The sequence below is a fragment of the Hemiscyllium ocellatum genome, chromosome 21 (genome assembly GCF_020745735.1).
Source record: "Hemiscyllium ocellatum isolate sHemOce1 chromosome 21, sHemOce1.pat.X.cur, whole genome shotgun sequence".
NCBI lineage: Eukaryota > Metazoa > Chordata > Chondrichthyes > Orectolobiformes > Hemiscylliidae > Hemiscyllium > Hemiscyllium ocellatum.
Genome location: NC_083421.1, coordinates 748,544 through 892,722, shown reverse-complemented (window position 1 = coordinate 892,722; position 144,179 = coordinate 748,544).

The window sequence follows — 144,179 nt, the reverse complement described above, 5'->3', positions numbered from 1 at the left end:
GTCCGAAACATTGATTTTCCTGCTCCATGGATTCTGCATGACATGCTGTGCTTTTCCAGCATGACTGAACATTCTGAACATTTGTATGGTTTGTATGATTTTACAGAACAAAAATATTTTCCCCTTCACAAAACCATGCCAACTCTGCATTAAGCTTTTCTAAGTGCCCTGCAATTCCTTCCTTAATAACAGGCTCGAGCGGATTCCCAGCAATAATACTTAGGCTAACTTGTCCCTGCCTTCTGCCTCATTCCTTTCTTGAAGACAGGCGCCACATTGGAAGGTCTCCAGTTTCACTGGAACACTCCTCTAATCCAGAGAGTTATGGGATATTTCACACAGTGCCGCTAGTCACTCTGTGACCACTTTTTAAAAAATTAACTATGAATTACTGCTGACCTGCCTACTCTTATTCTTATTTGATAGATATAAACCTTGTTCCTTTTGTTAGAGACAGTTCAAGAACTTCCCTCCTATTACCATTATGTTCATACCATTGACATGCTTACAGTGCATTCCACATAAGGAGTGATTTAAATTCTGACTCTCCGATTTCTATGTGTTAAGCAACCATCATCCCATGCTATTGTATTATTCATCATAATACGAGCCTCTATCTTGTGTCAGAACGTTTATTTTGTGATGCCTTGTGAAAAATCTCTGGAGAGTCATTAAATTATCTGCCTGTTCCCTGTGGCCAGTTCTCCAGACACACCCTCCTAATGGCCTCAATGTACTTTCCTCAGTTTACTTCTGCTTCAGTTCACACATACATCTTCAAGCTTTTTTTATGTAGACTGAAAAGCTCATGATGCTTGTTTTTATATTTCTTGCCAATTTGTTGCATCATATCTTTACGTACATTTTCCTCACTTTCTAGATTCATACAGTCATATCTTGCACAAACAGACCATTTGGTCCAACTTGTCCATGCTGACCAGGTTTTCTAAACTAAACTAATCCCATCTGCTTGCACTTGACCCATATGTCTTTAAATCTTTCCCGTTCATATTTTGGTCCAAATGTCTTTGAAATATTGTAGCTGTACTTGCATCTATCACTGTTTCTCTGTCAGATCATTCCATACATAAATCTCCTCTGTGCAAAAGAAGTTGTCAGTTTGTCCCTTTCAAGTTTCCTCCCTTCCACCTTAAAGCTATGCATTTGTGTTTGAACTCCCCGATCCTGCAGAAAAGGCCTTCACTAATCACTCTATCCATGCCTCCAATTATATTATAAACTTCTCGAATGCCACCCCTCAAACTTGTACACTCCATCTGATACTAACTTCAAGACCAAACGTTTAACGATAAGCACTGCAAATTTGAAAGAATATTAAAAATGTCAGGTAAAGAAAACAACCCAAACTCCATACTGTTAGTTTTGCTGTACGTTACAAAACTAAGGCAGCATGAAACTCTTACTCGTGCTAATAAGAGGTCAGGCATCTGAATTCTATAGTGTGAAGGCCGTGATGATGTATGCTGTGAAAACGTATAGATCTAGAACTATTATTACCTCATGGTCAACATTCTCCCTCCTGTTCTCCCTATGGCCTTGTGTGGTTGTGTCTTCTTTATCTTACACTCAGTTAGAGAGAACCGCTTTCCCCCATTAACACCTTAATTTAAATCCATTTTGCATCATCTTCTCGTTCACCACTGCTAATAGCCCGTTTATCTTTTTCCACGCCCTCTTTTCCAAGTCACCCAAACCCCATCTCCGGCAAGGGATTAAAAAGCCAGGTGTCCAACCCTTTTCAGTTCTGAACAAGTCACATTGGACTTGTTTCTCTGTCTCTGCAGATGCTGCCAGACCTGCTGGGTTTCTCCAGAAACGAATAGGCCCAGCACAAATTAAAGAAATAGCGAAGGATGCTGGAATTGAAAACACAAAAATTGCTGGAGAAACTGAGAGCTTCATAAAAGGGTCACTGGACACGAAAGATTAACTCTACATTCACTACAGAAGACGTCCGCAGATCTGCTTTGTTTCTTCAGCAATTTCTGTTTTAGTACAAGTTCCAATGACGAGTGTGAAAGCTCAAACGCCCTGCCCAACACGGAGCGATGTACACTGGGAACTGAACGATAACGCAAAGTGCACACATTCTTTCGCTCAGAAACTGCATAAGGCTGGTATCACTGACACTACAGAACTCTTAATCATGGTCAGGGAGAAATCCAGAGGGAAATGCTTTCAATTCAAAAGCAGAAGATGGCATTACGAGAAAGGAAACGATTCAGGTGAATATGTCAAAGAATTTGAATAATGTAACAAATTGGAAGCAGGACACCAAGGAGACCCCTCAGAATGAGAATATGAAAATGGAAGTATTACCACATTAGAAACCAAGTGTGGTCACTGAGTGCAAAGCTGATCGGTGAATGGGTCTCGATGTGAACTGGGGGACAGTCAGTAGAATTGAATTACAGATATTGCAGCTCAAACTGGGCATTCATGTGATGCTGTTGACAACAGCAGCAACAGAAGCAGGATTATATTCAAACCTAATCTGTAACATTTTCCCCAGGATATTCCATCAGTCTACCATTACCATCAAACCGCGTGATTATTCAGTGACGAGTGTGGGTGAACATGCCAAGGTCAGAACCATGTGTACCTAAAGCTGATGACAAACTATCAAAGCTACGGCGCTTGAGTGGTTTCATTCCAAACAGCAGAACTGTCATCTGACAGAGACGACAAAATGATCCCAAGACCAACAGATCAGATCTAAGCTCTGCAGTCCTGCCACATCCAGACATAAATGTCGGTGTACTTTTAAACAATTTACTGGAGGAGAGGACACCAGAAATATCCCCATCCTACATAATAGAACAGCCGTGCACATTAGTGAAAAAGATAAGCATCTGCACCATCCTCAGCAAGTGGTGTTGAATGGAATATACACCCCATCCTCGCCATGATATCCACAGAATCACAGATGCCAGTCTCCAACCAATTCGATTCGCTGAACGTGACATGAAGAAACGGCTGAACACTGTAGATACGACACAGGCAATGGGCCCTGACACCATTCCTGCAATAGGACTGAAGACTTGTGCTGCACAACAAGCCGTGATACTGGGGAAGCTATTTCATTCCAGCTTCTACTCTGACATCTCCCTGGCACGATGGAAAATTATTTAACTATGTCCCGTCCCCCAATAGCTGAATAATTACATTCTGACCATTTAACACCCCCTCATTCCCTTCACAATAATCAAATTTTTAGGAATTGATTTTGACAGAGATGTAAAGCAGTGCAGAAATAACCCACTCAGTGTGGTTTCCGATAGGTTCCTGTGTGGAGATGGTGCTGTTGTGGAAATATCACTGGATTACTAATCCAATACAGGATAATGCTCTGGCAGCTGGTGGAAGTTAAAAACAATTAATAAAATATCAAGATCTAGAATCTGGTGATGGTAACAGTGACCTTGCATCCAATGTTGATTGTAAACTTTGATCTCCTTCCCCAATGTACTTTTAGGAAGTGAATTGCCCATGCTTTCCTGGTCTGGCCTAAAAATAATTCCAGACACAGAACCATGTGATAATCTCTCCAGTGGTCCCTGAAACGGCCAAGGAAGATACGTAATTTATCAAAATGCTCCAAGGTGTTAAAGGATAAAACCAGACAGAATACCCGGAACCAGCCCAGATATCAGAAAAGGGAACAGGATAACAATCCTGTTGACCCTGCAGAGACCTCCTTCCGAACATCTGCAAGCTTGTGACAACATTTACACAGCTTTCCCACAAACTGCACGGAAACATCGGGAAAGGAGTAGGTCATTCAACACATTCGTTCATGGAGAAAATCTCCTCAATGCAGTTTTCCCGACACGGTGGTCATAGCCATTAATATGTTAAACATGGTGAAATATAAAATAAGAACTGTTGTAGTCCCTTCAGTCCATCAATCTTGCCCCTCGATTCAATATACAGGCAGTTCTCTGATAATACATGTTTATTAAACATGATTTGACTGCAATGCGATTCGTGAATTGCGCACCTTTTTTTCTATAAAGTGAGCTCCCGTTCACTGTGAAGCGATTCCTTGCCAGGCACCAGATGAACAACAAAACCCAACTTCAGGATTGCTCTGTCTGCAAAATGCACCCTCTGAGTGTTTAGCTAAAACAGGAATGCAATCTGCTCTACAAGCCTTGAACCTGAGCCTGAAACTGGGAAGTGTTCTCTCCAATTACAAGGAACTTTATTTCAAACCATGGGGAGAATCTTGAGGAAAAATAGAATTCCGTGTTGGCATTACGTGGTCAGTCAGTCCTGCGCGCTTTCTGGTGAAGAGATTGGTGAAAGGTACAGCGATGTAGCCAGTGACTGCATTGTGAAAGTGTTACATTTACAGCACTATTTCATTACAGTATATGATTTAAAGGTTTAATTAGACTGTGCTAGTGCATGTGTTAGACTAACTTTAATGTTTGTTTTTTACTGATATTTTGCGGTTCGCCCATTATTCTCTTTTCCCCATAGACCACATCATTAATATTGCATGATTTGCTGCAACACAGTGATGCACAGGAACACAGCTACCACGTTATTGTAGAACAACCTGTAATGTTATCTGATCCTCTATCTTTATACCATACTCTGCTCTATCCCTAGCCCTTTAGTTTCCAGAAATCCTTAGTTATACTCAGTGCCTTGGTTTCCACAGCCTCATCTGGGAGATAATTCCCCAGGTTAACCAGTCTCTGAGTGAAGACATTTATTCTCATCTCAATGCAGTGGTCTGTCTGTACGTAATACTGCGGCCCCTATTTGATGCCCCAGCCAGGGGAATTGTCACCCCTGCTTCCAATCTGTCTCGCCCTGACAGAGTGTTATATATTTCATTGATATCTCCATTCATTTTCCTAAAGCCCATGGAATACAGGCCCAGCCACCCCAGATTCTGCAACAAGCCTACCATTCCAGAGATCAGTTTGGTCATCTTCACTGCTCTGCATCAATGTCAGGTTTGTCCTTTATTAGGTAAGGAGACCAAAACCTCACATAATACTGCACACTGTTCGAGATGAGGTCTCACCAACGCCCTGTACATCTGCAGTAAAACACCCTTATTCCTGTATTCAAATCCCCCTGAAATGAAGCTGATACACGATTTATCTGCGTATCTGCTTTCTGCTCCTCCAATTTTGCTTTCAGTGACTCGTGCACAGGGAGATCCAGATCCTTTTCAATGTTACAGCTCCCGACTTGTTGGGTCTGTGTACACTGGTCAGCGTCCCAATGCCGTTCCCAGTATTGACTTCCCGATTCAGATCTCATTGCCCTACACTGACGTCGGAGGGCTGCACAGAAGGAAACAAAAATGCAGCTTAAGTTTCGGTAGAGATCAACATTTTTCAACCAATCCCTTTGCAAATGATAGGCTCCCGTTCTGTTTTTGCCATCAAAGGTCACAATATCACATATCCCACGCACCCCCTTCCCTCCCCCATTGCTCTCCCTCTGCCACGTATTTGCCCATACCTCCACTTGTCTCAATCAAATTGGAGAATTTTGACATCCTGCTCACCCACTCACAATCCGATATTGTTTAGTGCCATCAGCAAACTTGGAAATATTGTATTTGATCCACTCAACCAAATATATGATGTGTATTTGGAATAACTGGAGCCCAAACCCCGATCCTTGTTATATCCTCCAAGCCATCCATTCAAAAAAAAAACACATTGTTTTATTCCTACTCAATGCTTCCTGCCAGCTCTCCCATTCTAAATCCATATTAATCCCAGTCCCATAGGATTTGAATTTGCATAATAGGCTTGGGGCTTTACTAAAAATCTTTCTGAAAATGCAATCATATTGCATTGATTGCTTCCCCATAATTATGCTAAACGTCACTTTCTCAAATATGATTACCATTTGATACAGCTCCGTTGACTTTGTCTGTGCTCATTACTTTCAGTTCCAATACTTCCTCTAAAACTGTTTGATTGCTAATTTCGTTCTATTCCATTTTTCTCAACAGAGTAACATTCACTAGTATTGTTGGGAAGTTTACTTTTTTGTTTTGTTTTCTTCTGTGAAGACATAACTAAAATATTTGCTCCATAGTTCTGCCTTTTCCCTGTCCTCAATTCTCTTGTATCAGACAGTAGGAAAGCTGCCACTTTTTCCACTTAATTTGGACATTGACATATTTTCAGAAGATATTACCAGTTCAATCTTAAAACCCTTGTTAATACACTCTTCAGAAACCCATCAATTCCTATCTTAAGCTACTCAATGATTGACCTTCCACAGCCATACAAACACAGAAGCACAGACTTTGTACCATCAGAAATACAGCACGGTCTACATTAGTCCCACTTTCCGACACAAGACCCGTAGCCGTGAATCTTATGGCATTTAAAGTGCACAGCCGTGCATTTTCTCATGGTTGTGAAGTTACCATGACAACTCCTCTCTCAGGAAGTGCATTCCAGACCCTAACACACTTTGAGTGAAAAACAATCCTCAATTCCTCTCCAAATCTCAAACCCTTCACTTTAAAATGTGGTCCATTGTTTTTGGCCCTTTGACTAAAAGGAACAGCTGTTGTCTGTCCACCATTTCCATGTCCCTCGGAATGGGATCCTTCTGAATCACGGCCCACTCAGCCTTCTCTGCTCCAAACTAAACAACCCGAGCTTATCCACCCTCTCTCCATAGCTGATCTGCTCCATCCCAGGGAACATCCCGGTGAATCTCCTCTGAGCCCCCCTCCAATACAATCAGATCCTTCCCGTAATGTGGTTCCTAGAACTACACACAGTATTCCATCTTGGCCAAACCAAAGTTCCGCATAGCTCCTATAATCTATGCCTTGATGAATAAAGATTATGTTTACAGTCCCCTATGCTTTCCCAAATTGTGCACTAATGTATTTAGTCACATTCAGGAAAGTGTGGAGAAACACCCTCTAAGCTTCCTCGTGTGCTGCCATTCATTAAGTACTCCCTGTCCAGTTCCTTCATCCAAAGTGTATCACCCCATATTTATCAAGGTTACATTACATCTGCCATTGCTCTGCCCATCTGACCATTCCATCTGTATCTTCTTGTAACATAAGACCTTCCTCCTCACTGCCAACCACCTGGCAAATCTTTGTATCAAACACAAACTTAGTTGTCACACTCCCACCACCCCCGTCTATATTCATAGCTGCATCATATATGAATACCACAAATAATAAGGTTAAAGATCACACAACACCATGTTACAGTTCAGCAGGTTTATTCGAAGGCATTAGCTTCGAAGCGCTGCATCTTGATCAGATGGCTGTGCGCTTTGAAACCTTATGCCTCTGAATAAACATACTGGACTGTAACTTGGTGTTATCTGATAATTAGGGTTGTCCATCCCAGTCCAACACCAGAACTTCCGAATCACAAATAATAAGGGACATAGCACTTATCCCTGTGATACACCATTGGACACCGGTCTGGAGTCACACTAACAGCCTTCAACCACTACACTCTGTCTCCTAACGCTAAGTTGATTTGGATGCAACTTGGCAAGTCACTAATGACTCATACCTGTTCCCTTGTTATTCATATCTGCTTGACACACTTGCAGAATATCTGGAGATTTTCACTAATCGTACCCTGCCAGCAGGTTTCTATGGCCCTGTTTTAGGCAGTGGTGAATTTCCTCAAAATATCGGTCTTAAGTGGCCAATCCCTTATCTTGCCATTATTCACCTTGAATTTGGATTGGGCAGTCAGGGAAGCTTCCTGTTAATTTCCAACTTGTCATATGTTTTGTGAAATTTCTAAATTTCATTGTGACCGACCTCTAATTCTTTGAAACACTGGAGAACATAGGCAGAGTTTCCTCATCAGACAATCTCGCCATCTGTGCGATTAATCTGGAAAATGTCCATTGCACTTTTTTTGTGGTCAGGGTATTCTTTCTCAGATTGGGTCATCAGCACTGTACACAATGGATGGAAGGCTGAGCTGGAAGGTTCTTTTCCCGACGTTTCATTACCTTACTAGGTCACATCTTCAGTGGACCTCAGGCGAACTGATGCTACAAATTCTTGCTTTCTTTTTATATGTTTGGGTTTCTTTGGGTTGTTGATGTCATTTCCTGTGGTGATGTTATATCCTGTGGTGAAGTCACTTTCTGTTCCTTTTCTCAGGGGGTGGTAGATGGTGTCCAACAACTAATAGCACATCGAGTTAGACATCTTCCCGAAAGACATATGGATTCTCTCCATTGATCCTATTAATTTCTAAATATCCACTATCACACGCTCTGTAATAGATTCCAACAGTTTCCCTGCAGATGTCCAGTTAGTTGGTCGGCAGTTCTCTAAACTATGTCTTCTTCCCTTTATAGATGCTTGGATCCCTTCCATTAATCTATAGTGCTTGCAACACGTTTACTAACTTCCATTTATCCGCAATGGCTTCCGGCTCTGCAGAATGCACAGGAAAATGAAACACAATCATCAGCTGTGCAATTAATACTTCTATTGCCGATTTATGCCTGACATTTTAATATGAAGTACATCAGGTTTGTCAGACTTAGCAATGCTCAATCCAGATACACTTTCAAATACTACCTTGTTACTGATATAAATTTACTTTTTGTCTTCAGTTACACAAGCCCTACATGATCCCTTGGTATTACTGGATGATTTTGTGGATCTTCCTCCATGAAGACAGATGCATAGTAATTGATTATTTTCTTGGCCATTTCCCTGTTCTTCACAATAAACTCTTTCCTCTCCCAATTACAAATTTCTATATTTGACCTTGCTTCTATTTTGTTTCCTTTGAAATACAGATTGTAGACTTATGCAGTGTTATTGTTCCTGTTTGTTAGTATGTATGTTTTTTTAAAATTTCCTTATCAGCTTCATGGCCCTCATTTCTGCATCGTGAATTTCTGAGAATTCTCAGGTTTCCACAATGACTGAAATTCTTCTGAAGCCATTTCCTATGACTAATACATTTTCGAATTTGTTATGTTAAACATCATTGTGTCACTTTCCTTTACTTTGGTGTTTGTACCTGAAATAAAAAGACATATTTTTCAGATTTTGCAATATTTCTATAAATTTCCTGGTCCTAACCAGATATATTCTGGAACACTGCAGGAGGACATAGAAGGAATTGCTGGAGCCATGGCTGATATTTTGCATCATCGCTGGCCAACGGGCGAGGTCACGAAGGATTAGAGGACAGTGAATGCTATGTCTTTACTCAAGAAGGGCTACAAAGAAAATCCTGGGAACTGTAGACCAGTAAAACTAAAATCTGTAGAAGGTAACTTACTTGAACAGGTTCTGAGAGATAAGATATACATTTGGAAAGATAGGGTGTGATTAGGAGCAAGATTAGAGTGGTGCCAGAAAAGCACAGCAAGTCAAGCAGCATCCGAGGAACAGGAAAATCAACGTTTTGGAGAAAAGCCCATCATCAAACTTAGCACGGCTTTGTGCATGGGAGATCATGGCTCACAAATTTGTTCGAATTGTTTGATTAAGTGACTAGCAGCGTTGAGGAGGGCATGGTAGTATATGTAGTCTATATGGATTCCAGTAACGCCTTCAATAAGGTTCCACATGGTACGCTGCTCTGGAAGATTAGATCGCGTGAAATTGAGGAGGAGCCGCCAAATTAGATACAAATTTGTCTTGATGGTGGGAAGCAGAGGGTAATAGTGGAAGAATGCTTGTCAGAGTGGAGGCCTGTGACTCGTGGAAAGCCTCACCGGTTAGTGCTGGGACCATTACATATTACATATATCTATGATTTAGATGAGAATGTACAGGCACGATTTTGCACATGAGAATGTTGCCTACTGAAATAGGCAGCATCACGGAGATTGAGGAAGTTATCAGAAATTCAGAAAATACAGCAGTACCTTGATCAGCTGGAGAAGTGGCTGAGAAATGGTAAATAGATTTTAATATAGATCAATGTAAGTTCTTGCATGTTAGAAAGTCAAATCAAGGTTGTAGTTTAATGGTGAATGGTTGGGTCCTAAGGAGTATAATGGGACAGAGGGACCTTGGAATTCAGGTGCATGATTCTCTGAAAGTTGATTCAAAGGTAGACAGGGCAATGAAGAAAGCTTTTGGCACACTGGCATTCACCAGTGAATATCACTGTGTATGTAAATTAGGGAGTTACGTTGAAATTATACAGGATGCTGGTGAGACCATACTGGGAGCGTTATGTTCAGTTGTGTACACCTTGCTATGGGAAGGATGATATTAAACTGGAAAGAGTGCAGAAGAAATTTACAAGAATGTTGCAAAGGACTCAATGGTCTGAGTTATTGGTAGAGGTTGGAAAAGCTAGGACTTCTTACTTTAGATGTATGAGGCTGAGGGGGAACCTGATAGAAGTGTATAAGGTCATGGGAAGGATGGACAGAGTGAATGCACTCAGATGTTTTCCCCCCAGCGTTAGACAATCACGGACAAGAGGGCATCAGTTTAAGGTCAGAGGGGAAACAATAAAAGGGAACCTGAGGAGCAAGTGCTTTTCACACAGGGGTGATAGGCATATGGAATGATGTGCCAGCGGAAGAGGTTGAGGCGGGAACATTCGCGACATTTAAAAGGCATTTCGGCAAATACATGGACAGGAAAGGATTAGAAGGATGCCAGGCAATAGCAGGGAAGTGGGGTTAGCGTGTATGGACATATTGGTCGGAAAGGACGAGTTTAGGCCGAAGCTGTCTGACTCTATGACTCTAGCAAACATTGCTTGCCTCTCACTGAATGTTATATTTTACTTCCCCAATTCACTGGAGCGAACTTGACTCTCCAGGGTACCATGATGTTTAACCAGAATGTTCAAGCATTCTATATTGTATGCAGACACCGTGTAAAATGCACCATATTAACGTCATTATTCCTTAAAAGCTGCTACAGAGTAAAGTTATTAATTTGGCCTTCTGATCACACAACACCAATCCAATATAAACTGCTCTCTAGTTTGCTTCACCACATACTCTTCAACCCACCTCATATACACTTACAGAATTTATTTTTCACAGCATGAGCAGTCACTTAGTTAATGCAGTTTAGATGCAACTTGAGAACATCCAATAAAACTGCAGTGCCCAATGATACTTTCATATCTAATTTCCAGAGCATATGATACTCAGATTTTCTGCAAGCGATATATAACACACCAATATTTGCTTCGCCTTGCTGTTTGTAAGTTCTACCTAAACTGATTCTGTGGTATCTGAGGGACAGGTCTGTGTCGTTATTAGTGATAGACTTGGACAGGACATTCGGGGAGGCTCACTTCGACGCTGAGATGATCTGAAGATATCTCCATCAATACAGGAAAAAAAACAATATCTTTCCCCCTCTGTCAGGATAAAGGTCACCGGATTCTCTCTGCTCCCTCACACTCACTATAGATCATTTAAAACACCTACCCCCAGACAATCCTCATGCTCTATTTCCAAATAAGTTTCAGGCACCACGACTCTCACTATTGAATTCAGCAACTTCTTTCCCAGACTTTGTCTGTCACCGACGCAATACCACCCCCCCCCCCCATTCATAATACTATATGGATTCAAAACTCCCAATTCCTCCCAGACCTACCTCCACTAGCACTAACAGCAGGGCCATCCACTCCTGCCCACACTCCCTCCATCCCTTTATCCCATTCCAAGAGAAACAGCCTGGAATAGAACAGAAATTGCCATGCCGAGTGGAGGAGAGCCCAATATCCATTCCCTTACCACCTCCCGACCCCCGCCATGTGGGTAGGACCCTAGTACAAGATGAAGCAGACTGGGATGCCTCGCGTGGCATTTCTGAAACATCCATGTCGCACTGACCGATTAAGGAGCAGTGCTCAGTGAAAGTAAATGCTGACTTTAAATACACTGGCATTTCGAACGACAGTCCTTTAACCCCTCCACAAAAAACCATACAGATACCTCACTGCACAGAGATGCAGATACAGAAACACTCACTCCAATATACGAACAAACACAATACATACAAGGGGATAGGCATATACACACACGTAGAAACACATACAGACATATAGAGTCACACCCAAATAGACACAAACATAGATAGAAACACACAGGCTGATACACAGAAAGACAGACGTAGATGCACAAATACACAGGGGACAAGCAGATGGACAAACAAGCACACACAGACACAGACACAAATAGATAAGTTTTTGATTTATAACGGGATCAAGGATTCTTGGGGAGGGCAGGAGAATGAGGTTGAAGAACAAATAAGAAATTATCGAATGGCATATCAGACTCGATGGGTCGAATGGCCTCATTCCGCTCCTTTTTTCGTTTGGTGTTATGCTATCAGGTATTCTCTTCCCGAGACAGCAGCAGAGGCTGGGTTTGATACATATTCAATTAGAAATGGTCAGTGGAAATATGGGACAAGTTTGGAGTCCAGGATGGTTTATGCTTATTCCTAATTATTCTGTCCTTACATCTGAAAAGAGGTGGTGATTTGATGTTCTTTGAACAAAGTTTTAAAATAACAGGTCACACAAAGAAATAAGGACGTCCCTTTCACTTCAGTGTTGTGCTACCTGCGGTGTCCTCATCCTCAGGGAGCGGTGAAGACTCGTTTATAGAGTTATAGAGAAGTACAGCATGGAAACAGACCTTTCATTCCAACCCGTCCATGCCGACCAGATATCTTAACCCAATCTGTTCCCACCTGCCGGCAACTGGCCCATAAACCTCCAAACCCTTCCTATTCATTTACCCATCTAAATGCATCTTAAATGTTGCAATTGTACCAGCCTCTACCACTTTCTCTGGCAGCTCATTCCCTCACGTACACCCTCTGCATGAAAAAAAGTTGCCCCTTAGGTATCTTTTGTATCTTTCCCCTCTGACCCGAAACCTATGCCCTCTAGTTCTAGACTCCCCGACCCCAGGGAAAAAGACTTTGCTATTTTATACTATCCATGCGCGTCATAATTTTGTAAACGTCTATAAGGTCACCCCTCAGCCTCCGATACTCCAGTGAAAACAGCCTTAGCCTGTTCACCCGCTCCATATAGCTCAAATCCTTCAACCCTGGTAACATCGGTGTAAATCTTTTCTGAACTCTTTCAAGCTTCACAACATCTTTACGATAGGAAGGAAACCAGAATTGCACGCAATATTCCAAGAATGGTCTCACCAATGTCCTGTACAGCAACAACATGACCTCCCAACTCCTGTACACGATACTCTGACCAATAAAGGAAGCATACCAAGCGCCTTCTTCACTATCCTATCTACCTGCGACTCCACTTTCAAGGAGATATGAAACTACACGCCAAGGTCTCTTTGTTCAGCTAAATTCCCTGGGACCTGACCATTAAATGTATAAGTCTGAACTTGACTGATCTTTGGTGGAAAGGAGAGTCAATGTTTATTGGGAACAGACAGGAGACGGATGGATAGACACACTCGGATCAGCCATGAGCATTCTGAATGGTGCAGCCAAATGGTTAACTGCTGCCCCTGCCCCATGTGTTGTTCCCTCAGTCCATCCCTCGAGGCTGTTAGAGAGATATACCGCTGCCCCTACCCATGTGTTGTTCCCTCAATCCAACCCTCGAGGCTGTTACAGAGATATACTGCTGTCCCTACCCCATGTGTTGTTCCCTCAATCCAGCCTCGACACTGTTACATGGTAGGGGACCACCCCATTCAATCAGACAGAATCGTTGCAAAGTGACAAGAGGAGACCATTCTGCCCCTCTAAGAAATTACACAGCAATATAGAATGAAGTAATTCAGCTCGTTGAGTACATTACACAGCCCAGCAGGAGTCCATTCAAACCGCCTGAACGGCTACCCACGAGCAGAGAACATTGACTCTCCTGTCCAGCAAAGATCAGTCGCTAACAGGAAATAGAGAATAGAGATAAATGTTCATTTTCAGGCTGCAAATCTGTAACTGATGGAGTGCCTCAGAGATCACTGTGGGCTCATCAGTAATCAATAATCTGTTTCAAAGATCTGAAGGAAGGGGAAGGAATGGCTTGGAGCTCAATTAGCTCGGACATCAAGATGGTCATTTAATGTGTCATCAAATGGAGGTAGTGAATCTGCAATGTGATACAGACAGAGAAGGTTAGTGACCAAACCTTTAGCAGAAATAACATAAGGTCAGTTGTCTATTTTGGCATGAAGAATAAAACAATGGTAAAAATGTAAATACAGAGATATTGCAGAGCTCTGTGATACAGGCGGTTTCCATGTTCCTGGAACATGAATCATATGAAGTCAGTCTGCAGATGCAACAAGTGATTTGGAAGGTAATTGGAATGATGTTGTTTTTGGCAAAAGGTATCAGGTTCAATTGCAGGAATGTTTTACTGCATCTGTACAGGACATTGCTGAGACCACATTTGATGCACTGTGTGCAGTTTTGATCCCGAAACTAAAATGAAAGGATATAATTCTTTTCGAAGATTTTCAAAGACGTTTCCCTTCATTCATTCCTGTATGTTTCAACACAGAGAGGGAGAAAAATGTTCCCTGCCTGAGAAGCAGCAGCCTATTGATCTCTCTCTCTCTCTCTCTCTCTCTCTCTCTCTCTCTCTCCCTCTCTCTCTCTCTCTCTTACTTTGTTCCGTCCGATAGCAAGGTGTGAGTCCATAAAATCCCTGAGTTATATTTACCACTTGTGAAGGATTCCTGGTGAGGATTCACTGGAATCTCTCCACTGCCTGAAACAAAGTGAATTCAGCCAAATCCAACGGTTCCAGAGAGAAATCCCACTACCAGTAGGTTGTGTGAGCAGAATAACTTCAAAGGCAGAATAACGTTTGGAGCACTCTATCATTTTAACATTTGTTATGAGTTCAACTTTCTGTGTCTCACATTTTTCTAGAAAATGACCTTCTCTGAGACCTAGATCATTGGTCACATCACAAATTGGCTGCATTTAAGATTGGTGTAACCAGTGGAGGAGTCGAACTAGAAAAGGACATAGAGATCCTCCAACATTGGTTGAAACACAATTAAGAAATTTTCAAAGGGCTGTACAAGTGGAAATTCCCTTCCCCAGAAGTTTGTGGTGCCTGGATGTTTGCATTTATTCAAATTTATGTTTGGTGACATTTGACAGACAAGCGAATGTAGGAAATTGGTGTACAGACGGAAAAGTGCTGCTGAGACCACAATCACATCACTCATGGACTTTGTGAGTGGTGGGGAGGTGACAAAGTGTCTAATAGCCCACTCCTGCTGCTCAGTCCTCTGTCCCTATGTTCTATTCAGCTCCTCACAGCTACTGGAATTATCAGATGGGGGTCACCTGCTCCAAATAGCTGGTCCACAGTAACACCGGATATCATTCAATCCCTCAAACTGTCACACGGTTTGGTGTGGGTTGGAAAATGTTATTTGAAAAACCAGGCTTGTTTCGAAAGACACCTCTGGTCTCTTTACAGAGTGTCACCTCTCTGAAACTTGTGCTTCATTTGTTTGTCATGTTGGAGGCCCAGATACACTGTGAATACAGCCCCCTTACCTCACCCTGTGATGACTCACAAAATACTTTACTCTCTCTGACTGAAACATTCAATAACAGAACGTTCAGGAAAATTACAATCGTTAACTTTGTAATTCCAGAATATGAGAACATAAGGAGCAAGATGAGGTGACTCCGACGATCAAGTTATTGTATACCATCATGGCTGACCTATTGGCATTAACTCGTCTTTAATGTCCAATTCTTCACACCCATTAGCCCTCTGACAGGTCAAAAATTCATATACCACCTCTTTGAATACTTTCAGTGATGCAACTTCCCTCACTATCTAGCCCAGATAATTCCTGGCATTGATTACTCTCTATGTGAGGAAAACACGGCCAACACATACACCATCATCTATTGATATGAACAAGCGGTGAACACAGGTGCTCAGGAAAGAGTAAATGGCCTTGATAACATGGTAGTATTCGACTGTGGATGGCATCAGGTCCACCTATTTATTTGAGCTTAATGGGAATTAGGTGTACTCTCCCCACTGGTTGGGGTCTTTCAGAGCACAAAGGAAGATGTTTGTGCTCGGTGACCAACAATCCTCAGTCCTGGGACATCTCTGCAGAGATCTGCAGTGTAGCTGCCTCAAAATAAACATCTCCCGCTGCTTCATCACTGTCTTTCCTCATCATAAGATCAGAAATGGGGATGGTCAGTGGCTATTTAGAACATCATGAGTGACTGTCCATCCCCTTTAAAATTCAGTGCAATCACCTCTTATTCTCTCACAGAGCTTCACTCACTGCTCATGGTGCCATCAGCCCAGGGATTAGTCTGGTAAAACTTGAGAGAAAGTCGAACCCTCAGTACCCCAAATACAGCCTCAACAACACTCTCAGGGATGATCGCAATAATCCTTTTCTCTCACTTAGACATCGCTGTTTCTTTCCTGCGCCACAAAAAGGCATTCCTTCTCTTTGCACTACGACTGACATGGAATTTATAAGTGCCTTACATCTGTACGTCAGCATCAATAAAGCCAACACCAGAGATGCGTATGGCAATGTGCATCACTCTCGTAGAGAATTTCAATGAGATTAAATTCATTTTAAATAGGGGATGATCACCTACCTGAATAGAAATGCGCTGTAAGAATACGGGAAACAGACAGAGGAAGGGAGCTATCTTTACTTTTGTTCTTCTCTCACAGGATGTATGCAGCCCGGGTCAGGGCAGCATGTTATGCCGATCTTGAACTGAGTGTTTGGTTCAGCTGTTCCATAGGACAGTAAAGAGTAAAGCACATTCCTGTGGGGTCGTAGTGTTACAACACATGATTCATTCTCCTGCTTAATTTAAAATCAGCAACAGAGAGAAGATTTATCCACTGCAGTAATCCATGATAATTCTAGAGTCCAAAATTATTCGAAGTAATAATTAACAACTTTATTTCTTAAAGGAAAACAGGGAATAATAAACGAACGACTATTTACAACTTCTTCCTCTAACCTGTCTTTTACCTCCCCACCCCACCCCACCCCCGCCACGACTATACTAGTCCGATTAGACTCCTAATTAAGATTTACAAAACAAAATTTCTTATCTCAAAACCAAGAAGCTTTCGGTTCTCCTCCATAGTCCTATCTTCTTTTCTTCTTTGGGATTTTGCTTTACCAGTTACTAATCAATAAAGGTACCTACAGGAGAGCTATTTTTCAGGCAGTCTTTGCGTGCTGGTAACTTGGCAGTTCTCCTCTCAACTGTTCAATTTCCCGCGATTTTATACCCCCAAACCATTGGACTCTGTTGGCTTTTAAGTTTTTCAATATATGAAATTCAAACTTGATTTGAGGTCGGTATTTTGGGGTATAATTTAAACTGATTGGCTGAATTTGTTTTTGTCTTGAGAAAATGAGCTAATCGAATAGTTCAACCAAATATTACATTAAATCTATTTTTCAGAACATTTGGTGCTGTCAGGTAATTATTGCTGGCTTTTAATTCTCTTACAGGTGCAGAACACCAACATGTTCATTACAGAAGTCACACTGAAACCTGACGAGGGAAGAATGACACATTGACTTCCCTAAAGAACTTGGGGCAAGCAGATGGCTTTTGTGACAAACGAAAATAGTTGCTTTTAATTTCCCTCATGAGATATCAACAGACTATTATTCTGTGGCTCGAGAGTATGAGTCAATGGCTTTTACACCATTAACTGCCGCCCCGTTTGTACAGAGAACAAGTTAAACATCCTCAAAGCACTTTTTTTAGTGACGGACATATGGTTAGAAGGAACTTGAAACTGTTGCATCCGGATTAAAAAAGACACAAATCATGGTTTATTCAGAAGTTACACTGAAACTGAGAATGACACTGGGACATCATGACAGTGATATTGAACAGGATTGGTGAGTGGGGAGGACATGGAGATGTAAATCTGTGAATGACAAAATGGATTATGGAGTTTGAGAACAGTCTGGTTCCTCCTTGCATATCAGTGAGTAATTTAGAAATAGTAGTTTGATGCTTATGATTTATAAGGAAAGATGTTTTTGTTTGTAACTGAAGACATTGTTTTGCATTTTCCAAATTTTATATATCATGCAGAAATTTAGTTCAACCCAGTTTAGTAGACAAATATAATGACTTACCAGGAACACCAACTATAGCGAGGATGGGATAGTAACCACCTTGAATAATCCAAAGGATATATTGGATCCGTGATGCTAATGATATTCAAGGCAGGGAAAGATAGTAAAGACCCAAGGATAAACTCTTGTCTGTTATTGTAATATTCCAGTCTAATGATCTCAGATTCTGATCCATTGTTGGCATATTCCAATTCAAAGCTCTCACATTCTGAACCATTATTGTAACGTTCCACGCTAATGTTCTCAGATTCTGTTCTCTACTCCCCCTGTCTCTCGAGCTGCTGATCCCTGTTAGTGCTGTCAGTGATGCTCCTACTCATACTATTGGATAACACATTGAAAACAGCCCATTTATCATTCAACGATTAAACTTCTCCACTGGGAAAATTAGGATCCACGGAGATTGACATTAATCACAGGCACTGAACAAATAGCTCCAGTTAACCCTTTTCAATTTAATATTGATTTTATTAAAATTCAAAACAAAGTTCAAAATTTACACATTTGGCATGAGATATGTGGGGGTGACTGAGGGACCGAATATTGGAGATGGTAGATTGAATGCATGAATCATTCAATCTGCCTTGAATATGGGAGTAATGTCAAAGGATTGTCAGAACAGAAACAAGCTTCTACGTTTATAAAAGGAAACATACAGTCTGTAACTACTGATCAGTGATTATAATGTCAGCAAAATATGGAGAGAACTTTCCTTATCCATAATCTGACAGGAAAATGTGCCTTCAACAACATGAGTGATAACAGAGAAATGGCATGGATATGTTAACAGAAAATATGACATGACACACAATTCAGATGGTGATTCGAGGATCAGAGAGGGCAGGTGAGAGTCATGCTGTTAATGTTATCAATATCAATCAATTGTGATTAAGTACCATTCACTGGATTTCAATTACAGTGTGATTATGATACTGGGGACATGGCTGCTGAGACTGGATGGAGGGAACATGATATTTCCCAGTTATCAGCATTGTAACGTTGCTCTTTATAAATCATTTGAAGATCAACTCCAGTGACGAATGAGGAGAGCCAATATTAACCATACAACCAGAAGACATTGGAGCAGAAATTTGGTCATTAGGCCCATTGAGCCTGCTCTGCCATTCAATGATGGCTGTTAAGCTTCTCAACCCCATTCTCCCGCTTTCTACCTGTCACCTTTGATCCACTTTACAGTCAATAACCTATGTGTCTCACTCTTAAATGTACTCAATGATCTAGGCTCGACAGCCCTCTGTGGCAGTGTATTCCATAGATTCACCGCTCTTTGGCTGAAGGTTTCTCCTTAGCTCTGTTTGAAAAGGTCTTCTCTTTACTCTGTCCCCACGGGTACTGGTCTCTCCTGCCATTGGATATATCTTCCCAAAATCTATTCTGTCCCAGGACATTTAGTATTCTGTAAGTTTCAATTAGACATCCCAACATCTTTCTGAACTCTATCAAATACAGACCCAGAGCTCCCAAATATTCTTCATATGTTAAGCTTTTCATTCCTTCCACCATTCTCGTGAATCTCATCTGAAATCGCTCCAAGACTAGTACATCCTTACTGAGATATGGGACCCAAAACTGTGCATAATAATCCAAATGTAGCATGAGTAAAAGGTGAGGTCTGCAGATGCTGGAGATCAGACCTGAAAATGTGTTGCTGGTTAAAGCGCAGCAGGTCAGGCAGCATCCAAGGAACAGGAAATTCGACTTTCGTGTTCCTTGGATGCTGCCTGACCTGCTGCGCTTTAACCAGCAACACATTTTCAGCAAATGTAGCATGACCAAAGCCTTGTAGAGCCTTAACAATACATCCATGCATTTATATTTAAGTCTTCTTGAAATAAATGCCATCATTGTATTTGCCTTACTAGCTACTGACAACCTGCAACTTTACCTTTCAAGAATCCTGCACTACAACTCCTTAGACTTCTGTCACTCCAGATTTCTGAATTTGCTTGCTAGTTAGAAAATAGTCCATGCCTCTATTCATCCCGGCAAAACGCTTTCCCACACTTTCCCACATTGTACTCCATCTGCCACTTCTTTTCTCACTCTCCAAACCTGTGAAAATCCTTCAGCAGGTGAAAGTGAGGACCGCAGATGCTGTAGGTCAGAGTCATAAAGTGTAGTCATAGAAAAGCACAGCCCGTCTGGCAGCATCCGAGGAGCAGAAGATTCGACGTTTCAGGCATAAAAACTTCATCAGGAATGTTGGCTGGGCGGAAGGGGGCAGAGAGATAAATGGGAGAGGCTGGGGCTGGGGCTGGGAGGAAGGTAGCTTGGAAGGCGGAAGCTAGATGAAGGTGGGTGATGATAGTGATATTTCAGATTGGAAGGTGGAGTGGATAGATGGGAAGGAAGATGGACAGGTAGGACAGTTCAAGAGGGCGGTACTGAGTTGGAGGGTTTGACTTGGGATAAGGTGGAGGGAGGGGAGGGGAGGAAATTGGTGAAATTGTCCTGGTGTGTTTGGAGGGTCCCAAGGCAGAAGATGATGCGTTCTGCTTTCAGAAGTCAGGTGGCTAGAATGTGGCAGTGGAGGAGGCCAAAATCTTGCAAGGCCTTGGCGGAGTGGGAGGAGGAGTTGAAGTATTCAACCACAGGGCAGTGGAGTTGTTGGGTTGGGTGTCCAAAAGTGTTCCCTGAGCCGTTCTGCAAGTTGACGTTCTGTCTCGCAAATGTAATGGAGACCAGGATCAATGGACAGACTAGATGAGGTGTTTGGATGCACAGGATGTTGTCTGCCTGATGTGGAAGGATCCTTTGGGGCCTTTGGTGGAGGTGAGGAGGGAGGTGTTGGCACATGTTTCATACCTCTTGCAATGGCAAGGGAAGGTGCCAGGTGCGGAAGGTGGCTTGGTGGGGCTGCGTGCACCTAATGAGGGTGTTTGTGGGGGAATGGCCTCCGCAGTTTAATGATAGGGCTGGGGAGGAAGTATATCTCTGATGGTGGGGTCTGACTGTTGGTGGCAGAAATGTCGGAGGATGATGAGTTGTATCCTGAGGTTGGTGGGATGGAAGGCGAGCACCAGAGACGTTCAAACTTGTTGTAGTTGGAAGGGTGGAGTTCAAGGGCGGTGGTGTGGGAAGTTGAGGAGATGCGCTAGAGCATCCTCCTGCAGCCGAACCGCCTCTTCAATGCTACCTATCCCTCCATCTATCTTTGCACTGTCTGAAAGCTTAGCCAAAATGCCCTCAGTTCCTTCATATAGATAATGAATGCAGAAAGTGAAAAATTGTGGTCCCAACAATGAGTCTTGTGGAACACCACATTCTCCTGGCTGCCATCCTGAGAAGAATCCTTTTATCCCCGCTCTCTGCTTTCTGTCAGACATTCATCCTTCTATCCATGTTATCAACTTGCCTCTAACCTTACCGTGAGGGCGGCACGGTGGCACAGTGGCTAGCGCTACTGCCTCACAGCGACAGAGACCGGAGTTCAATTCCTGCCTCGGGCAACTGCCTGTGTAGAGTTCGTACATTCTCCCCGTGTCTGTGTGGGTTTCCTCCGGGTGCTCCGGTTTCCTCCCACAATCCAAAGATGTGCAGGTTAGGTGAATTGGTCATGCTAAATTGCCCATCATGTTAAGTGTAGGGGAATGGGTCTTGTTGGATTGCTCTTCGGAGGGTTGGTGTGGACTTGTTGGACCGAAGGGCCTGTTTCCACACTGTAGGTAATCTAATCTAATCTAACACCATGGCCCACACCTTTCTCAATAGCCTCATGCATGGCAGCTTGTCAAAGGATTCTTGAGGTGCAGATGGATAACATCTATCTCGGTTCTCCTTGATCTAATCTGCTCATTACTCCCTCAAATTATTCTAGCCAGTTTGTCAGACATGACCTCCCCTTGATGAAACCATGCTAACTCTGCCCTATTTTAACAAAGGCCTCTAAGTCTTCAGAAATCCCATTCTTCACGATGGATTCCATGATGTTACCCACAACCAAGGTTAGGCTAATCAGTCTCAGTTTTCCATCTTCTGCCTAACTCCCTTATTAAACGGGGTGTCATGTTAGCAATTATACAACCACTTGGCCCTTTCTTGATTTTGGTCATTCCTGAAAGATTAGCACTTACGCTTGCACTAACTCTTCAGCTATCTCCCTTACAAGGCTGGGGTGTAGTCCATCTGGTCCAGGTGAGTTATCCACATTCAGGCCATTCCGTTTTCTAACATGTTCTTCTTGGTAATTGCCACCGTATTCAGGACTGCCCTATCACTCTCTTCAATTCTTGGGAAATTGCTCGTGTCTTCCACCGTGAAGACTGATGGAGAGTTCCTCAACCATTTCTTTGTTTCCCACTACTGTCTCTCCAGCTTCATTTTCCAGTGGTCCATATTCACATTCACATCTCCTTTGCACTTATATATCTAACGAATCTCTTACAGTTTCCTTTATATTACTGGTTAGCTTACCCCCATATTTAATCTTCTGTGTCCTTATTTATTTTTCTTGCCTTCTGTTGGCCCCAATTTTCCTGTTTCCCTCTGCCCTTCACCGCATTATATGCTTGCTCTTTTGCCTATATGCAATCCCTGACGTCCTTTGTCAGTCCTGGTTGCCTCATCCTCTCTGTACCATGCCACTTTTAATCAGCATGGATCTCTGCAGTGTCTCCTGAATTAATCTTGGGGTCTCCTGTCATTGCTGTTCTCATGTCTTTCCTGCTAGATCCCTGTCGCGGTCAATTCTGCCCAGCTTCTCCCTTAGTCCTCTCCAGTTGCCATTATTCAGCTAAAATACTGTTAACTCTGATTCGATCTTCTCTCTCAAATTGCAGAATAAATTCAGCCATTTTCTGATCATTGCTTCTGAAATTTTCCTTCACCTTAAGGTCCCTTATCTAGCCTGCGTCATTAAATCAAATGTCATCTGTTCCAGAGTGGGCTCCACCACATGCTGCTCCAAAAAGCCATCGCGTAGACATTCCTCAAAGTTCTTATCTTACGATTCACTACCAACCTGGTTTCCCATTCCACTTGCATATTGAAATCCCCCATGATCACTATAATTTTGCCTTTCCTACAGATCTTTCCTATCTCCTGGTGTATCTTGTACCCCAGCTCCTGACTACTCTGTGGAAGTCTCCAACTGTAGTTGTCTTACCTTTGTTGTTCCTCAATTCTACCCACGCAGATTCTACACCATCTGACCTTACTTTCATTGTTACCATTGATTTAATTTCATTTCTTATTAATAATGTAAGTCCCCTTCCTCTGCCACCTATCTTTTCGATAGGATATATGTTCTTGAATATCCTGATCCCCTTGCAGCCACTTCTCTGTGATGCCCAGCACGTCATATCTACCAATTTTAATCTGTGCCACAAGCTCATTTACCCTATTCCTTATACTGACAGAACCCCTTCAATCATGTATTAATAGTCCCTCTTCTCATTGTCATTTGTTTGTCCAGTGTGCTTGAAGTTTGATTGCTTACACGTTCCATATACTCTGTCCTATTTCCATCTGTGCTGGAGATTTTAATAACCTCTCCTGAGCTCTGTCCTCTTATCTCCTCTATTCTAATTAAACCCTATAACTGCACCCCCAGCCCGCACTCACACACACTCCTAATCAGTTTAACACACTGTCTACAACCTTAGTTAGGATTCACTTGGACTCTGGCCCCAGCACGGTTCAGACGAAGACTGTCCCATCGGAACAGGTCCTTTCTTCCTCAGTAATAAAATGTGTTTATTCAACACAAAATACAGGGACAAAAAAACAAGCATTTCTGCACATACCAAACCATAAAAACTACAAAGAGACAAGTTTGTTAAAATGCACTTATGACGTGGAACTATATAAATTGAAATGTGAATTACAAAACCACGGACGAGGTGTTCAAGCTTTATCAATCATTATTTGACCCACAGCTGAGATGCTGATTTCCCCCCAGTCAGTGATCCCCCTCACTGAGATTCTCTCGCCCTTCCTCTCACACCATGTCTAGAGGGACGACAAGTTCCTGTTTGCCCAGAATATTGAAATTATTTCACGTTCTCCCTGTAACCAATCTATTGTTCTTTTGGATCCTGTTCAGCCGTCAGCAACCCGGCTCTGTGATATTATTGGTGATAAATGATCTGGGATGATAGCATTGTGCTCACAGTGTACGGCCCCATGCTGTCTTCTGATCTAACTTCACCCTCGTCTGACTCCCCTTGCTCTCACTCACTCTGTCGCTCCGTTTTATCTAGATTCCTTTTATCTCTCTTCACTTCCTTTTTCTCTGTTAATTTTTCTCTCTCTCACGCACACACACACAGACACACACACTCTGTTTTCAAATTGCGATGTTGGAGAGCTCGTCGGTGTACATTGGGCTAAATGGCCTCCTTCAGTGCTCTATTAATTCTGAAGCTCTCTGACCCACAATAAAGACTTCAGGTGCCTGGAGAGACAAGCTGGCCCTGCAAAGGATACAGTGCAGAATTATCCTTTACCTCTTCCTGTTGTCTGATATGCAGCGGCCATGAAACATCTGTTCAAACAAGATAAATTGAAATTCGAACAGTCGGGAGGACATTCACCAGATGATTTTCCTTTCAGGATTTAACAAGCAGTTCCCACATACAAAATGTGGAAATGCCTGCTCCTCCCAATTGACACGTCCTAGCTCTGCCTGATACTGATGTAATTTGCCTTCCGCCAATTCAGTAGCTTTACACAATGTCCTGACTTATCCATTTCCATAGCTATCTTAAATCTGAAGGTTAAAAATCACACAACACCAGGTTATAGCCCAACAGGTTTAATTGGAAGCACACTAGCTTTCGGAGCGACGCTCCTTCATCAGATGATAGTGGAGGGCTCAATTTTAACACAGAATTTATAGCAAAAATTTACAGTGTGATGTCACTGAAAGTATACATTGAAAAAATGATTGTTTGTTAAGCCTTTCATCTGTTAGAATACAGTGACAGATTCACTTCTTTCATGTGTAAATCACAAAACCTTTTCTTTACAAATTTGTATTCTCGGGTTAACTGTTAACAATGGTGATAGCTGGACAATATGTTGAAGGTGATGGCCCCCGTGTTCTCTGTCTATGCCCTAATGCTTAGATTGATTCTAATCTAAAAAGTGAGAAAACGGAGTTTTACATCAATTCATGCAGTTTTTGAGCTCAGAGTTCTACATGAATGCTTGCAGTTTTTGAGCAAAGTACAATGTAACCCTGCAAGTACAAATTCACCCCACAAAATATATGTGTGCCTGTGGGTCTTTGTCAGTGTGTGTGTCTGTCTGTCTGTCTGGGCTGGGGGTTGTGAGTGTGAGAAAATGTATATATGTGTGTGTAGTGAGTGCAGAGTGACTCTGTGAGGGTGCACGTGTGAGTGTGGAGGTGTGTGTGCCTGTAAGGGTGTGTGTGGGTGTCTGTGCGCGCGTCTGTGTGTATGTGTGTCCGTGTGTCCATGTTTATGTGAGTGTGTGTGTGTGTGTGTGTGTGTGTGTGTGTGTATAATGCAATTGTGGTCACCTATAATGTGACATGAACCCAAGGTCCCAGCTGAAGCCCTCCCTATGTGTACCGTACTTAGCTATCAGCCTCTGCTCTGCCACTTTCCTCTGCTGCCTGTCCCGAAGTCCACCTTGGAGGATGATTACCCAAAGGTTCGAGGCTGAATGTCCTGGACTACTGAAGTGTTCCCCAACTGGGAGGGAACCCTCCTGTCTGTTGATTGTTGTGCGGTGCCCATTCATCCGTTGTCGTAGCCTTTGCTCGGTTTCCTCAATGTGCCATGCCTCCGGACATATGGGTTCATGTCACATTATAGGTGACCACCATTGCATTATACACACACACACAGATACTCCTGCACACACATACTCTCACATATACACGGACATATGTACACACATACACACAGGCACGCACACAGACACCCACACAGACCCTTACAGGCACACCCCCTCCCCACACACACACATGCACCCCCTCACAGACTTAACACACTCTGTACTCACTACACACACACATATATTTTCTCACACTCACAACCCCCAACCCAGACAGACAGACAGACAGACACACACACACAATGACCCATAGGGACACATATATTTTGTGGGGTGAATTTGTACTTGCAGGGTTACACTGTACTTTGCTCAAAAACTGCATGCATTCACGTAGAACTCTGAGCTCAAAAACTGCATGAATTTATGTAAAACTACGTTATCTCACTTTTTAGATAAGAATCAATCTAAGCATTAGGGCATAGACAGAGAACACAGGGGGTCAACACCTTCAACATATAGTCTAGCTCTCACCATTTTTAATAGCTAACCGGAGAATGTAACTTTGTAAAGAAAAGGTTTCGTGATTTACACATGAAACAAGTGAAACTATAACTGTATTCTAACAGATAAAGGGCTTAACAGACAATCAATTTTTCAATGTATAATTTAAGTGACATCACACTGTAAATTTTTGTTATAAATTCTGTGTTGCGACTGAGCCCTCCACTATCACTTGATGAAGGAGCTTCGCTCCGAAAGCTCGTGTGCTTCCAATTAACTCTGTTGGACAATAACCTGGTATTGTGTGATTTTTAACTTTGTACACCCCAGTTCAACATCGGCATCTCCAAATTATTAAATCTGAAGGAGCTGTGATCACTCTTTCTAAAATTATGTCCCACTGAAAGGTCAGTCACCTGGCCAGACTCATTAGCCAATACGAGGTCCAGTATGGCTCTTCCTCTCGTTTGACTATCCACATACTGATGCAGTTAACAAATTCTTTCCCGTCTTAGCCTCTTGCTCCAAGAGACTCCCAGTCATTATTGGGGATGTTAAACTCACTCACTGTGACCACTCTGTTTTTAATGCTTCTTTCCTTAATATACGTACATATTTGTTCCTCAATCCTTCCGTGGCTGTTGGAGGGATTATAGTAACGCAATAACGCATCCATCTTATTTTTGAGCTTTACCCATATTGCTGCAGTGGATGATCTCTCCTGTATGTCCTCTTCAAGTGCAGATAAAGCATTCTCCCTGAGAAGAAAACAACTCGCCCACCTCTTTTACCTTCCTCTCTACCTCATCTAAAACAATGAAACCCTGGAACTTTGAACGGTCAGTCCTTTACCTCTGTCAACCAGGTCTCTGTAAAGCCGCAACATGATAGTCCCATGCATGGATTCAGGCTCTCAGTTCATCGGTCTTACTCATAATAATTCTTGAATTGAAATAAATAAACTTCAGTCCAACTCCATCAGATCCTGACCTGATATTTGGTTTGAGTTTCCCTGATGTAAATTCTCATCGTCTATTCTCTGGCAACAGGAGATTACAAAAGACTGTCAGTAAAGCAGAAAATATTGTAAACAGACAATGTCAGTTTCCTCCCTTGTCCCTTAAATCTGTCCATTACATCCCACACTGTCCAATTCCAATAAACTGCTGGGTAATTCTCTTGCTTGAAACAACATTCTTCAACTCGCTCTGTTCCCATTGGATTGACTGCTTTCTGATCCCTCTCTCAATCAAATCTCTGGAATATTTACATCGTAGTTATATATACTCATTCAAGCTGCAAGCTCCAAGCTCATCTGTCTTGCCTGTCATACTGCTCACATTAAAATCAGCACACTTCAGACTGCCAGCCCCATTGTGTTCACTCTCCTCTGCCAGTTTGTTGTTGGTCTTAGCTGTACTGAGATTAGTCTCCACCTGCTCTTCAGTCACTGTGCTTGTGGACGTACTGCTCTGGCTCCACCTTCCCTCCCCCACCGCCACATTAGTTTAAACCTTCCTGAGTGACAATAACAAACCTTCCTGCCAGGACATTGCTGCCAGTTCACGTCCATCCCGTCTATCTTGTGTATTTCATACCGACCCAGGAATTCCAATGACCCACATATCGGAGATTGCTGCCGGTTCAGATGCATACCGTCCTTCTTGTGTATATCCTACCGACCCAGGGAATCAATGATCCACATATTGGAAGTGCTGCCTACACTACCAGCTCTTTGGCCATGTTTCTAACTGTACTACCTTCCTATTCCTAACCTCACTGGCACGTGGCATAATCTAGTATCTCCAACATTCAAGTATCCTTTCAGCACAACTCCGGCAAGAACTTTACTTTAAAATGGATAGACTTGACAATAAAAACTTAAGTGTGATATCATTAACGAGGAAAGTAGAGCTCAATGAATCACTCGCAATGACCATGGGATCTGATATCTATCACCTCCATCAAACCTGTGTGACAAGGTATACATATGGAGCATCTATTTGAAGATGGACGAGGATAAACAGAAGTTAATCCAAAAGACCAGAAAATGTCAGAAATGATGGGTGCCATTCAACCTGTTTACCCTGCTTTGTTGTTCAATTGGATTTCAGCTATTCTGTTCCTTTTAATGATAGGGTCTTTACCCCGCATCCCTCGCGGGTCAGAAAGTGCCCAGTGTCTTTATGCGCTCCCTGCGTAGGGAGCATTCAGTGCCAGGTGATGGGGTGTGGGGAATGCCGGGTTGGCCCGATGAAAGGCTGCATGCAGTGACGGATGGACTCAGGGATTGAGAGAGACAGAGTAGGTAATCAGGGACATGCACTCACATAAGTAGCTGGGCAAGATTCCCAAGCATGCGGGGAGCCCGAGCAGCAGAGCCACTTTTACAATAAACCCCTCATATTTGCAGCAATTCTCCATCAAACACAAGTAAATATACTGTAGATTACAGAAACCTGAATCAAACAGTAACATACTGTGGAGAGAGAAAAAACGTTAATTCACCCAATGCAGACACGGGGACATTGTGAAAACGCCACAAAGACAGGGTCCAGGGATTGGAATTGACCCCGAGTCCCTGGCACTGTGAGACAGCAGTGTTGTGTCACCATGCTACCCAATGATGGACAATAGGATTAGGACAGTTGCATTAGTATATTTTCGACAGTCAGTTAACTGGAATGCTCTCACTCTGCTTGTCTAAGATTGGGAAGCCTTTATACAGCAGCAGAGGACAATTTAAGAAGCAATAAAGTGGTGAACATGTAAGCTAGCTCGCTTTAGAAAAGGAGATTGCAGGAGTTTTGTTAAAATATATAACTGGGGAGAGTGAACATTCGAGAACCAGAAATTGAGGCTGGCTGCAGAGAAATAGAGAACAAAGAATTGGAGAATGAACTGAATAGGTACTTTCCATCAATCTTCACAATAGTAGACACTGGAACATTGCAGAACTACAAGCGAGTCAAGGATGAGGGATGGGGTTAGTGATCGCTGTGGAGGAGGTACTGGGGAAGCTACAATGTTTGAAATTGGATAAATCACACAGACTGGACGGATAACAACCAAAGTTCTGAATTAATTAGCAGAGGAGATTGTGAAACCATTGGTCGTGACTGTTCAGGAATAACTATCATCAGACAGAGTCCCAGAGAACTGGAAAATGGACAATTTAAAACCTCTGTGTAAGAAGGAAGAAAGGCAAAATATAGGAAATCATAGGGCGGTTTAGCCTGGCATCGGTCGTTATTAGAGATTTAGAGTGCCTTGCTAGCAATGATATTGCAGAGTACTTCGAGGTACATGGTAAAATAGGTTGTGTCAGCATGGCTTCATGAAGGAGTGGTCCCGCTGACAAGTCTGTCAGAATTCTATCAGAAGATAATGAGCAGGTTTGACAAAGGGAGGATGTGATGTGATTTGCAAATAGGGAGTGTGTTAAATTTGAATCTGTGTTAAATTGAATCATGGTAATTTATTGGTTACACCTTGCATAAGCAGATGTACAAAAACAACTAAAAATTTTAAAGGAGCAAGTCAATAGCAGGTAAATAAAGTAAGGATGGAGGGTCGGGTGATGTTTTGTCTCTCCATGATATGGGAGTGCTGGAGCCCACTGTGGATCCCAGTGACCATGTCTGGAGTAAATGTTGCATGCAAGCAGAACTCTGGTCAGAGTCGCTGAGCTGGAGTTTGAGCTTCAAACATTGCGAGGCACCAGGGAGGGGGAGAGTTCCCTGGATGCTGTGATTCAAGAGACAGTTACACTCCTTAGATCAACTGACTCAAATTCAGCCAGTGGTTAGAAAGCGGAGTGTTTGGCTATGAGTGAGGCAGATAGAGAGATCCAGGAGGTAGAGTTGCAGGAGCCTCAGCCCCTGTCCGTGTCTAACAGGTTCAAGAGTCTTGTTCCCTGTGTGAATGGGAATGGGGATTGCATGGAGTATCAGTTGATTGGCCTCAGTACCGAGTTGAGGGAAGCTTTCAAGTAGGGGAAGAGAAGAGAAATATTATTGTACTTGGGGATAGTATTGTTAGCGACATAGACACTGTTCTCTGTGACTGTATTGAGAGTCTTGAAAGTTACGTTACCTACTAGTGTTTGGGTAAGGGATATCTCATCTGGGCTGCAGAGTAACTTGGAGTGGGAGGGTAAAGATCCATTGGTTGTGGTCTTGTAGGTATCAATGACAGAGATAAAACTAGGGCAGAGGTTCTGCTAAGGGATACAAAGAGCTCGGAGCTAAATTAGAAAACAGAATTAAAAAAATTATAATCTCTAGATCACGGCCTGAGCCAAGAGGTAATGAGCACAGGGGCAGCAGGAAAATGCGTTGCTCAAAGTTTGATGTGGGAGAAATGGGGTTGTATCATGGGACATTGACACCAGGACGGGGGAAGGAGGGCACTGTTCCGATCGGACGGTTTTCATCGGAACCGTGTTGGGACCAGAATCCAAGCAAATCACATACTTATGGGCTGTAGACTGGACTTTAAGCTAAATGGGGGTGGTGTCAGGTCAAGGGAAAATTAGAAAACACGAATTAAAGGAGGGGGTAAGACTGCAGAACTCAAGAAGAAGGCGTTTGGTATGCTTTCCTTTATTGTTCAGAGTATTGAGTACAGGAGTTGGGAAGTCATGTTGCAGCTGTACGCAACATTGTTTAGGCCACTGTTGGAATATTGCATGCAATTCTGGTCTCCTTCGCATCAGAAAGATGTTGCGAAACTTGAACGGGTTCAGAAAAGATTTACAAGTATGTTGCCACAGTTGAAGGATTTGAGCTACAGGGAGATGCTGAACAGGCTGGGGCTGTTTTTCCTGGAGTGTCGGAGGCTGAGGGATGATCTTATCAAGGGTTACAAAATAATGAGGGGCATAGTCTTTTCCCTCGGGTCAGGGAGTCCAGAACTAGAGGGCATAGGTTTAATTTGAGAGGGGAAAGGTATGAAAGAGACCTAAGGGACAACTTTTTCACGCAGAAGGTGGTGAGTGTATGGAGTGAGCTGCCAGAGGTAGTGGTGGAGGCTGGTACAATTGCAACATTTAGGAGGCGGTGGATGGATATATGAATAGGAAGGGTTTGGAGAGACATGGGTTGGTATATCTGGTCGGCATGGGCAGGTTGGACCGAAGGGTCTGTTTCCATACTGTACATCTCTATGACTCTAAGACTCTAAGTTATTCAAATCTCCAGTACGGACGCAGAGAGTATGGAAAGTGTTAACAATCAAACTTCAAACTTTCAGGACAAACAAATGACGATGAGAAGAGGGATGGTTAATACCGGGTTGAACTGTGATATCGGAATGCATGCAGTATAGGGAATATGATAAATAAGCTTGTGACTCATACACAAATTGGCAGGTCGTCATCACGGAGACATCGCTGGATCAGGATTGCGAGCTGAATATTCAAGGATATGCATCCTATCAAAAAGACAGGCAGTTGGGCAGAGGGGATGGGGTTTTCTTATTAGAAAGAAATTAAATTAAATCAATAATAAGAAATGAAGTTAGGTCAAATGGTGTAGAATCTGTGTCAGTAGAATTGAGGAATTGAAAAGGTAAAAACAAGTAGTTGGAGTTCTATTCAGGCCTCCAAACAGTACTCACGAGCTGGTGTGCAAGATACACCAGGAGCTAGAAAGATGTGTAGGAAAGACAAAGATACAGTGATCATGTGGGATTTCATTACGGAGGTGGGTTGGGAATTCAGCTTGATGTGATTCGCAAGAAAAGCAATTTCTAAAATGTCTATGAGATGGCTTTTTGGAGCAACTTGTGCAGGCAGACTAGGTGAGGGAGCTTAAGGTGAAGGAAATCATAGAAGGCAGTGATCATAATACGATTGAATTTACTCTCCAATTTCACATGGAGAAGTTAGAATCAGAGGTAATGGTATTAAAGCTGAATAAAGGCAATTACAGAGGCATGAGAGAGGAGCTGGATAGAATTGACTGGTAGAAGGGCCCAATAGGAAAGACAGTGGAGCATCAATGAATGGAGATGTTTGCAGTAATTCAGGATGCAGCAGAGATTTTCCCCGAGTAAAAAGAGGCATGGGACATGGAGAATGAGGTGACCATGACTGACGAGGGAAGTTAGGTATAGCATAAAAGCAAAAGAGAAAGGATATAATGTGTCAAAGTGCAGTGGGAAACCAGAGGGTTGGGAAACTTACGAAGACAAAACAGAGGCCAAAAAAATAAAATAAGGAGGGAGGTTATTAACTATGGGGGCAAGCTATCCAGTAATATAAAGGAAGCCTGGAAGAGTTTCTTTCGATATATAAAATATAAAAGAGAGGAAAAATTGGGCATTGTGTTGCTGGAAAATGACACTGAGAGATAGTAGTGGAGAACAAGAAAATGGCTGAAGAACTGAATAATTACTTTGCATCAGTTTCATGGTGGAAGACACGAATAATATCTCCAACATTCAGGAGAGTGAGGGGCTAGAGCTGAGTATGGTGGCCACCACCATGGAGAATATTCTAGGAAAAAGCTGAATGGCCTAAAGTTGGTTAAATAACCTGAACCAGAGGGATTAAATGCCTGTGCCATAAGGGGGATAGCTGAAGAGTTAGTGGAGGTGATGGTAGTGATTTTTCAGGAATTGCTGGAGAAATGAATAATCCCAGAGCATTGGAAACCCATTAACGTGACATCCGTTTTTACCCAGGGAGTATGTAAGAAAAAAACAAAAAAAAATCACAATGAATAGCTTAATCTCGGTCGTGATAAGATCCTGGAATCCCTTGTTAAGGATGAGATTTCTGAATACTTGGAAGTGTTTGGTAAAATAGGGTAAAGTCAGCATTGTTCCATCAAGGGAAAGTCATGCCTGACAAATTTGATGGAAATCTTTGAAGAAGAAATGAGCAGGCTCGATCAAGTACAGCCAATGGATGTTATCCACCTGGACACCAAGAAAGCCTTTGACAAGGTGTCACACAGGAGATGACTTAGTATGATAAGGTCCGTGGTGTTAGAAGCAAGGTAGCTGCATTGATACAAGCTTGTCTGTCTGACAGAAAGCAGAGAGTGGGGATAAAATGGTCCTTTTCAGAATGGCAGCCGGTGACAAGAGATGTTCCACAAGGCTCGGTGTTGGAATCATAACATTTTACTTGTTATGTTAACAATCTAAATGATGAAACTGTGGGCACTCTGGCTAAGTTTGCAGACGATACAAAGATAGGCAGATGGACTGGTCGCATAGAGGAGGCAGAGAGGCTGAAGAAGGAATTGGCCAGGTAAAGGAGTCGGCAGATGCATTCCACCGTCGGAAAGTGTGAGGTCATGCACTTTGGCACGAAGAATAGAGACATGGTCTATTTTCTAAATGGCGAGAAAATTCAGAAATCTGAAGTGCAAAGGGACTTGTGAGTTCTAATGCAGGGTTCTCTTAAGGTAAGCTTGCAGGTTGAGGCAACAGTTAGGAGGGCATTTGCATTTATTATTGATATCATTTATTAGGAGAGGAATTGAATGTAAGAACAGGCTGTATACAGCTTTGGTCAGACTACATTTGGAGTGTTGCGTGCACAGTTAAGCCCTATACCTCAGGAAAGATGCTCTATCCCTGGAGCGTGTTCAGAAGACTTTCACGGAAATAGTCATAGGAGTGAAAAGATTATTGTATGAGGAATGTTTGAGTCTTTGGGTCTATACTTGATAAAGTTTAGAAGGAAGAGAGGAAACATACAGAATACCGAATGACTTGAACAGAGTGGATGTTCATAAGATGCTTCCATTGGTAGGAGAGACCAGGAAATAAGGACACAGCCTTAGCTTAAAAGGAACACCTTTGATAAGGAGAAGCTTATTTAACCAGGGAATGGTGAATGTTTGAAATTTATTGCCGGAGAAGGCTGTGTGGCCAGGTCATTGAGTATATTTGATATGGAGATAGTTTTTTTTTTGATTATCCAAGGGATCAAGGGTTACGGGGAGAAGGTCGAAGAATCGGTTGGAGAAACTTATCAGCGATGATTGAATGTCGTAGTAGACTCGATGGGCAAACTGGCTCAATTTCTGCTCCTATGTCTTATAGTCTTATGTTCTAAACCCTATGGAGGCACCTTGCTTCTCTGAAAAAATGGATTCATGTTCTTCATTTAGGTCAGAAGCTGGTGGGAATAGTTAACTGTTTTAAAATGAAGGTATTGTGGCTGCTGTCAGGACGGTGGATAATATGACATTCAGTGCAGGATCACACACCAACGGCACTATATTAATGTGGGGAGAGTTTATTCAAAACCCGGATATCTCTATCTCTCTCAATCGCCGTGGGGATTGGGGGTTGGGGTGAGTGGGCGTACCATCCTCAGAGGCACTTAAACTATCCAGAATCATTCATCCTGAGTGAAACAACAGTCATGGAATTTATCACCTTCTCATTGTCTGTTTAGAACATAAGGAGTGATTGTCTATCCCCCTCAAGGTTCAATGCAATCGCCTCTTATTCTCTCACAGCGCTACAGATCAACGTTTACTCACTCCTCATGGTACCATTATCACAGGGATTAATCCGGTGGAACTCCTGTTCATTATCTCTGTGGTAAGGAGATCACTCCTTCTAAAGGAGATAAGATCTGTTCAAAATACCCCAAACACTGCCTCAACAACGCTCTCACAGTTGATCACAATAATTACTTTCCCTCTCTTAGCTGGCTCCATTTCCTTCATGTGACACAGGAAACCATTCATTAACAATGCACAGCCACTGATGGGGAATTTAAAACATCCTTACATCTGTAGGTCAGCATCAATAAAGCCAGCACCAGAGGTGCCTATCGAGATGGACATCACTCTTGGGGAGAGACTCAATCACAACGAATACATCTAAAACAGTGAATGACCACCTACCTGAATGGAAATCAGCTGCAGGAATATGGGATACAGGCAGAGGAAGGGAGTTTATCTTTTCTTTTATTCTTCCCTCACGGGATGTGTGCAGCCCTGGTCAGGTCAGCATGCCATGCCGACCGTGAACTGAATGGCTGGTTCAGCTGTTCCACAGGGTAGTTAAGAGTAAAACACAGTACGGTGGGTTTGCAGTCACACAGAGACCTGACCAGGGAAGAATGGCCTTCTCTCCTGGGCAAGAGGCAAGCTGATATCAACAGATTATTATTTTATGGCTCTAGACTATGAGCCAATGACGTAACCACCACACACTGTCTTCCCATCTTTCTAATTCTGTGCCGAGAACAGCGTAACAATTGCAATTATTTTGCAATGGACACGCGGTAAGAAGGGACTTGGAACAGTTTTATGCGTAGATTAACAAAGGCTCAAACGATGGTTTATTCAGGAGTTGTACTGAGGCTGAGGAGGAGACTGGGATGTCATGATAGTGGTACTGGAAAGGATTGGTGAGTGGGAGGGTATGGAAATGTAAACTTGTGCAAGAAAAAATGAATTAAGGAGAACAGTCTGTTCCATTCTCGCATATTGGTGTGTAATTTGTATATAATCATTTGCTAGTTATAATTTGTAAGGAATGTAATCTTTGATTAGAACTGAAATCATTGACTTGCACCTTTCCAAAATTTACATATTATGACCATCAATTCAGTTCAGACCAATTCACTAGGCAGATAGAGTGACCTACCAGGTTTACCAACTATAGCAAGGAATGTATAGTAACCAGCTTGAATAACCATCAGTACATCTTCAATCCGTCACGCTAATGATATCAAAGGTTGGGAAAGCCAGAAAAGGCCCGATGATAAACTCCTGTCCATTGCTGGAAATTTCCAGTCGAATGTCCTCAGATCCTGATCTCTCCTCCCTCTGTCTCTGAAGCTACTGATATCTGTTATTGGTGTGGGTAATGCTCCCGCTCATACTAAAAGATGACACATTGAACACATTCTCTTACTGATACAAGAAGGAAACTTTTTAGGGATCTATAGGATCTATGGAGACTGACATAATCACAATGGCTGAACAAATAGCTCCAGCTAACCTCTTTCAGTTTGATACTGCTTTAATACACTTCAAAATAACTATGAACATTTACGCATTCTGGATGTGATATGTGAGTGTGACTGAAGGAAGGAATGTTGGAGATGGCAGGTTGATTGGTGTAATCATGCAGTCTGCCTTGAATATAGAGGCAATGCCAGAGGTTTTAACAGAACATTAACATGCGTCTCTGCTCATAAATGGAGAAATCGATCCTGTGATTACTGATCAGTCATTTTGCAAAATCAATGAAACATTGAAAGAACGTCTTCCGTCCATGTGCCTCAGACAATGTGGGTTTATAACAATCAAACGGCATGCGTATGTTAACAGAGAAATCTACGTGGCACGAACAATTCAGATTGTTTTTCCAGAAACAGAGAGGGCAAGTGTGAGTGTTGACTTTATCAATGTTAAGGAACTGTGAGGAAGTATCATTTACTGTCTTCAATTACATTGTGATTATAACATTGGGGAAAAGACAGAAGATGGAGAGGACTGGAGGACATGGCTGTTCATACTGGAAAGAGGTACATTGTTGTTTCCCAGTTAATAGTATTGGAAAGTCATATGAAGAACAGATTCAAGGATACAGCTACAATGAGAAATTAGCAGGGACAATATTAATGAAATGCATTTATGTAATAAAAAATACAGAGACAAAATGATTTTCTATAAAGACCAAAATATGCAAAGTACACAGAGACAAGATTGTTAAAATGCACTCCTGATATGGAGCTATATAAATTGAAATGTGGATTGGAAACCGAGGAAATTGGTGTGCAAACTTTATCAATCATTATTTGATCCTCCGCGGAGATGCTGATATCCCCTCTGTCAGTGATACCCCTCACTGAGATTCTCTGGCCCAGTTTCTCACACAGTATCTGGAGGTGGAGTGGGAGTGTTGGGTGGGGTTATAATTTCCTGCTGCTCATGGCACAGTTTATTTTTAAAATCCACCTTCGCCATGGAACTAGTCCACTGCTCTGTTGGGATTTGTTCAGCTGTCCGTAACCCAGCTCTGTGATATTATTGGAAAGAAATGATCTGGAATGACAGCCAGTATCAGCACAGCGTTCCCAGGGTATGGCACCCAGACAAAAGGCTTGCAGTTCCGAGGAATATCTAAATAAAACTTCCAACTTTTGTCTGTCCGTATTTATCTACCCTCATGCTGTCTTGTGATCTATCTGACTTCATCCTCATTTAACACCGCTTCCTCACCCACTCTGTCAGTCGCTCCCCTTTCTATCCTCTCTCAGTTTATCTCCCTTCACTTTGTTTTTCTCTGTTTATTTCTATCTCACACCATCTATCTCCACACACTCACTCTAGCTCCAATTGTGCTGTTGAACAGCTTGTGACCCTACAATGGGTTGACTGACCTCCATCAGTGTTATCATCATTCAGCGGCTCGCTGACCCTCAATAAATACTTTAGGTGCCTGGACGGATAAGCTGTTCCAGTGACAGGGACAGTACACAATCACCTATTATCTCTTCCTGTTCTTCTCTGATGTACAGCTGCCTTGAAAGGTCTGTGCAAACAAAACAGACTGAATGAAATTCAAGCAGTCGGGAAGGCGTTCATGAGTGTGTATTTCAATCAGGATTTAATGAAGGATGAGATTCCGGAATAACATAAACAATGAAAGAAAAACAGGGCAACACAAGAAATGGCAGCTGGCTGCAACATGTGTTTCCAAGTAGGTGTTCTGGTATTATCGCTAGATTATCAGTCCAGAAAAATCACCTCTTCTTCTGTCGAACCCAGGTTCGAATCTTGCCACTGCAGATGGTGGAAATTCAATTCAATAATTTTTTAAAAAGCTGGAATTAGGAATCTACTGATGAGAATGAAATCATTGCCGATTGTCAGACAGGAAAACCCAAGTGGTTCATTAATATCCTCCAGTGAAGTAATCTTTCATCCTCACTCCAGACCCAAAGCAATGTGATGACTCTCAATTGCCCTCTGAAATGGTCTAGCGTGTCATTCAGTTCTCCCAATCGCTACAAAATCTCAAAGAAAGGAAACCAACAGGTGGACCAACAGGTATTAATCTGACCACCGAAAAAGTCAGTTGGAAACATCACTGTCGAACCTGCAAAGTCCCCCTTACTAACATCTGAAGGCCAGTGCCAATATTGGGACAACTACCTTACAGAGTAGTCAAGCAACAGCCTGACATAGTCATGCTCATGAAATTATAACTGACAGAAATACCCCAGAAACCACCATCACCATCACTGGATATGTCCTGACCTAAGCTCAGGACCAATTCAGCGGAGGGGGCGATACATTCTGGAGGTAGTTGCTCTGCGAGCCCCCAAAATTAACTCTAAACCCCATGAAGTCCCATGGCTTTAGATTAACCGTGGGCAAAGCAGCCTTACTGACTCCCATGTAACCTCATTCCTCAGCTGAATCAGTACTCCTCTATTTTGAACAAAACTTGGAGAACGCACTGACTGTGAAAAGGGCACAAAGTGTATTCTGGCTGAAGAATTTCAAAGTCAACCATAAAGAGTGGTTTTGCTGCAGTACTACTGATCACGCTGGTCGGGTCATAAAGGACATATCTACTTGATTGGGTCAGTGGAAGGTAGTGAGGGAATGAACGAGAGGGGAAAAAAATCATACCTGATGTCATCCTTACCTAACTACCAACAGCAGATGCATCCGTCCATGACAGCGTCACTAAAACTGACCACTGCACTGTTGTAGAGTAGACAAAGTCTCACGGTCACACTGAGAATAAACTCTATTGTGTTGTGTGGCACTATCACCATGCTAAATGGAACAGACATCCAACTTATCTAGCAACTCAAGACTGAGCATTCATAAGACGCTGTAGTCCATCAATAACAGAAGAACTATACTCCAGCACAATCTATAATGTCATGGCCCAGCATATAACCCACTGGAACATTATCATCAAGCCAGAGGATTAACCCTAGTGCAATAGAGAGTACAGCAATGGGGGGGAAAAACCCTGCTCAAGTATGTTCTGTCCATAAAACGCAGGACAAATTCAATCCAGCCAAATACCGCTTCATCAGTTTACTCTCTATCATCAATTACGTGATGGAAGGGCTCATCAACAGTGCTATCAAGCAGCACCTGCTCAGCAATTACCTGCTCAGGGACCCCCAGTTTGGGTTCCACCAGGTTTACTCAACTCCTGACATCATCACAGGCTTTGTTCAAGCATAGAAAATGGAAATGAATTCCAGCCCTTGAAAGCAAGGCTGCATTCTTTCAAATGTGGCTTCAAGGAATCCAAGCAAAAAGGATATTGCGAGCAAGAACTTCATTATTGGAGTCATACCTGACAGATAGGAAAATGGTCATTGTTGTTGGAGATATTCAGTTCCAGAATATCTCTGCAGTAGTCCCTCAGGATAGTGTGGATGTAGGTTTGCTCCATAACCTGGAATGTTAATTTTCAGACGTTTCATCACCATATTAGGTAACATCTTCTGGGGCCCTCCAGATGAAACCTGGGTCCAAACTACTTCTGCAGAAACATCAATGGCCTTCCCTCCATCATAAGGTCAGAAGTGGGGATGTTCGACAATGACTGCACAATGTTCAGCACCATTCGCAAATGCTCAGGTATGGAAGACAGTCCATGCAAAAATGCAACAAGGTCTGGACAATACCCAGACTTGGGCTGACAAGTGGCAAGTAGCACTTGCACCACACAAATGCCAGATAATGGCCATCACCAGTAAGAAACAATATAACCACTTGGTATTCAGCAGCATATTTGCCACTAAACTCCCCCCCTCCACTTATCAATACACTTGGGGTTACCATTGACCAGAAACTCAACTGGACTCGCCACATTAATATAAGAACAGATCAAAGGCTAGGATTACTGCGCGAGTAACTCATCTCCTGTCTTCCCAAAATATGTCAACCATCTACAAGGCACAAGTCAGGAGTGAGATGGAATGCTCCCCAATTGCCTGAATGAGCGCAGCCACAACGACACTGAAGAATCTTGACACCATCCAGGACAAACCAGCCCATTTGCTTGGCACCACATCCACAAGCATTCATTCCCTTCACCACCAACGTTCAGGAGCAGCAGTGTGTACTCTCTACAAGATGCACTGCAGAAATTCTCCAAAGATCTTCAGACAGCAGCTTCCAATCCTACAAGCACTTCCATCTAGAATGACAAGAACAGCAGACTTTTGCGGACACCACCTACAAGCTCCCCTCCAAACCAGTCAATACCCTGATTTGTAAATATATCACCATTCTTTCACTGTTGCTGGGTCAAAACCTTGCAATTCCCTCCCTCATAGCATTGTGGGTCAACGCACAGCAGGTGGACTGCAGCAGTACAAGAAGGCAGCTCAGCACCACTTTCTCAAGAGGGTAACTAAGGAGGGATAAGAAATGGTGGGCCCATCCAGCGATTCCCATAACCAAAAAATAAGGTTAAAAAGTTCTAAGTTGAGCACCTTGATGGCACAGGTTTTCTGATTTGAACCTGAACAGGAAAGCAGTGTTTCTGATACTGAACATTTTAGACCTTTCAGTTATTAGAAGGGTATTCAGTATTCGATGACTCTTTGTTGCTGAGTGCTGTGATAAATTGCACCTGTTTTGTTAAATTCAACAATATTAGCATAACAGGATTGATCCTTCGAAAATACCCAACTGAAAATGATAATCATCGTAGAGACAATGTACTCCTGGCAGGTGAGATCCACAGATAGCTGCTTATATTCAACACATTACTGCGCTACTGGCCGACACTGAATCCTCCCACCGTCCATATTTCAGGGGTTACCATTGACCAGAGGGTGAACTCAAATCGACACACAAATACAAGAATTGCGAGTGCAGGTCAGAGACTTTCAATTCTGCACTGTATAATAGACTATATGACTACAAGGGCATGCGATGTAGCAATAGACTAAGGCTATTCAGGCTGTCTCTTCACGTAGAAACTGTGCCATTTTGTCATCGTCTCCATGACTAGTGGAAATATCTTTTATACTCTAACTGTATCAATCGTTGTAGTAATCGATCAGTTTCAAACAGATGTGTTTCCCCACACCATTCTTCTAAATTCCTTTGAGTACAGACATAGAGCCCTCAACTGCCGCTCATATGACAAGCCATCATTCCCAGGATAGATCATGTCCAATACCCGTAGACCTTTCCCCAGAACCGTTCACAATCATCCAAATTTCGTCTGACCATAGCCCATTACATTCTCAGCAGTATGTCTCTGATCTTGTATTCTCGCTCTCCTGAAATGAATGTGAACATTGTATTTGCTTTTCTAACTGCCAACTGAACCTGCACATTAACCACAAGAAGAGGACGAGTACTCCAAAGTCCTTTTATGTTTCAGATTGCATGAAGCCGTTCAGAACATAGTGTGTGCCTGTATTCCGCCGACTGAAGTGCATAATCTTAGACGTTCCCATATTGTGTTCCATCTGCTATATGTTTTCCTAGTGTCCTAAACTGTCCTATTCTTTCTGCAGCCTCCCCACTTCCTCAATATCACCTGCCCATCCAATCATCATTGTATCATCTGCAAACTTAGTGAAACTCGTCAGGTCAGATGGTTCGTGTAAATGGCAATTCTTGACAATCTAAGGACGGTCCACCATTGAAAAGGCACAACAGTCAAGGTGCTTGACTCCATTCAGGTTAAAGCAATGGCTTGAATGGAATTACATCTGCAAAGTCTTCACTCCTTGCACCACTGGCACTGACACACTGCACACCATTTTATTATGAATTTACCACATTATGGTGACACAGAACTTGCTCACGCCAACCAATGTCACTGTGTTGATGACGACGGAGGGAGGTGGGGGAGGGGATGTCAATAACAAATGACTGTGTGACTGTCACTAACTGGGAGCTGACACCGGCCCCAAAAGGCCCAGAATGTACCTGTGCCCGCTATCACCGCTGCAGTCATGGTCAGTCTTCCAGTGAGTCAAACCAAAGAAAGTGATGGGCCTGGACAGTGTTCCAAGCTGAGCACTAACATCCTGTGTGGACCAACTGTCAGAGGTATTCACATACAACTTCTGTCTCTGCCTCCTGAAACCGAAGTCCCAACCTGATTCAAGAAGGCCATCATCATCCTCGTAAGTGAGAAAGCCCATGGACCGTGCCCTGAAAGACTATCGCCTATTGGTTCTGACGTCAATAATCATGAAGTCATTTGAAAGTCTGCTTATCACCTCCAGTCTCCCAGCCTGCCCTGCTGCCCTATAATTTGCCTACTGATATACCGGGTTCAGAACAGATGCCATATCCGAGCCCTGCATGCATCTCTGGAACATTTGGACAACAAGGACACCTACACCAGACTCCTGCTCATTGACTCATGCTCCACCTTCAAAATCATTATCCCTTACATACTAATCACAAAACTCCACTACCTTGGTCTCGTTCAACCCTCTGCTACTGGATCCTCAGGTTTCTGACTGACAGGCCACAATCAGTGAAGATAACTAAAAATACCTCCTCCACAATAACACTCAACACTGGAGCTCCTGAAGGATGTGTCCTCAACACCCGACAATACTCCCTGTACACCCACGGCTGCGCCCTTACCCCGTACTGGCCTCCCTGTACACCCACGGCTGTGTCCTCAGCCCCCTACTCTACTCCCTGTACATCCACACTTGTGCCCTCAGCCCCCTACTGTACTCCCTGTACACACACGTCTGTGCCCTTAGCTCCCTACTGTGATCCCTGTACGCCCACAGTTGTGTCCTCAGCCCCCTATTGTACTCCCTGCACACCCACCACTGTGTCCCTCAGCCCGCTACTGTACTCCCTGTACACCTACGGCTATGCCCCTCAGCCCCCTACTGTGCTCTCTGTACACCCACGGCTGTGTTGTTAAATTCCAAACAACCCCAGCTGCAAATTCACTGATGGCATCACCAAATCTGGAGGGATATTAAACAACGATGGGTCAGAATACAAAAAGCAGATCTAGGGCTTGGTGGCATGGTGTAATGATAACCCTCTCTCTCAAATTCGACAATAGTAAGGAACTGATCATTGACTTCAGTAAAAAAAAAAGGAGGGAACCACGCACTCAACTACACTAACGGTTGAGGGAGGTGCAGGGCATCAACTCCTTCAGAGTGACGATAACTGACAACTTACCCTGGACTTCTCACATAGGTATGAAGGTATAGAAGGTTCAGCAACGCCTCTGCTTTCTCACGTGACTCAGGAAATTCAGCATGCACTACATTTACAGATGCACTATTGTCAGCGGACTGTCCAGGTGCGTAACAGCCTGGTACAACAACGCTCTGCCCAGGACCATCAGAAACTACAGAAGATTGTGTTCACAGCCCAGACTATGATGGACTCCAATCTCCCAAACATTGACTCTATTTACACGGCTCGTTGCCGCAGGAAGACTGCCAAATTCTATCCCACCTTACTGAGTGAAGGGAGACAGGAAAAAGCTGCTGCCTTAACAGATATGTTAGTAGCATCCTTGAAGAGAACTGAGGTCCCAAAGGACCGGAAAATTGCTAATCCCCTTGTTTAAGAAGAGTAGCATGAATAATCCAGTTAATTATAGACCAGGGAGCCTGTTATCAGGGGTACTGAAGCTGCTAGAGAAGATACTGAGGGATAGGATCTATTCTCATTTGGATGAATAAAATCTTGTCAGTGGCAGTCAACATGTTTTGTGCAGGCAAGGTCATATCTTACCAATTTAATAGAATTCTTTGAGGAAGTGACAAAGTTAATTGATGAGGGAGGGGATGTAGATGTCATGTACATGGAGTTCAGGAAGGCATTTGATAAGTTTTTCCATGATCGGCTTATGCGGAAAGTAAAGTCACATGGGGTCCAGGGTGTGCTCGCTATGTGGATAAAGAACTGGCTGGGCAACAAGAGACAGAGAGTAGTTGGGGAAGGGAGTTTCTCGAAATGGAGAACTGTGACCAGTGGTGTTCTATTTAAGATGTTTTTGGAAAGATACATGGATGGGCAGGGAAAAAAGGGATACATCCCTTAGAAAATAGGCGACAGGTTTAGATAGAGGATTTTGATCGGCACAGGCTTGGACCACAGATCCACGGTGCAGGCTTGGCCTGTTCCTGTGCTGGAATGTTTTTTGTCCTAACATTACCAAAGACCCATCACATGTCTGTAAAGACCTCCCACAACCTCTTCCATTAGGCTAAAAGATACAGAAGCTTGAACACACAGAGCAACAATTTCAGGAACAGCTTCTTCATGCCTGTTATTAGACTGATGAATGGACTCTCTAATCTCAGATAATGCTGATCTTGTTCATGTTGATCTCGCTTCGTGCACGCCCTGCGCAGTGTAACCTATATGCCTTTCAGTCATGTTATACAACCGTCGTTCTGTACACCCTTGCTTACTATGATCTGCCTGGGTATCTTGCTACAAGTCAACATAAATCCTCACCTCCCTCCTTCCAGCTCCCTCCAGTACTCACGCTCAGCTCTCTCTGGTTCTCACCCCCGCTCCTCCAATTTCCCACCCCCAGCTCCCCCTGACCCCACCCCCAGCTCACCGTGGCCTTTGTCTCTCACTGTTTCTCTCACACTGTTTGATTCTCTCTGTTTTCCTTCTCCCTGTCTTCTGCTTCTTTCCTTGAACCTATTATCTTCTCTTCTCCCTGCCCATGTGACTATCTATTTCCTTCTTTTGCTTCCTTTCTCTCTTAGACTTACTGCCAATCTGTTTGCCTCACTGTGTTCTCTCTCTCCTTCCTTACGTGTCTGTCTCTTTCTCCCTCGTTGTGATGGTGATGACTAATCTATTCGTTTGAAGAAGTTGATGGCTCATTGGTTCGATGTTGGCAATACAATACACTCAACTGGGTTTTGGTATCATGGACATAATTTAAATTTGTTGTCAAAACAGCGACCAGAATGTGGGTATCCATTTAACAGCCAATTGTTAACATCGAACTATTTTGGAACTGCCAATCTCCCAATGTTCTGTATACTGGCTACTCAACGCATTCTATTGGCGTGTATAATAGCCTGACGTGGTAACGGCTCTGCCCAGGACAATAAGATACTACAAACGGTTGTGTGCGCAGACCAGACCATCATGGAAGACAACCTTCCATCCATTTATACTTATCATTGTCACAGAACTTTACAAATAATATTAATCTTGCTAATGTCGATCTTGCTTTGACCACCTCCTGTGAAGCTGTAACCATGTATGCCTCACTCTGTCCAAGGACCCTATGATCTCTGTTTGCTTGTTTACTATCATGTGCCTGCACTACATGCAAAACAAATATTTGTCTAAAATAAATCAAATCAAATCAGATCAAACAGGTGGACTGCAGTGGCTCAATGTCTTCTCAAGGGCAACTTGAGAAGTGAATAATGGTGGTCCAGTCAGAGATACCCATATCCCATTAACAAATATAAGAAAATGACCACACTCAGGGAAGATAGACAGAGATGTCAAATCGATTTAAGCAAGATGTTAGATATATACAGGTATCCCTCGCTATCAGAAAGTGGAATGTTCCTACGACACTGTTCAGAGGTTAATATGGTGTAAAGTGCAGTAGCACTAATTTGTGTGGGAAAAATTTCGGCTTTCTTCGTAAAAGTGAAAATCCTCTTTGGATTTCTTTTGGTTAGCGAAACTAAGTCCACATGTAGGCCATTCGGAAAGGGAAGTGGTGAAAAGCCAACTTTTGAAAAGTGGGTGATATCTATATCTACGTGAACATGATATTCAGGATAATGAGATAAGTGAAAATCAAATGAACTGAATCTTGCATTTTATTTCGACCCCAGTTGATCATCATTCTCTTTGTTTGCTCTTTTTCTTCTATACCTTTCTTTCTCTATTTATTCCCCCTCCCCTTCAAAGCAGACTTCCCAGTCAACGGTATTAATCACACTCTTTTCCAGCTGCATTCAGTTCAGGAAAGTTCTCCAGCACTTTCTGTTAGTTTCTTTGCATTTTTTTGTATAATTTCAGATTTACAGCATCATCCTTTTTTTTGATTTCACCTTCAATTGTGTTATTTCGTGGGATATTGGCATCTGTGCTGAGGGCATCATTTGGTCCCATCACTAATTGCCCTGACTCTGAGGCCATTCAACAAGCCAATATAAAGTTAAGCACATTGTTATGGGTCTGAAGTCTCACTTAACCCAGGCCGGGTAATAACGTTAGATTTCTTTACTGAAGGTGATCAGTGAAACAGGAAGGTTTCCAGACAAAATGTTGCTTTTATGGTGTTTTTCATGAAATGCACTTTTATTCCAATTCTTATCATTTTATTTAAGTTCTGTCATCAGCTGTGGGAGGACTTGAAACAAATCACTTGAAACAATATCTTTAGTTTAATAAGCTTTGCTCCTGCGACGTTCCTACATTCATACATTGTCTAAATCATGAAGCAACGTCCGAGACAAGAACAATTTTGTGGTTGAAATATTTGTAATTGACAAAGTGTCCAGAAGAGAGCTTGAAGCGTTAAGTCTAAACTTTACCAACGTGCAGCCAATGGTTTGTTCAGCAACAGCATTGACACAGAGGTGAAGATCGGGGATATTATGAGCTGGTAGTGGACAAGTTTGGTGACAGAGAGAACACGAGACATAAATCAGTCAGGGCAAAAAGAGATCTCGAGGTTGTGCACAGGTTTGTTCTCAGATGTTTGTGAGGGAGTGGTCTGCCATTCATGGGTAATGAATGGAGACTGCAATTGAAACTGTAGACAATAGTTTCTCTCTCTGACAAATATAGATAACAGAAATTGCCACGAGGTTCAAACTTGTTTACGGGATAAATGAATGGACAGAGGGAGAGAACACCAACAATAGCGAGAATAGGTTAGTAGCACACCCTGCACCCCGCCCAGAATAATAATCAGCACTGCTGATATCCGATATGGTTGATATCCAATATGGTAGAAATTCCTAATAGGGGGAGATCTTGAAAAGACTCAAGGAAAATCTCCTCTCCATTGTGTAATATTCCAGTCTGCTATTCCCAGATTCAGATCTGTCCTCTCTCACAGCTGTTGATCTCTGTTACTGTTGGAGCTGATGCATCTGCTACTACAGTGGGATAGTACAGTGAATGAAGCCCCTCACCAATAGGAGGGGGAAATCCTCCAGTGACACAGTTACATTGCATGGAGACGGACATTAATAACAGTCACTGAGCAAACAGTCCCATCTTTCAATACAGTACATTCAGTTTAAATTATAACTGAACTGGACTACGTGTTGACATTGCTTGCTATTAGTCAAATCTCCCATTACCAATTGGTCTAGTGAAGTCAGTTGTGAGGGAGAATGACGGATGTTATCTTTTCGTAGGCTAGATGATCTTATCCTGTTGTTCATTTACTTTGCTGTAACCATCTCTCCCAAATCCATCCACCCCCCCCCTAAAAGAATGACAATCAGGATGTTGTTACTGTGCTGATCTCCCCTCCATGGGAACAAACGCTAGCCAACAGACTGTCATTGGGCACAGTTTCCCTGAACATAGACAGGAAGTGTGGACTTCTCTGAATGTTCCTCTCACTGCTCTAATAAGGCAACTTTGAAACTTCCATAGAGAATATGCTTCTGTAATTAATTTATACAAATTGACAAACTTTTAAATGCAGTTCTATTTGCTGTAAAACAGTACTTTTTTTTACACATTTTGGCCTCACTCCAAAAGCAAAGTGATAACTGCAATGAACGTACTCATTGAGACTTATGAATTAATGAGTCTGGTTCGAATGGACATGACATTGGCTGCGAGATAAGGCAGAATGGGGGCAGTGGTTGCGGAGACTGCATGGGGAGTTACAATGATATTCCCCAGTCATCATCACTCTTTCTGACAGATAGAATTAAATCTAATGTGCAACAGGGAAACAGCCAACATTTGGGAGATGTAATGCTGAATGACAATGTGATCTGAACAGGATAATTTTAAATGTGATAAAATGAGCAATATTTATATACACACCATTTAATCTTTGGGTATTCAGATTGAGTAGAGTCACTGGACCTGAAACATTAATTTTGATTTCTCTTCACAGATACTGCCAGACCTGCTGAGCTTGCCCTCTCAGTTCTGTTTCATTTGTTGAATTTGGATCATATTGTTCATATCAGACAGGATACTTACAATTAAAAGCAGACACTAATAACAAAATGTGAAGAGCTGTGGGGACAATACAGGAGAGTAACAGTAGAAATATAGTCATTCCAAGCTGGAAGAGACCATGGGCTGAGTTTCCCCCACTTTTGTTGTAAATAATTCTGCGATATGTAATCAAATCCTTTGGAGACAGGGTAGACAAGTTTGTTCAACATGGTCACAGAGTGATCCACCATAAATAATCTATTCCTATTATCTCATGAAATTTCAGCTGCCTCTAAAATGTCTTTTTAAACAAAGTGGAGTTCCTGTGATTTACAGGATATTCAGAAAAAAAATTCTTTCTTTCGTTTGAATCTTAAAGAAGAAACACATTTCGGTCGTAAAACAGGTGTCCCAGACACACCAACTATAATAGGACCCGGAAAGGACTACATTGTCCATACATAACCAAACTCAGCATGTAAACCTGACACGAAACATGAAATATAGTGATACGGAAACATGGAATGCAAACAGAAAATAGTGGAGAAATGCAACAGATGAGGAAGGAACTGCAGAGAGAAACAGAGTTAACATATTGAAAATGAGGTGACACTGTTCTGAAAAAGTCATATTGAAATCAAAGGTTAATTCTGTGTATCTCTGCTCAGAGGGTGACAGACCTGCTGAGTTTCCCTCTAACGATTACTTTTTCGTTCTGAACTGTAACAAATTGACTGATCTGAACGACATAAGCAAAGCTGCTATCTCAGTTGAACCTCGAGTAATTTATTATGGACGTTAAATGAGAAATTACAAAGTTCCTATGTTTCAGAGGGCTCTACATATCGATGACGTAGTCCCACAACCCCGCACCGCCCGTTTCTACCTCCTGCCCAAAATCCACAAACCTGCCTGCCCCGGCCGACCCATTGTCTCAGCCTGCTCCTGCCCCACCGAACTCATCTCCCAATACCTCGACACGGTCCCGTCCCCTTTAGTCCAAGAACTCCCCACCTACGTTCGGGACACCACCCACACCCTCCACCTCCTCCAGGAGTTTCGCTTCCCCGGTCCCCAACGCCTTATTTTCACTATGGACATCCAGTCCCTGTACACCTCCATCCCCCATCACGAAGGACTCAAAGCCCTCCGCTTCTTCCTTTCCCGCCGCACCAACCAGTACCCTTCCACTGACACCCTCCTTCGACTGACTGAACTGGTCCTCACCCTGAATAACTTCTCTTTTCAATCCTCCCACTTCCTCCAAACTAAAGGAGTTGCCATGGGCACCCGCATGGGCCCCAGCTATGCCTGCCTCTTCGTAGGATATGTGGAACAGTCCATCTTCCGCAACTACACTGGCACCACCCCCCACCTTTTCCTCCGCTACATCGATGACTGTATCGGCGCTGCCTCGTGCTCCCACGAGGAGGTTGAACAGTTCATCAACTTTACTAACACCTTCCATCCCGACCAGAAATTCACATGGACTGTCTCAGACTCCTCCCTCCCCTTCCTAGACCTTTCCATCTCTATCTCGGGCGACCGACTCAACACAGACATCAACTATAAACCGACTGACTCCCACAGCTACCTGGACTACACCTCCTCCCACCCTGCCCCCTGCAAAAACTCCATCCCATATTCCCAATTCCTTCGTCTCCGCCGCATCTGCTCCCAGGAGGACCAGTTCCAACACCGCACAGCCCAGATGACCTCCTTCTTCAAGGACCGCAGATTCCCCCCAGACGTGATCGACGATGCCCTCCACCGCATCTCCTCCACTTCCCGCTCCTCCGCCCTTGAGCCCCGCTCCTCCAACCGCCACCAAGACAGAACCTCACTGGTTCTCACCTACCACCCCACCAACCTCCGCATACAACGTATCATCCGCCGTCATTTCCGCCACCTCCAAACGGACCCCACCACCAAGGATATATTTCCCTCCCCTCCCCTATCAGCGTTCCGCAAGGACCACTCCCTTCGTGACTCCCTTGTCAGATCCACAACCCCCACCAACCCAACCTCCACCCCAGGCACCTTCCCCTGCAACCGCAGGAAATGTAAAACTTGCACCCACACCTCCGCACTCACTTCCCTCCAAGGCCCCAAGGGATCCTTCCATATCCGCCACAAGTTCACCTGTACCTCCACAAACATCATCTATTGCATCCGCTGCACCCGATGTGGCCTCCTCTATATTGGGGAGACGGGCCGCTTACTTGCGGAACGCTTCAGTGAACACCTCTGGGCCGCCCGGACCAACCAACCCAATCACCCCGTGGCTCAACACTTTAACTCTCCCTCCCACTCCACCGAGGACATGCAGGTCCTTGGACTCCTCCACCGGTAGAACATAACAACACGACGGCTGGAGGAGGAGCGCCTCATCTTCTGCCTGGGAACCCTCCAACCACAAGGTATGAATTCAGATTTCTCCAGTTTCCTCATTTTCCCTCCCCCACCTTGTCTCAGTCGGTTCCCTCAACTCTGCACCGCCCTCCTAACCTGCAATCTCCTTACTGACCTCTCCGCCCCCACCCCACTCCGGCCTATCACCCTCACCTTGACCTCCTTCCACCTATCCCACCTCCATCGCCCCTCCCCCAAGTCCCTCCTCCCTACCTTTTATCTTAGCCTGCTTGGCTACTCTCTCTCATTCCTGATGAAGGGCTTATGCTCGAAACGTCGAATTCCCTATTCCTGAGATGCTGCCTAACCTGCTGTGCTTTAACCAGCAACACATTTTCAGCTGTGATCTCCAGCATCTGCAGACCTGATTTTTTAATCGATGACGTATTGCATTGTGAGACAAAACCATTGTGAGACACTCTTTTGCATAGGTACATCTTGGATATTCTGTGCAGTAGTCACCCAGTCTACCTTTAGTTTCCTCAATGTAGAGCAGACCACAATGTGAGCAGCAAATGTAGTAGACCGGATGGTGGGAAATGTTTGTTGGATGCTGCTTCACCTGGGAGGCATGTTTGGCCATTGGATAGTGAAGAGGGAGGAGGTAAATGGGAAACGTAACAACTTGGGCAGGGAAAAGTGAAGTGGACCTGTGATGGGGGTTGGGGGGAAGGTGTTGGGCGAGAATAACAAGCGGACCAGGGTGTCCTGGAGGAATTGTCCTTTAGAAGGCGGAAAAGAGAGAGGAGGCAAAAATGTGTCTGGTGGTGGCATCGCGCTGGAGGTGGGGGAAATGCAGACTGATGTTCCTCTGCATGTGAATGCTGGTGGGATGATAGGTAAGGACAAGGGGAACTCTAACGCTGTTGCAGGATGTCAGAAAGAGGCTGAGGGTAGAAGTGCGGGAGATGGGTCAGAACTGGTCGGAACTGTCCTGTCGATAACAGAGTTGGGGAATTCTCGGGTGAGGAAGAAGGTGGACATTTCAAAGGCCACATTTTTGTAGTTGACATCATCAGCACCAATGCGGAGGAGACGAAGGAACTGGGGGAATGGAATGGAGCCTTTGCAGGAAAGAGGGTGTGAGGATGTATACTCCAGGTAGCTGTGGGAGTCGGTGGGTTAATACTGGATATCAGTGACCGGTCTATCCCCAGACATAGAAGCAGAGATATCGAGGAAAGGAAGGGAGGAGTCAGAGGTAGACCAGGTGAATGTGAGGGAGGGGTGCAAATTGGAAACGATGAATTTTTCCAATTGTGGACAAGAGAGAGGAGCAGCAGCGATGATATCGTCTACGTATCGGATAAAGAGTTGTGAATGGGGGCTGGACTAGAACTGGAACAAGGAATGGTCTACGTACCCCATGAAGGAACAGGTATAACTTGGGCCCACGTGTGTATCCATGCACCCCCTTTGTATGGCAGGAGCAGGCTGAAGCAATGGGTCTGCATGGGCAGTTCTGTTTGTGGATTTTCAGGAGGAGATAAAAGTGAACTCTGCTATCAGAGGACCATCAGCTTCTGGACTGTTAGGTGGGGATGAGTGTGGGGGGGCGGCAGTGGAGGGGCGAGTGGGGGGGGGGGAATCTCCAGATGAAATGTGGTCATATTTAGTTAATAAAATAACCTGATGTGCCATGGTAGGGTTATGGACCTGCAGGTGATATGTGGAGGTATCTGAGAGCTGGCACTCAGCCTCTGAATTGTAGAGGTGAGTCCACCAGACTACAGCAGCACCTCCCTTATCGGCACAGGCTGAATAACATCGTCAGGGTTGGATTGAAGCATACAGCGTACAGTCTGTTCAGAGGGTGATAGGTTGGATAGGGTTAGGGGGATACAGAGAATTTAAGACAACCAAACTCACATGGAGCGTTCTTAACGAACAGATTGAGTTCAAGTAAATGCCAGAGGAATGGGTCCAGGTGTAGGGAGAGTGTTGGAGCTGGGCGAATGGTATATGGGATGGGGAGTGTACTCTTGCACAAAGAAATGGACACCGAGAGAAGATGGTGAAAGAGGAGTTCAACATTATGTCGTGCCTGAAATTCATTAAAGTGGGGGCACAGAGGGATGAAACTGAGACCTTTGCCGAATACAGAACATTCAACATTAGAGCGTTGAAGGTGAGGAGGGATGGTGAATACACGACAGGAGGTGGGCTTGGGGGAGGGGATGGACTCAGATTGCTGGGCATGGGTGGGGTGGCAGGTTCCAAACGCTTATAGGCATCTCTAAGTTATTCCATCTTGTGAGCCTCGTATATCTGGTGAGCATGTCGAATGAGCTGGAGAATGAAGTAGAATTGGGGATTGGTGCAGCCTTGAGCCAATGTGATGTGATGCTGTTGTACAGAGAAAATGTTGGTCTCAGTGGCAACGGCACCGCAGGACCAGTCCTCAGAAAGTAAATGATTGAAAATAATCGGAATCATTATCTTATTGGAAACTTCTGATCTCATTGAGGTGACACTCAACCAGCAAGGTCTTACTTTTTTGAGATTTTAGACCAAACTGCGAAAACAGAATGTATCTTGATGTTATTAATAAGACAAATCCATCCATGGTTTTGCAAGGCACTAGCAAGGGCAGAGTTTATTTGTCATTCCCAATAGCTCCAGGGAAGGTGTCATTATTCATTGAGGAAATTACCAGCACAGAATTTTCTCTGATTCCCGTTGACTGCAGTTTCCTGAGGGTCAATGATGCTACATGAGTCAAATACTACTTTGATGGAAACCTCAACTGACATTGGAAGATCAGTTAAAATACTAAAGAGAAAAGGGGTAGAACACGGCATATTTGAACAATGTGCTCACTGTCTTCACAACGTTTAAGGACAAACAGATGCATGGACGTCTGATTCTGAGGAGAGGTTTGTCCAATTAGTGATGAGGCTGTTTGGTGAAGCGCTGTGACAGACAGACAGAAAAAAGTTCCACTCTCTATGGGGAAAAAAACACCCTATTCACGGTACATTACACAGTGACAGACATACACTATTGTCTGTTCCTATTGGGCATTGAACATCTCAATCTCATCATTCACTGATGACCAATAGCAGCACAGAAGCCAGCAGCTCCCATCACCCCAGTGGAAAGCTAAAAGGGTAAGGAATGGCCAGTGGAAGTGGGAGTAACTAGGGAACTGGTGTAACTTACAGTGGGAATGGCAGAAGAAAGATGTGAAGAGATATTATCAGTGGAAGAGTATGTGGCAACAGAAGGGGTAGTGCAATGGAAGTAGGAGTGTAAAGAAAGAGTAGGAAGGGGAGGAAGAATGGCGAATGAATTTTAGTGACTGGGTCAAGCTTGTTTTTGGAAAAGTGAGGTTGGGTGAAAACCACCACTGTTCAGGAAGATTGGGATCTGATTCCATTGAAAATTAAGATTTGATGTACTTCTTTTTCTATCTCTTGATTCTTTAACAGATTGTACATTCACTCTGTAGTTTTGTATCTCCATCGAATGCAGGTGACGTGTTTTTTTTTCTCCCCTGCTGTTGTGTCTCAACATTTTTGAATTCTTTAACAGTATGTATTTGCTTCCAATTCAAGGTAGACATGAGAATATGATTTGATCTCCTGCAGTTTGTCCATAACATGGAATTTAATTGAGTATTTATCCTCATCACATTAGTTGATTCAAGCAATGAGTCTGTGTCCATCCTGCAGATGAAAAATTTCTTCAGTTTTCACTATTGTTACAAAGGACAATGCCACACAAAAGGTTAATGTTACAGTGCAAGGTGCCAAACCATCGTTCATCCTAAATTAGTTACAAGCTTTATGAATAAGACATGCTGAGCGACAGAGTGTAAAAGGTGAATTTAACTTTGTGTCGAAAATGGTATTTGCAGCTCCCGCATAATAGGTGTTAACTTCATCACTCTAAATTCCCCAAAATAAGAACAATAGGAGACTAGCATTCTTAATTATTCCTTCGTGAATAACATCTGGAGAACAGGAAGGAAATCAAGGTTTATTTGTGATGTTCATAAATGATGATGGTGAGAATGTGGAAGATGGACGGCAGTGGAATGATAACTAATGTTGGGGATGACACAAAGATTAGCTGGGTGGTTCACAGTGAGGAGGACAAGGTTAGGCTACAGGACGATATAAACAGATGATTTCAATATCCACATTAATGGCTGATGAAGGTTAACACTGATAAATGTGAGAGGGTGCACATCTTAATTGACAAGACAAGTGAGAACTCAAACTTTGAAGAGCGAGGGCTAAACTTGCTCCTTTTTGCTTTGCAGCAGGGAAGGTTGAGCAGGGAAAACGGTACAGGTGTACAAGAGAATAAAGGGTATGGAGAGGATGAACAGACAGCAGCTGTTTCCCTTACTCTAACGGTCAAAAACAAAAGGAAACTTACTTAAAGTGAAAGGTAGGGGATTGAGAGTGGATTTCTGGTGTCTGTATTGAACTGACAGGGTGGCACAGACATAGAATATAAAGTTCCTATATGTGGAAATAGGCCCTTCGGCCCAAAAAAATCCACACTGACCCTCCAAAGAGTAACCCACCCAAACACATTCCTCCTATATTTACCCCTGACTGATGTACATAATCTACATGTCTCTGAACACTTTGGGCAATTTAGCATGACCAATTCACTTATCCTGCATATCTTTGGATTGTGGGAGGAAATCGGAGTACCTAAAGGAAACCCACGCAGATATGGGAGGAATGTGCAAAATCCATACAGGCAGTCACCAAAGCTGGAATCAAATCTGGGTCCCCAGCGCTCTAAGGCAGGCGTGCTAACTACTGAGCCACTTTTCTGCCCCTAATAACATGTGTCTGGAATGCATTTCCTAGGCGGGTGATTGATCAGGTAATCTCACAAACTTTAAAAAAAAGACTTTGGATATGCACTTGGTGACGCAGGCTCGTATTTTCATTCAATGATTCTATGTGGTGGCAGCCACTAACACGCTGATGTATTCTGAAGCAACAGCTAATGGCAGATCCTAGTTTGTTCCATTGACTGTACTCAGTAAGTGAGCATCCAGTGAAGTGCTGGTGTTATCTCCCACTTTCAATTTGAATGTTTCGGTTTCCTTGAGTTGGTAATGTAATTTCCGGTGTCGATGATGTCATTTCCTGCCCTTTTTCTCTGACGATGGTAGATGGAGTCAAAGTTGATGTGGTTGTTGATGGAATTCCGGTTGGAATGCCATGTCTCCAGGAATTCTGGTGCTTGTTTCTGTTTGGCCTGTCCTGGATAGATATGCAGACCTAGTCAAAGTGGCGTACTTCCTCATCATTACGTAAGACATTCGTATTGGGATGATGTCTTCTGTAGCTAGTTGATATTCATATATCCTGGAGATTAGTTTTCTGCTTGTTTTTCCGTTGTAGTGTTTGTTAAAGTTCTTGCAAGGCTTATTGTTCCGGGAGCAGAACAGACAAAAATGTGAATTTTTTGCGGTGCTCAAAAGTATGAAAAAGTTGCAGAGTAGAAAAAGAATACTCTATTAGTAGGCATTATAGCTTCAAGGAATTCTAATTTCAAGGTTGTCAGCAAAAGAGCTAGAAGTGAAATAAGGAAAAACGTCTATTTAGAGAGTTGTTACGAATTGGAATTGACCGGCTGGGAAAGTTGTGGATGCAGATTCAAAAGAGAACTGGATATATATTTGGAAATTATGAATTTAACGGGCAACAGAGAGAGGGCTGGCAAATGGGACTGCTTGGGAGATATTTTTGAAACTGATACATACATAATGGCCAATGGCCTCCTCCTGTACTTTAAAGTTTTATATTCTATCATGTGTCAGCTATGAATAAAAGTCAGTATACAATTATTTCACTGTGTAAATGCTCACAAATATCTGATTATTTGGTGCAGCATAAGCATTTAAAATGCAAGTATTGCAAGGTCAGCTTCATTATGAAGTCTAATTATTACTCAGAACATGAATATTTTACATGTTGTATTCCCATTACTAAAACAAATATATCATTGCTTTGTCACAAATCTCTTTGGAAAGCTCTGACTTTTCATTGACACAATATTATGTTCGTTGTTTTTTTGTCACTTTTCACGTTTCATATTAAACATTGTTCATTCTAAAAATTGGAAGTTTTCAAATTATTATTCACTAAAATTTGATAACAAATAATTTATTTAGTTTAATGTTCACAGTCCATGGTGAATTATTGCAATTTTTACATAGCTGAAGATCGTACATTTCAGAGAGAAATAAAACTGATAGTTTATATATAAATGGATAAGAACGCTAATTCTATTTGTATGTTCAGTCGTTTGCTCACCCTGAACATGTAATCATTCAGAAGCCAACCACTTTAAAAATATTGTAGTGACAAAAATTGTTTTGAATCCTGACATTGAATATCTAATTCTGATCACCACAAGAGTTAAGTTCTTTCTTGATAAAATAAAATGCACATGCTTTATTTCTGTGTTAGAAAAACCTGACAGGAGTTTATATTTTAGTTCCATGAATATAAAAACAACAGAACTGATTGAAGAGATTCTAGTTCAGTTGAATGATTATTGTTCACATCTTATTTTTGCCCAATTCATGGAATATAGCAAACATCCGACTATTGGTCGGCTCAGTAAACTCACCACCTTGCAATGAGCTATGCTGAAAATTGCTTCAAATAGATCTGACATCATTTACACTGTTATTGGACCTCACAGATGCCTGAGATACACAGAGACTCAGTTGCCTTTTCCAAAATCTGTACATTGAGTACCTAACCTGGTTCGGGGCAGTCAGTCAAACATTATTTCAAAACAAATAATTTGGAATCCACCTTGGGCAGAGGGAGAATGCGCCAACAGACTATCACTGGTCTCAGTGTAGGTACAAATGTTGTCCAGGTTAAATAATAATGGCTGACCAGCAATCAATCTTTAAAATTCATCATCAGCCAGAGCCTGGTCCAGAGAACAGACGTGTTGACATGGAGAGCCAGAATCACACCATACAAGTTACCTATGGTGATGAAATCTGACCTGCCTCCAAGATTCCATACTCCTGCACCCCGGGTGAAGACGTTAACAAGTTGACAATCTATTGCAGTACCTTGTGCCTCACAAAGAAACCTCAAAATCCATATCCAATAAATGGCACCTTCACATTATCCAGTAACAAAATAAAATTGTACATCTCTGTGAATGGTCAGAGATTACTACATGGGTCACACAGGAGAATGGATGTGAAGTAACCAGCAGCAAACGGCAAGCCAAGAATCACATTAATAACTGAATTTGACGGATTCTGTCTAGTCTAAGTAACCACACATATTATACTGGCTTTCAGGTGACTGTAACAATGCAAACCAAACTGGAGGTTTTGGCCTTATACCCCTCCAAAGCTTCCTGATCTCACACACATCACTGCCTCACACATTCAACAATTGATGAGAATACAAAGCTGGGTGAAACTGGAAACACAGAACAATGCAGAACAGTGCAGCACTGTACAGGCCCTTCGGTCTTTGACGTTCTGTCGACCTTTGATCCTACTCTAAGATCAGACTAACCTACATACCTTTCATTGTACTATCATTCATGTGCATATCCAATTATATATCCCTAATATAGTTGACTTTACTACAACTGCTGGCTGTTCATTGTACACGCCCACCACTCTGTGAAAGAACCTCCCTCTGACATCTCCCCTAAACCTTCCTTCAATTATCTTAAAATCATACCCCGTCGAGAGTCATTTCCATCCTGGCAGCAAGTAAATGGCTATCCACTCTATCTATGTCTCTCATCATCTTGAACACCCCTGTCAAGTCACTTTGCATTTGTCTTCGTTCCAATGAGGAAAACACCCTAGCTCCCTCAAATTTTCTTTGTAAGTCATGCCCTCCAGTCCAGGCAGCATCTTGATAAATCTCTCAGCATCCTCACCAAAGCTTCCACATCTCTCCTATAACGAGGCAACCAGAGCTGATCACAATACTCTTAGTTGGTCTCACCAGGTCTCCATAGAGTAGTAGCATAACCTCGCAACTGTTAAACTCAATCCCTCGGCTAATGAACACACCAAACACATCCTTAACAACCTTATAAACCTAGGTAGCAACTTTGTGGGAGCTATATCATGAACCATATGATCACCCAATCCTCCACAATGGAAGAATCCTGCCTTTAACCTGTATTCTGCATTCAAGTTTGATTTTCCATAATGAATCGTATCCCACTTTCCCTTTTGAACACCATCTGCCACTTCGCAGCTGGGTACTGCATCCTATCAATGTTCCTGTTGCAAACTACAACAGCCCTCCACTCTATCCACAGTTCCACCAACCTGTGTTACATCATCAAACTTACTAACCTACCCTTCCACTTCGTCATTCAAGTCATTCATCAAAGTCACAAACAGCAGAGGTCCCAGAAACGATCCTTATGGAACATCACAGCTCATCTAGTTCCACAGCGAATACTTCCAATTTATCACGACCATCTGGATTCGATGGGTTAGCCAATTCTGTATCCAGACAGATAGGTCTCCCTGTATACCATGCCTCCTTACATTCTGAATGAAACTACCATGGGGAAGTTTATCAAACACCTTGTTAAAGTACATGCACTCCGCATTCACTGCTCTACCTTCTTCAGTGTGTTTAATCCCATCCACAAATAATCCAATAAGAGTTGTGAGGTATGACCTGCCCCTCATAAATCAATGCTGACTATTTATAATCATACCTTGTTTTTCCAGAATCCTCTCCAATAGTTTGCCCAATACTGATGTAAGACTGACTGGTCTGTCATTCTCAGAAAAATCCCTGTTTCTTTGCCTAAACAAGGGATTACATTTGCCACCCTCCAATCAACCGACGCTACTCCAATGGAGAGTGAAGGTGCAAAGGCACAGAAATCTCTTCCCTCTCTTCCTTTAGTAACCGAGAGTATTTCCCGTCTGGCCGAGGGATTTATCTATCCTTATGTTTGTACTTCAAACAGTGTGAATTTCACCTCAACTTTTTTCTCCCTGTCCAACCAAATGATTGACTGCATTCCATTTCAGGGCTCTGTACAGTGCTGCCTTCCTGAGCAAGTATGGTTCCCAATATCCTGTGTATTATGGAATGGAAAACATGGGAAGCTTTGACTCTGCTGCTCCTCAGATGCAGCCTGACTGCTGTGCTTTTCCAGCGCCACAATTTTCGACTCTGATCACCAGTCCTCACTTTCTCCATCACTGAGGGTTGTCCCCTCTGCACACTGAGAAGGGAACTAATCAGCAGAAACCCATTGTATCTGGAGCTGACTGTTCAGTTGTGGAAAGTTGCATTTGATGAACACATTTACTAAAAACGACTTTCAAATTCAACAAATATTCATTCAGTTCCAGAGTTACAGTTTTGATTCATGAATTGGACAGGTTGATAACGAACAGTGAATGTCTGAAGAACTCCGAGGTACAGAGTATTCCAGGTGATATATTCCAGGTTGGATGTGCTTTACCTTGATGCTGGTAATATTATCAGACAGACAGATATGATAAGGAAGCAAGGTGACATGTGGAAGTGTGATATTTTTGCCATTACAGAGATGTGTTTGAGCGAGGTCGGGGTTAACAATTCAATATTCTGTGGTACCAGAACAAGAGTCAGGACAGAAGAGAGGGTAAAAGAGGAGGTGATGTTGCCTTATTAATTATGGAGTTAGTTACTGGCATAAGAAGGGACCATATCTTGAAAGGATCTTCTAAAGAGGCTTGGTGGTTAGAGCTCAGGATCAAAACCATGACAGAAACACTGCTAGGGATATATTATAGACCCCCAGATAAAGGAAAGTATGGGTGCAGGTATATAACCAAGTTATTGAGGTGTGTAAAACAATAATAGTATAGTTATTTTCAAGCATTTCAATTCCAAACATTCATTCGGTCAGTGATAAATTTTTAAGTGGGGCAGGTGTTTTGAAATTTATTCCAGAGAGCTTCTTTTATCAACACAGAGCAGATACAACAATGGGCAGAGCAGTGCTGGGCCTCACTGTGGGGAACGAAGCCAGTCAGCTGTTCCAGGCAGAAGTGGGAGAGCATTATAGGACCAGTGAACGTGATATCACACATTTTGACTTTGCTAAGGAAAAGACCCCAAAGATGTTAGAAAAATAAGAGCGTTTTGCATTGGGGAGACAGATTTTATGGAAACAAATGACAGGATCTGACCAAAGTGCAGTTGCTTCTGGGTGAAACTGTAGCAGAACAAGGTGGGGAGGGGGTTGGGGGATCATTTGTTTAAAGTTGAATTGATGGCAGTGTCGGCCCAGCATTTTACACCGAAGATAAAATTTAGGAACACAAACCCAGAGAACCTCAGATGTCGACACAAATTCCGAACAGGATGAAAAGGGAAAGAGAAGCTTAAAGCAGGTACCAAGTGAGCAGGTCAATGAAGGTCCTAAAAGAATATAGAAAGTGGAGAGCTAAACTTAAACAATCAGTGGAAGAGCAGAAAGAGGGTTGATAAAACATTAACGGGTAAGATTAGCAAGAATCCACAGTCTTTTTTTTTGGTTTATTAAGGGGAAGGGAATAACGCGGGAAAGAATCGGAGTATTAGAGATTAAGGGGACAGCCTGTTCACAGAGTCAGAGAATATGTTAAACACATCCCACAAATCGGTCTTCAGTTTGGAGAAGCCGTTCCTGGAATCAGGGAGAGTGACCGTTTGACCCTTGAGCAAATTGACACAGGAGCTGAGGAAGAATTGGAAGTTTATGCAAGATGGAGTGGGTAAATTACCAGATTAAAGACCACCAAGTCTCACATCAGTGAGAGGGAAACAATTGTAGAAAATTTGGAGGACTGTTGAGGCTGGATCATTAAATATCTTCAAGGCTGAGACAGACAGATTTTTATACAAGCGTTTCGGATAAATCACAGGAAAGTGGAATGAGGGATTAACAAAATAAATAACCTAATCGAAGGAAAAGCAGACTCAGTGATCGGATAGACATATTGTTGCCCCTACGTCTAATGGTGTTCTTTTCCAATAAACTTGTATTCACAAGAACATCAACCTCTCTCACTATGGAGTGAGACACAGTTTGGAATGCAATCGAGGGATTCAAGGAATTCATAAACGCAATACAAATGGACAGAAAGTATGAGAGCACTGCAACAACACGGATTGCCTGTTAGGGTGAGGATTTGTATCGACACAATCACCACTACCAGAAGAAAGAACTCATCAAGACGCCCACCAAGGCCAAGAGCAGACCTGCACTGGGGAGCAGGTAGTCTGGGGCCAGGTTTCAAGGAGTGCTGAAGGCCTAAACACTACATCACTGTCGTATCTCCTTCCTTCCCTGACCAAGATTAAATGTGGAGGGGTAGGCAGACATGCCGTTGTAGCAGAGTAAGCAGGAAGGCTTTGATATGAGAGGCTTCGGACAGCTCAGCTCAGCAAAATGTACAGGGAAACTCAAATAAAGTCCTTTTAACTTGATTGTTACAGCAGTCGAGATGGCATTTAGGGCAGTTGCATGCTCCATCTTCTGAGATGTGGTAGCTCCGGGAGAATTCCACCATCCCTGATGGCTACACGTGTGGGCACTGCACCCAGCTTCAGCTCCTGGGAGACCGTGATACGGAGCGACGCTGGGCGGCAAGGTGGGTCATGGGTTAGCACAGCTACCTCAGAGCACCAGTGACCAGGGTTCAAATCCTGCCTCGGGCAACTGTCTGTGTGGAGTTTGCACATTCTCCCCGTGTCTGCATTGGTTTCCTCTGGGTGCTGCGGTTTCCTCCCACAGTCCAAAGATGTGCAGGTTAGGTGAATTGGTCATGCTTAATTACCCGTATTGTTGCGTGTAGGGGAGTGGGTCTGGCTGGGCTGCTCTTCGATGGGTCGGCGCGAACTTGTTGGCCAAAGGGCCTGTTTACACATTGTAGGTAATCTAATCTAGGATGCACTCAGGGTCAAATTCATAGACACGTCCCTAGTTATGTTTCTTTAATGTCTATAATATTCCAGTCCAATGTTCATCGTCCTGAGTTCATTATCCTTACCTGTCAGTTCTGTTGTATTTAAATGAACACAATATAATCCAACAGGCGTTCCTTGCTTCCTGTTATATTCCAGGCAGAGAGTAGATGGGCGACCACCGTGAATGGCAAAGGGAGAAGGCAGGGATTGCAGGAATCCCCTGTGGCTATTACCCTCGAAAACAAATAGACCAATTTTAATTATTGGGGAAGATGTCCGTTCAGGGGAAAGCAACAGTTGCCAGGTTGGTTGGACGACCACTGGCTCTTGGGCACAGCGGGAAAGGGTAAAGGTAAACAGGGCGTTAAAGTTAAGAGGAACGATTGTTAATGGGACAGATCAAAGATTCTGTGGTCGCAAACGGGTATCCAAGATGGTGCGTTACCTCCCAGGTGCTAGGGTCCAGGTTGTCTCCAAATGGCTGCAGAACATTCTCAAGGGGGAGGGTGGGCAGAAGAAATCATTATGCACGTTGGCACAAATGATATCCGTAGAAATAGGGATGAGGTACTGCAGCGTAATTACAGAGAGCTAGGAGAATCATTTTTAAAAATATCTTGACAGTGATAATCTCCTGAGAGGGGGATTAACGTCAGAGACTTGCACTGAAAAGGATTCCAATATCTCTTGCGGTCAGTTTTGCCAGGGTTACAAGGGAAGGTTTAAACTAGATTGGCAGGTGGTCATATCCTCAAGAGCAGGGAGGCAAGTGGAAGGAAATACAGTAATCTGAAATAGTAAGGTTAGGCTGGAAAATGATAGAGAGAAAGTAATGCATTTTGGATTAAAGTGCATCTGTTTCAATGCACGAGGGCTGACAGGTAAGGCCGATGAACTCAGGGTATGGATATGTAGGTGGGACTGGGATATTGTAGCCATTACAGAAATATGGCTAAGTGATGGAAAGGACTGACAGCATAATGAGTTAGGGAACAGGTGCTTTAGGTGAGACAGAGATGGTGGATGGGGGAAGTTACATTTCTGATTAAGGGGAGTGCCACAGCAGTAATCAGAGAAAAAATAACTGATGGATCACCCAATGAGGCTTTGTGGGTGGAGTTAAGAAATAGGAATGGAATGGTGAGGTGTTGGGGTTGTAATATAGGCCCGCAAAAATTCAACAGGAATGAGAGTAACAAATATGCAGGAGAGAGGGGAGACCTGCAGGAGCAATAAGATTATCATAATAGGGGATTTTATTTTTTCTAATACAGACTGGAACGGCCAGAGCATTAAGGGATCTGATGAGATAGAATCCGTTAAATTCGTCAGGAAAGTTTCCTCAAGCAGTATATAGAGTGTCTTACTTGGGAAGGGGCAAAACTCGAACTTTTCTTAGGAAATAGGGCTGGGCAGGTGACTGAATTAATAGTGGAGGAGCACTTTGGGATCAGTAACCATAGTTCTATTAGTTTTCATATAGTTATGGAGAGGGACAAAACTGGTCAACCGGTTCATGTTCGAACTTCAGGCTTGGCTCAGTTCTAGGCCGCTGGGATCAAGGGAATCCCTGGAGATATATAAGAGATACAGGAGTTCACTGAAGAAAGAAATCAATCGGGTGAAAAGGGGGCAAGAAAGAACCTTGGCTGAGAAGATTAGGATGAATCCAAAAAGGTACTTAAATATATTAAAAGAAAAAGCAATAACTGGAGAGAAAATAGGACCCATCAAAGACCAATCTGGACAAGTATGTGTGGAACTATAAGAGATGGGTGAAATCCTCGACGAATATTTCCACTCTATAATTACAGTGGAGAAAAACCTGATGACTTGAGAACTTGAGGAAGTTAGTGGTGATATCTTAGGGACACTCCATATCATAGTAGAGGAAATTTGGACTTACTAGAATGTTTGAAAGTGGATAAATCTCATGGTCCTTACCCGATAGATCCAAGAACACCTCAAGTGGCTCCAGAAGAATTTTCGGCGACCCTGGACTATAATGTTGAACATCACTGACCACAGTGGATGTCCCGGAAGACTGGAGGGTAGCAAATGCCATGCCCTTATTCAAGGAGAACTGCACAAAAAAGCCTTGGAACTACAGACCAGTAGGTTTAACATCCGTGGTAGGTAAGTTACTTGAGAAGATTCTGAGGGATAAGATGTACCTGCATTTAGAAAGACAGGCTTTGATTAGGAATAGTAAGTGTGGCTTTGTGTGAGGAAGATTGTGCTTGACAATTTTCTTAATGTAATTGGATGACGTGACCAGGAAGATTGACTTGGGTCAGTAGACGTCGAAACATGTGATGTTGGAAAAGCACAGCAGGTCAGGCTGCATTCGAGGGGCAAGAGAATCTATGTTTCGGACATAAGCCCTTTATCAGGAACGTCCAATACGTCGATTCTCCTGTTCCTCTGATGCTGCCTGACCCACCGTGTTTTTCCAGTGTCACACGTTTCGACACTAATCTCCAGCATCTGCAAAGCTCACTTTCTCCAAGATTTCGTCAATATGGATTTCAATTACACCAGAACAGAATGAGACCTTTCAGCCACTGGAGCCTGATATACAATTACAGGAGGAGGCCAATAAACCCCTCGGGCCTATAAAACTGTAACCAGATCATGCAGCACCAGTATCCAGTTGCACAGTAACAGGATCAATCTATTCAGTTACTTGAAGTCAGTAACACAGGAAATGGAAGAGGCCGCAAAGTGACTGGACTATGGGGTATATTGGAATAAAACCAGGCGACATAGTCCCTCAGACCTGCCCTTCCATTCAGTAAGTCAGGGCAGATCTTCACTCGGGCGCAATTTCTCTTTTATGCCCAATTGTTTGTAGCCCTCGACTCTCTGACGAGTCAAAATCCACTGACACCCACTCGCACCCCCCAAACATTTCAGTGATTTGGCTTCCCCAACTGTCTGGTCCCAATCATCACTACTCCCTGAGAGAAGGAAACAGTCCCCACACATATATCTTGGCCTATTGAAATGGATAGAAGATATGAACACAGCGTAAAGTGACTGGCCCTGATATCATGGCAGTATTTGATTGAGCGAGATGTCAAGGAGACTGAACAAAATTGAACTTGATGGGAATCAGTTGTAAACTCCCCACTGGTTGAACCATTCAGAACACAATGGGGCTGGTGGACATCAATCTTCCCAGTCCCTGGATATCCCTGTGGGCAATCCTTAGGGTAGCTTCTTCGGCACAAACATCTTCACTGTTTCATCAACATCTTTCCCTCTGGCATACGATCAGAGGTGAGGATGTTCTTTGAAGATTATACAATGTTCAGAACAATGAGTCACCTCCTAAGGTACTCAGGTATCAAATCTGGACAACATTCAAACTTGTGCTGCTAATGTAAAGGTAACGTTGATCAAAAGCACTGCTGGGCACTCAACATTTCCACGGTTAAAAGAAAGAGGAACTCCTTCAGCAACTCTAGCTGGTTTCCCAGTAATATAAGAAAGCCATTCCGCCCATCTGATCTGTTGGATAACAAGAGGCGCAATGCGTTCACTCACTCCTGCCTGTTACACAAGAAGACAATTTAAAAAAAACAGTAGATGTTGGAATCCAAAATACACACGCAGGAAGCTGGAAAAACAAAATAAGCAAGGCAGCATCAAGACGTTGAGAAGTGTACGCCTTGGATATAATCATTCGTCAGGACTGTGGATGGGAGTAAGGGTGTCTATACATAAAGTGGCGGGTGAGGGAGGTGGAGGCAGAGTGGTGAGGTGGGGGATAAGTGAACACAGATCAAGGGTATCAGCGGGTTGGCGATGGGATGGCTGAGTCCAGTTGGTAGGTAGCTGGACAAAAGCTTGCTCAGAGGAATGGTAGGGAGGGGAGGGTCTGGGAAGGGAGTCGGGGTATTTGAAGGGAGGTTATTTGCAATTGGAGAATTCAGTTTTGAGTCCCCGGGGTGTAGGCTACACAGGAGACAGATGAGATCTTGGTTCTTCCAAATCACGTGATGGCCATGTTGGAAAAGGACTGAGAAAGAGAATTGAAATAGGAGTAATTTAGCTAAGATGACTACTACGTGATCTTCTGATGACGTAATCAGGGAAAATTCCTGGATAAACATTCTCCAGGTCTTCAGTTGCCTGCATCTCCACAGGTTTTTCAACTAGAGTAGGCAGCATGCCTACCAGTGAATCAGATATATTATTTGCAAGGACAATTTTTATTCCTGGAACTGAGAGTTAGGGGTCCATTACACCTACCACACATTCTCCGCTCTTCTCTGGACTCCATTGCCTCACTATATCACATAACTGAGCACTTTTTTGCCTCACTATGAACTCCTGTTCCCAGCACATTTTCTGGCAATAGTCTCTCAAGAGTTCATAAAGCCTCACCCCTCAGCATTACAGACTGAAAATATCCTGTGTCAATTAATATTGGAACCTCATTACAATTACTCCTGGCCTATGTGAATAAACTTTACCCTTCTATATAGATTTTTTAACACAAATTTAGCATGTCCACTGATCACCTTGTACACTCTGAGGCAGTTGCCTAACTCCCCCTATGCTTTTTGTGACTAGTTCAACGAAACTTTCAGGCTTGTCTTGTTATTCTACAGCTGGTTTTCTCCCAGCTCACCAACACTGTGAACTTTTGTGGCCCACTTTATTACAACGAAAACACCATAGTATTTAAACTTCTTTGTCTCCCTCAAGGTTTTCTTTTTTACCGTGGTAAATTATCCTTACATTCTACACTGTGGTCTACCTTTCCCTTTGCACGTGAGGATATTTCTTTGCTCCAGTTTCTGTCCCTCAGAGACCAGAACTGGTTCTGGAAAGCAAATCAAGTTTATGGTTATAATAATCAGCCATTTCAGCAGCTAGCCTTGCTGTTTGCACTCTCTTCTCTTCCACCTGAGTTTGTATTACTCCAGGCAGTGAATTTTTGAATTCCTGCAAATACTAACCTCTCTAGGGGCATTATAGCTTTGCCTGAATTTTAAAGCTCTTATCCAGCTATTGAAATTAGTCTGATCCTTACAAACTCAGTGTAGGTTTGACAAGGATCCTCATTAGATTCCTGAAAGGTTGCCCATGTCGACTTAATTTTTTTGAAATCGCTTCAGACTCCCCAGATACCTCCTCTGATAGGGATGTGAATACCTCACCAGTACTACCTACAAGTTTCGTTTGGATCAACAAAACCCACATTGCCTCTGGCCACTGCATTTGTTGTACCAACTTTTCAAATGAGATGAAAAGGTCATCACATTCTCCTCATCAAGTTGAGGCAATGCCTGAACATAAGCAAACAAATTCTCACTCGGCTTCTGACTACCAGGGGTTGCTCATCCGCACTCTCTTCCTTACTAAGCCCACTCTCAGTCGTTATCTCCAGTGTTTAACACTGACTTCCCTTTTTAAGTGTCAGTTTTTGCTATCAGAAGCTCTCTCTTTCTCTCTCCCCTGCTGCTTTCTCTTTTGCAATTCTTTCTTTTTACTCTCTGTTCTGCTGCTCTCTCTTTTCCCCCTTCTTCTCCATTTTGTTGAAAGTCAAATGTTTCATTTTGGCTGCCCTTTCCTTATGTCTCGCCGCTAACTCAAGATGTTTCATTTGCAACTGAATTCTTCCCATCTCTATTGATTCTGATGGTTTTCCCAGCAACTTTAATTGACAAGCTACTGCTGTAATTACCTCTGCTTTCCTCACAGAAGCAGTCAGTTCCAATTCCAGCTTCTCTGCTAATTCTTGCAAATTGGTCTTATTCACTTTTCGTAAAATACCCAAAGTCACTGCATGCACACCTAGGAAACGTTTGGCGAGTGAAATAGGCATTACTATTAGAAGCATTGTCAACGCAGTCAAACGAATACCCGAACTAAATACACTAGCACCTCCCACTCGCTGTTGAAAATCCAGCAACGAGCCCCCAGTCTGTTATGGACGAGGCTAGATCACTCAAAACATTCTTAACCAAGCAGCCCAGAGCAATAATTTGCAGATTGTTTTGGTAATTATCCAATGAAAAATGCCCAGAGTAATTTAGCTAGGGTGACTACTAGATTTTAAATCAGAGAAAAACGTTATTCACAAAATTACACAATGAAACACAATGAACAGAATATAGAACCCCTACAGAATTCAACTCATCCAGCTAGACTTAATTATGCTATTCCAAATACACACAATAGTCCCAATCATCAAACTCACTTGAAATAACGTCATAATGGAATGCATGTTTCCAGGTTGAAGCTAAATGGCAGAAAAGAGAGAGAGTTTCCACACAGCTCCTAGTTGAAATTCCCAGTTCAAGACTCAACTGAAAACTGCTCAGCTCAGCTCAACTCAGCTAGCTCAGCTAAAAGAGCTGATAACTCCCCGTTCATTATGCAAGTCACTTCGAAAGCGTGACCACTTTGGCCTGTAGTTTCATCTGTTTACATATAAATAAAAGGCCTCTGAAAATCCCTTTCATGTCTGTACCAAATCAGACTGATCATAGCCTGGCCCCATTTTATTGATGCTCTGAAAAACATCAAGGACAGAGTCTACTTGAGACAATGAACAGCTTTTAGTAAAAAAGAAGGATTGGTTTGTGACAGAGAAGACAGGCTAGTGTTCTGTGTGGAGGTCAGAAGCTGGTGAGAATAGCTAATACTGTCAGATTGTGGCTGATGACAGATTTGTGAACAACATGACGTTCAATGTAAGGTCACACACCAACTCTACATCCAGACTGTGAGAGTTCATTCAGAACCTGGAGCTCTCTCTCTCAACCAACATGGGGGCTCCATAGAGCTCTGTAAATTATCATAGAGTCATAGAATCCTATAGCACGGAGACAGGCCATTAGCACAAACTGGTTCATGCTGATCAAAATGTCCATCCATGTTAACCCCATTTCCCTGCACTTGGTCCATATCGTTCTAAACCTTTTCTATCTATATATTTGCCCAAATGTGAAGACACATATCATGGAAAACATGTTATATCTAATGCTATACGTGTTTTGTTTTGAAAATAATGAGTGTTGATTGATAACACTCCAGTGTTAATGCAATCACATTTTTATACTTTTTGTAGCGTTACAGGTTAAACATTTATTTCCTTCACACTCTCCCCATGGTACCATCACAGCAGGGAATTGTCTGGTGAAACTCCATTACACCGTCTCTCTGTAGGAAGGAGATAATTAATTATAAATGAAAGAAAATAATGTCTCAAGTACACTCCACAACTGCAGGACGGTGTCTTCACTCTTATACTTTAATCATTTTGTAATGAACGATACTACTCATTTATTGTGCTGATTACTTGCTGAGTCATAGAGTCATAGAGATGCACAACATGGAAACAGATCCTTCGGACCAACCCGTCCATGCTGAGCAGATATCACAACCCAATCTAGTCCCACCTGCCATTACCCGACTGCTCTGTAGGGATTCTGTTAGTGCCTCATGATCAAGGACACCCAGATCCTTTTCACCAAGAGCACTTCCCGTCATCTCGCCTTCTCATAAATACAAAATGAGATGGATGGCATTTTTTGCCAATCATTTATTTGCCTTATATAGCAAAGTCACACCAACAACAACATCACTGTTGCCATTAGAGTTGATTGGAGATACTGAGGAGGCGATTATCCAGCTGTATTATCTCTGAGTATGAATCCAGGGAATCAGGTAATGACCCAGACACCGGATCCGAATCCCACAACGGCAAATGTTGGAAATTGAATTCAATAAAATATCAGCAATTAAGAATCAAATGAAACAATGAAACCGTTGTTGGTTGTCCTAGCTGGCACCCTCATGCACTTCAGGAAAGGAAATCTATCTTCCTCAGCTGGTCGGCCTTACATGTAACTCCAGACCCACAGCAATGTGGTTAACTCTCAGTTGCAGTTTGAAATGGCCAAGCCAGCCACTCAGTTATATCACTCACTTCAAAGCCTCAAAGAAATGAAACCGCATGCACCTCAGCACTGACTACTTACAGCCCACAGACTGCAGTGGGTCAGGAAGGCAGCTCACCAACACCTTCTCAAGGACAATGAGGAAAGGGAATTAAATATTGGCCCAGCATCCCATTAATGAATAAAGGAAGATAGTCCCATTCAAGGAAGAGAGAAAAACAGACGTAAAATCTTTAAACAGGAACTTTGACATATTCCTTACATGGTCATTATTATCAGTAATATGGGAAGAGGAGAAACATAAGTAAGGTTTAATTTCATTTTTTTTTCCATCCCAGCTGATCATCAACAATCTCTTTGCTTCTTTCTCTCTAACTCTCTCTTTTTCAATCTATTCAACTCAGTCCTTCTCCCTTTCATAACAGATGTCGGTGTCACCAACATCGATCACGCTATTTCCCAACTGTGTTCAGTTCTGATGTATGGTCATCAGAATCGAATTCCCAATTCCGTTTTTCTCTCGACCCGAGGGGGCTGCCAAATCTGCTCAGTTTGTCTGGCACTTTCTCGTTCTTTATTGTTTCTGATCTGTTGCATCATTCTTTGCTTTATTTAACCTTTAATTTTGTTATTACTTGGAATGTCTGCATCGCTGACAGGGGCAGCATTTTTTGACCTAACCAAATGTCATTTACTGTGAGGTCGTTCTTTCAAGCAGTACAGAACCAAGCACATTGCTGTGGGACTCACATAAATCTTAAGCCAGACCAGATAATAACGCAAGTTCTATTTACAAAAGGACATCAGTGAAATAGATAAACGTATGGACAAAATGCTGGAAATGTTATGCTTGTTATTTCCAATTCCTGTCTTTTGTATTTACTTTCTGACATCGTCTGTGGTAGAATGTGGACTAGCATCTTTCTGTGTAATAACCTGTGCATCTGAATTACATTCCTTCCGACATTACTGCGCTGAGAGAGTGTTTCTGTCATGAGGTTATTTTAGAGACAAGAACCATGTTGCGCTCCAAATTTTTGCAACTGAAAGAGTGCTTAAAGGAGAGGTGTAACCATAATATCTGAATTTTACCAAAGCATAGATAATGGTTTATAAAGCGTCAGCGTTGAAGCCAAGATAGTGACTGGGCATATAATCGAGCTGGTAGTTGGATAGGTTTTGTGATGGATAGAATACCGAGATATAAATGAATTTTATTTATTTAAATTCGGTATTGTGAACAGTCTCGTTCTCAGATGTTTGTGAGGGCGGGGGTGTGGGTTGTTCTGAAATTTGTGGGTAATCAATGGAATTTGCGTTTGAAACTGAAGACAATAGTCTCAGTTTTGTCAAAAATAGATAACAGAAATAGCAAAGAAGTTCGCCATGGTTGAAGAGATTAGTAAATGGATAGAGATGAAGAAACTCACCAGGAACACCAACAATAGCGACGATAGGATAGTAACCCGCCTGGATAATCATCAGTGCACCCCATATCCGATCTGGTAATGTTGACCAAGACCCGGAAAAATAGAAGAGACCCGAGGATAAACTCCTGTCCATTGTTGCAGCATTCCAGTCGCATGTTCTCAGATTCTCATCCATTAATGGATCATTCCAAACTATTCTCAGATGTTTAACTCTCCTTTTTCTGTCCCTGCAGCTGCTGATCCCTTTGAGCGTTGGAGTTGAAGCATCTGCTGCTACAATGGCATAAACCATTGCAAGAAGCCCCTTACTAATAGGAGTCGGAAACCAACTGTGATCCATGGAGACTGGCATCACTCACATTCACTGAACAAACAACTCCATTTAACCCCTTTCAGTATGGTCCTTTCAGTTCACAAAAACTACTGGACTGGATTGAATGTTGGCACCGTTGGCTATTGATCACATTTCCCATCACCCATTGCTATCGTGAAGTTAGTAGTGAGGGAGAATGATGCATGTTTTCTTATCGCAGGCTAGATGATTCTGCTGCATTGTCCATTTGCGATACTGTAACCGGCTGAACCTCGCACCACCACCACCCTCAAAAACCACAATCTACATGCTGTTACCGTGCAGATCTCTCCTCGTCTAGAACAGGCACCAGCCAATATGTTTACAGTGGATATATTTGCACTCCAATACATAGGAAATGTGAATTTCCCTGGGCATTCCTTTCATTGGACTAATAAGGCAATTTTGTATCTTCAACATTCAATGTGCTTCAGCACTTTTTTAAAATATAAACTCACAAACACCTTAACACACTTTATTATGCACAAGTTTCTTCCCATTCTCCCCATGGTAACATCATGCCAGGGTTTAGTCTGATGAAACCCCGTTTCTGATTAAACTGTACACAATACATCTAACAGTCTCTCGACAAAACACTATCATTGGGAAAGATACATTTACTCTGGTACCTTAATCATTTTACATGACCAGCCACATATCATTTACTTCCTGCTGTGTAAAAAATCTATTTGTGACTTATGACCAAGCACATCCAGGTCTGTTTCAACAACAGCATTTCCCAACCTCTCACTATTTAATGAACATAAACGTGAATGATGATATTTGTTGTTCATATCTAAAATATCTTGCAAAGACCTATTGGCCAAACACTAATCCTTCTGATACCCCAAAGCCTTCACTCCAGATAATTATACTACTCTCTCCATTCCCTCGATTATCCAATTTTTAATATATTCAGTGTATTCCACCCCTACCTACACATGGACTCTAACATTCTCTACTCACCTCTATTCAACCATGTCAACAGTCTTTTGAAAATTCAAATACCTCATTTCCACGAGTTCTCAATTGTCGATGTCACAACGGACAACCTCCACAATATCCAGCAGGTTTATCAAAGATCAAGATAATTTCCCCTTCCTGAATCTAGATTGTCTCTTCCGAATCATGACATTATCTTCCAAGTGTCTAGTTGTCACATTCCTTACAAAAGGGTACAATGTTTTTCTTACAGCTTACTTCAAGGTAACCACACTGTTTAATTTGTTGTTTGCTCTCTTCGTCCTATTTTACGTATTTAGGTTTACAATCGCTGCTTTCCAGTCTGGAGGATCCTTTCCAGTATCTAACCAGCTTTGAAGAATAATTAGTAATTCTTTCTCTAGCTCCACTGCTACCTCCTCAATACACTTGGATGTAGCTCATCAGATGCAGCAATATACCAACCTTCAATTCAGTGAGGTTTTGAAATACGTACCTTTTATTAATTCTAATTTCCAGCTGTTCCCCATTTTCACCAGTCACTCTGTTCCCCTGTATTTCTGGAAGTTTCTTTCTGTATCTTCCTCAGGGAGATGGACACAATATATTGCTCTCAGCGGACAGCTGGGTTCTGTCAGCCAGTGAATATATCAGAGGACTGCATTTCAGTGATGATGGATATGTTACTCACTCTTGCCTGGAAAGTTCCAGAATTAATCCAGTTTAATTCATGGTGAGCATCAGCACGGTCCTGTCACTGGTGTGAGGCTACACAGTATACTGAAGGAGGGGACACAGCTCAGTGACCACCTCAATTTTGGTTTCATACCTGACACCTGGTCCAACTTAGACAATGTCCCGGGGAATCCAAGGAAAGATAATGCACTGTCCTGCTCCTTCCTATTTATAGAGCTTCCCTTCTGTGGAGCCCCATCTCCATTTGTTTACCATGGACCCAGACACTCTGTAAATGCAGTGTACAGAGTGGGGTCACCAGACCCAGCAGCTGACAATACAAACCCGAGATAAGCATCCCCAGAAACTCCACTGATTTTCCAGTGACAGGAACAAGTCAATTCCCCACACGGAATGTGCATGCGCTCCGTGTTGAAAACTATTTCCACTCCTGAGTTTCTCTTCCTGGCTGAGAAAACCATTGCATCTATGCACACTCCCACAGTAACAGTTTCTCTCTCCAAAGAATCAGTTGACAATGTAACATTACCTTTCTCTATATCTCAGCAACTATAAGGGCAGAACTAGTATTGCTAATGGATTTGATCATCACACTCAGACAAGAGAGGTAAAGGGAACCTAACTCACTTTAAACAGGGACAAATCTAAATGGATGCAATATTCAGGAATATGGGAAAACGGGGAAACGTGAGAATAACTTGCCATTTTGTTTTCCTTTCAGTTCATCATCAGCAATCCCTTTGCTCACTTTTTTATTTCTTTTCCTCTCTTTTTCTGGCCATTTTTTCATCTATTCAATTTAAACCTGGCCCCCACCTCTCTCTCCAACCTAACCATCCATGATACCAGGATAAATAATATTATCTCCCAGTTTGCTTTCAGTTGTGAAACAGGGTCACTGGACTCAAACCGTTATCTGCATTTCTCCTGACAAAGGCTGCCATACCTGCTGAGATTCTCCAACACTTACAGACGCTGGAGAATTTTATTTTCGATCTCTTGCACCCATCGTTCATTGGTTTATTTCACCTTTCATGCTGTTGTTTCTCGGGATGCCAGCATCACAGGCAAGGGCAGCATTTGTTGTCCATCACTAATTGTCTGTGACTACGCGGCCATTTGTCAAGACAAAATTGAGCCAACAATGTTATTGTGGGTCTGAAGTCACACTGAGTTCACACTGGGTAATAATGTTAAGTTTCTTAGCAAAGACTATCAGGGAAATAATAAGAATAAATCTTAACGGTTTCTGGTTTCCATGAGTGAAACTGGGTTTCATTCCAATTTTTGTCTTTCGAATTTAAGCTCTGTCATCGGCTGTGGAAGGATTTTAAACACTGCCTTGGAGTCACAGCCCGTGCCTCTGAATTACCCGTCTATTTACATGATCATTCTGATACAGAGTCCTTATTGCCTAGTCCGTATTCCTTAGTTCCTGCCAGAGAGAGATGGCGGGGCAATCAGTTGACCTACCAACAATCAAAAGGACGTTGGGGAAAAAAGCGAAAGGGAGATTGAGAGACAATTTCATGTAAAATCACAGGTTTCAGAATGCTGAAATGAAGACATTTCGACAGCATCCTGCAACATGAGCCAGTATTCCTAGGAATGATAAGTGAAGGGGAAATTGGCGTCAATAAAGATGAGGGAGAGTTTTAGATGAACATTTGTTCTGCAACTTTGTAACTGGGTGTGTGTTCATCAGAGTCTTCGACTCATTGGGCTGTATCTAACAATAGTTTGTCTCAGTGACATCTTTATTGAGTGTGACAGAGCGATTGACTGTACCAGACTGAACTAGTTTCATGGTGCTATCTTATCGAACTCACCACATTAACTACCCACTCAATCTCATAGTGTTCCTCGCATTCAATGCCACTCCAATTCTCCAACCCAACGTGGCTGGAGGGACTCACCATCTCACTGATACCTCTGGCTATTCTATAATCACTGACACTTGTGCCATCTTTCAAAGGCCAATGGGCACACTGTTGTACTTCCTCAGTTTGGAACCACCCTGCATAGGTGACCCCGAGCATAGCAGATTAGGGGAACTAACACCACGATTTTTCAACAGGAGCACAGAGGTCCTAGTGGATGGGCTAGTATGGGGTGTCCATTCTCTTCCCAGAGGAGGCCTGAGCATGGTCTGAGCTCACCACCCAGCTCAGTGCAGTACCTGCGGTCTCTCTCTCTCTCCCTCACACACACGCACACACTTTAATATGAATTCCAGGTAGTGTTCGAAACAATTCCCATTTTCAGGTATAGGAACTTTCAGCCATTCAACCTCCTTGGTTCCTGCAAAAATATGCACTCATTTTATGTCCAATCACAGTTAGTAATTCTGGCTATTTCACTTTGTCTCACTTTATTGTATTCAGCCAAACACTTCTTCTAAACACTTGTCCTATTATGAAATACAATTTTGGGCAGAGAACTTTTTATCCTCAGATGTTATCTTGACCGTTATCTGAATTGTACCATTTTCCTTGTTATGACAGTTTCTCTTGTCCTTTGCCTGTGCCTGTTCCTGTCTGTAACAGTTACACTGTCTCCCACTCAGTTGGCTGGGCGGCTGGTTTGTGATACAGAGGGAGGCCAGCAGCGCAGCTTCAATTCCCCCACACTGACAGGGGTTACCATGCAGGGGACGCTCTCTCAACAAAGGGCCATCGAGCATGTCAATCCACTCTAAGCTGCACATCTCTGTACTCTTGGAGGAAACTGGAGCATTGGGAGTGAACACACACAGATACATGCAGAATGTTCAAACTCACCTGCGGTTGGAATTGAACCCAGCTCCTTGTTGATGAGCGGCCACAGTGCTAACCACACATCCATCATACTCCTCAGTTGTTTCTGTTAATTAATTGTAGCTGAATGAAGAAGTCCAAGTGTCTTGTTCTGATAACTGAACCTGACCCAGTATTAGACCTTTACCATTGGCCACATCGCCAACCTGGTTACATTTGAAATTTGTTGTGAGCAGTGGAGGAGCGGGACTACAAAAAGAAACAGTGACACCCTCCAACCTCAGTCAGAACCGGAGTGAGGAGAAATTCACAAAGTGGGAATTCATTCAAGTGGGAATTATCTCACCCAGATGATTGGGAGGGCTGAATCTTCATATTATATCGAGGCTGACTTTGTCTGATTTTCCATAGACAGGTGAATCAGGGATCATTGTGAGATCAGAGAAAAGTGAAGCTGGGAATACAATGAGATGAACAATGACCTTATTGACTGGTGGAATAGTGTCAAAGGGTCGAATGGCCCAGTTATGTCTATCAGCCCTATGTTCTGATGTTCCATTCAGCCCTTCGGTCCTGCTGTGCAGGAGCAGATTGAGGCCACTCCGATGGTTTTGGTGTAGTTTGGCAAATATATTGGAAAATCCAGGCTGGGTCAGGCAGTGACCCCCTTCCCCCAATCCCTCTGTTCAGGCTTCTCCTCTCAGTCACTTCTGCTCCTGATGTAGGTCATGTTACAGGCCCAGATTCGCATTGAATACAGCCCCCATTCCCCACACAAGGTCAATTCAGACAAATTCTCTGCTGTCTCTGAATGCAACATTTTACATCATGACTTCCAGGAAAATAATCAATTATTTTCCATAAACATAAATATGAACATAAGTAATTGGAAGCTGCGCTGTCATTCAATAAGAAAGTGGCTGATCTACTCCGCGGCTCAACTCCACTTTCCTGCTAACCCATTGCATCCCTCGACTCGCTGAAATGTCACAAACAAATCCACCCATCTGTAAAAACTATCAATGAGCCAACGTCCACAACTCTCAGGGTTAGGAAATTCCAGCCATTCACTACATTCTGAAAGATGATATTTCTTTACATCTCAGTTTGAAATCGATATTCCTTATATTGTATCTATATCCCAGACTTCGAGGCTCTGCCCTGATGTGGAATCACATTCTCAACACCGACCTTGTCAAGCCCCCTCTGTATCTTGTCCGTTTCAGTAATGGCACCCTCATTCATTTAAACCGCAATGAATAATTCAATCCTTTCATCCCAGAACCAGTCTAATGAACCAATATTTCTGCATCAATATGCTGACGTTACGTTTCATACACAGAAACAAGCCACTCCATTGTACTGCTCCTTTTTTGGGAGTCCTCTCCATTTAATAACAGCCTGCCTTTTGGTTGTCAGTGTCATCCTCAAACTCGGATGTATATTACCCTCGGCTCCCACCGTCAGGAGCTGAGTGCAGCTCTTATAAGCAGCTCTTGCCATTGGACTGATATTTGTGGTACTCCAGTAGATACATTTTTTTCATAAAGATCGATGAATCCTGACTCTCCGATTTCTAAATGTTTGCCAAGTGTCATCCCATGCTAATGCATTATCTATCATACTATGAGATTCTGTCTTGCGTAAGAACCTATATTTTGTGATATCTTTTGGAAAATCTCTGGAAAGTCTCATGTCTACCAGTCTCCCTTTATCAAGGCCACATGTTACATTCTCAGGGATCTCCAGAAAAACGTTGCATGATTTTCCAGGTAAAGTGTAGTTCGCCTTTAACAAGACCATGCTGACTCTGTGTGAAGCTTTTCTATTTGCCCTGCAGTCCCTCCCTTAATAACAGACTCATACAGATTCCCAGCAATAATGGTTAGGCTAAGTGGTTCCTGCTTTCAGACTCATTCGTTTCTTGAAAACAGGCACTACATTGGAGGTTCTCCAGTTTCACTGGAACACTCCTTTAATCCAGAGAGTTATGGAATATTTCTCACAGAGCCACCAGCCACTCTGTGACCACTTCTTTTAAAACCAGCTATGAATTTTGATGAACTGTTTACCCTTGGTCTCATCTGTTTGAGTATTGCCTTGTTCCTTCTATTAGAGACAGTTCTAGATCTTCCCTCCTATTGCCATTTTGCTTATAACATTGAAATATTTACAGCACCTTCCCCTGTGAGGAACGATGTAAAATACTGGTGTAAATTATCTGCCTGTTCCCTGTATCCAGTTCCCCAGTCACACTCTCCAAATATCCTCAATATACTTTCCTGACTTCCTTTTTACCAAAGATCACACACACACACACACCTATTTAACTCTTTCTACATACATGGAAAAGCTTGTGCTGCTTGTTTTTATATTTCTTGCCAATTTACCGACATTACATATTTTCTTCCCTTTCCTTCACCTTCTATATTCATACAGTCATATCACATACAAACACAGTCTTTGGTCCAACTTGTCTATGCCGGCCAGGTTTTCCAAATTAAACTCTTCCCATTTTTTTGCATTTGGCCCATATTTGCAATAAATGGTCTCCATTCACATGTTTGTCCAAATGTCTTTTAAATGTTGGAGCTGTACTTGGATCTGCCAGTCTTCCTCTGGCCGCTCATTCCATAAACACATCACCCTCTGTGCAAAAACAGTTCCCTCTTCCTCCCTTTTAAATCTTCCCTCTTCCAGCATAAACCTATGGCTCTACGATTTAATTTTCCTATCCTGTGGAAAAGACCTCGGCTTTTCACCCTGACCATGCCTCCCCTGATTTTGTAAATTACAATAATGTTGCCCCTCAAGCTCCTACACTCCATTTGAGACTAACATCAAGAACAAACATTTAAAGGTAAGCACTGCAAGTTTCAAATAATGTTAAAAGTTACAGGTAAACAACACTCAGCCCAAACTTCACACTGTTATTTGTTTTCTTCTTTATGTTACAATACTGAGGCAGCATGAAAATCTTACTCGTGCCAATGGACCGTCAAGCACCTGAATTCGTTTTTCTGACAGTGGTGATCTCTACAGTGAAAATGTATCTCTGGCCAGATCTATATAATACCACATGTTCAACATTCTCCCTCCTGGCATCCGTATGACCTTATGTGGGTGTGTCTCCTTTATCTTGCACTCAATAGAGAGAACCCCTTTCCCCCATTCACATCTTAATTTAGACTCATTTTATACCATCTTCTTGTTCACCACTGCTAAAAGCCTGTTTGTCTGTTGGCACACCCTCTTTTCCCTGTCACATACCCCCACCTCTGTCAAGGAACTAAAATGCCCACTTTCCAATCGTTTTCAGTTCTGAAGAAGTGTCACACGGGACTTGAAACGCTAACTCTGTTTCTCTGTCTCTGCAAAAGCTGCCAGACGTGCTAAGTTTCTCCAGAAATGAATAGGCACAGCACAAATGTTCAATTAAGCAAACAACAATGAATACTAGAAATAAAAATGCACAAATTGCTGTAGAAACTGAGAGCTTTGTCGAAGGGTCACTGGACTCGAAAGACAAACTCAGCTTTCACTTCACAAGATGCATCCAGAACTGCTTAGTTTCTTCAGCAATTTCTGTTTCTGAACATTTTCCAAAGATGTGTGTTAAATCTGCTCAAAAGCCCTGTCCAACACAAAGCGCTGTACATTGGGAAGTGAACAAAAACGCAAAGTGCGCAAGTTCATTGCCTCTGAAACGACTAAGGCTGGCATCACTGACACGACAGAGGTCTTAATCGTGGTCAGGGAGAAAAACAGCAGAAAAAACATTCATTTTAAACACAGAAGTTATTATGACGGGACAGACAATGATTCTGACTAATATGTTAAAGTATCTGAGTAATGTCACAAATTAGAGGCATGACTTCAGGGAGAGACTCTCAGCAGAATGAGATTATGAAACTGGATGTGTTTGCACATCAGAAACCAGGTAGGGTCACTGAGTACAGGGCTGATAGGTGAACGGGTCTCAGTGTGAATGGTTTGGGTGGGAAAGTCAGTATAATAGATTTGCAGATATTGCAGCTCACACTTGATATCATGTGATACTCTAGATCACAGCAGCAGCTGCAGCAGAATTGCATTCAATCACAATCCATAACTTTTCCCCCAGGATAATCCATCACTGTACCATTATCATCAAGCCAAGTGATGGTTCAGTGCCGAGTTTGGCTGAACATGCCAGAGTCTGAACCATGTGTATCTAAACCTGATGACAACCCATTAAAACTACCACACTTGACTGGTTACATTATAAGCAGCAGAACTACAGTCTGGTGGAGAGTGGGAAATAATCCCAAGACAAACAGATAAGATCTAAACTCTGCAGTCAAGCCACATCCAGTCATCAATGTCGATAGACTAATAAACAACTTACAGGAGGAGAGGGCTCCACAAATATCCCCAGCCCTGCACATCAGTGCAAAAGACAAGGATGTAGTATCTGCACCATCCTCAGCCAGAAATGTTGAGTTGATAATCCATCTCACCCTCCACATGATACTCACAGAATCGCAGGTGGCAATCTTCAACCGATTCCATTCGCTGCCTGTGACGAAGAAACAGCTGAACACAGTAGATATGACAATGGCAATGGGCCCTCACACCATTCCTGCAATAGGAATGAAGATTGTGCTGCACACCAAGCTGTGTCACTGAGGAGACTGTTTAAATCCAGCACCAACTCTGACATCTGCCTGGCCACGTGGGAAGTTCCTCAACAATATCCAGTCCCATGTCAAGGGAATGACTGCAAACTGACCATTTACCACCCCCTCAGTCCCGTCACGATCATCACATTGGTGGGAGTTCTTTTTTTATGGCAGAGATGTCAAGCAGCACAGAAATAACCTGCTCAGTGTGGTTTTCGACAGGTCCCCATGTGGAGATGGTGCTGTTGTGGAAATGTCACTGGATTACTGATCCAGACCGGGATAATGCTCTGGCAGCTGGTGGAAGTTGAAAACAATTAACAAAATATCAAGACATAAAATCTGGTGCCAGTAATATTGACTTTGAATCTAATATCCATTGTGAACATTTGTCCCTTCCCCAGTGTACTTTCAGGAAGTGAGTCTCCTGTGCTTCCCGGTCTGGCCTACAAGTGTCTCCAGTCACACAGACATGTGATAAACTCTACAATGGTCTCTGAAACGGCCAGGCAATTTGGTACAAGTGTACCAAATTGCTCTGCTTTCTTAAAGGATAAAACCAAAGAGAACACCGGCAATGAGCTTTGGAAAAGGGAACGGGAAACACTGTCCTTTCATCCAGACAGATGCTGCCTTAATGTTTGAGAGCTTGTGACAACAAATACAGAGCTTTCGCACAGTTTGCACAGAAACATCAGGAAGGGAGCAGGACATGAGACGTTTTTAGCTTTCCCTGTTCTAGCTCATGGAGACAAGTTCACTTTTATAACCCTAGTTAATACATTCTTCAGAAACTCATCAATTCCTGTCTTATGCTGCTCAGTGACTGACCGTCCAACCCATACAATCACAGAAGCACTGGCTCTGTACTGTCATAAATACAGCACGATCTACTTTAGTCCCACTTTCCTATACGAGGCCCATAGCCATGTATGTTATGGCAATTCAAGGGCACAACCATGTATTTATTTATGGTTGTGAGGTTACATGTGCCAACTGCCCTCTCAGGAAGTGAATTCCTGAGCCCAACAGCCTCTGGATGAAAACCAATCCTCAAATCCTCACTAAACATCAAACCCTTCACTTTAAAATGGTACTCCCTTGTTCTTAGCCCCTTGACTGAAAGGAACAGCTGATGTCTATCCATGCTGTCCATGCCCCTGGTAATCTTATCCTTCTGAAGAACGTCCCTCTCAGCCTTCTGCCCGAAACGTCGAATTTCCTGTTCCTTGGCTGCTGCCTAATCTGCTGTGCTTTAACCAGCAACACATTTTCAGCTTCTCTGCTTTAAAGTCAACAACCCAAGCTGATCTACTCCATCCAAGGGAACATCCTGGCGAATCTCCACTGCACCCTCTCCAGTGCAATAATATACTTCCGGTAATGTGGTTCGCAGAACTGTGCATAGTATTCCATTTGGCCTAACCAAAGTTCCACATAGCTCTTATAATCTGTGCCTCCATGAATAAAGGCAACGTTTATGGTTCTATGCTTTTTCAACTTGTGCATTAATCTGTTTAATCACGTTCAGGGATATGTGGAGAAGCACACTCTGAGCTCCCCATTGTGATGTTATCCATTGAGTCCTCCTCTGTTTGGTTCCTTCTTCCAAAGTACATCACCTCATATTTATCAGGGTTACTTTCCATCGGCCATTGATCCACCCATTTGATCATTCCATCTGTATCTTCCTGTAATATAAAGCCTTCCTCCTCACTGCCAATCAACCAGCTAAACTTTGTGTCAAACGCAAACTGATTTCTCACACTCACCCCAATCCCCTCTATATTCACAGCTGCATCATTTGTGAATACTACAAATAATAAGGCTAAAATCGCGCAATACCGGGTTATAATCCAACAGTTTTATTCGGACGCACTAGTTTTCGCAGCGCTGCTTCTTCATCACGTGATGATGCTCTTCGAATGGTCGTACCTCCAAATAAACTGTTGAACTATCACCTAGTGTTCTGTAATTTTTAAACTTCGCCCAAGCCAGTCCAACAGTGGCATCTCCGAATTACAAATAATATGGGATACAGCACGGATCGCTGTGGTACATGATTGGATACTGGTCTCCAGTCAAACAAACAGACTTCTACCAGCAGACCTTCTGTCTCCTACCACTAAGTTGATTTGGATGCAACTTGGCAAGTCACGAATGAGTCCAACCTATTCCCTGGTTATTCTGTTCCACTTGACGTACCAGTAGAATACCTGGGGATTCTCCCTAATCATGCCCTGCCAGCAGGGTTCCATGTCGCTGTGTTAGTCAGTCCCCTTCAAATGAAGAATAGCCTTCTTATAGCAGTCTGAAATGGTCTATCCTTTACCTGCCACTATTTGGATTAAGTGTAGAGTAGACAGCCAGAGCAAATCCTTTTTTTTCCCACCTTGTCATACGTTTAGTGCCTTTTTCTAAATTTCACTATGATCACCACTCATTCTTTGAAACTCTAAAGAACACAGGCCGAGTTTCCACATCAGGCAATCTGAGGGATTAATCTGGAGAATGTCCATTGCACATCCTCCGTGGTCAGTATATCCTTTCTCAGATTGGGTCACCACCACTGAACTCAATCCTCTATGTACAGTTTCATTAGCAAGCTGTGAAACTGCTTCAACATGACCTTCCGACAATGTTCTGATCCTCTTAAATGAAGGTGAACCTGACTTTAACTTTCCACTTCTAAATAAGCCTCCAATTACCATTCACATTACTTTATTTATGAATTCACAGCCTGAGTTGTATAAAAGATCTTCTAAAAATCGAAATATGCCATTTCTATGTTGCAATAAACAAGTTCAAATCACTCTGAAGTTTTTCAAATATGCAGACTCTGTCAGACTCTGTCAGTGCATATTGATTCTCTTCAATGTTGCTTTTAATTTCTAAATACCCAATATCAGATCCTACATAATAGTTTCCATCAGTTTACCTACAGATGTCAAGTTAATTGGTCTGCAGTTCTCCACACTATCTCAACTTCCCTTTGCAGATGCTTGATCCCTTCCATTCATCTCCAATGCTTGGAAGACATTTACTAACTTCCAGCCTCTGCAGAATGTACAGGAAAATAAAACAGTCATTGACAGCACAATTAATGCGTCTATTGCTGAGTTATTTCTAATATTTTGATACGAAGTACAACTGGCTCATCAGACTTAGCAATGCTCAATCCAGCTACAATACTGCTATCTTGTTACTGATATGAATTGACTTTATGTCTTTAATTCCACAAGTTCCATGTGATCACTTAGTATTTCTCAGCGATTTTCTGGATCTTCCTCCGTGACGACAGATGCAAAGTACCTGGTTACTTTCTTGGTCATTTCCCTGTTCTCCATAATAACCTCTCCTCTCCTGATTACAAAATTCCACATTTGACCCTGCTTTTATTTTGTTTTCTTTGCAATACAGATTGTAGATTTATGCAGTCTTTGTGTTCTTCTTTCACAGAATCATTAAAAGCCCACAGTGTGGAAAAGGCCTTGGACCCAACAGGTCCACCCCGCCTCTCCGACGAGTAACCACTCATACCCATTGCCCTCTGATTCTACACTTTGCGACGTATGCACCTAATCTACACATCCCTGAACACTTTTGGAAAATAAGCATTTCCAAATCAGCTAACCTGTAAATCTTTGCACTGTGGAAGGAAACCGGAGCACCTGGAGGAAACTCAAGCAGACACGAGGAGAATATGCAAACTCCACACAAACAAATTTCTGAGAATTCTCCGTTTTCCACAATGTCTAGAATTCTTCTGAACTCATTTCCTATGATTAATATAATCTTTAATTTATTATGTTAACCTTCATTAAGTCACTTGCCCTTTCTTCGGTGATTCTACCATAAAGAAACAGACATATTTTTCAGACATTGCAGTATTTCTGTAGATCTCCTGGTCCTGATCAGGTGTATCCAAGAACAGGGCTAGAGGAAGAGAAGATATTGCAGGGGTCCTGGCTGATCTTTTAGCATCATCTCTGTCCATGGGGGAGGTCCCAGAAGACTGGAGGGTAGTGAATATTGTGCCCTTGTTCAAGTAGTGTTTGTGAAGAAGAACCTGTGAACTATAGACCAGTTAGCTTAACAACTGTGACATGTAAGTTCCTTGAGAAGGTTCTGATAGATAACATATGCATGCATTTGAAAAGACACGTTTTCATAAGGAGCAGTCAGCACTGCTTTGTTCATAGGATATCATGGCTCGCAATTCTTTAGCGTTCTTTTGAGGAAGTGACCTAGAATGTTGATGAGAGTAGGGTGGGAGACGTAGTCTATCTAGGTTTCAGAAAGGCCTTTGATAAGGTTCCACATGATAGGCTGCTCTGAAAGTTTCGATAGCATGGAATCCAGGGAACTCTGGCAAATTGGATACGCAATTCCCTTGATGGTAGAAAGCAGAGGCTAATACTGGAAGGATGCTTGTTGGACTTGAGACCTGTGACTAGTGAAGTGTCTCAGGGGTCGGTGCTGGGCCTATTCCTGTTTGTTATCTATATCAATGATTTGGATGAGAATGTAGGAGGCATAATTGGTAATTAGGTTGACGACAATAAAATAGGCAGTACTGTGAACAGTGAGAAAGGTTATCAGAAATAACAGCAGGACATTTTTTCAGCTGGGGAAGTGGGCCGAAAAATGGCAAATGGAGATTAATATAAGTGGGGTGTTCCATGTTGGAAAGTCAAATCCAGGTTGGCATTTCGTGGTGAATGTTAGACCCACTTTGGTCCAAAGGGCCTGTGTCCAAGCTGTAGGGCTCCATGACTATGACTCTAACAGCCATTGCGTGTCCACCACTTCATGCTGAAACGTTCTATATTGTATGCTGGTGCCGTGTAAAATATGACATATTAACGTCTCTCGTTCTCAGAGCAAGGTTAATAATGAGTCCTTCTGACCACACAACACCAAATCCAAAATAACCTGCTCTCTTGTTTGAGCCCCAACATATTCTTCAACCAACCTGTTATACGCTTATGGAATTTATTTTTCACAACATTAGCAGTTACTTAGTTAACGCAGGTTAGATGCAATTTGAGATCATGCAGTAATACTGCAGTGCCCACAATATTTGCTTCTCTATTTTCCAGAGCATATAACGCACAGAATTTGCCCGAGACCATTGGTTTAGGTATATGATACACCAATGCTTGCTTCTCCTTCCTATTTGTAAGATCCACCCAAACTGATTCTGTCGAATCTGAGGGACAGGGTCTGTGGCGTTATTAGTGATAGACTTGGACAAGACATTCGGGGAGGGTCACCTCGACGCTGACATGATCTGAAGAAAGGACCAGCATCGCAGGACAATCATCAATATCCTCCCACCTCTGTCAGGTTAACTGTCACCGTACTCTCTCTCTGCTCCCTCACACTCACTACCTGATATAGCACCTACCCCATAACAAGGCTCACACTCTATCTCCAAATAAGGCTCACACACTACTACTCTCACTATTGAATTCAGCACCCTCTCCACCCCACTCCCACCCCGCATGCTCTCTCTCCCTGCACTATACTCCCAACACTAATAATCCTGCATTGATAAAACACTGTGGACTGACTCCCTCTGGACACCTCACCATTCCCCCTCCCCCTCCACCTGCACCAGCACTAACAGCAGGGCCACACACTCCCACCATCACTCCCTCCCCCCCCCCCTTTCTCCCATTCCAGGAGAAAAAGGACTGTAATACGAGAGAAAGGGCCAAGCCAGATGGTGGAGCGCCCGATATCTGATCCCTCCTCCATCCCACCCCCCACCTCCCCCACTCCCCCTCCCCCCTCCCCCTCCCCCTCCCCCGCCATGTGGGGAGGACCCTGGTATGAGCCGGAGAGGACCGGGACGCGTCGTATGGAGATGCTGTGACATCCATGTTCCTCCAACTGAGTAAAAAACAATGTTCAGTGAAGGACAATTCGCACTTTAACCACTCTGTCTGTTCTCACAATTTTCTCCCTCCCAAAACAACAAATATCTCATTGCAGAGTGATACAGACACAAAAATATTCAGAGACGTATGTAAACACGCTAATATACTGACACTGACAGTACATACACGGAGATAGAACCGCACACTGGTAGTGGCATACGGGGACATAGACAGTCGCACACAAATCGACACAAGCACAAGTAAAACACAGAGGCTAATACACAGATGAACCGTTGTCAGCACATAAATACACAAACACACAGACACATGAACATACACACACAAGTGCATATACAGACCACAGAGACACAGACACTATTGCTGATAAGACAGAGATAGATAGTTTTTTTGTTGAGTAAGCATGTCAAGAGTAACAGAGAGTAGTCAGGAGAATGATGTTGACAAATCTCTAAGTCAGTATTAAATGGCATTCAGAGTCGTTGGGCCGAATGTCCTAACTCTGTGTTTTTAATGCTCGTGTGGTGTCATGCTATCAGTTATTCTCTTCATGGGACAGGAATAGAGAATGAGTTTAATAAATATTTGATTGAAAAGGGTCAGTGGTCCTATTGGACAGGTTTAGAGGGCTGAATGGTTTATGTCTATGCCTAAATATTCTGGCCTTGTGTTTCAAAAGAGGTAGTGCTTTAATGTTAGGTTAACACAATTTAAAATAACAGGTCCCACACTGAAATAAGGTCACCCTATCACACTTTTGTATTGTACTATCTGTTGGGACCTCATCCTCAGGGAGCAGTGAAGACTCGATTTTTGAAGATATTCAAGGCTCAGCTCGACTGATCTTTGCTGGACAGGAGAATCAATATTTATTGGGAACAGACAGGAGATGGATGGTCAAACACAATCAGATCGCCATGAGCATTATGACTGGTGGCACCGAATGGCCAACTGCTGCTCCTACCCCATGTGTTGTTCCCTCAATCCACCCTCGAGGATGTTACAGAGACATGCTGCTGTCCCTAGCAATGTGTTGTTCCCTCAATCCGCCCTCGAGGCTGTCACAGGGATATAGTTATCCCCCTAGCCCATGTGTCGTTCCCTCAAACCACTCTTGATGCTGTTATAGAAATATACTGCTGGCCCTACCCAATGTGTTGTTCACTCAATTCACCCTCGACGCTGTTACAGGGATATACTGCTGCCATTACCACATGTATTGTGCCCTCCATCCACCCCTCGAAGCTGGGACAGAGATAGGGGACCACCTCATTCAGCCAGTCATTATCGTTATCATGAGACTGGAGGAGACCATTCTGCATATTTAACGAGTTACAGAGGAAAATACAACGAATCATTTTAGCTCATTGAGTACATTTTACTGCACAGGAGGCCATTTAAATTGCGTGAGATACTACAGAGGAAGCTGTTGCTAACAGGAAATAGAGAGTAGAGATAAATGCTTATTTTCACATTACAAAGCTGTAACTGGTGGAGTGCCTCAGAGATCACTATGGGATAATCAACGATCAATATCTGTATCAAAGGTCTGGAGGAAGGGACTGGATATATCAAAGCCCAATTAGCTTAAACACGAAGCTGGTCATCCAGTATGTCATCAAATGGAGGTTGTGTGTCATCAATGTGAATTAGGCAACGGAAGGTTCGTGAGCAATCCTTCACCAGATATAGCATAATGTGAGTTGTCTATTTTGGATGGAAGTATAAAACAATGCTAAACAATTTAAGTGGAGAGAGATTGCAGAACTCTGTGATACAGACGGTATTCATGATCCTGGTACATGTCGTTAGTCTGCACTTGCTGTAAGTGATTTGGAAGCTAAGTGGAATGATTGTGTTTCTGGCAAAAGGTACCAGGTTTAAACAGGAATGTTTTACTGCATCTGTATCGGTAAAAATTAGGATTGCAGATGCTGGAGATCGGAGTCGAACAGTGTGAGGTTTGAAAAGCACAGACAATCAGGCAGCATCCAAGGAGCAGGAAAATTGGGGTCACGGGTATAAGACCTTCATCAGGAATGTGCCCGAAACATCAAGTCTCCTGTTCGTTGGGTGTGTCTGATCTGTTGTTGTTTTTCAGTTTCACATTTTACGAGTCTACATCTGTAGAGGGCATTGCTAAGACCACATTTGGCACATTATGTGCAGTTTTGATCCCGTAACCTAAAAAAAAATAGAAGCGTATCAAGAATGTTTTGTTCACACCTTCCTGGAATGAAGGCTTTTGTTCTGAAACATTCACAGTTTTGGACTTAGATGAGAAATCCTTTTGAAGCATACACATTTTTGAGAAAAGTCAGCTGGATGCATATTTTTTCTTCTCAAGGGGGAAAAAGGTATTGAATACAATTTAAGAATAAGATGTATTATTTTAGCACAGATAATATAAAGACATCAAACGAATTTTAAAAATTAAGCATATGCATTCCAATGATTGCTGGGATCAAGTCCAGTGAGGGAAGGGATCCAGTTGGACCAGTGCAGTGATCAAGTGGATTTAGTGCAGGGATCCGGTACAATGACTGGAGAGATTGAGCTCAATTATTTCTAAGATCAAGTAGAGCGAGTTAAGGGATCCAATAGGACTAGCGCAGTGATCCAGTGGATTTAGCGCAGGGATTCAGTAGGATGACTGGAGGTATGGAGTTCAATGATCACTGGGATCAAGTCCAGCGAGGGAAGGAATTCAGTTGGACCAGTGCAGTGATCAAGTGGATCTAGCACCGGGATCCAGTATCATGACTGGAGGGATCTAGTTCAATGATCACTGGGATGAAGACCAGCTTCCTCATTCCCCCTCCCCCCAACTTATCTCACTTCACCAAATCTTTATAATCTGGCATTTCCATGACTGATGCGCCTAGCCCGCCAATCCCTGGACATTATGGATAATTTAGCGTGGCCAATCCACCTAACCTGCGCATCTTGTGACTGTGGGAGGAAATTGGAGACTGTAATTGAACACGAATCTCTGGTACTTTGAGGCAGTAGTGCTAATCACTGAGCTAGCCAGTGTGGGCAACACAACTTGCCTGCATATTTAAGTGCTTGAAATGTGACATTTGAGCAGGAAGATTCCATAAGACCCAGACCTGTCATTGAACAACAAGAGGAGGGCATTGAGATCTTGAACGGCTTGGTCAGGAACAGGAGCAGGCCATTCACGCCATTGAGACTATAATATAGAAACACCAAGAGGACATTCAGCCCCGCGAATGTATAAAGCAGGAACAGAATGTGCCCAATCAGCTACTCATGTCTGTTACACAGCAATTAGTACAGATCTCTTACAGCTTTGTGTCTGTTACACAGGAATTGTGAAAGGAAATGCAGAGGTTACAGAAAGCAAATAAATTATAATAACCAAATTCATTCAGGAATGAAAAGTTGTCAGAAATCTATTGGTATGGAAGACAATTTGTTAGAATCCATTATGAAGGAATTAACAACAAGAAATTTTCAAAGTCAAGCCAGAATCCAGCACAGTCAACATAGTTTTATGAAGAATAAATCATGTTTGGATGATTTGACTAGCTTTCTTAAAAATGTGACAAACAAAGAAAATTTACAACCCAGGAACAGCCCCTTCGGTCTTCCAAGCCTGAGCCGATCCAAATGTACTGTCTAAACCTGTCGGTCAATTCCTAAGCGTCTGTATCCCTCTGCTCCCCACCGACTCATACATCTGTCCAGACGCATCTTAAATGAATCTACCATGCCTGCCTCTATCGTCTCTGCTGGCAACGCCCACCACCCGCTGTTTCAAGTACTTGCTGCGTGTATCCCCCTTAAACTTTCCACCTCTCACCATGAAAGCTTGATCTGTCGTTATTGAATCCTTTGCCCTGGGAAAAAGAGCTTGTCTCTATCCACCCAGTCTATACCCTTCATGATTTTGTAAACCTCAATCAGGTTCCTCCTCAATCTCCTCTTTTTCTAATGAAAATAAACCTAACCTACTCAACCTCTCTTCATAGCTAGTACCTTCCATACCAGGCAACATACTCGAAAACCTTCTCTACACCCTCCCCAAAGCGTCCACATCCTTTTGGTAATGTGTCGACCAGAACTGTACACAGTATTCTAAATGCAGCCGAACCAATGTCTTGTACAATGTTAACATGACTTGCCAGCTCTTATACTCAATACCCCGTCCAATGAAGGCCAGTGTACTATATGCCTTCTTGACAACTCTATCCACCTGTGCAGCAACCTTGAGGTTACAATGACCTGCACTCCCAGATCTCTCTGCCCATCAACTTTTCTCAAGACTCTTCTGTTCATTGTATAATTCACTCTCGAATTAGTCTTGCCTACATGCATCACCTCACATTTGTCTGGATTGAACGCCATCTGCCAATTTTCTGCCCAACTCTCCAGTCTATCTATATCCTCCTATATTCTCTGACAGTCCCTTATGCTTTCTGCTTCTCAACCAATCTTCGTATCATCTGCAAACTTGCTGATCATACCAACAGTGTCCTCTTCCAGATCATTTATATATATATATTACAAACAACAGTGGCCCCAACATTGACCCCTATGCTACACCACTGGTCACCTTTCTCCATTTCGAGAAACTCACTACAACTACTACTCTTGTCTCCTGTTTCTCAACCAGTTCTTTATCCACCTGGCTAAAACATTGTGCACACCATATGACTACAATTTCTCCATTAGTCTATCACGGGGAACCTTATCAAACGCCTTACTAAAGTCCATGTGTATGACATCAACACGCCTTCCTTCCTCTGTCAACTTGGTCACTTCCTCGAAGAATTCTATTAAGTTGGTAAGGCACAATCTCTCCTGCACAAAATCATGTTGCCTATCACTGATAAGCCCATTCTATTCTAAATATGAATGGATCCTATTCCTCAGTACCTTCTCCAGCACCTTTCCCACCACTGATATCAAGTTCAATGGTCTGTAGTTACCCAGAATATCCCTAGTACCCTTCTTGTACAGGGGGACAACATGAGCAACCCTCCAGTCCTCCGGCATCTCACATTATTTAAAGATGCCACAAAGATATCTGTCAAGGCCTCAGCTATTTCCTCTCTCACCTCCCTCAGCAACCTGGGATAGATCCCATCTGGTCCTGGGATGTTTCCACCTTAATAACCTCTAGCGTACTCAACACATCTTCCTTACATATGTCAATATGATGCAGACTAATCAAATTTTTATCTGTAATCTCAACATTCGCCATGTTCCTCTCCTCAGTGAACACTGAAGCAAAGTAATCATTCAGAAACTTACCAGTTCTTTCAGGTTCGACACACAGCATTTCTTCCTTTTGTTTTAGTGGACAAATCCTTTCTCTAGTTACCCACTTGCTTCTCCCATAAGAATAAGATGCTTTGGGATTCTCCTTAATTCTGCTCGTTAAAGTTATGTCATGACAACTTTTAGCCCGCTTGATTCCACGTTTAAGAGATGGGTAATGGGGCTCATCTAGATGTATTATATCTCGATTTCCAGACAGCAGTGCGTAATGTGAATACAATAGATTAATATGCAATCAAGACCACATGGGGAAAGGAAAGATTTATTTACTAAGGGAGGTAATGGGATAAGCAATAAATAAGTATGATATGGAGCCGCTGGTTTTGGACTGGGTCAGACAATGTCAAAATTCACACGATAGTCGGTTAGAGTCCAATGGGTTTATTTGAAAACACAAGCTTCCATAGCGTTGCTTCTTCGTTAAGTGTTAGAGAGAAAGGAAGACCTTAGACCCAGAAGTTATAAGGAAAAGATCAAATGATTGTACAACTCATGCGCATGAATGGTACACATCTAAGATGGCTCTTAAATCCTTAATCACTTAGAATCGAGGTGTAGGTTTTGATTGATTCATCTGCAAATCGCAGACATTATCGATGTAAAGGAGGTGACGCCTCCGATCAGGCAATGTATTTCAGTGGTGAGGTCTTGTTTGGAGTTTGTCTGTATCTTCATCTGGAGTCAGACTGAGTTTGTTCCGAGTTCACGAGTTTATAAAATGCCACATTGACTGACTGACTCCAAATTGTATCTTTTTGGAACAAAATAAAGCATATCTGCAAATACAAATGCAAATTCTGCCACAGATTTGTAAGTGCATACGTGTGTGTGCATGTACGTGTGTGTGAGGGGGTGTGCCTGTGTGAGGGGGAGAGAGAGAATGTGTTTAAGTGAGAGACACTGAGGGGGAGTGTGTGTGTGAGTGCGGGATGAATATATAATGGGTATGGGTGTGCATGCGCGTGACAGAGCAGAGTGTGCATGTGCGCATGTGAGACGGGGGAGTGTGTGTTTGTGTGTGTGTTTGTGTGTGTGCGTGTGTGTGTGTGTGTGTGTGTTTGTATGTGTGTGTGTATGTGGAGCGGATAGGGAGTGTGTGCATGTGTTTATGTAACGGGTTTGTCCAGGCGAAAATACAAACAGATACTGCAGATCCCTTTCCTCATAGGCACTCACTCCATGGTTTCAGAGCTTCCCCTCTCTGCAGCGTCTGCTCCATTTGTTGTGCATGTTACAGACCCATGTGCTGTAACTACAGTCCCCATGCTCCATCCCGAGTTGGGTCACCAAATCCTCAGGTCTCCCTGAATGTCTGAGGAAGCTCACAGCACAACCTCCAGCAAACCATCCCCAGCACCTCCACTAACTTTTCAATAACAGGAGTCAGTCAGAAGCCCCTCAGCTACAAGCTTTATGGACAGACCAGACCCCTCAAAATATTTTAAAAAGGCAGCCGAGATCCTAACTTTTCCTTATTTTAACTGTTGATGTGAACTGTGCGTTCCACAAATGTTGCAACTGGTCAACCTACTCAACGTTAAGTAATATGTAATCCATTCAAATGCTCCAATTAAAACACAATCAAACAGCTGAACAATTTGAGATAGCTTCTCAATTGGAACACTTACGCAAAGAATAGATACAGTGCCTTCTACTAATTAACTGTGCTAATATAGGAACATCCCATGAACATGTTCCTTTACACAAAGGTACATTCAAACACAGAACCTTAGGTGCAGTTCTCCAAGCCAGGAAGAAGCATCTTTAAGAGAGTTTTCAGAGAGAGGAGCAGCTCGGGATCATATATTGAAGCTTCCAACCCGCCTGGGACACCGAGGAGCTTCTGAATGCTGCAGCTAAAATCAAAATGAGAAGTTCTGGTTTGGGAGAGCTGGCCACTGCCCTACAATTGTTAGCACTGTTTTAATAAAACCCAAAGGACTCGTAAGTTAGTTACTTCAGCCGTTTTCAATAGGCAGTTCAGCATCTCTGCCTTTAAGACTTCTCTTCACAAAACAGAGAAAATAACATTTTCAAAATGACAGCATTGTCACATCTCCTCCTTTGACAAAATGAACCATTAATACACAACAGCAGCTTCTTTTTAAACCCATTATTCTTACTCTATTAGTGAACTACAATACATATATATGACATTGACAGTAAGTATGCAAACATTCACAACTCCATTCTATTTCAGTCTGTATACTCCTGCCGCAGAACGCTTCTGTCTTTCTTCATTCAAGTCTCGACAACTTGTCAGCAAGTACAGTTTCTTGTCCTGTCACCTGTATAACTTCCAAACTGAATAGCAGCAATAAAAACCTGTAACTGAACAGACCACTTGTTTTCTCCCTGAATTTCTCCAAAGACGTTTAGGCGTTATGATCGTATCTAGATTGGTCTTGGGCACGTTATTTGCAAGTTAAATGCTGAAATGTTGTGACACCAACACCAAGCTCAAAGTCTCCTTCGCAGTTGTGAAATATTTCTGTTGATGGTTTCACCAGACACACCAACCACACGTTACATAATGGAGCAATTTGCATCTCTCCAATAGTTCTTCTGAATGACATGCCTCCTCATTTCTCAGCATCAAGAAATTACATGCCTCTGTACCTCTTAATGTTGTAACGTCTTTTCCTGCTACTTCTGGCCGATGCTAGTCAACCTTACTCTCACAAGTGCATATTTTAAGAAGTTCTCATAAATTCTTCTCAATCCATCATGCTATCCAAACTTTGATTTATGGACGAACTCATAATCATCAGCCATTTCTGCTTCTAATCTGCCATTGTAACTCTCTGCTTTTCTGCGCGAGTTCTCACTATTGCAGGAATTGAATTTTTGAATTCTTTCGAAAAAATAACCTTTCAAAGAGTGTCATAGATTTGCTCAGCTTTTTATACCCTTACCCATCTTTCAAAATTACTTTGATTCTTTCAAACTCAATTTGCGTTTAAATCAGGGACACTTTTTAAGATTCCTGAAACACTTTCTGTCGGCTTCTGGCACAAGCTCATATGCTTTCTTCACTTTATATTCCCAGATACCTCTTCCAATAGGGATACAAACAGCCTGACATAAACCCCATTGTCCATGGAGCACCACATGGGACACGCCGGGAAGTGAACAAAAGAATGACCACACCATTTCATTGTCTCTGAGCTTCACCATGCCTGTAGTCGATACACTAGGGAGCCAGAAAACAAGGTCACAGAAAGGTACAGAGGGACAGAGAGATTCACATTAAAGACAGAAACAGATAGTTAATTACCTGAGAACCTGTTGTGGAAATATGGGGGAAAAGACAGAGCAGTGGGACTAACTGGTGGAGTGAATCCTTCGAGAGTAAAATTATAAGAACGAGAACATTGAATAAATGTATTTTCAGGTTAATTGAAATGGTTTGTTCAATCAAATTCTGAAACTGCTTCACAGAACACTTCAAACAACATACGCTGGGACAAGATGACAGCCCAGCATGGGGTGTTGTGCACAGTATGCTAGTGTATTGCTCAGTAAACTGCACTATCTGCCCAGCATGGAGAGTATCGCAAAACTTTATTATCATATGGAAATGATACACACAACAGATTACTGTCTAAAAGGAGAGGATTTCCATCTCCATTGGACCAGTATAAGTGAAGGTGTGTGTGCATGTGCATGTGCATGTGCATGTGCGAGACCATGCATGAGTTTGTGTCTGTGTGTGATTCATGCACGTGTGTGAGTGTGTGCCCGCTTGTGTGTTGAATGCAAAAATCATTGCATGAGAGAAAATACACATGAAGGAAAACAGATTAAATATGAACTACTGGCAGGGATTTGGATAAACGACACAGAGAGACTGAGGGAAGTTTCAAGAACAGATGAGTTAAAGTGGTTAAGAATAGTAAAATAAAGACATTGCCAGACACAATAGCAAAATAGGTCAGCGTGCACAGCAATGCCAGATGGATGGAATTTTGGTCTGAGCTCGAATCAGATTTGTTTCTGCAGGTTTCAACCTGAGAGTTTCAGCAGCAGATTGTTGTCATCATTAAGTCTGTATTTCACAGCTCAAGGGTCAAACAGCAGATGAGTTAAGACAGTGAAGTATTTTCTGGAACAGTGTGTAGTTAAAGTTAATAATGGTCAAGACATTGTGTCAGGAATCAGCTCATGCCCAAAGGGATCACCAAAGTTGTGATTCATTTGTTTCAAACACAACCTGCATGTTTCACCTACACGCACCAACTACCTTCCCCCACCCCTACCCCACACACACCACCACCACCACCATGATTTGGAAATATACTGCTGTTGCTTCAGAATCGTTCGGTAAAATTTCTCGAATTACCTCCCTACTGTCATTGTTGGTGAACCCACAGCAAGTGGACTGCAGCAATTCAAGAAGGCAGCTCACCACCTTTTCAAGGGCAAATAGGAATTGGCTATTAATGCTGGACAGCCAGCGATGCCCAAGACCAAGAAATGAATGAGAAAAGATATTGGCCAGGGGTGGGATGGAGACCCAGGAAGAAAATGGAGTTTGTAAACATAATAGACGAGAATGACCTACACACTCCCAATATTCAAAAGACAAGGGCAGAGAGAAACTGGTTCATATCTGCAACTGAGTAGGTCAACGTAGAGATCCATGAGTAATACTGCCAGATGCAAAGAGGGAGACAGGAATTGAACTGGATTCAAAGTCTCAACAGGAGCACTATTGGGGGCAAGAAGCGTAGACTATACAAAAGAATTCAAATGCAGTCGTAACTGGTATATAGAAAAAATATCTGGACAGTGAGACTTACCAGCTACACCAACGATAGACAGGAGAGGATAATAAAAAAATTGAATAATGCGAAGTGCACAATAGATCCGCCATGATAATGACAACGGACCATAATGCATAGAAAGAATCAGAATAAAATAGGATAAACTCCGATCCATTGTTGGAGCATTCCAGTCTAATGTTCTCAGACTCTGATGCATTGTTGGAACATTCCAGTCTATTGTTCTCAGATTCTCATCTCTTCTCGCTTCTGTCTGGAGCTGCTGATCCCTGTTAGTGCTGTTGGTGATTCTCCCGCTCATATTATGGCATAACACATTGAACGGCACCCATTTATGATTAAAAGATGGGAACTCTCCACTGGGGTATTTAGAACCCATGGTGACTGACATTAATCACAATCACTGAACAAATAGGCTCAGTTAACCCCTTCCTTACATCACATCTCATATCACAATAAAAGGCAATATTTACTCAGTCTGGATAGAATTGATGAGTGTTACTGGATGGATTATGAATTGTACATTTTTAAAATATTTTTCCTTGAATTTACGTGTACTGTAAGAGCACAGCAGGATTGCTCATGTCCCACTCTGTCTATAAAAGGAGACAGGGTTTAAATGTCAGACTACCTGCATAAGATGTCTGGTGAGGAAATTTCTGGATACACTAACTCAAGGCAGAAAATGAGGATTGCAGATGCTGAAGATCAGAGTCGGGAATGTGGTGCTGGAAAAGCACAGCCAGTCAGGCAGCATTCGAGGAGCAGGAGAATCAATATTTTGTGTGTAAACCCTTCACTAGGAAAGAGGCTTGAGGCCCAAGGTTGTTAAGAGATAAATGGGATGGGTGGGGTTGGTGGAAGGTAGCTGAGAATGTGATAGGCAGATGAAGGTGGTATGTCGGAGAGGAGGGTGGAAGAGATAGGTGGGAAGGATAATGGACGGGTAGGACACATCAATAGGGCCCTGCTGAGTTGGAAGGTTAGATTTGGGATAAGGCGGAGGTCGGGAAATGAGAAAAAAGCTGAAATCATCATTGATCCCATGTGGTTTCAGGGTCACAGGGCGGAAGATGAAGCTTTCTTCCTCCACGCGTCAAGTGGTTAAGGAGTGGAGGTGGAGGAAGCCCAGGACGTGCATGTCCATGGCAGAGTGGGAGGGGGAGTTAAAGTGTTCAGCTACGGTGCGGTGTGATTAGTTGGTGCAGGTGCCCCACAGATATTCTCTGAAGTGTTCCGTAAGTTAGTGTCCTGTCTTCCCAATGTAGACGAGTTAACATCGGGAGCAACGGATACAGTCGGTGCCATGTGTAGAAGTGCAGGTAAAAATCCAATTAACGTGGAAGGTTCCTTTGGGGTATTGGACGGAGGTGAGGCGGAGGTGAAGGTGCAGGTTTTACAACTCCTGTGGTGGCAGGGAAAGGTGCCAAGATGGGAGGGTGGGTTGGTGGGTGGCGTGGACCTGACAAGGGAGTCACACGGGGAACGTACTTTATGGAGCACAGGTAGGGTGGGGAGGGAAATATAACCCTAGTGGTGGGGTCTGTTTGTAGGTGGCCCAGATCGGGGACGATGATGCATTGCATCTAGAGGTTTGGTAGGGAGGAAGATGAGAACCAGGGCGTTCTTTCCCTGTTGCGTTTGGAAGGGTGGGATTCAAGGGCGGAGGTGCAGTAAGTGGATAAGATGCGCTAGAGGGCATCGTCGACCACGTGGGAGGGAAAATGCGGTCTATGAAGAAGGAGACCATTTGTGATATACACTGGGTTCAGAGTGTGGTACTGGAAAATCCCAGCAAGGCTGGCAGCATCTGAGATCGCTTTTGCCTGAAACATCGATTTTCCTGCTCCTCGGATACTGCCTGACCTGCTGTGCTTTTCCCGCACCATATTATCGACACTAATCTTCAGTACCTGCAATACTCACTTTCGCAAACACACTAGGTTCAGCGACTTCCATAATACTGCCTTGAATTCAGTTCTCCCTGCTTTAGAAAAGTTGTTGTTACATTTGAATGAGTGCAGAAAACTTTTACAAGTATGTTGCTGGTGTTACAAATGGTGATGCTGAGCTACACGGAGAGTACGAATATGCTGGGGCTATACCCCCTGGAGTGTTGAGTCTGAGGAGTGACCTTACTGTGGTTTATCGCAGTGAATCCCAATTCTCCAGGGTGAACAAAGGCCAGGGAAATAGAACAGTTTTACTCACATTTGAAATGGACAATATCACATGGGACAACACGTTACTGAACGATGGAGATAGATTGAAGAACGGGACTGGCCGGTGAAGTCAGAATTTGGAGGGTCCAACCACAAGAATGAGAACAAACGTAAAAGCATTGCCATACCAGTTGAAGTAATTAGTTCTATCACATTCTAAATCCACCACAGTGAACCAGCCCAGACACCATTAACCCAGAGGAGATATCTGTTCAGCATGGAGCACTCTGCACACCATGTCCGTGTTTTGTTGAACACAACCCTGCAATTGGTCCAGAGTAGAACACTATACAGACCTCTGAAATGATTGATCTATAAACCCAGATGAGATATGTGTTCAGTATGATACACTGTGCAGACCGGACTGGTGTACTGTACAATAAAATCCCCAATCTACACAGACCACAGCAGTGGATTGATCTATAAACCCAGATGAGACATGTGACCAGGGTGTGGAACTGTGTCCACCACCCCAGTATGTTTCTCAGTAACACTGCATGAGATCACTGTCCAGCGTACAGTATCCTGTAACATTAGCCAGTGCTTCCAGGAATGATTGGTGAATGGGATATTGGTGTGAGTTCAGGAGAATTTTGAATTAACATTTGTTCTGCAGCATTGTAACTGGAAGTAGGGTCAGCACAGACTTCGACCCATTGAGCTGAATCTAACAATAATTTTTGTCAGTGCAATGTTCGTTGAATGTGATAGAGAGATCGTGAACACGAGGCTCAGCTAGTTTCCTGGTGCTATCGTATCGAACTCACCTCATTAACTACCCAACCCTCCCCATGGTGTTCCTCTCATTCAATGCCAGACTGATTTTAACAACCATCATGGCTGGAGGTACTCACCATCGCTCGGATACCTCTGGATATTCCATGATCCCTGGCACGATGGTCAGCTTTAAAAGTCCAACAGGCACATGTTTGAGCTTTCTCTATTAGGAAGTGCCCTGCAAAGTTTATCCCGAGCATGGCAGATAAGGGGCAATTACACCACAGTTTGTTGCCAGGGGCACGGAGGTGCTGTTGGATGGGCTAGTACAGAGGGGGAACATTCTCTTCCCAGAGGGGGCCATACCACCATACCCATCGAGCATGATCTGTGCTCACCACCCAGTTGAATGCAGTATCTGCAGTCTGAAGAAATGTCCAGCAATGCACGACAAGCATCAATAACCTTCCCCGCTCTGTCAGAATAAGGGTCACTGTATTCTCTCTGCTACCTCACACTCACTGTGTATCTGTTATAGCACATACCCCCGAACAAGGCTCATGCTCCAACATTCTCACTGCTGCATGTAGCACCTTCCCTCTCTCTCTCTGCTTCTCTCACCTCCACTATACCCCCCCACACTAACAACACTGCATGGATACAACACTGTGGACAGACGCCCCTCCGAAAACCTCTTCATCCCCCCATCACACCTTCACCAGCACTAACAGCAGGACCCCCCCCACACCCCACCCTCCCTCCCTCCCACCCATTCCAGAAGAAACAGCCTGGAATAGGACATAAAGGGCCAAGCTGGGTGGTGGAGTGCCCGATATGCATAACCTCACTGGTTATGTGTGGAGGACGTGGTGCGAATTGAACAGGATCGGGACTCCTCATGTGGAGATTCTGAAGCACCCACGTCCCACCAACCGAGTAAGGAGCAATGTTCAGTGAAGGGAAATTTTCGCGTTAAATCCATTGGCAGTTCCGTTTCCCCCGGCACAACTTAGAAGCCGTGACCCTGATGCCATCTCCCTTTTGTATCGAGCTGTTACAAATGGCATCCCGCGGCGGGCAAGAGGGTGGACTCACAACACATCGTCACCACCACCTCCCAGGAAGGGAGCATGGAGAATCCGTCCTACACCTCCCCATGTAAACAGCTCAGATACTGAAACTAATCTGGACTGTTTGGCTTCCACACTGTACAGAATCTAATTCACTCTAATTTAATCTAATCTGATCAAATGTATTATAAACTAAGTGCCTTCTAATTAAGACTGAGTTAAGGATAATTTTTTCTCATTTTCGATTTTCACATTCCCAGGGAACAGTGAAGACTGGGTTATTGAAGGTATTTAAGGCTGAGCTAAACTGTCCATTGATAGACAACAGAGTCAGTGTTTATTGGGAACAGACAGGAAAATGATGCTCAGACACAATCATATCAACCAATAGCATTCTGAATGTTGCAGAAGGCCTGCAGGGGCGATTGGCCAACTGATGATCCTACCTCCTGTGTTGTTCTCTCAATCCACTCCTCAATGCTGTTACAGAGGGAGAGAAAGACCACATTCAGCCAGTAAGGCAATAAGACAGCGGGAGACCATTCTGACCCTCTAACGAGTTAGGCAGAAACGAGGTGATGGTATTCAGCCCTCCAGTACACACTACACAGCACAGGACGAGGCCATTCAAACTGCCTTCGTTGCTGAGCAATCACAGCAGCCTCCCGAACATAACTGGAAATACTGGTTCGAGTTTAATATTGGTTTGCAGGTTGTAAAACGGCTATATATTAATCTCTGAGGTAATCCACTAGTTACAGTTATTTGGATGACCCGATGGATTGAGCTAATTTATCCAGATAGTCATTCAATGCTTTGTCAACTGGACGCAGGGAGTCAGCAATGGGATACAGACAGGGGTGGTTTAGCGCGAAAATCTTCAGCAGAAACTGTTTAATGTGGATTATTAGAGTGGGTGTTTTGGAAGAAGGATATAAAATCAGTAACTGTTTGAATGGTGAGAGATTTCAGAACTCAGTGACACATAAGGATTTGTGAGTAATGCTGTATGAATCATGTAAAGTTAGTCACCATATGTAGCAAATGATTAGGAAAATAAATGGAATGATGCTGCTAACGGTATCGGGTTTAATTGTAGGACTGTTTTACTGCATTTTTACAGGGCATCGCTGAGATCACGCCTGATGCAATGTAAACGGTTTTGAATCCTAAACTGACAAAAATAAAGATTCAAACGAAGGAAGGGCGCCATTCAGACTCAAAATGTTAACTTTGATTTCTCTTCACAGAAGTTGCCATATCTGCTGAGATTTTCCAGGAAATTCTGTTTTTGTTCCTGATTTACAACAGGAAGTTGTGTGTAGAATTTTATATTGATTTTCAGGTTGAAAAACTGAAAGCAGTGGAATGCTCCAGGGATCGGTTTATATCTGTTATCCAACGTGCTTTTGGTTTCTGGAAAAAAAAAGATTCATTACATTTAGAAACTTCCAAAGATACTTCACTTTATTGTATGTGAGTTGAAGGCTTTGTGTTATGAAAGATATGCATTTTAGGTCTCAGTGTAAGTGTTCTTGCTATTGTACTAAACAAGATCTTGAAAACGGTGTATCAGGTGAATACCTGATGGACATCTCCTCTTGTTTGGGAGACTAAAACTAGGGAATTCATTTTAAGAATAAATATTCACATGACACAGATATTGGAAAGTCATTAACTTTTTTTTATAAAAGGTAAAAGAATCATAGTCACAGATTCGAACATCATGGAACCACACCTTTTGTTCAACTAATACTACCAGCCTGAGCTTGGCGCATATCCCTCCAAACATTTCCTATTTTTTGTACCTACCCAAACATCTTTTAAATGTTGTAGCTGTATCTGCATCCGCCACTTCCTTTGAAAGTGCATTACACACACTAATATCTCTATATAAGAACAACTTGCCCCGCATGCACTTTTGAAATCTTTCTCTTCTCACTTTAAACTATTCTCGCTGGTCTTGAATTCCTCAGTCCGAAGGAACAGAAACATGCCATTCACCTTATCAATCTCCCTCATGATTTTATAATGTAACTGTTGGATTTTCTGCCCTCCAAGGAAATAAGATCCAATCCAATCTCTCCTTATACCCCAATCCCTCCGTTCTTAGTAACATTCCGGTAAATATATTTTAACTCTAACAAGCTTAATAATGCCCTTCCCTTGACTGAGTGATCAGAATTGGACTCATTACTCCAAAAGAGGCCTTATCAATGTCTTGTACAACCTCAATATGAAATACCGACACCTACAGTGAAACGTCTGATTGACGAAGGCAAACGTTCAAAATGTCTTTTAAATATTTTTTTTCCACGTGTGATACAAACTTCAAAGAATTATGTAGCAAAATCCCTCGATCTCTATGGCCTGAAGTTCTACCTTGGACAGTATAATTATTTGTTTTACGTCATGCATTTACCTTATTTTATCAAAATGCAGTACCTCACATTTAGTTTATCTAATGTCCATCTGTCACTCCTCAATACATTGACCTAATTGTACAATATTTCTTTGCAATCGAAGACAACTGTCTCACTGTCCAATATAACAGCAATTTAGTGTCATCTGTAAATGGACCAACCATGCCTTTGATCTTATCATCCTAACCTTTTACATCAATGACAAACAAAAGTCCATCCAGTACTGATCCCGGTGGAACACTGCTTGGTATAAGCTTCCTGGCGAAAGCAAAATCCTCTATTCTGACTCCTTCTGTAAAACCGAATTTACATCTAGTTATCAAGCTTACCCGTAATCCCATGTGATCTATCTTTATTAATTGGTCTACATGGAGAACCTTATCAAAGGCTTTGCTAATGTTCAATTAAAACACATGTAAAATTCTGCGACAATCTTTATGTTTACTTCATTTAAAACAAATTAAAATCATGTTTATAAGACATGATTCCTCTCATACAAAATCTTGCTGACCAACACACACCAGCCCTTCTCTCTCCATGCATGTAAATCTTATCTTTCAGAATCTCTTCCAAAAACTTACTCATTACCAATGTCAGACACACAGTCTATCGTTTCCATGCTTTTCCTTCCGGCCTTTCAAAAGGCGCAGCATTAGAAACCCTCCAGTACTTCACTTGTGTGCATAAATGATTCAACTATATCTGCTGGTTTCCCATAGTTTAAAAGAACAAAGAGCAAAGAAAAATAACGAAGAATATTTCAGCACAGGAACAGGCCCTTCATCTCTCCAAGCCTGTGCCGATCCAGTTCTTCTATCAAAGCATATTTTCTAAGGATCTGTATGCCTTTGCTCCCTGCCCATTCATATATTTTTCTAGATAGATCTTAAATGATGCTATTTTGTCCACCACTAACACCACTAATGGCAACGCTTTCCAGGCAGCCCCACGCTATGCATAATGAATTTACCACATACGCCTCCCATCAACATATTCAATATCACGTTGAACTTTTGGTCCCCAGAAATTAAGTACGCCACTCTGGGAAAAAAAAAACAAATCTTCTTGCTATCAACCCTATCTATACCTCTCATGATTTTGTAGACCTCATTGATATTCCCCCTCCCTGACCTCTGTCTTTCTAATAAATAATCCTAATCTACTCAACTTCCCTTCATAGCTTGCACCCTCCATATCAGGTGATATCCTAGTGAATCTCTTCTGTACTCTCTCCAAATCATCCACATCGTTTTGGTAATTTGGGCGACTAGAAATGTACCAGATATAATGCTGAACCATAATCTTATTGAACTGTAACATGACCTGCTAAATACTCTACTCAATACCTAGTTCGATGAAGGAAAACATTTCATATGTTTTCTTGACAAATCTATTGACCTGCATTGCCACCTTCAGGGATCAAACGACTTGAACACCCAGAACTCTCTCTGTACATTAATTTTCCACTGGACATTTCAACTTACTGTATAATTCACGCTTGAATTGGATCTTCCAAAAAGCATGACCTCGCATTTGACAGGATTGAACTCCATTTGCAGCTTCTCAGCCGAACTCTCGAACCTACATATCTTTCCTTCCACAACGCCCTGGCATACACATGATCTGGTCCTGGAAATTGATCAATCTTTATGGTTTCTCAGACCTTGCACGCACAACAACACCCAAAACTCCCTGCGCTGGTCCTTTGTTTTCACAGTCTCCCTCCATATAAATAACCATTTGTTTTTTTTTGATTCGTTCTGAAGTGCTTGACCACACACTTGATTAAAATGAACTCTATTTTCCAATTACACAGTGCAGATTTCTTACATCCTTATCACACCATACACTCCAACCGATCTTTACCATCATCAGATATGCATTGATTGCATTCTACCCCCCCGCCCCCGCGCAACAAAAACAACTTTAATACAGAGAGTAATCAACTGGGAGTCCAAGGGCTGACATTTGTGGAACTCCACTTATTACGTCTCTCTGAACTCAAACAGACATGTTCATCAGGACTCACTCCTTTGTGTCTTCACAAATGTTCAATCTCTGAACAATAACCCACAAGTTCCTACCTTGTGCAATATACGCTTTATATGGTACTTTACAAAATGCTTACCAAATCTAATTCCACAATCTAAGGGTTCACTTTTATTATCACTGCTTCTCCTTTTCAGATAACTCTACTGAGTCTCTTTGATTCCAATAAATTATTGTAAATCACACTATAATTGGCACGGGCAGTTTCCTAATAATAGACATCGAGCTACCTGGCCTTTATTTTCCTGCTTTCTGCATTCCTCCCTCCTTGAAGACAGACATCACAGTAAGACCTTGAATCCACTGAAATCCCCTTGGACTGTAGTGAAATTTCAACAAATGCCAGGAATATGTCTGGAGCACATTGTTTCGAAATCCAGGAAACAGACCACTGGCGTTTGGTGGATAGTTTATCCGTAATCATTTCCTTTATCAAAGGGGTTGTCCTGAAGTAAGGCCTGCGATTTTTTGGGATATTCTCTGTCGAAACAGTGTCACAACTAATATAAAATAGCTGTCTGAGTTATTTGAGAGTTTCCGTTTTTCCTGTGTGGAATTTCCCAATGTCATCTTCCAATTGTTCCAAAACTGGTTTTAGCTATTGTTTTATTATTATTTTAATTTCCACACGCAGCCTCGTGCTGGTTTTGTTTATACTTTGCAACAATTGACCTTCCGAAATCAATTGTCCACAACTTTATTCGCTTTACGTCTTTCAGCTTGTGGGTTCTAAAGATATAGTCCCAAACCTCTGGTCTACCAACAGTTTTCATCATTTGTTTACCTTTGTTTTCGTTGGGTACTCATCCTGACTATATTTGCTAATCATACAAAGTTTACCATCTCATCAATTCCTTATTGATGTTTTTTAAACTTGTTCACGGAATTAGGGAATCATTGGCTAGATCAGCATTAGTTGCTGATCCCCAATTGCACAGAGAGCAGTTAAGAGTCAACCACATTGCTATGGGACTGGAGTCACATGTAGGCCAGACCAGGTAAGTATGGCAGATTCCTTCCCTAAAGGACTTTAGAGATCCAGAGAGTTTTGCCCAACAATTGTCAATGGATTAATGGTCATCATGAGATTCTTAATTCGAGATTGTTTTTATTGAAATAAACTTTCACCATCTGCCGTGGCAGGATTTGAACTTGGGTCCCAGAACGTTATCGGCGTCTATGGATTAACAATCTAGCGATAACACTACAAGGCCATCGTCTCCCCATCATGTCTGATAATTATGAAATGTTAATTTAAATATCTGCCAACGTTATCAACTGAAATTCCCTTCAGTCTATTTTCTAGCTCATTGTTAGGAACAAGTGCTTAAGCTGTTGATTATAACATAAGAACTAGGAGCAGGAGTAGGCCGTCCAGCCCTTCGACCCTGCTCCATCATTCAATAAGATTATGGCTGATCTTTTTTGTGGGCTCAGCTCCACTTTCTCAACCACTCACTGTATCCGTTATTTTCTTCCATTTTTAGAAAAAAATATACCTTACTTTAAAACAGTTTCCTGAATAGCACAATTACTTCACTGGGCAAAGAGTTCCACAGATTAACAACCCTCTGAATTCCTTCTCAATTCAGGCCTAAATCTGCTTCCTCTAGTCTTATCCTAGCTTCACATGTCTATGAAAACATACAGTCTATTTCTGTCTGATCCATTCCCTTCATTATTTCATATGTATCCATAAGATCCCCCCACCTCATTGTTCTGAATGCGAACTAATATAATCTCAATCTACTCAGTCTCGACACATAAATTAACCCTCCTCAACGCCGGAAACAACCTCCTCTACACCTCCTCCAGTGCCTGTACATCATTTCTCAAGTACGGAGACAAAATCTGCACACAATACTGCAGATGTGATCTCAGCAGCACCTTGTTCAGCTGCAACATTACCTCTCTGCTTTTAAACTCAACCTCTTTAGCAATGAAGGAGAAAATTACATTTGCCTTCCTAAGCACTTCCTGTATCTGCAGACCAAAAGTCTTTAATTCATGCCTGATTCTTCTCAAACTTCCAAGGGTTTTTCCCATGTGGATTCAAGTATGATCAACTGACGATGACTAACATTGAGCTTCAATGGATTGGCAGAGAATAATTGTGACAGTAATGAGTCAAAGTTGCAGATATCCCTGTCCGACAGGGAGCTTCACGAGTGACACATTAGGAAGTGAATGAAAATACAAGCAATGACACAGTACCATCAACTGTACAGGAGCTCAAATCATGGTCAAGGAGGGAAACAGGGAGAAACACATTCATTTTAAGCACAATTCTGGAAGGGAAAACAAATTTGAGGGATCTACGAGAAATGACTTGAGGAATGGTACTAATTGGAGACGTGATGCCAGAGAGAGACACTGATAAGAATGAGAACTTTAAAATGAGATATTACCATAACAGAAGCCACTGTAGGTCAACGATTGTAGGGGTAATATGTGAATTAGACATCGTGTGAGTTGGTGGACAAGCAGCAGAGTTGAGGATAAACTGAGGTTCATGGAGAGTATGAAGTGAGACGCCAATGAGATGATTATTAAAATAGTTGAGACTGGAGCAGACCGAGACATGGATGAAGTTTTCAGAAGCAAAGTGTCTAAGGCAGGAATGCATATCGAGGCTGCATTAGAGTTGGAAAATGGGGAAAGTTTTGTTGACAGATAGGAAAATTAAGAAGAAACTCAATTCACTTTAAAATAAAATGCTGAGATTGTACACAAACTTGTTCAGACACAGGTAAAAGCTGGGAGAGGAATAAAGTCAGTACATGTGGGAAATTTCAGCAGAGTTTGATGATATGGGCTCCTGTGTTATAACAGAACAGTCAGTATTAATTAATGCAGGAATGATCTATGGAGCAGAAGGCAGGAAGAGAAATGTATTTATAAAAGCATGGTCTGTGTAAGATACAGAGCACAGCTCCCTCATTGTCTGTGTGCAGCGACGGGGGTGGGGGGAGTGTTATCGAACATTTCAGGAAGGATGCTGGACTACAGTTATGCAAGAATTTGTGAGTTTACATCTGGAATCCTATCTGCAGATTTGGTCAGTCTTTTTTGTAAGTATGCAAATACCTTGTTTGCTGCCAGAGGAAGTTTACTCAATTGAAACTTCAGATATTCAGGCTCTCTTTTGTGGAAAGGTGATAAGCTGGCCTTGTTTACATGTGTGTGCTCAGGAGAGAGGAATAAATTTATAAAGTACTGTATAATATTCACAATGTGCATATGAAAATGAGGATGTAAATTATTGGTGGCTCCACCTACAGTTTTAACATTGCTATTTATCTCTTGATATCATAGATGAGTTGTGTACGATTTTTTAAACACTATGTCAAAGAATGTACAAACGGAGACAGCAGAACTGGGTGCATGCCATTCAGCTCCTTGTGCTTACCCTGACTGAATAAGGTCACGCTGAGCTGATTATAGCATTGACCCTGCATTCCCAACTAATCTGCAAATCTGTTCAACCCTTTCCTGACCTAGAACCTATCTACCTCTGCCTTAAAAGGTGTTTAGTGTCTCTGCTTCCACTAAATTTTCAGCTAGAGAAATCCAAAATAAATCCACCTGCAGAAAGGAAAGTTAATTGCTGTTTTGAATGGGTGATCCTGCATGCTATACGTAAGTCGAAGCATTCTATCCACAGCTAATCTGTCAGGATCCAATAGAATGTTTATCAGACCTTAAGCTAACATCGTCTGTTCAACAAATCAAGTCTGCTCCACAATTCGTTGCCATCATGGCTGATTGATGATCCTCAAATCTGCCTTCTTGCCTTATCCCCATAGCTCTTGCTGCTTTGAAATCTGTCCACCACTTGCTTTGATTAGACTTAGCGACAGGGTTTCAATAGGCCTATCAGTCAGTAACCCTCTGAGAGTGAAGGCACTCCTCACCTCCCTCATAAAGATATGCTCTCTTTGACTGACGATATCCCCTCTGGTCCTGGACTCTCCCACAAATTGAGACAACCTTGTTGGCAATGAACCTGTCAAGCCTACTGACAATCTGCTTTTGTTTTCATTGAGATCTCCTCTCATTCTTCCAAACTCCAAAGAGTTTTTCACTAAGCTACTCAAGCTCACTCCATAAGAAAATACCGCAATTCTCAGGATTAATTCTGTGGAGTTTCTCCCATCTGCTACCAATACGTCTGTTATCTCCTCTACATATTTCCTTAGAAAATTAAACCAGAACCGTTCACATTTTTGCACGTTCAGTCAGCATAGAAACGTGTACATGTTTAGAATGATATTTATGCACCACCACATTTGAAATAATTCCTAATAGTGCATTTGAATTTCCTATAACTGCTGAATTGCATGCCAACTTTTAACTGTCAAGCCGAGGGCCTGAAATTCCTGAGTCTTTTCTCTTGTAAATTAGATTCACTCTTCTATTTTACCTGACAAAATGAATCAGTACAAGCTTTCCAACGGTATATGTCAGATGCCAACTTTTTGTGCACTCACCTTATTTTTTTCTATCTCATGATAAACTCCATGCATCATCCTCACCATTTGCCTTCCCACTTCTGTTTGTGTTACTCACAAATATGGAGGTAGTACTTTCATTTCTATCACCCAACTCATTGTGCGGTTAATAATTCCGGCCCCAGCACTGATCCCTGTGACACTGCACTGGTTAAAGCTCATTATCCCAAAAATAGTTCCTAGATGCTTCTCTTTCAGCGGATCCGCTCTGCAGATATGTTATATTCAATTAAACTATCAAGTGAGCGAAGGAATTAAACCCATGCTATTAGTATCGTTCTGTTTGACAGAATAGCTATCTCAGTAACTGAACTTGCCAACACCCAGTGCCTGATACAACTGAAACATTAACATCTACATTTATATTCAATGCTGCACACAATAACTGATCAATTCTGTGACGTTGCCTCGTTGCTTATTTAACCTACATAAAACGTTTTGCATATAAAGCAGAAGTGCACGCAGCAGATTGCATTGCTTTATATAACTCGGTCATCGCTCATCTTATTTTCTTTCTTCTATTGGACGATTTCGCAATTCCTCATCTCAGACATTTGCATCATCTTGTTCATCCGACCTCCTCATTACGTTTGTCAAACCATAAAAATGTAATGGAGATGGATTATTTGCATAAATTTAAGGGTGGGGGTGCATGTATTCATATTCCCGTTAAGAAGGGGATCAAGCATTTTTGAGGGTAGAGGAGAATGTGGATACAAATCGGGAAGGAGTCAGTCATGATCTTGTTGAATGTCAGAACGCGAGAGGCCAAATAGCCCACATCAGCTTCTAGTTTCTATGCATATTCCTCTACAATTACTTTCCAGATGACCTCTTTTTCATCAATATTACCTATAACATGACAGTACAGTATAGGCCCTTCGGCCTTCGATGATGTGCCGACCCACAGAGCCAACTTCAAAAAACCATCTAACCTATACAGATTAAAAATGACAGGTAAACAACACTCAGCCCAAACCTCATACTATGATTTGTTTTTCTCCATATTACAATACCAAGGCAGCAGGAAACTCTTACTAGTGCCAAAAAGGCATCAAACACCTGAATTCCTTTGTCTAACGGGGGTGATGATCTCTACAGTGAAAACGTATCTCTGGCCAGATCTATGTAATGAAGGGAATTCTTATACCACACGGTAAGAATGCAGTTACGTTTAGCAGAGTGAAATGTAGACTGAGTACACTTTTTGAAATTTGGATCACTGAGTGAATTCAGTGCAAAGGGGGAGAGATGTTTTCAGTAAGGTTTACTCCAAGAAGGAAACTTTCCAGAATGAGATGTGAGTGGAAGTTGTAAAACAGCGTGAATGGAGAGGCCGAGCCACACTGAGACCAGAGGCAAAGTGGCAGCACAAAATGCAACTTGATGCTAGTGCAGGGAGGGTAGACTGGATCAAAGAGCATAAGGTGATGTGGGTAAGGACAATAATGTGAGAGAATATGCTTTGTAATTGGAGAGGGAGAACCTGGAATCAGGAAGGGGAAACGAGCAGGGAAGAGGATGAAAGAGCAATGGCAGGGGTTTCTGGGATAATTCAGGAAGCACAGCTGAAATTTATGCCTAGCATCTGCCAGTAGTCCCTGGAATACACCTTCTAAATCTGGCCCGATATCAATGCTCATCAATTTGTGATTGAATAGTATCCTTGAGAGCTTTAGTCAACCATGGGTGGTTCATCTCCTCATCAATCTTTCTTTATGAGAAGAAACAAATAATTGCTGAGCATAATGGGATATCTGCTTGAATGTCTGCCCATGTATACCCACTGACCTTCCTCTGGGTTTCTATCCACGTTACGCTTCTGACCAAATGTGAGTCAGAACTCCTCCATTTAATGTCTGGTTCTTTTCAATCTTTCAGAGGGAACTCCTGCACGTGGCTGAGCACATGATCAGGGACGGTGACTCCTTTCTCCCAGTTTCTCCAACTCTGACAATTCTGATTGCTGATGCCACATTCCAGTGTGCTGCCTCTGACATGAGCGCTTTCCCTTCAAACCAGGAATCCCCTAACTACAGTGGACAGGGCCTTATGCTATGACTGACCTATCTCCCACATTGCCGCCCCCACTGCACTCTCATTCACTTGTACTATTTCAAATCAGTCTCCACACAGTTGGAGGCCAGCACAGTGGCTCAGTGGTTAGCACTGCTGCCACAGAGCACCAGGTACCCGGGTTCATTTAGAGCCTCGGGTGACTGTGCGGAGTTTGCACGTTCTCCCTGTGTCTGCGTGGGCTTCCTCCGGGTGCTCCAATTCCTCCTGCAGTCCAAAGATGTGCACAGCAGGTGAATTGGCCACGCTAAGTTGCCCATAGTGTTAGATCCATTTGAGAGAAATGGGTCTGGGTGGATTACTCTTCGAAGGATCGGTATGGACTTGTTGGGCTGAATCTAATCGAAACTAAAAAATCCTGTCATTGCTGCTCACAATGCAGTATCCTTCACACTAGGGAGACAAAACAGAAATTGCTTTGTGGAACACTCCCACTTTGTCTGTAGGAATAACCCTGACCCTCTCATTGCTTCCCATTTCAATAACCTACCTTGCTGTCATGCTAACATTTCGGTCCTCAGCTGCTGCAATGTTCCAGTGAAGCACAACCCAAGCTAGAATAACACCTCACTTTACACTTTGGTACGTTACAGCCTGCAGGAGTTAATATTCAATTCGATAACTTCACTGCCTGACCCCATTATGACTGTTCTCCATTTTCATACATTCTCTCTCCTAGTCTGGCTATGACGTTGGGTGGTTGTAACTTTTTTATCTTGCACTCAATCGAGAGAACCCCTTTCCCCCAATTTGCATCTTTCACATCATCCTCTTGTTCACCACTGCTAAAAGCCTATTTATCTTTTGCCACACTCTCTTTAACGCTTCACCCATTCCCCGACCTCTGTCAAGGGATTAAAAATCCCATTTTCCAATACTTTTCAGGACTGAAGAAGTGCCACACTGGACTTGAAACGGTAACTCTGTTTCTCTGTCTCTGCAGATTCTGCCAGACCTGCTGAGTTTCTCCGGGGTTGAATAGGCACAGCACAAATTTTCAAATAAACAAATAATTATGGATACTGGAAATAAAAACACAAATATTTCTGTAGAAACTGGACTTGAAAGATGAACTCTGCTTTCATTCCACAAGATGCTGCCAGACCTGCTTAGTTTCTTCAGCTATGTCCGTTTTTGAACTCGTTCCACAGATGTCTGTCAAAGAAGCTCAAAAGCTCTGTCCAATACTGAGCGCTGGGTACCAGGGAAGTGAACAATAACACCAGGTTCACAGATTCATTGGCTCTGAACGCGCATAAGGCTGCATCACGGGCACTGCAGAGCTCTTAACCGTGGTCAGGGAGAGAAACAGAGGGAAACACATTCACTTTAAATATAGAAGATGTCATTGCGGGAATGGAAAAGATTCACATGAATATGTTAAAGAATGTAAGTAACGTGACAAATTGGAAGCATGATACCATGGAGAGATCCTAACAGAATGAGAATATGAAAATGGAAATGCCACCACATCAGAAACCAGGTTACATCACTGAGTACAGTGCTGATGGGTGAGTGGGTCTCGGTGTGAATTAAGGGACAGTCAGTAGAATTGAGCTACAGATATTGCAGGTCAAACTGGGTATTCATGTGATGATGTAGATCAGAGTAGCAGCAGCAGCATTGTGTTAAATCACAATCTGTAACTTTTTTCCCTGGGATAATCACTCAATCTACCATTAACATCAAACTGATCCATGGTTCAGTAAGGAGCGTGGGTGAACATACCAGAGTCAGAACCATGTGTACCTAACCCTGATGACAAACCATTAAAGGTATGGTACTTGACCAGTTACTTTCCAAATAGCAGGATTAAGATCTGATAGAGAGGACAGAATTATCTAAAGACCAATAGATCAGATCTAAGCTTTGCAGTCCTGCTACATCCAATTATAAATGTCAATGGACTACTAAACAACTCACTGGAGGAGAGTACTCCACAAGTATCTCCATCCTAGATAATGGACTGCTCTATACATCAGTGTAAAAGATAAGGATATAGTGTCTGCGCCATCCTCAGCCTAGAGTGTTGAGTGGATGATCCAATGGCAATGGACCCTGACCCCATTCCTGTAGTAGGACTGAAGACTTGGGCTGCACAACAAGCCGTGTCCCTGGGGAAGCTGTTTCATTACAGCTCCAACTCTGACATCTCCCTGGCAATGTGAAAAATTACTCAACTATATCCAGTCCGCTAAGAGGAATAACTACAATCTGTCCAATTACCACCCCTTCATTCCGATCACGATAGTCACATTAGTGGGAGTACTTTTTGACAGAGTTGTCAAGCAGCACAGGAATAACCAGCTCTGTGTGTTTCTGATAGGTCCCCATGTGGAGATGGTGCTGTTGTGGAAATGTCACTGCATTACTCATCCAGACCAGGCTAATACTCTGGCAGCTGGTGGAAGTTAAAAACAATTAATAAAGTATCGAGATCTAAAATCTGGTGTCAGGAATAGTGACTTTGAAGCCAATGTCAATTGTGATTACCATTTTCCTTCCCAAGTGTAGTTTCAGGAAGTGAGTCTCCCGTGCTTTCTTGGTCTGCCTAAAAGTGACTCCAGATACACAGACATGTGATAAACTCTTCAATGGTCTCTGAAACTTCCAAGCAAGGCACTCAATTGTATCAAACTGCTCATCATACTTAAAGGATAAACCGGGTCAGAACACCCGGTCTCAGCCTTGTTGTTGGAAATGGGAATGGGAAACACAGTCCTGACGTACCCGCAGAGTCCTCCTTTCGAAAGTCTGAGAGCTTGTGACGTGACTTGCAGAGCTAGCCCACAGATTGCACAGAAACATCGGGAAGGGAGGAGGTCATTCAATCCATTGAGCATCCCCCATTCTAGATAGTGGAGAAGATCTCCTCAGTGCGATTTGCCCCATACAGTGTTCATATCATTTAACATGTTTAAACGTCGGGATATATAAAATGGGAACTTCTGTAGTTGCTTTGGTCCACCAATTTTGATCCTTCCTTCATTATATAGGCAGTTCAGATAGCGCATGTTTATTAAACACAACTTGTCTGCATCACAATTCGTGAATTGTCCATCCTCTTTATAAAGCGATCTCCCATTCACTGTAACGCAATTTAACCCCCGGCACCAGCTGAACAGCATAACCCAGCCTCAGGATCCTCTGTCTGCAAAATGCACCCTCAGTGTGTTCACTTCAGCAGGAATGTAAACTGCTCTGCAAGCCTTGAAATTGAGCCTGAAACTAGGAATTGTAGTCTACATTTAGACGGACCTTTATTACAAACTGAAATTCCATGTCAGCATCATGTGGTCAGTCGGCTCATGCGCTTTTGGTGAAGAGCTTGGTGAAAGGTACAGTGCTGTAGTCAGTGACATTAGGGTGAAAGTGCAACATTTACAGCATTGTTTCATTACAATATATGATTTAAAGAGTTTCTTAGACTATGCTCGTGTGTGTTAGATTAACTTAAATTTTTAGTTTTTACTGATTTATTTTTTGGGAGGGGGTGATTTGCCCCTTCCTCACTTTTTCCCATAGACCGCATTATTAATATGGCATGATTTTCTATAACACGGTGTTCCACAGGAATACAACTACAGTGTTATTGGAGAAAAACATGGAATGATATCTGATCCTCCATCTTCACACGATACTCCTGCTCTCTGTCTATCCCTTTAATTTCCAGAAATCCTCATTTATATTCAGTGTCTTGCCTTCCACAGCCTTATGTGTCAGTAAATTGGCCAAGTTCTTCAGTCTCTTAGTGAAGATATTTATTCTCATCTCAATGCAGAGTGGCCTGTCTGTACCTAATGTTGTGGCCCCTTGTTCTTTGACATCCCAGTCAGGGGAATTATCATCCCTGCTTCCAATCTGTCTCACCCTGTCAGAATTTTAGATATTTCACTGAGATAACCACTCATTTACCTAAACCCCATTGAATACAGGCCCAGTCGCCTCAAACCCTGTTCGCACAACAAGCCTGTCATCCCAGAGATCAGTCTGGTCATCCTTCACTGCTCTCCCTCAATGTCAGATTTGTCCTTTATTAGTAAGGAGAGCAAAACCGCACAAAATACTACACAATGTTCGAGATGAGATCTCACCAAGGGCCTGTACAGCTGCAGTCAGACACCCTTAATCCTATACTCAAATACTCCTGAAATGAAGGTCAATGGGCTATTTATCTTCCAAACTGCTTTCTGTTCCTGCAATATTGCCTTCAGTGACTGGTGTACAAGGACATCCAAATCCTTTTCAATGTTACAGCTACCCACTTGGTGGATCTGTGTACACTGGTCAGTGTGTCAGTGCCATTCCCAGTATTGACTTCTGGTTTCAGAACTCACAGCCCTGCGTGGCCTTCACAGGTCGGCGCAGAAGGAAACAAAAATGCAGCTTTAGTTCCTTGAAAGATCAACATTTTTCAATCAATCCATTTTCAATTGATCAGCTGGCATTCTATTGTTCCCAACAAAGTGCACAACGTCGCATCTCCCCCCATTGCTCTCCATCTGCCACGTAGTTGCCCAGTCACTCCAGTTGTCTCAATCACCTTGGAGCTTTTTGACATCCTGCTCTGCCACTCACAATCCAACATTGTTCAATGCCGTCAGCAGACTTGGGACTATTGCGTTTGAGCCCCTCAACCAAAGACAAGATGTGTATTGGAAATAGCTGGGTCACAAACCCCGATCCTTGTTATATCCTCCAAGCCGTCCATTCTAAAAAAAAAGGTTTTATTCATACTCACTGTTTCCTGCCAGCTCTTCCATGCTAAAACCATGACCATATATTAGCCCCAGTCCCATAGGATTCAAATTTGCACAACAGGCTTGGGGCTTTATCAAAAATCTTTCTGAAAATCCAATCGTAATGCATTGATAGCTTCTACATAATTTTGCTAAAATTCACTTTCTCAAATATGATTCCCATTTCATAAATCTATGTTGACTTTGTCCTTGCCCATTATGTTCTGTTACAATACTTTCTCTCGAACTGTTTAGTTGTTAATTTCATTCTATTCTCTTTTTCTCACCAGACTAAATTTTCATGGTATTGCTGGGAAGCTTTTTTTTTGCTTTGGTATCTTCTGCGAAGACAGAATGAAGTAGTTGCTTCATATTCTGCCACTTCCCTGTTCTCCATTCTCCATTCTCTGGCTTCAGGCTGTACTGAGCTGCAATTGCTTTATCTTACTTTCACACTGGCATATCTTTAGAAGCTATTACAGTTCACTCGTATAACTCTCACTGATATACTCTTCGGAAAAGCATCAATTTCTGTCTTAAACAGTTTAATGATGAGCATTCCACAATCATACAATCACAGAAACACAGACTCCATATCGTTCGAAATACAGCACGATCTACAGTAGTCCCACTTTCTGGCATGAGGCCCAGAACCAGGCATGTTATGACACTGCAAAAACTAGTCCAAGTACTTTGCATTGTTGTGGAGTTACCCATAACAACCATTCTCTCTCTTCCAGACCCCAACATCTTCTGGGTCACAAAATATCCTTAAATTCTCTCTAAACCTCAAGCACTTCACTTGTTCCCTTGTTCTTGACTAAAAGGAACAGCAGCTGTCTATCCACTCTGTCCATGGCCCTCGTAATCTTAGCCTTATGAATCACATCCCCTCAGCCTCCTCTGCTCCAAAGTAAACAAGCCGAGCCTATCCACTCTCTCTCCATTGCTGATTTGCTCCATCTCAGGGAACATCCTGGTGAATCCCCCCCTCCCCCCCAAACCCCATTCCCCTCAGTGTAAAGACATCATTTCATAATGTGGTACCCTGAACTGCACACTGCATACCATCTTACCCTAAACAAACTCCTGTATAACTCTTTTAATCTATGTCTACGACTCCTAAGCCTTTTTAGCTCGACTATTAACCTGTTCAGCCATATTCAGGGATGTGTGCAAAAGCACGCTCTGAGATTCCTAGTGTGCTGCCATTCATTGAGTCTTCCCCTGCCTGATTCCTTCTCCCAAAGTGCATCAACTCATATTTATCAACGTTACATTCCATCTGCCATCGATCTGCACTTCTGACCATTCCGTCTGTATTTTCCTGCAACATAAGGCCAACCACCCGGCCAATCTTTTTGTCCAACTCAAACTGATTTATCACACTATCCCCCACTCTCCCCTCCACATTTTCATCTCCAAAATTTATGATAACCATAAATGATAAGGTTAAAAATCAAACAAAACCAGCTTACAGTCCAAAAGATTTATTCGCAAGTACTAGCTTTCTAAGCGCTACTTCTTCATCAGGTGGTTGTGCACTTTGAAAGCTTGTACCTCAATTAAACATATTGGATTATAACCCTAGTGTTGTGTGATTTTTAACATTGTCGACCCCAATCCAACACCATTTCCTCCGAATCACAAATATTTGCTTGGATCCCTTCCATTCAGCTGAAATGTTGGAACACATTTACTATCTTCCATTTACCTACAATGGCTTCCAGTTTCTGCAGAATGTAGAGGAAAATAAAACATGTCAACGACTGTGCAATTAATACCTCCATTGGTGCCTTAGTTCTGACATTTTGATACGAAGTAAATCTGTTTTGTCAGATTTAGCAATGTCCCATCTAGTTACATTTTCGAGTACTGCTCTGTTACTGATATAAATTGGCTTTATGTCTACAGTTCGATAAGCTCCATCTGATCACTTGGTTTTCTAGGTGATTTTCTGGATCTTCCTCCATGAAGTCAGATACAAAATAACTAGTTATTTTTATGGCCATTTCCTTGTTCTCTACAATAAACTCTCCTCTCCCGATTACAAATTTCCACGTTTGACATTGCTTTTCTTTTGTTTCCTTTGAAATATAGATAGTAGATTGATGCAGTCTTTGTGTTCCTGTTTGTTGGCATGCATGTTCGCATTGTGATTTCTTTATCAGCTTCATGGCCCTCTTTTTCTGGATCATTAATTTCTGAGAATTCTCAGGTTTCTACAATTTCTGGAATTCTTCTGAAGTCACTTTCTATGATTAATACAATATTTAATTTGTTACGTTAACCATCATTAAGTCACTTGCTCACTCTGTGGTGTTTGTAGGTTCAATAAAGAGACGTATTTTTCCGACTTTGCAGTACTTCTATAAATCTCCTGATCATGGCCAGATCTATTCAGGAACTCTGCAGTTGGATAGAGAAAAAAATACAGAGCTCTGGTTGGTACTTTTCCAACTTCGCTGGCCAATGTGTAAGGTCCTGGAGGACAATGAATGCTGTGCCCTCATTCACGGAGGGCTACAAAGGTAAACGTGGGAGCTATAGACCAGGAGAACTAACATTGGTACAGATATCACTTGAGAAGATTCTGAGCGATAAGATATGCAGAGGAACCTCGATTATCCGATTGAGATAGACGGAGCACTATTTCATTCAGATAATTGATTATTCTGTTAATTGATCTAATCTGGGGCTCCGAGTTTTCTGTGAGTCTTCTCCCCGTTCAGGAGGCAAGGCAAAAGGACACTGCATGCGAGACCCCACGCCACGTCTGCTCCCATCCCGTCTTGTCCGCTCCCACTCTGCCCCAACTAAGCCCTGCCTACCCCAAACACTGCCAACTCCCACCCCACCCCTCGCACGCCCACAACCCCATCCACTCCCACCCCACGTCCCTGTCTGCCCCCACGCACCCACAACTCACCGCCACTCACCCGCACACATCCTCATCCATGCTACTGCCTGCCCCCGCCCTCTTCAAACCCTGTCCGCTCCCAACCATAACCCGCCCCACCAGCCCACAACCCCGTCAAAGCCACACCTGTCTGCCCGTTCCTAACCCTGCAAACCAACATCGGTCTCCTAACCCCGCACGCCCAACCGTCCCACCCATCGTCCAAACCCCATGCGCACACCCGCACGCCTCTAACTCTGCGCCCCCAAACCTGCACCGCCAAACTCCACACCCCCAACCATCCCCACTTATCTTCGGACTCCCGGCCGCGCCCCATCCGCCCCAGCCCTGTACCCCCAAACCGGCATCCCCAACCAACCCCCCCCCCGGGGCAGCCAGACTGTACACCAACAGGACTGCTGCTGCAGCTGTCTTTGTGGGGTAAGTCTTCAAATAGACCGCGCACGCGCACACACACACACACACACACGCACACACATGTTTTGACAAGTTCCACCTTTGATGTGCTGGTGCAGTTATCTGGGGAAGGGAGGTTGAGAGTAAACCCCTGTGTAGAACTCCAGAGAAAGTGTGGGGTGAGAGAAAGAGAAGTCGGGAGGTCAGTTTTTTGGAGACGGTGCCTGGACTGTTCTTGGCAACATTTTGGTTAGACAAGTTATTTTTTAAGTCATTGTACCTACAAACAAAAGACGCAGTCAGGTTTAAAAGGCATAATGCTTCTATCGGGACCTTGAGGTCCCCTTCGGATGATCCAAACTTCAGATAATTGATATTTGAACAATCATGGTTCCTCTGTACGTGCACTTGAAAGACAGGGTTTGATTTGCAGCAGTCATCATGGCTTTGTGCATGAGAGATCATGGCTCTCAAACTTGTTACAGTGCTTTGATGAAGTGACCAGGAACAGTGATGAGGCTGAATGGTATACGTAGTCTATATGGATTTCAGTAAGGCCTTTGAGAAGATTACAGAAGATCAGCTACTCTGGAATGTTCGATTGCCTGGAATCCAGGGGAAACTGGTTAAATAGGTACACAATCGGCTTGGTGGTAGGAAGCAGAGGGTAATATAGGAATGATGCTTGACGGACTGGAGACCTGTGAATAGTGAAACACCTCAGGGGTCGGTGCTGGGAACATTGTTTGTTTCTATATATATGCATATTATATTCTCTCATCCACATCATAGATGTATGTAATATGTTATTTATATTACATATATATATATATACGCACATACACACACACACACACACACACACACACACACACACACACATATATATATATAATTTACATATTGTATACATCTATGATCTAGATGAGAGTGCACTGGCATTATTTGCAAGTATTTAGGCACTAAAATAGGCAGCATCATGGAGAGTGTGGAAGGTTATCAGGAATTTCAGAAATTTCAGCAGTACCTTGATCAGCAGTGGACTGAGAAATGGAAAATTCAGTTCAATACAGATCAGTGTAAGTTCTTGCATTTTAGAAAGTCGAGTCAAGGTTGGAGTTTCATAGTGAATGGTTGGGCCTTAGTGGAGCAGAGAGACGTTGGAGTTCAGGTGCACGGTGCTCTCAAAGTGATACACAGGTACACAGGGCAGTGAAGAAGGCTTTTGGCACACTGGCCTTCATCAGTCAGAGAACTGAGTATCGAAATTGAGGAGTTATGTCGCAGTTATACAGGACGCTGGTGAGACTTTATTTGAAGTGTCATGATCAGTTTTGTTCACTTTGTTATTGGAAGGATGTTATTAAACTGGAAAGAGTGCAGAAGAAATTTACAAGGACGTTGCCAAGGTCTTAATGGTCTGAGCTTTAGGGAGAGGTTGGACGAGCTAGGACTTTTTACTTGAGAGTGTATGAGACTGAGAGAGATCTTATAGACGCTTAAAAGACCACAGGAGGCATGGATAGAATGAATGCACCCAGTCCTTTCTTCCCAGGTTGGACAGCAATAACGGACTAGAGGGCATCAGTTTAAGGTCAGGGGTAAGAATAAAAGGGAAACTGACGAGCAATGATCTTCACACACATCTTGGTATGCATATGGAATGTGCTGCCAAGGGAAGTGGTTGAGGTAGATACATTAACAACATCTAAAAGGCGTTTGGACAAATACACTGATAGGAATGGATTAGAAGTGTACAGGGCTATGGCAGGAAAATGGGTTTGTGTGAATGGACATTTTGTTCAGAATGGACCACTTTGAGCTGAAGGACCTGTGTCCGTGCTCTAGGACTCTATGAGTCGAACAACCATTGCTTGTCTACCACTGAATGTTATATTGTACTTTCTCAATTTACTGGAGTGAACTTGACCCTCTACCCTCCAGGCTTCCATGATGTTTCACCAGAATGTTCACACATTTGATATCGTCTGCGGACGCCATGTAAAATGCACCTTATTAACGTCACTATTCCTCAAAAGCTGCTTCAGAGTACGGTTAGTAATTAGTCTTTCTTACCACACAACACCAACTCCAGAATAACCTGTTCTCTAGTTTTGTTCACAATATGCACTCAACCCACCTCATATATGCTTATGGCATTTATTTTTCACAGCATGAGCAGTCACTTAGTGAACACAATTTATGTACAACTTGAGACCATTCTATAAGACTGCAGTATTCAAATTACTTGCATGTGTAATTTCCAGAGCACATGATGTTCAGATTTTCTCTTACCGTTTTGATTTAGATATATACAACAACAATGTTTGTTTCTCCTTGCTATTTGTAAGCTCGACCTAAACTGATTCTGTGAAAGCTGAAGGACATTGTCTGTGTCATTATTAATGATAGACATGGACAAGACAGTCACGGAGGCTCACCTCGACGCTGGGATGATCTGAATAAATATCCAACAATACAGGACAAGCATGAATAATCTTCCCCACTCTGCCAGGATAAGTGTCACTGTATTCTGTCTGCTCCCTCACACTCACTGTATACCTGATATAGCACCTACCCCCCAACAAGGCTCAAGGTCTATCTCCAAATAAGGCTCGTGCATTAACACTCTCATTATTGAATTCAGCAACTTTCTTCCTCACTTTCTCTGTCACTTATGCAATAGCCTCCACACTAATAACACGAATGAATACAATACTGTGGACTGACTCACTCAGGACACCTCACCATGTCACCCCATTTGGACCAGCACTAACAGAACTAACCCACTCCCACCCTCACTCCCTTCCTCCCTTTCTCCCATTCCAGGACAAACAGCCTGGAATAGGACAGAAAAAGGCCAACCCCGGTGGTGGGGTGCCTGATCTCTGTTCCCTTCGTCCTCCCCACGCTGTGTAGGGAGGACCTTGGTATGGGCCAAAGAGGACCAGGACGACTTGTGTGGAGATTCTGAAACATTCACGTCCCACCAATTGAGTAAGGGGCAATGATCAGCCTAGGCGAATTCTCACTTTAAACCCACTGGCAGTTCCAGCGTCAGCTCTCTCACTCTCCAAAAAAAACAGATACCTCACTGCACAGAGATGCAGGCATAGAATTACATTGAAATATTGGTAAATACCCCAATATACTAACATGTAAATTATGTACAAGAAGACAAGCATACACACACATAGAAGCACACAAAAACACATACAGTCACACAAAATGGAAACAAACACAGATAGAAATACACACTCTGGTACACAGACAGATGTAGGCAAACAAATGCTCATATAACAAGCAGATGGACACACACTCGTCTCATTAATACACAAATAGATCAGTCTTTGATTTATAAGGGGATCAGGGATTCTAGGCAAAAGGTAGAAGAGTGAGGTTGAGGAACATATAAGAAATTATTGAATGGCATATCAGACTCGATGGATTGAATGGCCTAATTCTGCTACTTTTCTAATTCTCGTGTAGTGTAATGCTATCTGGCGTTCTCTTCCTGAAACAGCAGCAGAGGCTGGGTTGATAAGTATTTGATTGGGAAGAGACAATGGAAATGTTGGACAGGTTTGGGGTGCGGAATGGCTTCTGTCTATTCCTAATTACTGTATCTGTTTATCTGAAAAGAGGTGGTGATTTGATGTTGGGTTAACAAAGTTTAAAATAATGGGTTCCACAATGAAATAGTATTGTGCTCTCTCTGTTGTCCTCCTTCAGGCTATCAGTATAGATTGTAAACAACTGATGCCATCGGGCTCATATCTGTGGTACTCCAGCAGATACACTTTTTCCATAATGATACATTAATCCTGACTCTCCGATTTCTATGTTTTAACCAATCATCATCCCATGCTAATACATTATCCGTCAGACTATGAGCTTCTGTCTTGTGTAAGAACCTTTATTTTGTGATACCTTGTAGAAAGTATCTGGAAATCCTTGTGTCTACCAGATCCCATTTATCAAATCCGCTTGTTACGTTCTCAGGGATCTCCAGAAACATGTTGCATGAACTTAAAGGGCAAAATATAATTTCCAATTTCACAAAACTACACTGACTCTGCGTGAAGCTTTTCTGAATGTCAATGCTGGCCAGGTTTTCCAAACTAAATTGGTCCCATCTGCTTGCATTTGGCGCACATGCCTCTAAATGTTTCCCATTCATATGTTTGTCCAAATGTCTTTTCAATGTTACGGCTGTACATGCATCTTCTCTGGCAGCTCATTCCATACCCTCACCACCCTCTGTGTAAAAACGTTGCTCCTTCGTCCCTTTTAAATATCCCCCCTTTCACCTTAACGCTATGCCTTCTATGTTTGAACTCCCCCACCCTGTGGAAAAGACTTGGCTATTCACCATATCCATGCATCCCATGATTTTCTAATTTCTATAATGTCACACATCAATCTCCTACACTCCATCTGATACTAACTTCAAGATTAAGTATTTAAAAGTAAACACCGCAAATTTCATTTCTGATGAAGGGCTTATGCCCGAAACGTCGAATTTCCTGTTCCTTGGATGCTGCCTGACCTGCTGTGCTTTCCAGCAACACATTTTCAGCTCTGATACTCCAGCATCTGCAGACCTCACTTTCTCCATCGCAAATTTGAAACAATACTAAAAGTGGCTGGTAAATAATACAATGTCAAAATTTCATATTGTGATTTGCTTTTCTCCATGTTACAATGCTAAGGCAGCATGAAACTAGTGCCAATAAGTGCTCAACATCTGAATTCCTTTTTCTAAAGGTGGTGATGATCTCCACAGTGAAAACTTACTTCTGGCTAGATCTACAGAATACCACATAGTTAGCATTCACTCTCTTGGCCTCCCTATGACCTTGACTGGTTGTGTCTTCTTTATCTTGCACTCAGAGAAGGAACCCCCGACCCCCATTCATATCTTAATTTAAACCCGTTTTACATCATCTTCTCGTTCACCACTGATAAAAGTCCGTTTATCTGTTTCCACACCCTCTTTACCCTGTCACCCATCCCCCACCTCTGGCAAGGGATCAAAAGCCTACTTTCCAACCATTTTCAGTTCTGAATGAGCATTACACTGGACTTGAAACGTTCATTTTGTTTCTCTGTCTCTGCAGATGCTGCCAAACATGCGGAATTTCTCCAGAAATGAATAGGAACAGCACAAATGTTCAAGTCAGCAAATAATTATGGATACTGGACATAAAAATGCAAAAAATGCTGGACAGACTGGGAGCTTTTAGAAGGGTCACTGGAAAAATTAAATCGCAGATATTACAGATAAAACTAGGTTAACATGTGATGTTGAAAAACCACAGTTGCAGCAGAAGCAGAATGTTTTTTTCAATCATAGTCTGTTACTTTTTCCCCAGGATAACCCCTCAGTCTACAATTACCATCAAGCCAACCCATAGTTAACTGACAAATGTGTGTGAACATACCAGACTCAGAACCATGTGTACCTAAACTTGATGATAACTCATTAAAGCTATCGTACTGGATTGGTTACACTCCAAACAGCGGAACGAAAATCTGATGGAGAGAGAGAATTGATCCCAAATCAAAAGATCAGATCGAAGCTCTGCAATACTGCCACATCCAGGGATAAAGGTCGATGGAACATTATATAACTTATTGGCGGAGAGGACTCCTGAAATATTGCCATTCAAAATCACAGAACAGCCGTGTACATCTGTGTAAAAGACAAGGATGTAGTATCTACACCATCCTAAGTCAGAAGCGTGGTGCTGACGATACACCTCATCCTCGCCCTGATACCAACAGAATCACAGATACCAGTCTTTAACCGATTCGATTCGCTGCCCGTGACATGAAGAAGCAGTTGGACACAGTAGATACAACAAAGGCAATGGATCCTGACACCATTCAGTAATAGGACTGAAGACTTGTGCTGCACAAAAAGCCGTGTCCCTGGGGAAGCTGTTTCATTCCAGCTCCGACTCTGACATCTCCCTGGCAATTACAAAATTACTCAGCAATGTCCAGTCCCCAAAGAGGAGAATAATTACAATCTGATCGATTCCAACCCATCGGTCCCATCACGATATTCAAACCAAAGAGAGTCATTTCCGACATCATCACAGCACAGAAATAACCAGCTCAGTGTGGCTTCTGATAGGTCCCCATGTGGAGATGGTGGAGTTGTGGAAATGTCACTGGATTACTAATCCAAACCAGTCTAATGTCTGGCAGCTGGTGGACGTTAAACACAATTAATAAAACATCGAGTTGTAAAATCCGGTCAGTAGCAGTGACCTTGAAGCCAATTTGTAAACACCAATTTCCTTCACTCATGTACTTTGAGGAAGTGAATCTCCCGTGCTTTCCTGGTGTGGTCTAAAACTGACTCCGAACACACAGACATATGAAACACTCTTCAATTGTCTCTAAATGGGCCAAGGAAGACACTTAAGAGCATCAAACTACTCTGAGGTCTTCAAGGATAAGCCTTGACAGAACACTTGGCACCAGCGTCAGTATCGGAAAAGGGAATGGGAAACACAGTCCTGTTGTCCCTGTAGAGACCTCCTTCTTAACATCTGAGAGCTTCTGACAACATTGACAGAGCTTTTCCACAGACTGCACAGAAACATCGGGAAATGAGTAGCCAATCAACACCCTGAGCCTTCTCCAATTCCAGCTCAAGCAGGAAATCTCCACAATGCAGTTTTCCCAAACAATATACATATCCTGCAATGTACGTAACCACCGGAAAAATATAAAATAGGAACTATAGTAGTAGAGTGTTCTATCCCATTCAATACAATGGCATCTGATCCTTTATCTCCACATCATAAGCCTGTTATCGCCACCCTTTTACTGTCGAAAAATCCTTGTATATATCAGTGCCTTGGTTTCCACAGCCTGATCTGGAAGAGAATTCCCTAGGTTCACCAGTTTCTGCGTACTGATATTTATTCTCATCTCAATGCAGTGTGGCTAGTCTGAACCTAATGCTGTGGCCCGTGGTTTTAGACATCCCAGCCAGGGGAATGATCATCCGTACTTCCAATCTGTCACACCCTGTCAGTGTTATATGTTTCACTGAGACTTCCGTGCACTTTCCTAAACATCATGGAATACAGGCTCAGTCGCGTCAAACTCTGCTCCCACAACAAGCCTGTCATCCCAGAGATCAGTCTGGTCACTGCTGTCCCGCAATGTCAGCTTTGTTCTTTATTAAGTAAGGAGACCAAAATGCACACAATACTGCACAATGTTCGAGATGTGGTCTCACCAAGGCCTTACTCCTTGACTCAAATCCCCCTGAAATGAAGGTCAACACATTAGTTATCTTACGAACTGCTTTCTGTTCCTGCAATATTGCTTTCAGTGACTGGTGTATAGGGAGATCCAGATCATTTTCAATGTTACAGCTCCCCACATGCTGGGCCTATATACACTGGGCAGCGTGCCAATGCCATTCCCAGTATTGACTTTTGGATTCAGAACCCACTGCCCTGCAGGGGCCTTGGAGGGCTGCGCAGATGGAAACAAATAAAGGAGCATAAGTCCCTTTACAGATCAACATTTTTCAACCAATCACTTTTGAAATGGTCGGCTTCTGTCATCCAACAAAGTGCACACCATCACAACTACCCATACTGCTCTGCATCTGCCAAATACTTACCTATTTATTCCACGTATCTCCATCAATTTAGAGCTTTTCTACATCTTCCTCACCCACTGACAATCCGACATGGTTTAGTGCTGTCAGCAGGCTGGAAATATTGCATTTGGTTCCCTCAACCAAATGTTGGATGTGTGTTAGGAACAGCTGGGGCCCAATCCCCGATCGCTATGATACACCATGAGCCTTCATCTCCAATAAAAGGGTCATTTTATTCCAGTGTTTTTGGTCCAAGTTCTCCTTTCCTGCAGCTGGTACACTCTGACTTGCTTTGTTTTCCCCTTATTTTCTATCTCTTTTCTCTTTGTAACTTACTGACTCTGTAGCTTGGACAGCATTAGCAGCAACTAGAGCCCAAACATGCAGACTTTGAATGTACTCAGGGAATGACCCTCGAGAGGCCTCAAGCGGAGCACAGTGTATGGACCTTGAGCTGGGCCCAGTGCAGAGCAGAGGGTGTCCCTGCAAGCACAGGACCTGGAATTGGCGACTGCTACATCAGCAGAGGCAACATGCGTGAGGTAGGGCCAGTAGGAAAAGGTGATGCCAGAGGATCGGGGATTTCGTTATTGGTTGGGTGGTGCTTGGTGCTGATGAAGTAGATGAGGGACGGGCAACATGGCAGCATCGATGAAGTAGGAACAACAGTAAAAGACATGTCTCCGACATTGGAGAGTCTGGCACTGGGGATGACGAGGCGGTGATAGAAGAGTATTAGCCCAACGGCAGAGATGGCACCTGAGGATCAGCACCTTCGATGTTGGTGGACTCTAGTGTAGATGGCCATGAAGCTGGTGTCCAATGATGGGGGATGCAGGTGTCACCGATAGTAATGAGCTGACTCAGGACCCGTGGACTTTCTTGCAGCTATAACTTTCTTTTTCTTTCAATATTCAGTATTCAAATTATTTGAAACGGTGCCAGTCGATGCAGAAATGTCTTGTATTTACCCTGTAAAATACAACTGAGAGTAAACTCCAAATCGATGTCAAAATATTCCACTCATTGTTTCCTGCCAGCTATGCCGTGCTAAGGCCATATCCATACGTTAGCCCCAGTTCCACAAAATGTGATGCTGCACACGAGTTTTGGGACTTTACCGAAAAACTTCCCAAACATTCAAATTCATTAGTTCCATTGCTTCACCATAATTAACTAACTAGCCAGTATCTCAGTATGACTCCCATTTTTATAAATTTATGCTGACGTTCTCTATGTTGATTACTTTCAGTCCCAATATTTTCTACAAAACCATGTATTTACTAATTTCATTCTATTCTTTTTTCACCTGACTTGGGTTTCCTAGTCGTTCTGGGAAGTTTTTGTTTTGTTGTGTTGATGTTTTCTTCCGTGAAGTGAGAATTCAAGCACTTGCTTCAAAGTTCCGCCATTTCCCTGTTTTCCATTCTCCATTCTCTGGTTTCAGATTGCATTAAGCTGCTATGTTTCGTTTACTTTCACAATGCCATACTTTTGGAAGCTATTGCAGTTGAGTCGTATAACCTTTATTGATACGTGTTTTCAGAACCCAGCAAATTCTACCTTAGGCTGCTCAATGACTACCCTTCCACAATCATACAATCAGAGAAGGAGATATTCTGCACGATATACAGCACGATACACATTCCTACATGCAGCCTGTAGCCGGGAATGTTATTAGAGTCTGATGCCGATCCACGTACTTCTTAACGATTGTGAGGTGACCAACGACAACACCCCTCTCAGGGAGTGCATTCCAGACCACAACACTCGGGGAAAAAAACAATTGTCAAATTCTCTCTAAACCTCAAAGCCTTCACTTTAAATGTCTTATCCCTTGTTCTTGGCCTTTTGACTGAAAGGAACAGCTGCTGTCTGTCCATCTTGACCATGTCCCTTGTAATCTTATCCTTCTCAAACACGTCCCCTTCAGCCCTATCATTTCCAAAGTAAACAACCAGAGCTTATCCAATCTCTCCTCATCCCTGATAAGTTCCATCCCAGGAAACATCCTGCTGAATCTCCTCTTTACCCCCTCCAGTGCAATCACATTCTTCCTGTAATGTAGCCCCCAGAACTGCATGCAGCATTCTATCTCTGGCCTAACCAATGGCGTGTTCAGATCATATTATGTACACCTCGATGAACAAATAAAATGCCTACAGTCCAATGTGCTTTCTTAATTAGCTTATTACCCTGTCCAATCACATTCAGAGATGTGTGGAGAAATACCCTCTGAGACTCATAGTGTGCTACTTCTTCCAAAGTGCATCACGTCATATTTATCAGGGCTATATTCCATCTGCCATTGATCTGCCCATATGACCATTCTATCTGTATCTTCCTGTAAAATAAGGCCTTCCTCCTAACTGCCAATCACCTGGCTAATCTTTGTGTCAAACACAAACTTACCTATCAGACGCCTCCCCTCACACAACACCTCCATATTCACATCTACATCATTTATGACTACCACAAATAATAAAATACACTACTTTGTTCCCTGTGGTACACCAAAAGACACTGGTCTATCTCCAATACATTTTCTGTAATGTGGGACTACATTAGCTGCTCTCCAATCCTCTGGAACCTCCCTTGTGGTCAGATTTGACTTAAACATTTGGTCAGACCATTTCCTCTCTTGTCTGTAACATTATCCTGTGATACAACTCATGTGGATTTACATCATCCCAACTTGTATCTTAATTGAGAGCTCTTAATGCAGCTTCTCGAATTCTGTACCTGCATCTTCCGTCTCCCAGAGAATACAGATACGATGCACTCATGTAATAATCCATCAATGTTCTCCAGCTTCACATACTGATTGCCCCCTTGGTTTCTAATTGGCTCTAATTGTTCGCCATTTATTCTGTTCTACTTGCTGTTTTTTTGTAGAATGTTTTGGGATTCACTCTAACCTTGCCTGCTGCACTTCTTCAAACACCTGTATTAGTAAGTCTCCTGTGTGTGAATTTTCTAAGTTTCCCTGAGATCACCTCTCACTCTTTGAAACAGTACAGAACACAGGTATAATCACATTCGCACTCCATGCAACCTGTGCAGAACGTCTTTACTGCTTTGTTCCCGTTCCCTTTAAATGAAGGCCAACTTCATGTTTATCTTCCCATTTCCAAATGTCCCTCCTGAACTGCTTTGGTTTAAGATTATTTACTACTCTCTGTCTGAGCTCTTAAAGCTGAATATCTAACTATATCACATCTACTGGTTTTCCATTGTCTCTGTCTACAACAAACAATTTTTAAAAAAGTAATTAAAGTTAATTTCTTTTCGGGGGAGATCCAAGATATTGGCGACCAGTATGTTTGCCCTGCTTAGCTGTACACCAGAACCCAGACAAAGTGATGCATTCACCTTCTCTTTCTTACCCATTGTAGTAAAAATATTGATCCCTTGTATTGCTGTATGTCACTTGAAGTGAGTAAGGAAAATGACTAAGGGTAAAGGACCACGTGGTTCGCAACTAGCCGGCACTGCCCTGCAGCCACGGATATACCTGTGGCCGTGGCGTCGGCCTCTGCAAACCTGCCAGGGTACTTACCATTAGGGGAGAGCTTGGTCATGGAGTACGTAAAACTCCCAGAGAAGATTGATTCAGAGATGGAGGAGACCCAGACCAAGCTGGAACCGATCTCGGTCATACTGCAGAAGCATGACTTGGAGATCCAATGTCTCAGACACATTTCATGGAGGATGAGCAGCGGACTGTGTCCTCTGAAACTGCAATGGAATCCTCAGCAGGTCGGGTCCAGGCCTTGGGATGGCGGGTACCGGGCGTGGAGGGAGCAGGTTTACTTTGAAAATCGAGATCATCATAAGAATATCTGCCTGGTCGGGCTGGCGGGACGGGAAGAAGAAGGGCAGCCCGTCAGTTTTTGGAGTAATGACTTCGGTAGGTTTTTGAAGCTGGAATTCAAGGCGGGCTGGGTACAGGTCGAGCAGGCCCACCAGGTCGCAGTGCTCAAGCTCGGGTGAGACCAGCACCCCCGCCCAGCCCTTGTGCAACTCCAGCATTATGGAGAGAAACAAATTATTCTCCAGCACTGGGGAAGGATCCACAGGCTCTTATATCCAAAGGATCACGAATTGTGTTTTTCCAGCACCTTTCTATGGCCATGGTCCACACGAGGCAGGCCTTTGATAGGGTAAAAAAGAGGCTGCCGGAACTGAATATTCAGTATATTGCAAGATACCCGACAATATTACGTTTCGAACACGGAGGTTTGAGTTGATAGCTTTGCAGTTGTATTTTCAAGTTTATATGAACTGTTTCCCACTTTCTCGCAGTGCGCAATAAAATGGGGACCTTCCTCACAGGGGGGGTCACAGGCTGTTTTGGATGGTTATGGCTAACCGCTCGTTTAAATGGTGCACTTGAAACATTAAACGGGAGTCATTCACCAATTGATGATTTCAGGTCTTAGAAAGGAAAGGGACAATGGAGCCTTGGAGCCAGAAAAACAGACATCTAATCGAGAAGGAAAATTTAACGTTACAGAAGAGAGTGCTTGGCTGGGTGTTATTTTTATCTTTTAATTAAAAATGTAGAGGAGTAGCTTTTCTCATTCAGAAGAACCTTCTATATCAGTTGTTTGTCCAAATTAAGGAAGAATGTCAGCTTTTTCTGATCCATAAATCTTTAATACATAGAGAGGAACATGGGAGAGAGTCAGAGAGTTATAGAGATGTACAGCATGGAAACAGACCTTTCGGTCCAATGACAACTAGATATCCCAATCCAATCTAGTCCCACCTGCCAGCACAAGGCTCATATCCCTGGAAACGTTCTTATTCATATACCCAGCGAAATGTCTCTTATATGTTGCAATTGTACCAACCCCCATCACTTCCTCTGGTGGCTCATTCCACACACGTACCACCCTTGAAAAGTTGCCTTTCAGCTCTCTTTTATATCTTTCACTTCTCACCCTAAACCTATGCCCTCTCGTTCTGAACTCCAAAATCATGCAAATGACTTTGCCTATTTACTCTATCCATGCCCTTCATAATTTTGTGCAACTCGATAAGGTCTCCTCTCAGCCTCCGACGCTCCATTGAAAACAGCCCCAGCCTGTTCAGCCTCTTCTATAGCTGAAATCCTCCAACCCTGGAAACATCCTTGTAAAACTTTTCTGAACCCTTTCAGGTTTCACAATATCTTTCCGATAGGAAGGATACCAGAATTACACACAATATTCCCACAGTGGTCTAAACAATGTATTGTACAGCTGCAACCTGACTTCCCTACTCCTATACTCAATACTCTGAACAATAAACGAAAGCATACGAACCACCTTATTCACTATATTAGCTACCTGCGACTCCACTTTCAATGATCAATGAACCTGCACTCCAAGGTCTCTTTGTTCAACAACACTCCCTAGGACCTTTCCATTAAGTGTATAATTTCTGCAAAGATTTGCTTTCCCAAAATGCAGCACCTCGCATTTATCTGCATTACAATCCATCTGCCACTTCTCAGCCAATTGGCTCAATTGGTCCAGATCCTGTTGTAATCTGAGGTGACCCTCTTCGCTGTCCACTACATCTGCAATTTTGGTGTCATCTGCAAACTTACTAAAAGTACCTCTTACACTCGCATCCAAATCATTTATGTAAATGCCAAAAAGCAGTGGAGCCAGCACAGATCCTTGTGGCACTCCACTGGTCACAGGCCTCCAGTCTGAAAAACAACCCTGCACTACCACCCTCTCTCTTCTATGGTTGAGCCAGTTCTGTATGCAAATGGCTAGTTCCCCTGTATTCCATGAGATCTAACCTTGCTAATGAGTCTCCCATAGGGAACCTTGTTGAACACCTTATTGAAGTCCACATACATCGCATCCACTGCTCTGCCCTCATCAATCCTCTATGTTACATCTTCAAAAAACTCAATCAAGTTTGTGAGACATGATTTTCCACGCACAAAGCCATGGTGGCTATCCCTAATCAGTCCTGCTGTTCCAAATACATGTACATCATATCCCTCAGGATTTCCTCCAACATGTTGCCCACCACCGAGGTCAGACTCACTGGTCTATAGTACCAGTGGTCAGACTCACTGGTCTGCCTTCTGTCACTTCTGGGTCTCCAAGTAAGAAATAATCAAACTCCTCGCATAGGCCTTGGCAGTCTCCGAGACCACCGACGGATTACTGGCCGTACCCAATTTAATGTCCCAAAAATTTTTAAATTCCTTCGAAAAATATTCAATAAATTTGCTATCCTTCAGGAAGAATGGAGTCATGTGCCAGTGTCATGAGCCTGTCCCATCACCACCGACCTTTACCTCCATGTACACAGCTGCATGATCAGAAATGACTATCTTCCAAATTCTGCAGGACAGCACCGAATTCAAAAAGGTCAACAAGGAAAAAAAAATGTCAATCCTCGAAAAGCACTTTCGTGGCTGAGAGAAAAAGGTGAAATCTCTCTCCTCAGGTTGGGAAAAAGTGAGGTTTGCAGATGCTGGAGATCAGAGCTGAAAATGTGTTGCTGGAAAAGCGCAGCAGGTCAGGCAGCATCCAAGGAACAGGAGAATCGATGTTTCGGGCATAAGCCCTTCCTGAAACGTTGAATCTCCTGTTCCTTGGATGCTGCCTGACCTGCTGCGCTTTTACAGCAACACATTTTCAGCTCCTCAGGGTGGGGACAACTCCACACAACCACCATTCCCAGCTCCCTGTTCAGGTACATCAACTGCCTGGATTGCGCGGACGTACCCACAAGACCACGAGGCATCCTGTCCACTTCAGGGTTAATAAATCGTTTACAGTCTCCCCCTATTTCTGAATGAAGTGCCCCAAGGCTCAACAACCCGGAAAGGGCATCAGTTAAAATTTGAGGGCGCAAGATACATTCAAATTCTCATATATATTTCCATGTATTAAAGCTTTATGAATCAAAAATCACCAATATTCATTCTTAATTTGGTCTCACAGTTGAAATGGAAGATTTTTCTTGATGAGTTAGTCACCCTTCTGCTTTTCGAATTAAAGGATGAGAAATAACACACATCTGAACACTGAGACCGAGCGGTGAGGAGAGAAGGCAGGGTGAAGCAAGGGCTGCTGACAAGGTAAGGGCTTAATTTATATTTGGGCAGTGGCTAAACCCGAGATACTGCACATGTAGCATCACCCTCCCGCCCCCCTACTCTAACCGGAAGGAGAAGACTCAGTAAGGTAACGCTTTTATTTTTTCTTTATCTTTCTTTTTCATATATTTAAGTGCATTGTTTGGATTTAGTTAGTTAATGTAAAGCTATGCTTCCCATAGCAGGGGACCTCAGACCGTGGCACGTGCCTCTTGCTTGAAATGGGAGCTTACGAATGTGTCTGACATTCCTGACTCTTTCACCTGCAAGACGTGTGTCCAGTTGCAGCTCTCGTTTGACGGCATGGCGGCCCTGGAGCTGTGGATGGACTCACAGTGGAGCATGCGCGATACTGAGGAGGTAATGGACAGCAAGTTTAGTGACTGGTCACACTACAGGTTAGGATTGCTGAGGGAGACAGTGAATGGGTGACCAAAAGGCATAAAAAGAGTAGGAAGGCAGCGCAGGTGTCCATTGCGGTCTTCTCCCTCCAGAACAGGTATACCGTTTTGGACACTGTTGGGGAAGATGGCTCACCAGGGGAGGGCAGCAGCTGCCAGGATCATGGCACCGTGACGGGTACTGCTGTTCAGAAGGGCGGGAAAAAGTATCGTAGGGCCATGGTCGTAGGGGATTCCATTGTAAGGGGAATAGATAGGATGTTCTGTGGCTGAAAACAGGACTCCCAGATGGTATATTGCCTCCAAGGTGATCAGGTCAGGGATGTCACCGATTGGCTGCAGAGCATTCGAAAAGGGGAGATTGAACAGCCAGTTGTCTTGGTGCATATCGGCACCAACGATATAAGTAGGAAACAAGATGAGGTCCTGAAAGAAGAATTCAGGGAGCTCGGAGAGAATTTAAAGGGTAGTGATATCGGGAATACTACCAGTGCCACGTGCTAGCCAGTGTAACAATGAAAGAATAGGCAGGATGAACACGTGGCTTGAGGGATGGTGTAGGAGGGAGTGATTCAAATTTGTTGGACATTGGGACGGGTTCTGGGGAAGGTGGGACTATTAGAAAATGGATGGGCTACATCTGAACCAGACCAGAACCAACGTCTTTGGGGGAGTTTTTGATCCTACTGTTGGCGAGTTCGTGAACTAATGTGGCAGGGGGCTGGGAACCAGTCGAGACTGGAGACTGTAAAAATTGTAAAGATGTCATTAATAAAGGGAAGGGTAGGCAGAGAGCGGATGAGCGCAAATATCTGGTGGCATGAAATAGGTCTACTTTCATGCAAGGAATATAGTGTGTAAGGCAGATGAACTCAGGGCTTGGATTGGAGCCTGGGAGTATGACATTATTACAATCACAGAGACTTGGTTCATGAAAGGGCATGATGATTAACAATGAAATGTTTCGGATATAAACGCTTCAGACAGGACAGAGAGGGAAGCAAAGGGGGTGGGGGTGGGGTGGAGTTGAATTGCTGGTCAAGGACGATTTCACGGCTCTGCTAAATGTACACACTATGGAGGTCTTGGGTAGTGAGGCATTATGGGTGGAGCTGAGAAATCAGAAGGGCGCAGTTACATTGTTGGGGCTGTATTACAGACCTCCCAACAGTGAGTGTGAGGAGAAGAACAAAGATGTAAACAGATTATGGAAAGATGTAGAGGCAATAGGAGAGTGGTGATGGGAGATTTTAATTTTCACAACATTGACTGGATACACTTAACGTCTGGATGGGGTAGAATTTGGAAGAATTCCAGGCAAGTTTTCTACTGCAGTATGTCAATAGTCCGACGAGCGAAGGGGCCATATTGGACCTGGTACTGGAGACAGAGCCAGGACAGGTGTTGGAAGTTGCGGTGGATGATTTCTTTGGGAACAGTGACCACAATTCTCTAAGTTTCAGAATATTCGCAGATAAATTAGAAAGTGGACCTAAGGGAAGATTACTAAACTGGTCCAAGGACAATAATATCAATATTAGACTGGAACTCGGAAATGTGTATTGGACACAGCTATTTGAAAGGAAGTCCACATTTGAGATGTGGGAGGCTTTCAAAGATAGGTTAAAGGTAGTGCAGGATAGGCATGTCCTGTTGAAGGCAAAGGATAGGAAGGGCAAGATTCATGAACCATGGATGACAGGAGAACTTGAACGACGAGCCAAGAGGAAAAGGGAAGCATACATAAGGTCTAGGCAGCTAAGAAGAGAACGGGCCCTGGAGGAATATCAGAAGAGTAGGACAAGTATTAAACAAGGAATCAAGCGAGCTAAAAGGGGTCATGAAATAACACTAGCGAGCAGGATTTAGAAGACTTTCACAGCAGTTTATTCTTGTATAAGAAGTAAGCAGGTAACTAGAGAAAGGATTGTTCCACTAAAAGATAATATAGGAAGGCTGTGTGTCGAACCTGGGAGAATGGGTTAGATTCTGCATGATTACTTTGCATCAGTGTTCACTGAGGAGAGGGACATGATGGATGTTGAGATTAGGCATCGAGGTTTGATTAGTCTGGACCACATTGACATAAATAGGGAAGATGTGTTGGGTAGTCTACAGGTTATTACCTTGAACAAATCCCGAGGACCGGATGTGATCTATCCCAGGTTGCTGAGGAAGGCGAGAGAGGAAATAGCTGGTGCCCTGACAGATGCCTTTATGGCATCCTTAAATACAGGTGAGTTGCCAGAGGCCTGGAGGGTTGCTCATTTTGTCCCCCTGTACCAGAAGGGTAGTAGGGATATTCCAGGTAAGTACAGGCCAGTGAGCCTGACTCGGTGGTGGGAAAGTTGCTGGAGAGGGTACTGAGGGATAGCATCTATTTATATTTAGAAAAGAATGGGCTTATCAGTGATAGACAACATGGTTTTGCGAGGGGGAGTTCGTGTCTTATTTATGTAATTGAGTTATTTGAGGAAGTGACCAAGGTGATAGATGAAGGAAGGGCTGTTGATGTCATATACATGGACTTCAGTAAGGATTTTGATAAGGTTCTCCATGGTAGAATAATGGAGAAATTGAAGTCATATGATATGCAGGGTGTTCTGGCTAGATGGATAAAGAACTAGTTGACCAGCAGGAGACAGAAGTAGTAGTTGAAGGGAGTTTCTCGCAATGGAGAAAAGTGACCAGTGATGTTCCACAGGGGTCAGCGTTGGGGCCACTGTTGTTTGGAATATAAAAAGATGATCTGGAAGAGGGCGCTGTTGGTATGATCAGCAAGTTTTCAGATGACATGAAGATTGGTGGAGTAGCAGAAAGCATAAGGGAATGTCAAAGAATACAGAATGATATAGATAAACTGAAAAATGTGTTGCTGGAAAAGTGCAGCTGGTCAGGCAGCATCCAAGGAGCAGGAGAATCGCCATTTCGGGCATAAGCCCTTCTTGAGGATTCGAAGATATTCCTGAAACATCGATTCTCCTGCTCTTTGGATGCTACCTGATCTGCTGTGCTTTTCCAGCAACACATTTTTCAGCTCTGATCTCCACGATCTGCAGTCCTCACTTTCTCTTTTTTGATATAGATAGACTGGAGAGTTCGGTGGAAAAGTGGCAGATGGATTTCAATCCAGACAAATGTGAGGTGAGGCATTTAGGCAAGATTAATTCTAGAGCGAATTATACAATGAATGGAAGAGCCTTTGAAAAAGTTGATGAGCATAGAAATCTGGGAGTGCAGGTCCATTTTACCCTTAAGGTTGCTGCACAGGTGGATAGAGTGGTATGTAGTATGCTTCTCTTCATTGGACGGGGTATTGAGCACAACAGCTGACAAGACATTGGTTCGGCCGCATTTAGAATACTATGTACAGTTCTGGTCGCCACATTACCAAAATGATGTGGATGCTTTGGAGAGGGTCCAGAGAAGGTTTACGAGGATGTTGCCTGGTATAGAAGGTGATAGTTATGAAGAGAGGTTGAGTAGGTTAGATTCATTTTCATTAGAAATAAGGAGATTGAGTGAGGACCTGATTGAGCTTTATAAAATTATGAAGGGTCTAGAAAGGGTGGATAGAGACAAGCCTTTTCCCAGGGTGAAGGATTCAATAACGAGAGGTCACACTTTCAAGGTGAGAGGTGGAAAGTTTAAGGGGGGATACACGCGGTAAGTACTTCACACAGAGGGTGGTGGGCATTTGGAACGCGTGGCCAGCAGAGGTGGTAGAGGCAGGCACGGCAGATTCATTTAAGATGCGTGTAGACAGATGGATGAATAATTGGGGAGCAGATGGATACAGATGTTTAGGAATTGATCGGCAGGTTTAGACAGTACATTTGGATTGGCTTCAACATTTGTTGGAACACAAATGAGAAATTCTCAAAGGGCTGTTCAAGTGGAAATTCCTTTCCCCAGAGGACTGTGGTGCCTAGATGTTTGCATTTATTCAAACTTGTTTTTGTATGTAGTAAAATTGTATGCAGAAAGAAACGTGCTGCTCAGACTAATAGCACATGGAGCGGTGACAAAGTATCCAATAGCACACTCCTGCTGCTCAGTCCTGTGTTGGCATGTTCTATTCAACTCCTCACACCCCCTGCAAGGAGCAGATGGAGGCCACTTGCTCCAAATACCTGGTCAACAGTAACACAGAATCTCATCAGTCGCTCAAGACTGTCACACATGGTTTGGTGTCCGTTGGAAAATGTTATTTGGTTGGAAAGACGCCTCTGATCTCTTTACAGAGTGTTTCCTCTCTGCAACTTGTGGTTCATTTGTTGGTGATATTGTAGACCCAGATTCACCGTGAATACAGTCCCCATACCTCAACCAGAGATGACTCACAAAATACTTTACTCTCTCTGATTGCAACGTTCAATAAAAGAGCATTCAGGAAAATTACAGCCATTAACTTTGCAATTACTGAATATAAGGACAAAAGGAACAGGATCAGGTAATTTGGATGATCAAGCTTTTGTATACCATCCTGGCTGATCTACTGTTGACAGTAACTCCTCTTTAATGCCCAATTCTTCACCCTTAGCTCTCTGACAGGTCAAACATCCATCGACCTCCTCCTTAAATGCTTTCAGTGATGTAGCCCCCCTAGCTCTCCAGCCCAGATAATTCCTGACAGTGATTACCTTCTGTGAGAGGAAAGCACTCCCTACACATACACCGTCACCTATTAATATGACAAGAGACGAACACAGGGCCTCAGGAAAGAGCGAATGGCTTTGATACCAAGGCAGTATTTGACTGAGGATGGCATCGGGACCACCTACTTATTTGATCTGAATGTGGATCAGGTGTAACCTTCCCACTGGCCGGGGTCTTTCAGAACACAAATGAAGAGGTTTGGGGTCAGTCTCCAACAATCCTCTCAGTCCCGGTACATCTCTGCAGGAGATCCTCAGGTTAGCCCCCTCAGCACAAATATCTTCAGCTGGTCCATCAATGTATTTTCCCACCATAAGATCTGAAGTAGGTATGATGACTGAAGTTCACAGAAAGTTCAGAACATTTTGTCCCCCATCAGCTCCTGAACCATTCTGTGTCCATGTGCAGCAAGACCCGGACAGCATTCCGGTTTGTGCTGTTAAAGTGTCGGTAACATTTATGTAACAGCACGGCCAGACACTGCACATTTCCACAGTTAAAAGAGGAGGTCATTCAGCATCTGAAGCTGGTTGCACACGGGTATGAGCTAGCATTCAGGAACAGGAAGAGTGACAGCAGAGTCAATATTCCTGCCTGTTACACAAGAAGAAAAGTGGTCTGTTCAGTGCATCGACCTTTTAAACAGGAGCAGGCAGAGACCAATCAGACCCTTAAACCTGTTCCATGAGACCAGGAGGAGGCTATTCATCCCCATGAGACAGTTATACAGGAACAAGAGGGGGTCACAGATATTCCAACATGACGAACCAACGAAACCGAGACTGCACTGATAGAGGACTCCATGATGTTTATTATGGTTCCATTGTTTGTTGAGTGTGTGCTACTTTAACATTGTTTGCTGGCAATGAGGAGGGAAGACAAATGATTTGTGCCAAGTCTCAAGGAGGCATCTTCCATCGCCGAGAAGACACACCCATCGTCTCCATGGAGGTCACAATCTTGTGGGAATAGTCAACGGTTTTAGTATGAAGGTATTGTGGCTGCTGTAGGGATTGTGGTTAACGAGACTTTCAGTGCAGGACTATGCAGCAAATGCACTGTATTAATGTGGGGAGAGTTTATTCAAAGACTGGCACTCTGTCTCTCTCATGCGACATGGGGATTGGGTGTGGAGTGAGGGGAATATTCTCAGAGGCTCTTAAACTATCGACAATCATGCAACCCGAGTAAAAAAGAAGCCATGGAATATTTCACCGTATCAGTGTCTATTTCGAACATCGTGAGTGACTGTCCTTCCCCATCAAGTTTCAATGCAATCGCCTCTCATTCTCTCACAACGCCAGATATAAATCTTCACTCTCTCCTCATGGTACCATAATCCCAGGGATTAGTCAGGTCAAACCTCATTGCACACTCTCTGTGGAAAGGTGATCATTCTTTTTAAAGGAGAGAAAGTCTGTCCACAACATCCCAAATACTGCCTCAACAACTCTCTCAGCGATGAGCACAATAACTCGTTTTCCTCTTCGACATCTCCGTTTCTTTCCTGTGGCGTAAGAAGACTTTCCTTCTCTCTACACTGCTGGAAAGAGTTAACTCTTTTATAATGAAGGTATTGTTGCTGCTGCCGGGATTATGGATAACATGATGTTCATTGCAGGATCACGCACCAATTGAACTGTATTAATGTTGGGAGAGTTTATTCAAAAGCCAGAGCCTCTCACTCTCTCACTCTCTCAGTCTCTCTGTCTCTCTCTCTTTCTCTCTCTGTCACAGTTGAAATAGGGAGTGGGTGTGTTTGGGTGGAACGTTCTTAGAGGCTCTTAAACTATCGAGAATCATGTAATCTGAGTGAAAAAAAAGCCATGGAACTTATCACCGTATCATTGTCTGTTTAGAACATCATGTGTGATTGTCCATCCCCCTTAAGGTTCAATGCAATCATCTCTTATCCTCTCACTGAGTTTCACTCACTGCTCATGGTGCTATCATCCCAGGGATTAGTCTGGTGAAAGGTGAGAGAAAGGCTATCCACAGTATCCCAACTACTGCCTCAACAACACTCTCCTGGATGATCACAAAGCACCTTTTCTCTCACTTAGACATTGCCATTTCTTTCCTGTTTCACAAAACGCCATTTCTTCTCTCTGCCCTACGACTGACATGGAATTTATAAGTCCCTTACATCTGTACGTCAGCATCAATAAAGTCAGCACCAGAGATTCCTTTGGAGATTTGCATCACTCTCGGGGAGAATTTCAATGAGATTGAATACACCTAAAATAGCCGATGATCACGTACCTGAATGGAAATAAGATGTAGCAATACAGAAAACAGGCAGAAAAAGGGAGCTATCTTTACCTTTATTCTTCTCTCACAGGATGTATGAAGCCCTGGTCAGGGCAACATGTTATGCAGATCTTGAACTGAGTGGCTGGTTCAGTTGTTCCACAGTACCATAAAGAGTAAAACACATTGCTGTGGGTTTGTAGTGCTACAACACAGGATAAATCTTCCTGCTTAATTAAAACCAGCAACAGAGAAAAGATTTATCCCATGCAGTAATCTGTGATAATTCTAGACTCCAAATCTATTTAAAGTAAAAATTAACAACATTATTTCTTAAAGTATAACAGAGAATAATAAACGAAGAACTATTTACAACTTCTTCCTCTAACCTGTCTTTAACCTTCCCCCTCCACAATACTAGTATGATAAGACTCCTAATTAAGATTTACAAAACAAAACTTCTTATCTCAAAACCAGGAAGCTTTTGGTTCTTCTCCATATTCCTGACTTCTTTTCTTCTTGGGGACTCTGCTTCACCAGTTACTAGTCAATAAAGGTACATAAAGGAGAGCTATTTTTCAGGCGGTCTTTGCATGTTGGTACCTTGGCAGTTCTCCTCTCAACTGTCCAGTTTTCCATGGTCTTGTACCGCCAAACTATTGGATTGTATCATTGGCTGTTACGATTGTCAATATAATAAATTAAAACTTGGTTGGAGGTGGGTATTTTGGGGTATAATTTAAAACTTGTTACAGTTGAATTTGTTTTGAGACAATAAGCTAATCGGGTTGTTCGAACAAATGTTACATTATATCTATTTTTCAGAACTCTTGGTGCTGTCAGGTAGTTATTGTTGGTTTTTCATTCTCTCAAAGGTACAGTCCTCCCACGTGTTCATCACATAAGTCACACAGAAACCTGACAAGGGAAGCATGACACATTGACTTCCCTAAAGGACTTCAGGCAAGCAGATTGGTTTTTATAACAAATGATAATGGTTGCTTTTAAACTCCCCAATTTCCTTCATGAGATATTAACAGACTATTCTTCTGTGGCTCTAGATTTTGAGTCAATGGCTTGACCACCATAAACTGTCTTCCCTTATGCGAAAGAACAAGTTAAACATTCTCAACAACAATTATTTAGTGACAGATATGTGATTACAAGGAACGTGAAACTGTTGCATCAGGATTGAACAAAGGCACAAATGGTTTATTCAGATATTGCACTGAGACTGAGGACGAGACTGGGATACCATGATGGTGGTATTGGACAGGATTGGTGAGTGGGGAGGACATGGAGATGTAAATCTGTGAAGGACAAAATGGATTATGGAGTTTGAGAAGAGTCTGATTCCTTCTCGCATATCAG